The sequence below is a fragment of the Myotis daubentonii genome, chromosome 1 (assembly GCF_963259705.1).
Source record: "Myotis daubentonii chromosome 1, mMyoDau2.1, whole genome shotgun sequence".
In the NCBI taxonomy this organism is placed as follows: domain Eukaryota; kingdom Metazoa; phylum Chordata; class Mammalia; order Chiroptera; family Vespertilionidae; genus Myotis; species Myotis daubentonii.
In genome coordinates this window covers 179,066,928-179,186,854 of record NC_081840.1, presented here as the reverse complement: position 1 = coordinate 179,186,854, position 119,927 = coordinate 179,066,928, and the positions used below count along the sequence as shown (strand labels likewise).

Genomic DNA, 119,927 nt, shown 5'->3' with positions numbered 1-119,927 from the left:
GATTGGAAAAATTTCCCATTGAGATTTTATAGCAGTGGACGAGGAGTGACCGGTTCCTCTAAAATGAATGCTTCTTGAGCTTTGGGGGTTTTTGTTAAAACCCCAGCCTTATTGCTTAAGGCCCTTCCCACATTTCCTGACCGCTCTTAATATGAGTGCTGCACTTTGGCAGGACACTGGGCATGAGAGATGGACAGATTTTCAGGCCCTTATTTCCTAATTCATAGTTAAGAGAGTCTCCATAATGAAAAACCTCCTGAAGGACTGCTGCCAACCCAAACCTGTCTTTTCCATCAGTGATATGCTGCCCTTTGCAAGTGTCCAGGGTTATCTTCAGTTTGAAAATGCAGTATCTAGGTACTGTGCCTCCTCTAGAAGCCAAGCATGAGCTCCGCCATGCACAGGAGTATATGTGCTCATGCGACTCAAGGTCCAGTAGGGGAGGCAGATCAAAATCAAAGAATCACTCCAAGAAGAGTATGCCACAAATGCTAGCGAATGCTATGGAGGAATCACTAATCATGGGTTTAAGGCTCAGTCATGGCAAGTGAACATTTTTTAATACCTACACCTCATCCCCCTTTGACCAACATCTGTCTAGAACAGCCGTGGGCAAACTACGGCCCGCGGGCCGGATCCGGCCCGTTTGAAATGAATGAAACTAAAAAAAAAGAGACCGTACCCTTTTATGTAATGATGTTTACTTTGAATTTATATTAGTTCACACAGACACTCCATCTATGCTTTTGTTCCGGCCCTCCGGTCCAGTTTAAGAACCCATTGTGGCCCTCGAGTCAAAAAGTTTGCCCACCCCTGGTCTTGAACAAGGTCTACAAATCAAACTCCTCCCCACTCTCTCCCTACTCCCAATTCCCAGCTCTCTGAAATAAATGAACAATCCCTATTATTGTGACAGAAGAAAGGGAGTATTGACAAGGTTTTCACCCACAATTCTTCCAGCTCTCCAGTTCCCCTCCTCCCAGCAACACCCACCCATTTTCTTTTAAAGAGTTATTTTGGTTTCCAAGGGCAGATAAATGTAGAGAAGCTCCTATTTCTTTCTCAGCATTAGCGGCTGTTATTGTTTCTGTCTGGGTGACCTCTTTCTCTTCCTGCTGTGTCAATTACCACAGGCTGCTCTTAAAAGGCAACGGCCCCTGTTGCTCTCTAGCAGGGAGGGGGCATTTGTAAATAGAGTTCAGGAATGTCAAAAGGATGACCTAGATTTGCAGCCCCGGGGGAGAAACTAGTCCCTTTGAGTACCCTATATAATCACATATCGTCTGTGCTTGACGTGGGGAACAGGTGTATGGAAGGAAAGGTTAATTTCACAAAAATATGTATCATTACTGAGGGAACCACTACTTAAGAACCTCAAGGCCAAGCAAATACTAGTATATTGGTTCTAAGTCCTCAAATTACAGACTGTTTCTTTGATGCCTGCCTACTCATTTTTAATCAAAGAAAGTGCTGCATCGACTTTTCTCTAGATTAGTAATGAATTTAACTCTACAAAAGATACCCAAATATAAATAGGCCCAAATTTTTTCATCTTTCTTCAAGGGTTTGGTGCTTATCCAACTTTGTTTTCAATTCCTTCTGAAGACATGTAGGTAACATACAAAGATCTATGGGAAAGGTAGATGGGTCACAGGCTTCCAGAGCTGGAAATGAAATTAGAGTCCATCTAATCCTAACCTCTCATTGGTTTTATTGTTGTTTTTTTGACCTTCTCATTTTTCAGATGGGAAAATGGAGGCAGAAAGAGGTGACATGATTTCACTAACAGTGGCAGTGAAGACACTAAAACCCAGCTCCTTGACTGCCAGGTGCCCACATGATGACATAATTAACAGACATTGGGATAAAGTGGGCTTCCTATTAGCATTTTCCTCTTAACACCCAGGGCTTCTCTCCAGTCCCAAGCCCTGCCTGGTACTGTCAATTCCCTGCTGTGATCCACAGGAGAGACTGAGCTGTGTTGGCTCACTCTTCTCCCCTCTTCTCTAAACTGCACTTCCTTTGGGGGAACACTCCATGTGGTTCTGCTGAGGCTTAAAACCACTATGCTCTCCCCAGGTAGGGTGGGCACCCAGGCTGGGCAGCCAGTCCTGGTACCCTACGTCTCTGGGCACAGAACTCCATCAGGTAGTAGGCACAAGATCCAGAGATAGTTGGAGTTGTCTTTGTGAGCAGGATCTGGATATTGTGAGAGGTTTTTCTCTTCCCTTTGTATATCACAAGCCATGAAGATGGAGGCTTTGGGCTGCCAGAGGCTATCTTTCCTACTGTGTCAAAAGAACCTGCCTAAACAGAAACGAACAGGCAATGCTCAAAAAATATACCCATCTATCTATATATAAAAGGCCTGTGGTCGTGATGCCATAATGCCGTCACGACCAAACGAGCAGCGGCTCTTGCAGCGGGTAGGGTGCAAGCTACTATCGGCAGAGAGCTACAAGTGGCAGAGGGCGAGGCAGCCAGCTGAGACAAGCGGAAGCGAGCTACTCGCGCATGATTTCATGCGTGCTGGGCCTCTAGTCCTATCTAATAATAGACAAACATGGTAATTGACCATACTTTCGCTACGCCTCCCATGGGCTAATCAGCATGATATGCAAATTAACCGCCAACAAAGATGACGGCTAATTTGCATACTGCAGGCAGGGCAGGACAGCACCATCGCCACCATCTGGGCCTGCTATCTGCGACCCGGGGCGGCAGGCGTCTTTGTGCGACCGGACCCGGGGCGGCCGGGCGGTGCAGCAGCGATTGGCCAGTCCGCCTGGCCTCCATCCGGGCATCCCATGTACGACCTGACCCGGGGCGGCGTCCCAACCCCAGGATCAGCCCTGCCATGTGCACAACCCGGGGAGGCGGGGCAGGCACCGAGGAATCAGGCCTGCCATCTGCCACCCGGGGAGCAGGCCTAAGCCAGCAGGTGGTTATCTCCCGAGGGGTCCCAGACTGTGAGAGGGCACAAGTGGGGCTGAGGGACACCCCTCCCACACCCCCTCCCCCGCGAGTGCACAAATTTTTGTGCACCAGGCCTCTAGTCCTATCTAATAATAGACAAACATGGTAATTAACCATACCTCCACTACACTTGCCATTAGCTAATCAGGGTGATAGCAAATTAACTGCCAACCAAGATGGCAGCCAGCAGCCACGCAGCTGAAGTGAACATGAGGCTTGGTTGCCCCGGTGATGGAGGAAGCCAACGTTCTCCACCTGCCGCGGCCTGGCTCTGAGCCTGAAAGCAACAGCTCCAAAATGCAACTATGTTTCAATTATAGAAGCTAAACAAACCCCAGATACCTGCTTTCAGCCAACTGGCCTTGGAGCTGGAGCTGCAACAAAGTTTCAATTACAGAAGGTAAATAAATCCCAGAATAAAAATAAAAAATAAAAAAGGAGAGACTGGGAGCTTCAGTTGCAGGCTTGGCCTGCCTGAAAACAGCCCTCCGCCCCTAATCCAGGCTGGCCAGGCACCCCAGTGGGGACCCCCACCCTGATCCAGGACAGCCTTCAGGGCAAACCAGCCGGCCCCCACCTGTGCACCAGGCTTCTATCCTATATAGTAAAAGGGTAATATGCAAACTGACCCTAACAGCAGAAAGACTGGGAATGACTGGTCACTATGACACACACTGACCACCAGGGGGCAGACGCTCAATGCAGGAGCTGCCCTCTGGTGGTCAGTGAGCTCCCACATGGAGGAGCTCTGCTCAGCCACAAGCCAGGCTGATGGCTGCCAGTACAGCGGTGGTGGTGGGAGCCTCTCCTGCCTCCTCAGCAGCGCTAAAGATGTCCGACTGCAGCTTAGGTCTGCTCCCCACTGGCAAGTGGACGTCCCCCGAGGGCTGCCAAGCTGCCAGAGGAATGTCTGATTGCCAGCTTAGGCCCAATCCCCTGGGGAGCAGGCCTCAGCCAGCAGATGGTCATCCCCCGAGGGGTCCCAGACTGTGAGAGGGCACAGGCCGGGCTGGGGGACACACCCCCCCCCACCACCGAGTGCACAAATTTTTGTGCACCGGGCCTCTAGTATATATATAAAAGCCTAATATGCAAAGTGTACCCTTGGGAGTTCGATCGATCGCTGACATGCACTGACCACCAGAGGGGTGGCGCAAAACAAAGGTAGGCCCCGGCTGAAAGCCAGCAACCACTAGGAACCCTACCAGTGCATGAATTTCATGCACTGAGCCACTAGTTTATAATAAACACATTCCTCTTTTATGGGAAATGCCAGATCTTTGGAGTCTAATAGGAGGGGGGGGAAGAAAAGCAGTCAGAAAGCAAAACTCGGGTTTTTGCTGTAGTCACAGTTGTGTTGACTTTTGGAAAAATAAAAATTTGTGCAATAAACGATGTGCTCCGTAGGCAGAGACTGTGGGTTTGAATCCAGATTCTATTGCTCACCAGCTATGCCAGCAACTGGAATTAAGACCTTAGCTCCCTGGGCTGATGTGAGGACTGAATGAGCGAGCTAAGGACCTAGCTCAGTGCCCAGCTCCAGGAAACGTCAGATCCCTTTGGTGTGTCCAAGCAGTACTTTTTGTGGACTGGGCTTCAGCCTATTAAAACTGATTTGTTCTCTCCCCAAGACTCCTTAAGGCAAAAAAGAAGGCCAGAGAATGTCATCTGATATTTGGAGATATATTCAGAGGGAAAGGAAATTACTTTTAGTTCACTTTCAGGAGATGGTTGCTTTCCTTCTTTCTTACTGAAACGTTTTCATTATTCAATTCCACCACACATTCTGGTCTTCCTGGTGTGGAAAGTTGTTTTATGGGACAAAGTACAAGATGAAAAATCATTTTGTCATTAATCAAATCACAGTTACTGGTCATCTTTTTTTTTTTTAATGTGTGCTTTTTTTTTTTTTTAATTGATTTCAGAGAGGAAAGGAGTGGGATAGAGATAGAAACATCAATGATAGAGACAATCATGGATCCACTGCCTCCTCCTCCTACTGGGGATAAAGGCCACAACCTGAGCATGTGCCCTAACCAGGAATCAAACCATGACACTCAGCCACTGAGCCGCATCAGACAGGCAGGTGTTACTGGTCATTCTTAAAGGCTCTCTTAAATTATATATTACTAGGGGCCCGGTGCACGAAATTCGTGCACTGGGTGTGTGTGTGTGTGGGGGGGAGTGTCCCTCAGCCCAGCCTGCCCCCTCTCACGTCCTGGAAGCCCTCAGGCGTTGACCCCCATCACCCTCCAATCGCAGGATCGGCCCCTTGCCCAGGCCTGACGCCTATGACAGAGGCGTCAGGCCTGGGCAGGGGACCCTCATTTACCCCATCACTGGTTCTGCCCCCAGCCCAGGCTTGATGCCTCTGGCCCAGGCAACAGGCCTGGGCAGGGGACCCCCAGACCCCTCCAATTGCTGGCTCTGCCCCTTGCCCAGGCCTGATGCCTCGGCCAGAGGCGTAGACCCCCATAACCCTCCGATCGCCTGATCAGCCCCTTGCCCAGGCCTGATGCCTCTGCCAGAGGTGTCAGGCTTGGACAGGGAACCCCCATCTTCCCCCGATCACTGGTTCTGGCCCCCGCCCAGGCCTGAGGCCTCTGGCCCGGGAATCATGCCTGGGCAGGGGACCCCCATCTCCCTCTGATCGCTTGCTCCACCCCCGCCCAAGCCTGACGCCTCTGACCCAGGCTTCAGGCCTGGGCAAGGGGACCATCATATCCCCCCAATCCCCGGCTCCGCCCCCCGCCCAGGCCTGATGCCTTGGCCAGAGGAGTTGACCCTCATCACCCTCCGATCACCAATCACCGGATCAGCCCCTTGACCAGGCCTGAGGCCTCTGGCAGAGGTGTCAGGCCTGGGCAGGGGACCCCCAGCTCCCCGTGGCTGGAGGCTCCGCCCCTGCCCAGGCCTAACCCCTCTGGCCTAGGCGTCCGGCCCGGGCAGCAGGGACCCGCAGCTGCAGCGGCCCCGCGATCGTGGGCTTCGCTGTAGGCCTAGGCAAGGGACCCCTAGCTCCTGGGACTGCCAGCTTCGACCGTGCCCAGCTCCCATCACTGGCTCCACCCCTACTTCCTGCTATCACTGGCCAGGGCAGAAAAGGCACCTGATTCTCCGATCATGGCTGGGGGGCAGGGCAAAGGCCGCCCCAGGGCCGCCTTTGCCCTGCCCCCCAGTTCTTAGCTCCCCCCTGGTTTTCCGATCACTGTCAGTGGCAGGGGGCTTCTTCCTGCTTTCCCTTTCGCCTCCCTGCATTGTGCCTACATATGCAAATTAACCGCCATCTTGTTGGCAGTTAACTGCCAATCTTAGTTGGCAGTTAATTTGCATAGAGCCCTGATTAGCCAATGAAAGGGGTAGCTCGTACGCCAATTACCATTTTTCTCTTATATTAGTGTTGATACTCAGTGCCCTTCTAGTATTCAGAAAAAAGGTCTGAAACTTTCCTCTTCTATCCAAATTTGAATCCATTTTACATTGCCTACCTGGAAATACATCTGTTTAGACGTGAAGTCTCTACTGAACTGCGTAAAGCAATTTCTATTTACTGGGGTAAAGGAAGCAACTTAATAACAATTCTGGGATGCCACTCTATAGAGCTGGGAAATGATATAGCCTTTCAAGGTATAAAAGAGATCATGGTAGATAGGTTTGAGACACAGGTTTCCTTAGGTTTAACTTCATATGTAAGAACTAAAAAGCGAACAAGCTCATGCATCTTTTTTTGTTAATCCTCACTCGAGGATATTTTTTCCACTGATTTTTAGAGTGGAAGGGAAGGAAGAGGCAGTGGGGGGGGGGGGGGGTGGAGAGAGAGAGAGAGAGAGAGAGAGAGAGAGAGAGAGAGAGAGAAACGTTGATGTAGTTGACTCCCACACGTGCCCAACCAGGGTCAGGGATGGTACAAGCAATCCAAGTATGTGCCCTTGACCAGGAATCGAATCTGCAACCGTTCAGTGCAGACTGGTACTGTAACCACTTAATCACACTGGCCAGAGCAAGCTCATGTATCTTTTTGAAACAGGGAGGATTCCTCTATTTCACAACGTTTCTGATAACACCACCTTCTCCTATTTGCACAGTGTGAGCTTACTGATATACAAAAGGTTGTGGATTGGGAAATTGTAAGGTACCAGTAACAAAAGCAGAGACAGGCCTACCTGGTGAACATTAGACTTGTGGGCTTATAGAGTGTCAGCTGAAAATCAAATGCAACAGGGAGTGCAGCTCCATTAAAGTAAAGAATGCAGGCATTATTGAGTAATGATGTCTGTACAGTCATTCTAGGTTTTTCAGACATAACATTGTTTGCTAAGTAAATACATTAGCAGACCTCTGGAAACATAAATCCAGAGTGCAAAAACATACGCCAGTTAAACCAAAATATATTTCCTTTTGTTTGATTTTATTACTTTTTCAAGATCCACTCCAACCACTTAAAACCACACATCCCCCCCCCCCCAAAAAAAAACAAAACAAAAACCCCACACATCCCATACCTCCCAGAGGAAGGGAAAAAAAAAAGGCAAAAACCTGGAAATTAAATAATAATATGGTTCAACCTCAATCAGGCTTATATGCCCATTATGCAATCTGAGCCTGAGACTTGTATGGCTACCAAAGCCTTGAGCAGAATAGATACTACAGAAATGTAGGTAAGACAACAGTGTACCAGAAACAGAGAAAATACAAAGCTGATTAGATTGCTTTTTCTCTGGAATCTAGTTTGGTTGAAAGATTTGGCGCATTTATCCCTAAGATCAAATAGTTAAGTTCTGGCCCTAACTGGTTTGGCTCAGTGGATAGAGCGTCAGCCTGCGTCCCAGGTTTGATTCCGGTCAAGGGCATGCACCTTGGTTGCGGGCACATCCCCAGTAGGGAATGTGCAAGAGGCAGCTGATTGATGTTTCTAACTCTCTCTCTCCCTTCCTGTCTGTAAAAAATCAGTAAAATATATTTTAAAAATGTATTGAACTGAAAAAAAACAACAACAACAAAAAAAACCAGTTCAATTCTGTGCATAAAGTTTCGGAACACTGCTACCTGAGTGGAAGGATAGAATGAGGAAAAGGGGAGCATGTGTGCATATGGATCTGCGCATGGATGTGGACACACTATTTGCTGACATGACAATTCCAAATGAAGCCCCCACCGTGGCAGAGGAGTCAACAGGTGACCTTGCAGCCATTCTTAGGCAAATCCAAATCTGGTTCAGGAGACAAGTGGTTGTCAGAAAAGTGTTACCTGGTCATGTCCCTCCCTTTATCCTTCAGGCAGGTGTCAGGCAGGTGTCCTGGCCAATTCCCAGCCCACCTACTAGTTTCCCTCACACCCCCTTTCCTTGTTTTAAAATTAAGTAGGTTAAAAAAATTAAAAGCACAAAACATAAGCACAACTGAACAAACTTGGGATTCAGAAAGAACCACTACATGAACTAATGGCAAGAATAGAGCTATAACTTTCCCAAACTAAACAGCAATTGATTGTACCATCGCCAGATTTCTACGTAGGCTCAGCTTTAGACAGAGGGGTTGCGTTGTGCAGGCTACACTGTACTACCTTTGGAGTTGAAAACACTCATTTATAAAATCAAGCTGGAATTTTTTCTCTACTTAAAAAAAACAACAAAACTCTGACAGCTGTTATACTTCTCTTCAGGAAAACAAAATACGCTCCATAATCTCCTATTATCTTCATCTTTTAGAGACAAAACAATATTTGGACTTCAGCTCTTCTTACCTCCATCCATTTATATGAAACTTCTCCAAGGTTATAAGCCATGTGGAGAAATGTCTCCACAGTAGAAAAACAACATAGTGCTTTATTGAAAAAGGAGAGAACAGCGGCTCAGATGTCAGTAGCAAAGGTTTTCACTCATACTTGGAAACTCTTTGGGGTTAGCCAGGGCTCCACTGCCCCCTACTCTTTGGGGAATTTTTTTTTCTGAAAATGCTGCCAATTATACCACTGTCAGGTCATGCAGCCATACCATAAATCCTAGCTATAAGGAAGTAAATGAAAGAAATTACTAGAGGCCAGCCTGCTATTCAGGGGGTCTCAGGCTAACACCACACCTGAAGATCAGGTCCAGAAGGTCATGTTGCCACTTGAATGAGTCACAGGAGTAACTCAGACTACCAAACTCCCAGGAGACTGCAGGGCAGTCTGTTAGGAGGCTGACAGAAATTAAAGTTTTCTTTCTGGACTTAAATCTCAGAGCTATAGGTACTTTTAAAAAACTGGATGAACAAATTTTAAATATAAAATAGAGACACTTCAATCTTAAAATTCAAACAGAATATGGAAAACATCTACACTAATAAAAGACAAACATGCAAATTGACTTACCTTTGCTATGCCTTAAGCCACGCCCACCAGTCAATCAGAGCAACTATATGCAAATTATCCCAACCAAGATGGCAGCCGGCAGCTACAGAGCTGGAGCAAGCAGGAAGCTTGGTTGCCCCAATGATGGAGGAAGCCAAGCTTCCTGGCTCTGTACTCCACTCAAAGCAACAAAGCTTCAATTACAGAAGGTAAATAAACCCCAGATACCTGCTTTCAGCCTGCTGTGGCCACGGAGCTGGAGTGAGCAGGAGGCTTCCCTCCCGCATGCCGCGGGCGGTTCTGAGCTCCACTCAAAGCAACAAAGTTTCAATTATAGAAAGTAAATAAATCCCAGAATAAATTTAAAAAAAGAAAAAAGAAAAAAAGGAGAGGCTGGGAGCTTCTGTCGCCGGGGGACTTGGCCAGCCTGAAAACGGCGCTCAGCCCCTCACCCAGACTGGCCAGGCACACAAGTGGGAACCCCACACCCTAAAGGGAGTGTGGCCAGCCTGAAAACAGCCATCAGCCCCTCACCCCGGCTGGCCAGGCACCCCAGCGGAACCCCCACCCTGATCCAGGACACCCTTCAGAGCAAACCAGATGGCCCCCACCCATGCACCAGGCCTCTATCCTATATAATAAAAGGGTAATATGCAAACTGACCTTAACAGCAGAACGACTGGGAATGACTGGTCACTTTGACACACACTGACCACCAGGGGGCAGACGCTCAATGCAGGAACTGCCCCCTGGTGGTCAGTGCGCTCCCACAGGGGGAGCTCTGCTCAGCCAAAAGCCAGGTTGATGACTGCTAGCACAGTGGTGGTGGGAGCCTCTCCTGCCTCCTCAGCAGCGCTAAGGATGTCCGACTGCAGCTTAGGCCTGCTCCCTTCTGGTAAGTGGATATCCCCTGAGGGCTGCCGGACTGCCAGAGGGATGTCTGACTGCCCGCTTGGGCCCGATCCCCCAGGGAGCGGGCCTACGCCAGCAGGTGGACATCCTCCGAGGGGTCCCAGACTGCAAGAGGGCATAGGACGGGCTGAGGGACCCCCCCAAGTGCACAAATTTTTGTGCACTGGGCCTCTAGTCTATAATAATAAAAGCATAATATGCAAATCGACTGAACGGCCAAACAGGGGAATGACCATCTGGATGACCTTCCAGATGAAGCCAGGGCTGCGAAGGCCTACTCTTGCATGAATTTCATGCATTGGGCCTCTAGTCTATATAATAAAAGCCTAAGCCATTGTTACGGTGGAACAACCAGAACCGGTCACTATGATGCGCACTGACCACCAGGGGGCAGACGCTCAATGCAGGAGCCATCCCCTGGTGGTCAGTGTGCTCCCACAGGGACAGTGCCGCTCAGTCAGAAGCCGGGCTCACAGCTGGCGAGCGCAGTGGTGGTGGTGGGAGCCTCTCCCGCCTCTGTGGCAGCGCTAAGGAGCAGCGAGCCGAGGAGTAAGAAGCCTGCCACTAAGGAGCAGTGAGCCAAGCAGTAAGGAGCGAAGGATCCCAGATTGCAAGAGGGGTCCTGGACTGCAAGAGTGCTCAGGCCGGGCTGAGGGACCCGCCTCTCCCCTTGCCTCCGCCCGCCCCCGCCCCCGCCCCCCCCCCCCCCCCCCCCCCGCTCAGTGCATTCTACAGAGTGAAAACACTCAGTCTTTTCCTAATAGATACTAGCTAGTGTTCCCACTTTTCATTAATATTTGCTAAAATAAAATCTATGTAGCAGGCTCTAGAGTTTATTATTTGTTCAGGATCAGAATGAAACCAGAAACAAATAAAGGATTAAAGCAAACTGAGCAGCTGTTTAAAAAAAGACTACATACACTTAAAATAAGATTACACACTTTAATCTGATTGATACGGAGGAAGTAGGGAGGACATGAAAGAACTTTTAGCTCTGCTTTATGCATAACCAGATGCTCCTTTTCCAAAAATACACTAAGGTTTTAAAACCACATTTTATCAGAATACATCAGGAAAATACTATGTGTAATTCAAGAAATACACTATTTGCATAAGAAAATCATCATGGGCAATAAAAGACTAAACAAAACAAAGCACCGGGGTTTGGAGCAGTTCTAAGGTGAGTATCTCTACAGAAATAGTGTAAATGCTATGGAAACATGCTAATGAGGACTGGTCCATATTTTATCATTTTAAAACATGTTTCTTTGGAAAATGGCAATAGTGTCTGGGAGTGAAGCTGTACTTTTAGACACCCAGCTTATTGGCCTGGGTGAGGACAACTTTGAGAACTGGCATGAAAGCAGACGTCTCGCTGAAGTTGCTGGTGCTGACTATGTGGGTGTGGATGGTTAAGCCTTCAGAGTAGTTCCGTGTTTCAATGCTCCTTGCAATGTTGTGTAAACCATTGATGATTGTGGGTGAAAGCTGAAATAAAGATGGAACCAAGAGAAGTAATTAAATTAGGGGAGAATCCCCATGAGATCCTCTATCGACATTAAACCATGATATTTAAAAGGAGCTTAATATAAACATTATAAAAAATATATAAACCATTTAGCACTTCGAGAAATAGTTTTTTAGACCAAGCAACACTTAAGTTATAAAACAGAACCAGAGTTATTTTTTTTTCTGTCCTAGTGCTTTCATTTATAAAGCCAAGCTATTCTAAAAAGGAATGGAGAGGTGGGGACAAGAGACCAGACGACTCTTTTTCCTACTGTTGGCTATCTTCATAGTTACAACACATTAACCTGCTCCTCTGTGGCTACGTGTGACTTCGCCTTTATGTAATAGGTGTGCTAGAAGAAAAGGATCAGGAATCTCAGACTAAGAAAGACTACAAATTTGGTCTCTGGAAAACAAAGTATCTTCCTACTCTGATTTCTTTATTCAAGGGACATATAAAACAAACAGAAGCCCAATTACCTTAACAAGACAGTTTGTCCCCAAGCACACTACACGCAGTGCTGATCAGATGCTTATTTTAGCTACTGGGAATAAATGACTATCATAAATCCTTCTTTTCCCCCCACAAACTTACTGTCTGTTCCCTAAGTTTATCATACAGAAACTCCAAGCGTTTGTTGGCATCATCTAGCTTCCTTTTGGTTTGCTGCAGGAGAAGAAAAACAGATATGTTATATTTGAACATTAACTTTTATCCAAAAAAATTGTCCTATCTCATTTCACTAAACCACACTCATGATGTTCAATAGCTTCATTTTATAAAGAAAGGGAGGCAACTATGCTGAGAAACTTGATCATATTATTAGGGCAGAGGTCAGTAATCTCTTAATGGGAGGAAGGCGAGAGGATGAGCCTCTTCCTTCCATGGCACAGAGTACTGGCTGGATTTCATGTGGACTGCAAGCTCACTGGACAAGGTGTGTGCATGTACTGGTGCACTATTTACACAAGCAAGAGGCAGGGCCATCTGGAGGCAGCAATGGGTCAGTGTACTACAGAAAAGAATGTCTAAGTACAATTATTATAAATTATGGGTGCTAGAAAGCAAACATATAAGTGAACTAAGATCTTGTTTTAACTTTCCAAAAATATTAGTTATTTGGTATGTTTAATCCTGCCTCTTTCTGAGCCTTTAAAACACCAATAAAAAAAAATTAAAATTATCATCTGGTAACTTAAGACTACAAAGAGGGAAGTAGTAAAATTAGTTCTTAAGTTAAGGAGATTCCCCCACCCCACCCTAATATTACAGGTACAGTGAGAGAAAATTACTCTAAAACCAAAATGGCGCCGAAACTGGTTTGGCTCAGTGGATAGAGCGTCGGCTTGCGGACTGAAAGGTCCCAGGTTCTATTTCGGTCAAGGGCATGTACCTGGGTTGTGGGCACATCCCCAGTAGGAGATGTGCAGGAGGCAGCTGATCAACGTTTCTCTCTCATCGATGTTTCTAACTCTCTATCTCTCTCCCTTCCTCTCTGTAAAAAATCAATAAAATATATTAAAAAAAAATAAATAAAGAAAGGAAAAGTTGCCAATAGCATGGAAAGTAGAACGAAGCTCTTAAAAAATAAATAAATAAATAAAAATAAAACCAAAATGGCCATAGCCAGTTTGGCTCAGTGGATAGAGCGTCAGCCTGTGGACTGAAGGGTCCCCAGTTCCATTCTGGTCAAGAGGACATGCCTAGATTGTGGGTTTGATCCTCAGTAGTGTGCCTACAGGAGGCAGCCAATCAATGATTCTCTCTTATCATTGATGATTGGGGGTCAGGGCCTGCCGGCCAACCTCTTGGTCCCTCCCCCTACCAGCAGGCTCTGATCACCTGATGGCGAGAACGGGGAACTGGGGGTGGGTGGTGGCAGGGAGTGGGGCTGGATGCTGGTAGTCAGGGAATATGGCTCTGATTGAGGCCAGGCCTAGGGACCGTACCCATGCACGAATTTCGTGCTCCGGGCCTCTAGTATTTATATTAAAAAAACAACTAAAATGAAAGACTTAAAAACAACTTAATGATCTACATTATGCAACAGCTTTAGACCTGCCACGGTTCTTCAATATTTACTGAGTGCCTACTATGTGCCATGCTGGGGATACAGACTTATGTCTCATGGAGCTCATATTCTATTGGGTAGGAAAATATACTAAATAAATAATATGTTCCATGGCAGATGGTGATGAGTGCCATAAAGAAAAGTTAACAGGGTGAGGGGGCTGGAGGTGTTGGGAGTGGGGGTGGTAAAGAAAGGCTGATGGCTAATGGGACATTGGAGCAGAGCCTGGAACAAGTGAGGAGTGAGCCATGCAGTTATGTGGGGGAAGAGCTCCAGGCAGGAGCAACAAGCACAAGTCCCTAATGCTGAGATGCTCTGGTATATGTGAGGAAGGAATGTCAGCATGTCAGAAGAGGAGAGAGGAAGAGATGAAACCACTGAGAATAACATCACAAACTAAGTTGTGCTGCAAAATTCCTTTGTGTTGTCTGGACATAATTAAAGTGAAAATAGGAATAAAGTCATACTATAAAAATGGTTCCAACTGCCCTTGGCCAGTGTGGCTCAGTTGGTTGGAGCACTGTCCCATGCACCAGAAGGTCGCGGGTTCAATTCCTAGTCAGGGCAAATACCTTGGTTGCAAGATCGATCCCCGGTCCCGGCATGTTGGAGAGGTAACTGATCGATGTGTCTCACATCAATGTTTCCTTCTCTCTCTCTCTCTCTCTCTCTCTCTCTCTCTCTCTCTCTCTCTCTCTCTCTCTCTCTCTCCCCCCCCCCCCCCCCCGACCCTCTCTAAAATCAAATTTTAAAAAATGGTTCCAACTACTGATTGAAAAGGACTTGTGTGGAGGGGAACCTTTATAGTCCCTGTTCAAAGTTAATCTCACATAGCCCAAGGGGGCAGGGGCAGGGGTAGCTGGGCAAGAAAGGATATTAGAACTTCTCTCCAACTAATTACAGAAATTACTGGAACAGTTTGTCTTTTGTGGTTCTCTTCTGCCTAAGGCTCCTGTGGACCCAGAAGGAAGATGGCATGGTGACCTAGAAGTTACTGAGCTGGGCCATGAACTCTGTGTCTTCCCAACCTCTCTATACTGATTCATGCCTGAAGGAGGACTGGAGTTTTCCCACATATTTTATGGAGATGCTTCTGTTTTTGAATGACTGGGGCCTATTTAGAGGTGTGCATAGCGGATAGTGTTTACCTGGCTATCAGCTTCACCTCCCTCTCTGTACTAGCTTAGTCATTTGGTTAGAGGTCATCCAGTGCACCGAAGGGTCATGGGTTCATTTCGCAGTCAAGGCACAAAGCAGGTTGCAGGTTTGATCCCGTTAGGGCGAGAATGGGAGGCAACCCATCAATGTTTTTCTCTCTCTCCCTTTCCCCTCCTGTCTCTCTAGAATTATGAAAAGTATATCCTCGGGTAAGGACTTAAAAAAAAAGTCAGACACTAAGGTTTACATTAAACCTTCCCTGCCTCTGCTTTCCCAACACTTTGAGTTCAAGGAATTGCTTTCCAAAAGACCAGCAGAAGGCTGCACACATTAATACTCAATGTTGATGAAACAACAAATTCCAGAAGCTGTTTTTCAAGCAGACAAGTGGCCAGTGGCTAAATAAGTCTATTCAATGTTTTTTGGCAGAAATTGAAATTTCATCTAAAACAAAACTGGCTTTGTGGAGTTTTTGTTGTTGCCAATTCACAGGCATCCTTTAAGTAAACTAAATAAAATCAGTTGCTTTAACTATGAATATGACTCCAATATCTACAACATTTAACTATTTTTAAGATCTTTGCAAAGTTATGTATAAGATTATCTACTTTTAAAAGCTTCGATGTAAACTCAGAAAGAGATCCAAGCCTGAATTTCCTGCACACCACTATTCTGTTCTATTCATGTGCCAAGCGTGAGGTTTGCTTATTGATAAGAGGCAGTACACACAGTGGTTGAGAGCATAATTTCTGGAGCCAGCCTCGGTTTGAATGCTGGCCCTGACCTGGGTTGTTACTTACTGCTTTTTGCCTTAATCTCCTCATCTGTAGAATAAAGCCGACAACTCTACCCACCATGAGGTTGTTGTGAGGATTAAATAAATATATATAAAAAGTATTTAAATACATTTTTATATGTAAAGCGAACTATGGTAAGTGCTACTAGCTTTATTATTTTTGTAGAAACTTTAAGATATATCTTGTAAGATGTTAAGCAGTAATTATAGAAAAATTTAATAAAGGCTTATTTTAACTGGGCAAAATATGAGAAAAAATACATACAGGATCTGTGGCTGAAGAGAGGCAGCGCTGAATAAGATCCTCAAATGTGGTCTTTAGAATGAGGTGCTCATCTGGAATAGGTTTCTTGGTAATTTTTTCTGCAGGTAAAGCCTGCACATGCTGGAAGAAATATACCACAAAATGAGTAGAAATGACCAGAAATTACCTGTATACACAAAGCCCTGAAACCTTGCGATACAGAGAAACCAACTACCTTATAGACAGGCTATTCAAAACCAAATGAAATTTAATATACAAAATCACTGAGATGAGTAAAAATGAAAATCAGATATCCAGAAGATATAGCTACTCCTCCTACAGCTTTGATTCTTAAAAACAGGATTGGATATAAATTATTTACTTAATTATGGAACATATATTGATCATTATTGTATATTAACCAATGGGAAGTAGAGCTATGCCAGTAAGAAATAAAAAGAACAAGGCATTTAAAAAGTTGGCCAGTTAGAGCAGTTGTTTACTCTGCATGTTGGCTCATTTTTGTTTATCCTGGCATTCTTCTATTCTTTGGTTTACTTTTAGAGCAGTGGTTCTCAACCTTCTGGCCCTTTAAATACAGTTCCTCATGTTGTGACCCAACCATAAAATTATTTTCGTTGCTACTTCATAACTGTAATGTTGCTACTGTGATGAATCGTAATGTAAATATCTGATATGCAGGATGGCCTTAGGCGACCCCTGTGAAAGGGTCATTCGACCACCAAAGGGGTCGCGACCCACAGGTAGAGAACCGCTGTTTTAGAGTTGGTTGATTGGGCTATTAACCAACTGGAAGATTAAGCCAAAGGTTAGGATAGAAAAGACCATGATGTTACTGAGTATAAAAATGGAAAAATAAAGAAGGAATGTGTAAGTTTTTAAAGTTTTGATATATTAGTTCATTCATTCAAAAAATATTAGGCAATTATGGCCTAGGCACTAGTTATGTACTAATGAGCCAATACAGAAATGATCTCAGCCCTCAGGGAGTTTACAGGCTAATAAAAGAGAAAGTTTAAAGATGTAATAAATATATATAAAATAGCAACTGCGGTAAGCTAACAGACACTATAACTGAAATTTAGTTAAGGGAAGGCCCTCTTCAGGGATTAGAGGATAAGCAGGAGTAAAGCAGTTATATGGGTGAGGGGTGGGGAAGCGGGTGTTTCCAGACTGAGGAAGAACATGTACAAAGGCAGGATCGTGACACAAGGGGACTACAAAGAGACCAGTGTGGCTAGAGCGGAGGAGCAGGAGGAGTATGAACTGAATCCTTACAGACAAGTGAAATATTTTGGGTTTTATCCTGAGAACAATGGGAAGCTGTAATGTTTTAAGCAAACAGGAGACAAGACCAGATTAGAGTTGGGTGAAGTAAATGCCAGCAGACCAATTCGAGGCTCCTGCATTGCTGAAGACTGGAGGTGAAGGTAGCATGGATCAGACTGGAAATGTTGAGAAGAAGGTAGTTAAGAGAGATTTGGGGATAGATTTGAAAAAGAGGTTCGAAGAAAAAGAATATTAATAGCTTTCCTTTTCAATGGTAACTAAGGTTCTAGTCTAGAGTAGGGCATGAGCACCCATGTCTACACCAAAGTGAATGGCTGAGTAGTTTCCCAAACTAACAGACTTGTAATCAAAAAAAATTAACAACACATATTTATAACATGTTCTTGTGGAAAAAAGCAAGTCCTCTTACCTCTATCAAAACACTGGTTTTTATAATGCAACTTTTAATATGTAGAAGTTCCTTAGGCAGAACTCTCTTAATAAAAAAGCATATTTTTATGATAGAGATACAATTGTTACAAATTCGAGTTCAATGAGTCAAAGACAAAAACAGAACTAGTTTTATACTTGGACAGGAATTTGTTCATCTTATGTTAAACTTTGGCCCAGGCTCTTTACTTTTCACGAACAGATCAAAATGTTTATCTTTGCATGTCTAAATCAGTTATATGTAAATGTAATAGATTTTTCATCATGTAAAACCCTGTCATCCTAGCTGGTTTTGCTCAGTGGATAGAGTGTCCACCTGCGGGCTGAAGGGTCCCAGGTTCGATTTTTGTCAAGGGCACGTACCTTGGTTGCAGGTTCCTGGACCTGGTCGGGATGCATGTGGAAGGCAACCTATAGATCAGTCTCTCTCACATCATTATTTCTGTCTCTCCCTCTCTCTTCCACTCTCTCTAAAAATCAATGGAAAAATATCCTCAGGTGAGGACTAATAAAAATAAAAATAAATAAAATAAAATCCTGCCAACCAGCAATTTGTATGTGAAAAGCAAATGTAAATTTAATCTCCATCCGAAGATAAGGCTATATATAATTAGTTCTTACACATACATAAGAAAAAATGTAACTCATTACATTTTTATTTTATAATTTAAAGGGATACACCTTTGAAACCAGCTTATGCTTAACCACCTTGAAGGCAAATACGGATTCAACTGAAATTGTGCCTACTGATTAGGTATATTGCAATAAGCTACTGGAAACATACACTGGCAAATATACAAGCCTCTTCTAGAAAGTTTGTATATGGTCATGTAATTGAAAAATATATATACATAATTAATCTTTTAAAAAGCATTACTATTTTTTATTCAGTTTGTCTAAATTGAAACCAAATTTGCATGTTCATTGATAAAGGTGTAGCCATAAAAGTTAACACATTAAAAAAAGTTTACTGAAATAGAGTCCTCTCCTGTTCCACTTCTACAGATTTTTACAGTTACCTGGATGGTATTTCCAATAGGACCTCCTGGGGCGCCTTCGATATTGGGCTTTGAGAAAGATGGCGGCATGCCTGGTTGACCAAGGGGTTGCTGTAAGCCATGGAAGGAGGGCTGGCCACCTGAAAGATGTGGCTGGGGGAATGAAGCTTGGTTTGACAGTGGACCTGGAGCTGAAGGTTGTTGCAGCATCTGTGACTGGGGATCACCCATGGGGTTCATGATTGGTGATGTGATGGGAACAGGAGGCATAAAGTTTTCTGGCATCTTTTAAAAGATCGTAATAAAACACAACAAGAATAAGAAAACAAATGATAGCAACATTTCCTCATATTTAAATAAGGGAGTTAGACTATTCCATGATTTAAAAACATTTAAATAGAATATTTTCAAATGAAATTTTATGCAGAATTTGAGTAAAACAAAAGTAGAGCTAATCTGGCTAAGAGAGATGAAGGGCTCAAACCTAGACCTCTCAGTTTCCCCATTTGCTCCCATACTTACTCCCATCATGAGGAGCCAAAACCAAGGTGTTTTTTAAAGAGGATATCAAAGTCTGGAGAATTTTATCTAATAATACTAGATTCAAGATATGCCAAATATGTTTGTGTGTTTAATATGATTGCAATGTAGCCCTAACTAGTTTGGCTCAGTGAATAGAGCAACTACCCGAGGAATAAAGGGTCCCGGGTTTGACTCCAGTCAAGGGCACATACCTCGGTTGCAGGCTTGATTCCTGTCCCTGGTCAGGGTATGTGTGGGAGACAACCAATTGATGTGTCTCTCTCACATTGATGTTTCTCTCTCTCTCTCTGTCTCTTTCCCTCCCTTCTACTCTCTCCAAAAATAAATGGAAAATTATCCTTGGGTGAGGATAAATATAAATAAATAATATTGCAATGTAATACCCTTCTCCTACATCACTAAGTGGATATTGCCTGTCACAATCACACAAAAAGTAGCAGATTAAGTTTCTGATTATAACTAAATTTGGGGTTTTCTTTCTGATTTACTATCTCCCAATTTTATGTTATGGCCTCATGTTACTATATTTGGGGGAAAGAGATCATTAGGAGGAAAAAGTAGAAAATGGCTTGGGGAGAAAGAAGAAACGAAATATATTATCTTGGGCTCTAACAGCTCAATAGTTATTGACATCTAAACAATGCTCAGCTATAGGATATTTCTTCATTCACATTGCATGTGATAGACAAAATATATTTACTAAATTCATGATTACTGTTGAAACCCCAAAACCAAAGTCCTAAAAAAAAATTTTTGAGAAGCCTGAAATTTTGTTTCTTACTCTTTGAAAGAGATCTGTTGGGAATTTATATTTTGCCTACTCAAAGAGGTTTATTCATGGCACTATTCATGAATAGAGGTTTATTCATGTGCTCCAAGTGGCTATATGATTAACAGAACATCTGTAGGCAACTGGACAGATAACTTTTTCTAGTACCTTCTTCTTCTTGGGTACTCTGTTCAAAGCTGGAGGATCATTCCAACCGTTCTGAGGACCTACAACAGATAATAGAGGGCATTTTCCTTTAGAATCCTGAACAGGAGAAAACCAAATTGTATCCATTATAGAATACATTCAAATTCTGCCTTAACCCAGAGATAACTGTCACAAGTTTTATCAGCTGAGGATCACTATGTAACCCTGGATTCTCAAACTCATTACCTCTAAAAATCACAAGACATTGGCTTAGTAGACAAGATACCCTGCCATTAAAACGAAAGAGCTGTGCTAAACAGTGAAGTATTTATATCTATATGGTGTATAACCAAGATCTGTTAACAATTCTTTAATAAAGAAAAAATAAATCACTACAGTCTGCTTTAAAAATGTCTTCTGATATTCAACATACAAAAAGAATAAAAGTACTAATCTCCTATTTCCCCAAAGAGCAATTCAATATAAGCTAACTATCCACATGGTAGAAACACTTTTTTAAAAAAAGAGAGCTCAACTATACAACAGCAGTACTTTTTATCTTTGCCTTAGGATTACTTACAAAGTAGAAAAGGACATTCAAATATCTGCGATAATAATTCTTTTAATGCCACCACATAAATTCCAAGCTGGCAGCAAATATAAAATTAAACTACTGTCAACTTTAGTAAATTTCCTCTTTTAAAAAAAACACCTGTCACCTGGCTGATATGGCTCAGAGGTTGAGCATCGACCTATGAACCAGGAGGTCACAATTCAATTCCCGGTCAGGGCACATGCGTGGGCTGTGGGCTCAATTCCCAGTGGTGGCTGTGAAGAAGGCAGCCAATCAATGATACTCTCTCATCACTGATGTTTCTATCTCTCTCCCTCTCCCTTCCTCTCTGAAGTCAATAAAAATATATTTTTTTAAAAATACACCTGTCAAAAAAACTGGTGACAGAAAAAGTGAAGAAGAAAAAAACAAAAACCAACACACCTGTCATCTCAAAGTGAGAAATGGATATAAGTAGAACTCATTAACTACCCTAATGCTAATATCTTTAAAGAAAAGAGGAATAAAACATACCAGAAATAAAACAGGGTAACTTCCAAATCATAATATAATCATGTTACATTTCATCCAGTTTTGTATATGTGTATATGTAAAGACAAAAATTACTCTTTTAATAAATTTTCTTTCAGAATTTTATCTTTTATTGATATTCTTGAAATTAAATCACAAAATTGATTAGCAAACCCTAGAATCTGTGATTAATACACAATGCCACAGAAGTTTTTTTAAAAAGATCTTCTCCTACACAGCATGTATTCATCTGCCTTGATTTTAAAGACAGAATAAATTTTCTACAAGTTCACGAGAGACAGAATGCCAAATGAGCTTCAAAACTCTAGAACTAATCACAAACTATTAAACCACATGCTACTATCTGCTTAGCAAATTCTTAAAGTTTTGGTCATACATAGGTTAATCATTCAAATCTCTCCCATCACCTTCTAATCTCAATCATATCTAAGACAATATTGGTATTGTCATTGTCTTTATGTCTATATATGACTTTTATGATTTAAAGCTATTTGTGTCATCATGTTAATTCATTCAGTTCCAAGACCTAATTAATTAAGAAGCCAAATTTTAAAAATGATACTGATCAGATTTAGGATATCATCAGCTTTGAAGTTCACATGCATTATTGTGAATGTCTAATAATTCCATTCAATGATTCAGAGATTTCCAAAAGTATATTTTATAACCAATTCACCTTCCAACATATTTGCCTGGTCTTGCACAGACTGATTTTCTGCAGACAAAATGTAAAAGTCACTTAAACAGTATTATCAAAGACATTCTAAACCAGGGGTGGGCAAGCTTTTTGACTCGAGGGCCACAATGGGTTCTTAAACTGGACCGGAGGGCCGGAACAAAAGCATGGATGGAGTGTTTGTGTGAACTAATATAAATTCAAAGTAAACATCATTACATAAAAGGGTATGGTCTTTTTTTTTTTTTTTTTTTTTTAGTTTTATTCATTTCAAACGGGCTGGATCCGGCCCGCGGGCCGTAGTTTGCCCACGGCTGTTCTAAACTCTACTTTTCATTTTATAATTGTTTCTTCTCCCTCCATCAGCTCCCAGAAAGAACAAACTAACTTTATAAGGGAATAAAACTTACTTTTTAATTGAGTCATGTGAAATGTTAGTTTTTAGGTAAAACAAATTCATTTATGTCAGATTTAATCAACTCCTAAACAGCACATTTTTCTCTTACTATGCTAGCTGTCTCTTTAAAGAGAAAATTTTATTCCTTCTTATTTAAAATAAATTTCCCCCGTTTGCATCAATTATTTTTCTATGATTTGACCAATGAAGCTCAGAAATATTAATGGGGGGAGAGTTCTTCCTAACATATTATAATTAATGTCTATTAATTCCCCCCCAGATATATGCCTAACTGAATCCTCCTAACCTCAAATCATGAAATATATTAGGCATGTTTTATTCCAACCCAGATAATCCTTGTTCAAATTTCTTATCAATTTAACACAGTTTTGTCTCAGCTATAATTTTAACCTCTTTCAATCTTTTTGCTTTTATGTCTTCAAACTATTTAAATAAGACTTTTTAAAAACACAATTAAATTGACTTCTATGTTATAGAGACCTACTTTAATAGGTAAAGCAAGCTACATACAGAACATGACTAGCTATAGAAGACAGTATTATGGAGGTTCATTATGAATGTGCACAATGATACTTTTAGTCAATTTTTAAAAAATCAACACAGTATTGTCTAATCTGGAACACGATTCTTTTTTTTTAATTTTAACATTTGTTTTTCTTTTTTTTAAAATATATATTTTATTGATTTTTTTTACAGAGAGGAAGGGAGAGGGATAGAGAGTTAAAAACATTGATGAGAGAGAAATATCCCCTACTGGGGATGTGCCTGCAACCAAGGTACATGCCCTTGACCAGAATCGAATCCGGGACCCTTCAGTCCACAGGTTGACACTCTATCCACTGAGCCAAACCGGTTAGGGCTGGAACACGATTCTTTTATAAAACTGTAAAGAGGAGATAATTTTTATTCTTTCAAAAAACTACAGAATGAGGATAAATCTCTTTCATACTCTTTAAAACATGACTTTTCCCTGGACTGTTTTCTTTGCCTCTGATTCTGCCATGCTGCCCACATCTATTTTGTAGGACCACCTCCCTCAAGTACCAATTCGACCATGCCTATGAGCAGTTCAAACTCCTTCACTAGAACTTTTCTTCTTAATATATATATATATATATAATCTATATATGTAAAAGCCTAAGCAATCGTTCAACCAGTAGCTACGATGCGCACTGACCACCAGGGGACAGACGCTCAATGCACAGGCATGGAAACATGGAACAGACTGATGAATCTCAGAGGAGGGCAGGAAGAGATTAACCAAAGATCTTATATGCATACTAGAGGCCCAGTGCACGGATTTGTGCACCAGTGGGGTCCCTTGGCCTGGCCTGCAGGGATCAGGCCGAAAGCGGCAGTCCGACATCCCCCAAGGGGTCCCGGATTGCAAGAGGGTGCAGGCCAGGCCGAGAGACCCCACCAGTGCACCAATCCATGCACTGGGACTCTAGTATGAATATAAAAATTTTGCCTAGGCATTTAAGGCTTTCTAAAATTTGGCCCATGTACAAATTTTATGTCCCAACTTATAACAAAGCTATGTGCTGTACACTAGAAATGCACTGTCTTTTTCTGCTTCCTTACCTCCATCTGGAATAATTTTGATTACAGACTGAACAGACACTCCTTAAGAATTTACTGAATAAGCCCTGGCCAGTGTAGCTCAGTTGGTTGGGCATCATCCCATGCACCAAAGGTTGCTGGTTCATTTCCCAGTCAGGGCACGTGCCTGGGTTGCTGGCTCGATCCCCAGTAGGGGCCATGCAGAAGGCAACTCATGGATAAGGTTTCTCTCTCATCATCAATGTTTCTATCCCCCGCTCCTTTCTCTCTCTCTAAAAAAATCAATTAAAAAATATATTTTAAATAATTTATTGAATAAAAAATAATTTACTGAATGAATTTTGTGATGACTGAAACATTAGTTTCTGTGAGTGTGGGCACATTACTTTGTGGTTCACTAATAGTCAGAGGGTTTGAAAATCCTAGTTTCTGTCAAGAATCATCCAATGGACAAGCAGAATTCCTAAATCCTATAGGGAACCATGATATGATTTAAGACACATTAGAACAAAGATAAAATTTCCAGTCATAATCACTTATATAACCTAAGCAAAACTTGTAGGAAATCAAAAAATAAAATATGATAAAGCTGTAACTGTTAATTAAAATAGAGGGGACTATTAACATGCAAGAGGTAACAAAGCAGCTAGCTTGGTGCATGCTGAATACTGAAAAAGTTTGCTTGACTTCTTCTTCCTAAAAGTCACTCTGCTTCTCAGCCAGGTTAGAACATTCTGTTACTTTGTATATAAGCAAAGACTTTATCTCATAGCCAAATGCACGTCTGCTTAAGAAGAAAAAGATACCCATGCAAATATTTAACTTAGATAATGAAGTAATAAATGCTTGAAACATGTTACAACATGGTTTTTCTAATTCCAACCCTCATAGCTATTTCTATCACATCAGGACTAGACTATGTAGTAAAAAAGAATGAACGTGGCTTTGAAGACTGAGAGACCTAGGTTTGTATCTCAACTTGGAGACTATTACAGTGCAACCATGAGACCATAATACAACTCCCAAAAAACTCAGATTTCCTCATGTCAATTTAAATAAGAAAATACTTGTTGCCCAGCTGGTATTGCTCAGTGGTTGAGCAACGACCCATGCACCAAGAGGTCGACGGACCAATTCCCGGTCAGGACACATGCCCAGGGTTGCGGGCTTGATCCCTAGTAGAGGGTATACAGGAGGCAGCCAATCAATGTTTCTCTCATTGGTGTTTCTCTCGCCCCCCCCCCCCCCCCGCTTCTTCCACTCTCTAAAAATCAATAAAAACATATTTAAAAAAATACTTGTCAAGTGCTGGTATGTGTCCAATGTACATTTAATAAATGATAATTCACTTCCCTACTTCCCTGCACAACCATTTAAATGGGGATTTACTTGAACACATCTTTCACTCATGAACTCTACTTCACTGAAACAATGTTGATACTGTCTTCACTCACCCAGGTTTTAAAGGTAAGTTTTAAACTCTATAACTGAATTAGCACTCTTCACTAAAATATCAACCTATTGAAGTATCTGTATTGAAAAGTCTAGATATTTTATTTGTGCAATAAAAGGTGCTACATATCGTGTGTGAGTGTATGTGTGTGATTTTTGGTGCTTTGGACTTTAATATTACATATCAAAGAAGAGAGCAGGAGATGTATGTATAATTCTGAATCCGTAAGACTTTATTAGAAAAAAATATATCCTTGCCCTGGCCGGTGTGGCTCAGTTGACTGGACCATCATCCCATACACCAAAAGGTGGTGGGTCCGATTCCCAGTCAGGGCACATACCCAGGTTGTGGGTTTGATCCCTGGTTGAGGCACGTGCAGGAGGCAATCGATTGATGTTTTCTTTGTCACATATATGCTTCTCTCTCTGTTTATTTCTCTCTAAAAATCAACTTAAAAATTTTAAAAAAATTTTCTTAATAGATTCTATTTTTTTATAAATGCTTTCAGTAATTAAAGCTACTATTTAGCACATAAAAGGGAAAAAAACATATACTGGACCCCCCAAGAGCAACTTTAGTATTAGGAACAAAGCAAGACTCACTCAGCTTTTTGCCCCTCTAGTATAAAACCATCTGTTATAAGCTGAAAGAGAAACTATTTCCAAAACCAAAATGCACAGGTTTTTGTAGAGTCACAACAAATTTTGCTGTCCCTGTCTCTAAATGCTTTTAAGATATTAATGCATTCTATTTTCTTCATAAGCTGCTGACTAGGTACTATTGTTATTCTGAGGAAACTGAGGCTTAAAGAAGTTAAGTAACTTACTCAAGGTCACATAACTATAAAGTAGTGAAGCTGGAATACAAACCCAGGAAGTTTGATTTCAAAACCTGTATTCTTAACCACTATGTTAGCGTATCTTAATCTTGGGATTCATTGATACCTTTTTATAGCACATGCTTTTGGGGCCCCTTTTACTATCCAAAAATGAAAATCAGATAATATAACCTACCCATAAAAAAATGAACATAATGCTCTAATTGTAACATGAGAGAAAATTAATTACGTGTATTTCACTATAAAAATCATTTAAAATCATAATTTTAATAGAAATTTTCAGGTATAGCTATACTGAAAAAGTTTGCTTGACTTCTTCTTCCTAAAAGTCACTCTGCTTCTCAGCCAGGTTAGAACATTCTGCACCTAGATGAGTTCTAAGATGTTTAAGAGGGTGGTATTGTCCTAATGGAGAACCAGTGCACTGCTATGCAACGACTTCCTCTGAGTTAGCATTTCTCTGTCACTTGTGTACTCTTACTCTTTTCCTCCCCTTTACAAATAAACATAATTATAACATTTGTACAACCTCACTGACTCTGTACTGTTTAATCTCCATGAGTGAGTTTAAGGCACAAATAATTTTAAAAATTGAAAAATTCTCAATAAGAACATAAAGCATAGTTTTGCTCTAGTAAAAAAATTAGTATCCATTGAGTATGATTCCAACCACCACTTATCTTGACAAATAATTTCTTACACTGACTTTGAATTAAATGTAAATTATATACTCTTACCCTTTTGAAGCTCTAAAGCTTTCCTTATGCAGCAACTAAAGTTCATTATGGGAGAATATCACTTTTTGAAATAGTTTTAGAATTTGTTATAAAAGCTTAATTAACATCTCACATTGTCCAATATACAAACAGTTAGAAATAATTCCCCTCCATCCACCCCTGTGTTCATGAAAAAATAAAGGAGGGAGCCAAACCGAATCCCTTTCAAGCTCAGACCTGTTCTTTGGGACGCAGGCAGCTCACTGGCAGCAGGCAGTGTACCTGTTGTTCCAGGAGGTAGTGCATAAGCTGAAGATGGTGGAGCTCCTGGTCCGCCATGCTGGAAGGATGCTCCAGAGGAAGGGAGAGGGGGAAGAGAAGCAGTAGGACTGGAGGTAGGTGGAGAGACCTGGTGCTGTGCTGCATACAGCTGAGACTGCCCAGAATAGGAAGGAGCAGAAGGTATGTAAGGGGTGTTAGGGTAAGCGTTTGAAGCAGAAGGAGCAGCAGGCTGCTGAGGTCGATACGTTGCTGACCCCCCTGTTCCGAAGGAATACTGCTGGACTGGTTGATAAGCTACACCAAGGAGAAGAAACAGAAATTTTCATTAGTCACAAGTTCATTCAGACAGCAACAGAAAACCAAAGTAATCTCATTCTATGAAAACTGTTTTTATCATTCTTCTTTTAACAAGTTATAACCAAACATGAACATTTATAATATGTTAGGTTGTGATAACTTAGATGCCCTAAATGTACTAAAAGTCATTGGATCCCATATCTGAAACCTGCCATTTTCAGATTGCTGTGGACTATGAAAACCTTTGAAACATCAGACCCAAGAACTGCAAGACAGACCCTTTTCTATACTAGACTTTCTAGGGGGATCATTTCATAAGATATATAAATGTCTAATCACTATGCTGAAACTAATAAAAGGCTAATATGCAAATCGACCAAACAGCATGCACTGACCACCAGGGGGCAGATGCTCAATGCAGGAGCCGCTCCCTGGTGGTCAGTGAGCTCCCACAGGGGGAGCGCCACTCAGCCAGAAGCCGGGCTCACAGCTGGCGAGAGCATTGGCAGTGGTGGGAGCCTCTCCCACCTCCGCAACAGAGCTAAGGATGTCCAACTGACAGCTTAGGTCTACTCCTCATGGGGAGTGGGCCTAAGCCATCAGTCGGACATCCCCCGAGGACTCCTGGACTGCGAGAGTGCGCAGCCCGGGCTGAGGGACCCCAAACCTCTGAGTGCACAGATTTCGTGCACCGGGCCTCTAGTTAACTATATAATATTTCATATACTGTACACAGTTTGTTAGTAATCAGGCAGCCAACTGATATTTTAATGCAGTGACCTGAATTCAGATAAGAGATCTTAATTTCAATACATTCTGTGTGACCAGGGGTAGGTGTGAACCTCTATAGAGTGAATCCAGTAGAACCATACCTGGTTCTGAAGACAGCACTTTCACACTGAATGAAAAGTTATATCAAATTTGTATTCATGTTAAGAACATTCACTTTAGCACAGAATGTGCTCATTAAGAGTAGCTCTAGGTAATGAATGGCCTCTTGCTTTTGCCATAGTTATTTAATCACTAGAGGCCCAGTGCACAAATTCGTGCAAGGGTGGGGTCCGATGGGTCGACCCTGATCGGGCCAATCAGGCCAGCTGGGGAGGCCCCCCCAAGGGCAGTTGGTGGGTCAGCCCCTCCCCCAGTCAGGGTGGAGGGCCGATCAGGGGCAGGGCTGGCTGGAGGGGAGGGGCTGCAGGCGGTTGGCCGGCTGACCCTGCCCCCTGGTTGAACTTCCAGTCAAGGGGACAATTTGCGTATTAGCCTTTTATTATATGGGATAATTTTCCCCTTTCAGATTTTTATTTTCTGCTCATTTAAATTTTAAAATAGTTGTGATATATTACTTTCCAAGGGCAAATATTTCCTGGGGGGGAAAAGCCATGGTGGATATATGTCATTATTATATATTTGTCAAAATTCACAGAAGGGCCATGGCCAGGTGGCTTGGTTGGTTGAAGCGTCATCCCATATACCAAAAGGTCGAGGGTCTGATTTCCAGTCAGGATACATACCTAGGTTGTGGGTACAATCCCTAGTCGGGGCATATACAGGAGGCAACCAATCAATGTTTCTCTCTCACGCTGATGTTTTTCTTTCTCCTTTTCTCTCTCTAATAGTATCCTCAGATGAGGATCTGAAAAAAATGCACAGAAGGTACAACACCAAGAGTGAACCCTAAAATACAGACTTCGGATGATAAAGATGTGTCAGTGTAAGCTCAATGATTGTAACAGATGTACCACTGTGGTGCAGGATGTCAACAGTACGGGAGGTTTCAGTGGTAGTGGGCAGGTGGTATGTTGGAACGTTCTGTACTTTCCATTCAATTTTGCTGTAAACTTAAAATTGCTCTAAAAAAATAAAGCCTATTTCTTAAAAACATAAAGTAAGTGAAAAACTACAACAAATGTCTCTTGGAACCATTTTTCCAAAAATGGTTTGTGTCATCTTGCCTGAAGGAAAAGAATATGTACCAAATAATTTCTAACAGTCTATTTTTTTAATACCAGATCATGGGATAAAAACTCTCTTTGACAGGTGTTAGTAAAGGCTCAGGAACAGGAGCCAGGTGTTCTGAATGGACTGACACAGGAGCTATTTGCTAGCATGTTGATTTAGGATGCTTCCTAGGGAAAACCATGTTTCTCTATAGCAAGGACTTGAGCCCTACATACACTGGTTCTTTATTTGTTAAAATTGACTTGATCATGGCTTTGGAGCCTCAAAGTAAATAGTTACTATATTAGATAAGACATGCTACTGTAAAAGGACCCCAGGGTCACTACTTACGCTGTGGCTGTGGATAAGGTGGTACCTGGGTGTGCATATGACCCGGAGATGTGGAAAGCTGAGCTGCAGCAACATTTGGATTAACATTTCCATGCATTAAGAAACCTGGAGGTGGAGGATTTTCTCCCTAAAAAAATGAGAATATGGTAAAAGGAGGATTACATTTGGAACCAAGAATCTTACCCGATGGATTTATAATCTGAAATGGAATTCTATTAAAAAATACTTTATTGTCAAAGAAACACTGCATTTTGCACATTCTATCTTCTTCAGAGCACATTTTCTGAGCAACACATTCTGAGTAGTTTAGAGATCAGACAGGTTCAAAGTAATAATTGCAATGAATGATTACAGATGCTAAAAGCCTCATAAAATAGTGTCAGTGATATTTATGAGTCCCCAGGATTGTCCATTTCTACATATTCCATCCACTATTCCACACTTTGTAAATGTAAGTATAAATGCCACAAGGGAAGGTTGCTTCTCTTCAATTTCTGCAATGCTAAAAAAAAAAAAAAAAAAAGGTAGAAAGAAAGAGAAAAGAAAAATGAAAACCTTCAGTAAAATTAGATTTAAACCATTGTTAGAACATTGATTGATGTTTTTCTCACTCAAGGCAATTTAGGACTGCAAAGGAGGAAAGAGGGATAAGAAAATAAGCTAATTATGCTAAAACTGCTTCTTGCATCATAAAAGCATTCGAATGCAATAAGCAGGCGAAGAGATGGGAAAAGGGGAAATTGAGAAAGGGGGGTAGAGAATATTTAACTATATATATTTAGGTGAGCAGAATTCTGCTCTAAGAGGAATAATGAAGGATATACCTGTGTGTCAGAGAGAGAGGCAGCAGGTGGATGTCTGGGAAGGGCGGTAGGAGTTTTGTTACTCCAGGTAGTGACAGTAGGGGCAATTCTAACCTGAATTGAACAAAGAAACACCAATCACAGAAAATAAAAAAATGAAAATGTTAAAAGAAGAAAAAAAAAACCCCAACGGCATTAACAGCCATACGCAAAGCAAAACATAAAGAGCAGCAAGACAGCACATTAGTCAGGCAACTGCTTTCAAGCTGGGATTCCAAAAGAAAAACGCATTCACATTAAAACAAGCGGAGGGAGGCAGTGGAAAAATCAACATGGAAAACTAAATCAAAGCACAAAGAACAATGCCATTCAAGTGTCAAGAATAAGAGGGGGAAAGCTAGGTCCTGTAAGTAGGAAAGGAAAGAAGACATTCTGAGAAAAAAGATAACTGAATAAAAAAATTATTTTGAAGCATTAAGAGTATTCATGCTACTATTATTAGTTCAGCTGTAAATTCCCTTTTCTAGATTTCATTAGAGCCGAAAAACAAAATTAGTCCCATATGAGGCTTAGAATCATACAGAGAATATTAAAGAATATTTGGTTTAAGCCCCACCCTTTACCATCGAGAAAATCAAAGCCCAGAGAAATAAAGGGGTTTGCTGAGGTCCATACAACTCACTGGTGAAGGAGTTACAACTGATTCCACGTCTCCTGATTCCAGGCTAATGTCTGCTTCACTATCCCATGTTGCTTACCCCAGAGTCCAGAGGTTTTCAATATTTTTTTAAGCCATCAAAATCTTTTGTGTAAGTAAATCTTTAGAGAAACTCCAACACATAAACAACTAATAGCAGAGATTTGCTAGTGGAAGTGGGAGTACAACTCCTAAGAATCTGGTCTTCCTTTCAGCCCTTTACTGCTGCCAGTAAACATTCCTTAAAACCATAAGCCACTGTCCTCATTCAGCATAGCATAAACTTTAATCAAGAAAATTACTGCTTAATTTATGGTTGAGTTTGTCTTTCTTTTCTTAAAGTATGAGACTGCTAAGTCAAAGTAAAACAAAAGTCTTGATGTTTTTGTGTTTTTCTGGAAAGACAGATAAGCCCAGGAACATAAAGAGTAAATACTCTCTTCTCCCCATGTACAGAATGCCTTACTACTTCAGTATCTGAGAGACAGTGTGGTCCAACTCATGGTGCTTACAAGTTCTAGTCCCAAACTGCCAATTAATTAGCCACACAATAGTGAAAAATTCAAGCTCTATGTCTTAAAACTCTGGTTGGTTGCTTGACCCCTCCACCTCTCAGTTTTCCCAGCAATCACCTCATCTGCCCTACCTATGTCATAGACTTTCCAAGTCAGGCTTAATCTCCACAAAAGTGAAGAATTAAATCTATTTTGTTTACCAATATACCTCTAACAGGTAGAATAAGGATAGGCGCTCACAGTAGGCTCTCAATAAATATTTGTCAAATGAATAAAAGACAAAACTGCTAAAACAGAGAGTACTCTAGTTGTTACCAAATGTAATCTATCTTGATTGCCGAACCGGTTTGGCTCAGTGGATAGAGTGTCGGCCTGCGAACTCAAGGGTCCCAGGTTCGGTTCCGGTCAAGGGCATGTACCTTGGTTGCGGGCACATCCCCAGTGGGGGGCGTGCAGGGGGCAGCTGATCGATGTTTCTCTCTCATTTATGTTTCTAGCTCTCTATCCCTCTCCCTTCTTCTCTGTAAAAAATCAATAAAATATATTAAAAAAAAAATCTATCTTGATTTATGTACACACCAAAAAAGTACAATAGACCAAAAAGCATGATTTGATTTTTTTAAAATTTTTCATTTTATATTTACTTCGCTACAATGAAATGTAAGAAAGACCCAGCCGCTCAGCCAGTGTTGACCCATGAACCAGGAGATCACAGTTCGAAACCAGGTCAGGGCACATGCCTGGGTTTCGGACTTAATCCCCAGTGGGGGGCATGCAGGAGGCAGCAGATCAATGATTCTCCCTCATCGTTGATGTTTCTATCTCTCTCTCCCTCTCCCTTCCTCTCTGAAATCAATAAAATTATATTTTAAAAAAATAAAAAAAGAAAGACTCTGTCAATTCTATTAGCAAATTGTTCTATTTTAAAATGGGCATAGTAAAAAAATTTATAAAATAAAATAGGCCAACTACCTGTTAACTTTGTTCAATCAAGACCATATATTACTTATGAAAATATACTTTTCCTTTAAGAACACTAAGGTTATCTGATGGTCTAGAAATATAAGTTTCTACATGAAATAGTAAAAGACAATAAGGGACACATTTTATGCCACTGAACTTTAGGCAATTTTAATTAAATTAATTAATTAATACAAATATTTAATCATTTTCACACCCATTGTGAACTACAACTTCATAAACCCTTGGTCACTCACTTTTCTGTAATATCCAAGTTGTCCCCCAAAAAAGTGTGTATTCTCAATACTCCTTATCATGCTGATACAGAAGACACAGTAAACCTAAACTAATGATTCAGAAAAGAATACTCAAAAAAGACTATTTTCTAAAATTAACCACAAAATTGTTGCCACCACTTTACTTACAGTTTGGTAAATGAATCAAATTGTAGAAGTTTCAAGAACAAATGTACATGTGTAAGGAAAGTTTGAGTGATGAAAAAATCAGAAATCTCCCTAGAGAGCTTAAATGTATATCTAAAATATAATCTATTGGACTAGATTAAAGGGCTAATTAAAAAAAAATATTTTAAAATAAATAAAAGAACACCTTAAATATTTGAATAATATGTTGTCTATTTTTATCATAGCATACAAGGTCTCTTAACCCAACAAGCTAAAACCACCAATTTGAACAGAAATACATAAATGTTCCTACGTCATCTGGACCATTTCACTCACATGGGGATAATATTGTTGAGTTGGAACTCTTGGAATCTGTGTGTGGTCAGCAACTGGTCCAGGCCTGCCCTTGGGCAGCTGCTGCCTCTCATAAGGTACTTGAGGTGATTCCTGTCCTGGTACAGGCTCTCCTTGTGCTCTACGAAGTCTGTCACGAAGCTGCACAATATTTGGCTATAAGAAGCAATGGAAGAAAACAAGGCAAATTGTTAGAGTTCACCCCAATATATGACAATATGTTGATTTTCATAAAGTACAGTGGTCCTTGGTTCTCGACCTTGTTTGAGAAGTGATTTGTAGAAGTGAATTGTTCAAAAACTGAATCTTTTTTTCCCCATTAGAAGTAATGTAAATTGAATTCATCTGCTCCAGACCCCTACTTTGTTCTCACAATTTTTCTTTTCACTTTGTTGCTATCACTAACCTTCTTAGGACCCAGGGTGACTTATTATAGGTATTTAATGATATTAAGCAGCAACAGACCTCCTTGCAGGGCCATCTGATCCCCAATGCTAATCCCAAATACTGTCTGGCCTGTCCTTTTCAGCCTTTAACCTAGCCCCATGGCAGGAGGGGCGGAACAGGCCAGCAGGCCAGGGCAGGGTGAAGGAGGGAGAGGGTCAGGGCTGAGGGGAAGGGACAAGCACAGAGTGACACGAGTGGGATAAAATTAAAAAAGGGAAAAAAAAAATCAGCAGCAACAAAAGCAAAAAAAACCAAAAATATTCACAACGCAATTTCCTGAGATATTAACAATGCCAAGTTTAGCAGTAAACTGACTCATACTCGCACATTATCTCCTTTGTTTGTTCCTTGAGAAACTCGTGACTGATCACACAGGTATCAACATGAATGGGTTGTAGAGTGGAGATCCAGTTTTGTTCAACAACCAAGACATTTTTCCATGAATAACTTGGCTGAGAACCGAATTGCTATAGATGAGAGATGTTCAAGAACTGAGGTTTGACTATAAGCTTGATCATTCATGTATTTGCTCATACGCTGTGTATTTTACAACCAGAGACCCGGTGCACAAATTCGTGCATGGGTGGGGTCCCTCGACCTGGCTGGTGATGGAGGGGGGCTGGGGGGGAAGGGCCACGGGAAATTGGCTGGTGGCCCCCTGATCAGGGCCGATGGGGGGGCCAGCAGGGCCAGGCTGCAGGTGGTTAGCTGTGGGAGCTGCCCTGTGTTGAGCGTCTGCCCCCTGGTGGCCAGTGCATGTCATAGCAACTGGTCAACCGGTTGTTCCAGTTGTTCTGGTCGTTCGGTCAAAATGGTCACTTAGGCTGTTATATATATATAGATAGACCTTGGCACATTAGGTTTTGACATCATTCTAATACTCAAGACTTGACACCAAAGGTCCATTATACATAGAGTAACTTGTAATGTAACTGACGCAGTGATTTGAATTATGCTGACCACATGATGGCATACAAGATCAATGTCACTTCTCATCACTGCTCTTCTGTTGTTTTCTTATAGTTGAGTAATGCTCACAAATCACAAAAGTAGTTAAAAAATATAACTTTGTTTCTTTGTAGGGAAAAAAGGCCCCAAAAGAGAATCAACTGCTAAAGATGGTGATGAAAGAAAATGATGCTCTAAGAAAGAGATAAAAGCTACTTTAAAAAGATGTTTTAAATAAGATGTCAAACTCAAAGAAATTATACAGATCTACAACTATGCAGATCTACAGTATGAGCTGACTATATACATGTTCTATATTAACAACAAAAAGGCAACGTTAAACTGTTTCAGCAAGAATTCATTTCAATACCTTTAAAATTATACATTTCTATAAGTTCATGTCATTTAGACATTTTAGGTATTCTTTATTGTCTTTTATGGAGGATAATTGTATACTATAATGATATCAAAAAAATCTCAATACAACCCTGGCTGGTTTGGCTCAGTGGATAGAGCGTCGACCTGTGGACTGAAGAGTTCCGGGTTCAATTCTGGACAAAGGCACATGTCCGGGTTGTGGGCTCCAGCCCCAGTATGGGGCATCCAGGAGGCAGCTGATCAATGATTCTCTCTCATCATTGATGTTTCTGTCTCTCTCTCCCTCTCCCTTCCTCTCTGAAATCAATAAAGAAATATATTTTTTAAAAAATATCTTGGGACATATTCCCCAGAAAATACTAAGGGTCTACTAAGATACGTAGGAGAAAGAAACATCAAGATTACATTTATATAAAAAACATTCTTTAGAAGTCCAAAGAAAATCATAAAGAATAATGTATAGAAAATGTATGTGGTGCTCATTTCAGCAGCACATATATTAAAATTGGAACGATACAGACATTAGCATGACCCCCTGTGCAAGGATGACATGCAAATTTGTGAAATGTTCCATATTTAAAAAAAAAAAAAAAAGAAGAAAGAAAGAAAATGTATGTGGTTATAAATAGTACTGAAAATAAACCATTTAATTCTAAGGTAGAAGATCTAAAGATTTTAGATTAAGTTAGTCTGAAAAGCATCTTATAACTCAATAATATAAAAATGAGACCTGCCCCAGCTGGTGTGGCTCAGTTGGTTGGAGCATTGCCCGTACACTGAGGGGTTGCAGGTTTGATTCCTGGTCAGAGCACATAGCTAGGTTGTGTGTTCAATCCCTGGCCTAGTCAGGGCGCATGCAGGAGGCAACTAATCAATGTTTGTTTCTCTCTCTCTCTCTCTCCCCCCACCCACCATACCCATCTCCCCCTTCTCCTCTAAATAATTTTTAAAAAATGAGACTATATTAAGTAAAAAGTCATATAAAACTATTAAGTCAAAGTTATCAAAGCCCTAGCTGGTTTTTCTCAGTGGTTAGAGCATCAGCCAGCAGACTGAAGGGTCCCGGGTTCAATTCCGGTCAGGGGCAAATGCCCAGGTTGCGGGCTCAATCCCCAGTACAGGGTGTGCAGAGGCAGCCGATCAATGATTCTCTCTCATCACTGATGTTTCTCTCTCTCTCCCTCTCACTTCCTCTCTGAAATCCATTAAATATATATATAAAATAAATATATATTAAAATATATATATATTTTAAAAGTCATCATAAAGATTAAGTTTCTATTCTACCTAATATACTTAATAATTTAGAAAAGATAAATATCACATGATCTCACTCATTTGTGGAATATAATGAACAACATAAACTGATGAACAAAAATAGAGCCAGAGGGGAAAAATATTCTAGAAATATAATTAAAAACAATCCTGTTATTTGCAGATTTTTAATATTTCCTACCATTTTTGTGAGATCATATTATGTTAGTACAGTTTTGGTAATATTATTATACTTAAAATCCTTTTATTATTGAAATATTAATGTATATTGAATGTAACATTATCATATGTAAACTCTTTCTTGAATAATTGGTGTTTATTGCATGTAATGTAAAATCTTTATCTTTTTTTTAAAATATATTTTATTGATTTTTTTACAGAGAGGAAGGGAGAGGGATAGAGAGTTAGAAACATAGATGAGAGAGAAACATCGACCAGCTGCCTCCTGCACACCCCCTACTGGGGATGTGCCTGCAACCAAGGTACATGCCCTTGACTGGAATCGAACCTGGGACCCTTGAGTCCGCAGGCTGGCGCTCTATCCACTGAGCCAAACCGGTTAGGGCTAAAATCTTTATCTTGAGATATTAATGTTTATTGCATGTAACATTATTATATTTAAAATCATTTTTCTTGAAATAAAAAAACTAAAAAAAATAAAAAATAATAATTTAGAAAAATATGAGCTGTCTCCTACATGTAAGTGTATATAAAACCAACTGCAGAATCATACCACCACAGTCCTAGAACACAGATGTGTTTTTACTCAATGAAATTTATTGGTAATTCCCTAACACAGACAAAATACTAAAAACAATTTTAACTAAAAAAATCCATAAAAACAGAATAAAGTTTACAATAAAAAGGTGGGGGAGGTTGGGAAGAGATAAACCGAAGAACTTGTATGCATATATGCATAACCCATGGACACAGACATTAGGGTGGTGAAGGCCTGGGGTGGGCTAAAAGGGGTCAATCGGGCAGGGGAGAGGACATATGTTATACTTTAAACAATAAAGATTTAAAAAATTAAATTAAAAACCATAGACTCATTCATACACAGGAAAAAAAATACAGTATAGAGAAAAAATATCTGCAAAGCTCAAAAATAAGCTGCAGACACACAGTGTAGTTATAAAAACTTTCCTCAGCCCAGCTGGTGTAGCTCTATGGTTAAACATCAACCTATGAAACGAGGTCACGGTTCGATTCCTGGTCAGGGCACATGTCTGGGTTGCAGGTTTGATCCCCAGTAGGGGCCATGCAGGAGGCAGCCAATCAATGATTCTTTCTTATCATTGATGTTTCTATATCTCTCTTCCTCTCCCTTCTTCTCTGAAATAATAAAAATGTATTTTTCTAAATGTTTATAAAAAACAAAATACTTTCCTCAAATCCTACCCTTACTCCCACTCATGCCCCATTATGGGTTTTAGGTTTCCCTCTTCTGTGCTCCCACAGCACTACCTCTACCACAGCACTCTGCACTTTTGGAATTTCATGTTCATTTGTCCACAGTCATTTTGAGTTTGGAAACTCCCCCAGGAAAAGGATCTTGGCACTCTTGCTCTTCACTGTATACTCACTTACTTATTGAATTGAATTAAACCAATACAATGAAAAGCCTTAGTGTTATTGCACACAAAATAAGGAAATTAAATTAGGAATGTAATGTAGTTCTCCTGCCTTGAATACTTAAAAACATACTTGCTCACACATGGTAACAAACTGAAATGGCATATCGAATGAACTTCATCACTAATATCTGGGATGGACCTTGTGGGAATTTTTAAGTTACAGCCCACTAGTCTGATAAAGTATTAACATTTATAGCTTTTCAACATGGAAAATTCCTACAAAGAAACTTATGGACAGAATTAGCATTTGGCTTAAGAAACAAAAAGTTGGTCCTTTTCCCATTTATCTTCCTCAAATACTATGCCCCTTTGTATCATACTACAAGAGCATCCTATCTCTCTGACACAGCTTGGGTACACCTAAAGTGATCCTTGAAAAACTGACAGTCCTAGCTGGTTTGGCTCAGTGGATAGAGTGTTGACCTGTGGACTGAAGAGTCCCAGGTTCAATTCCAATCAAAATCACATGCCCGGGATGTGGGTTCAATCCCCAGTGTGGGGCGTGCAGGAGGCAGCTGATCAATGGTTCTCTCTCATCATTGATGTTTCTCTCTCTCTCTCTCTCCCTTCCTCTCTGAAATCAATAAAAATATATTTAAAAAGAAACAAAACTGTCAGACATAACATTCACCTACAGTCATGTGACAAAAATTCAACCCTTACAAACATTCCACCTACGAGTGTATTTATGTTTAATACTGAGTGTTATTCTATGGGACTCATCATACTCACACATTAGAAGGAGAAAAATGAATTACCTGGTTGGTGCTTTCAGGAAGAAATGCCAAAGCTGCGGCAATACTGCCCTGGGCTGCCAACAAATTGGCATATTGACTCATCTTCTCAGCCAAAAGAACTCCTACAGTATTAGTGTCCATGGCTTGTGTGAGTTGTACAGCTTTCCGTAGGATGACAACTTTCTCAATCAGATCCTAAATGAGAAAAAGAAAGGAGAGTAAAGGAGAAAGACAAAGATTCCAAGATGTGTATGAGAAGAAACAGGAAAAGAGTTACTAAGATTTCCAAAACCTACTAAAAGTACAGTACCTATCATCATCTTTCTTAAAAAGGTCTGGAATAGCTGACCACCATTTAGGTAACTGAAAAAGTAAGGAGGAAGGTCTCTTACTCATGAATAGGGCATAGGTTACCACCTTCTCCTAAACTTCCTTAAACTGCCAGATACTTATAAGCTAAAATAGGCAAATATCCAAAGCGAAACTGAGAGGCAGATGTCCAAAGGCAGAAACTTGGATTCCAGCAGGTATAAGAGAAACTATGAGTGAACACTTCACATTATCAGTATTATAAAAACAGTACTGCTATGAGGTGACCTTCAAATGCGCTTACTATTTTAACCCAAAATTTCTCATGTTGTTCTTCGATAACAATGTTTTAAAAAATGGGAGCCAGCCCTAATCGGTTTGGCTAAGTGGATAGAGCGTCGGCCTGCGGACTGAAGGGTCCCAGGTTCGATTCCGGTCAAGGGCATGTACCTTGGCAGCTGATCAATGGTTCTCTCTCATTGATGTTTCTAACTCTCTATCCCTCTCCCTTCCTCTCTGTAAAAAATCAATAAAATATATATATTAAAAAAAATGGGAGCCATACTTCAGGTATAAAGCACAAGAATATCCTACCTATCTGCCCTTCATAAATCCAGAAGTGTGTTCTCTCTCAGAAGCACATAGGAAACCTTGATTTCCTACCAGATTTTCAGTTTCAACAGAGTGATCTTTAAAGCAACAACCCTACTGAAAAAACATCTTTCCAAAAAAGAAAAAAAAAATTAGACTGAAATACCAAGAGACTCTGCTGATTAAATGCTTAGGGGAAAAAACTGAAATATATAATTAGTCAGTGCCTGAGAATAATTTTTTACTTTCTCGCTTGTCCATGTATTAATGCTACACAGGATTACACTGACCTCTTACTTTCATTTCCCATTAACCATGAAGATTCTCTATTGGTATTGGTGGTACCTCCCATTTGTTACCCCACATTGCTTCTTTCTTTGCCCAAAGCAGACAGTGTCATTAGAGGCAGAGAGAGGAGCATGAGGAAAAGAAGTAAAGCAAGGGCTGTTTTCATGCTTTAGCCACCTAGTTCCCCCAATAAGCCACATTTAACAACCTTGACCTCACAAACAGTTGCAACCCCATTTAACTTATCCCATCATCTCAAACTTTGCCCCACTAAATACAACAATAAATACACATAATTATCCAGAAAATGAACTAAAATGTAAATAAGTAAGGGTAAAAGCAATGAACTTCTGGAACAAATCAAATTCTAAACTATAAGTAGGGTGAAAGACAACTGAAAAGGAAGCATCCTTTATTTCAAAGATACTAACCTGAAGGGACAAAGGATTGTTTCCATCCTGAGCTTTAGTCCAACATGCAACTAATTTCTCTACATTCCCTGCACAAATATAGCAGAGACATGCCTGAGTCTGCAGGAGGCTATCACCTTCACTTTCAAGCCTGGTTCCCAAAAGATCTATAGATCAAGAGGAAAACAAAATAAGATTATACTCAAGGAAATCTGTATATGAGATCATGAGCAGCCCAGTATCATTTCCAGAACTAAGGATTAAACTTCACAGCCAGTAAGTAGTAGGTAGAAACAAAATCACTCTATTATATAAATGCTCAGTAAATATTTGTCAAAGGAATGAGAAAGTGTGACAAACTCTATATAATGAACAACTTCATAAGATTCTATGCCTACCTATTGAATGGATTTACATCAGAAAAAAATAAATGAAAACAATATTTGTACAGAAAAATTCCAATAAGCATTTAACTCCATTTTATCACATCAGGTGCTTTTTTAAGCAGTCAAAAATATGGCATATTTTAAATAATGACAACTAGGATTACTATAAATTATTTGTATTAATAAAATTAATCTCTTATAATTTTCACAGTCTTATAATACTTTCAAGGTAGCAAAGAGCTGTTCCTTCTTATACTAAGCAGCCTGAAATTTCTGTTCTTATAAATAATTAAAAACCTTTGGTATATTAATAAAAATTAGCTCTCACTCTCTCCCTTCCTCTTGGAAATCAATAATAATAATGACTAGCGCCCAACTGGTGTGGCTCAGTGGCTGAGCGTCAACCTATGAACCAGGAAGTCACAGTTTGATTTCTGGTCAGGGCACATGCCCAGGTTGGGAGCTCAATCCCCATAATTCCAAAAGAAACATTCAAATAAGAACTCCTTTTTCTTTTTTTAAATATATTTTTATTGATTTTAGAGAGAGGAAGGGAGAAGAAGAGATAGAAACATCAATGATGAGAGAGAATCATCGACCCACTGCCTCCTGCACACCCCCCACCGGAGATCAAGCCCACAAACCTGGCATTTGCCCCCGACTAGAATCGAACCCGGGACCCTTCAGTCCGCAGGCCTATGCTCTATCCCCTGAGCCAAACGGCTAGGGCAGAACTCCTTTTTCTTATTGTGATTGGTAGGTTTATGGAAATTTCTAATAACATTTGTCAATTTTATTTATACCATGCCATATACACAATAAAAAGCTCACTTTCTTACCACAAAGCGCTGAAAACTCATCAGGTTTAGCATAAGTCAATACTGCAGCTAAAGCCTCTCTCCAATTTTTAAGGTCACAAGACTCAACAATCTCTTTCCAGTTCTTCATCACCACTGCAGTAATTAGCTTGGGAAAGAAAAACAAGGGGAAAATTAAAAACCTTTGGCATATTAATAAAAATTAGCTCAGGCTAACCAACCATATCTTTCAAAAACTATTAGTATGCATAGTATTTCATGTTAAATAAAGCATCAGCAAAGGAAAATATATCCTTGAACTAACTGACATAGAATATAGTATTATTTTTCTTCAAAAAGAAAAAATCATACAAATATACTGGATTAAATTCTGAGAAAGAAAAGTATAGAGTGTTATCAAAACATTTAACAGGAAGTCATGACCTGGTCTGATAGATCAAGAAAAACTTTCTGAGCATATAGACATTTGAGATATGAAGTCAGAATTAACTTCATCAAGAAGGAAAACAACATTTCAGGCCAAGGGAACACTAGGTGCAAAGTCCTGAAAGAGAAAGGCACATGGAGTATGTGAGGAACTGAAAGGCAGCCAGTGTGGCTGAAAGATAAAAGGGGAGAAAGTGACATGAGACCAGGCTAAGGAGACTGACGGGAACCAATGCTAGAAGGACTAGCCCAAGGAAAACTTTTATTAAAAGAAATTTAGTAACATTAAGTGAGGCTTAAAAATGTTTAGACCCTCTGCACCAGAAATGCCTTTCCTAGGACTACATACAGCCTCATTAAATAATTAGAAATTCTTACAGATTTTAGGCATAACAAAGATGTTTATCACTAATTTATCTGTATTAGGAAAATGTTATAAACTACCTAAACACCCCAAAATAAGGGAAATCATATATCACTGCTATAGAATATTACAGAACAATTAAAAAAATTTTTTTTTTAAATATATTTTATTGATTTTTCACAGAGAGGAAGGGAGAGAGACAGAGAGAGTTAGAAACATTGATGAGAGAGAAACATCGATCAGCTGCCTCCTGCACATCCCCACCGGGGATGTGCCCGCAACCCAGGTACATGCCCTTGACCGGAATCGAACCCGGGACCTCTCAGTCCGCAGGCTGACGCTCTATCCACTGAGCCAAACCGGTTTCGGCCAATTAAAAATTTTTGTAAGAATCTTTAATGATATGAGAAAATGTTTGCAATGTAAGTGACAATATCTATAAGCAAAACCACACACATATATACATATATGATCCTGACTGTTTTTAAAAGTTCTAAAATACATAGGAAGATGTATGAAAAATTGCAATCAATTTGGGATTAAGAGGTACCAATTTGATGGGAGAATTAGAAGGTGCTAAATTTTTATATTTAAAATGTCCTATGTTCTTTCAAAAATATTATACAATAAAAAATATGAAAAGTATTACTCATTTTAAAAATTATAAATTCAAAAAACAAAAAAAATACATCAAACTATCAACAATACCTATTTCTGGATCCATAAGTTATGGGTGGGATTTGTGTTCTTCACTGTTTTTGGCATTTCAATTATCTACCATAATAGCAATTTTTAGCCAGTGTGCCATGGCAGGCATACGAGTATACCACAAGAATTTTTATTTTTATTTTTTTAATGTATTTTATTAATTTTCTACAGAGAGGAAGGGAGAGGGATAGAGAGAAACATCGATGAGAGAGAAACATCAATCAGCTGCCTCCTGCACACCACCCCCACTGGGGATGTGCCCACAACCAAGGTACATGCCCTTGACTGGAATCGAACCGGGACCCTTGAGTCTGCAGGCTGACGCTCTATCCACTGAGCCAAACTGGTTAGGGTGACCACAAGAATTTTTAAAACATGCAATACCTGACTATTGGAAATCATACTGACTTCTTTTCCCTTAGACTGTTAAATAAAAAGAGACAAGAAGCCAACATAACAATAGCCGTCCGGTGTGAGTGAATCAAAATTATACACTTTTTTTGGGTAAGATCAGCAAAAAATATATTTTTTGGTGTGCACAGAATTTTAGTAGTTTATGTGTGCCATCAGATGAAAAAGGTTGAAAATTGTTGGTCTATATAAGAGGGTATTGTTTTTATAATCAGATAAAAGTTATTGTGCATCTATTTTTAAAATAACATACCCTGGTAATTTTGCTTTGGGATTTTGCAAAGTATTTTTTCTGTGTTCGAGTCAAGAGTTCTTGTCCACCTGCTATCGCCAATATTATGGCATCAGCCATGCGGTTATCATGTAAACAAAGGTCAACAGCACTCTCAAAGTTACCCGTCAGCAAAGCCTGAGTAATTAAACCATCGATATCTGCAATAAGGAAATCAAACACCCAAGTTAAATAAATATCTTTGTTACAAGGAAAAATACTACACATATCAACTTCTACATGCACACAGAAAAGAGAAAAAAAATGCTAATTTCTGAATATTACTGGCGATTAATTTCTAACACAACTGGTTGTAATCTATGGAAATATACCAAGAGCATGTAAGTAAAATCTGTTAAGATAACACATTTTCCAGATTGCTTAACCTGGAGTAATAAATATCATTCTACAGTTTCTATCACATAGGTGTCAGAACATTCTACCATTTCTAAGGCATAATTTCACATACAAATGATAACTGGGTTCTTTTTTTTCAACCCTCCATCACCTGTGACAAAACATTTCTAACTTAAACTTAAGAACTATTCGCTTTCAAATGGTTAAAAAAAATCAGAAGTTAAAACCAACGGTACTTACCCCCACTGATGGAGATGTTAAATGGTCCTCCAGCTGAAGGTAGAAATTCAGATTCTTGTTTTTCCTCTTTAATATGCTAAAGAGATGAAAGGGCAACAATTTACGAGAATGAAATTGTGGAACAATTTTCTGGTAAAACAAAATTCATATATGATTATATGACCTACTGACTGAATGACATGCCAAGTTTTCCAGAAAAGTGCTCAGATCCAAGTTAACACTTAATATCTATCAATTCCCTATGGATTAATTCCTATTGTACGATCACAAATAAAAATCCAAGATCATCAGAAGTAATGTTAAATAAACTGAAGTATACATATCCATTGTTGGCTGAAGAATTTTTTTTTCCTAGGTACCTTGACAAAGAGTAGCTTGAAACATACAAAATAATGTTTTTAATCAGGCTAACTTAGATTTCAAAACAGCCCTGCTTCTACACATCTAAAATTTTCTGTCTACTAGTTTTAACTATAGGGTCTTTTTGTTTTTATTGAGTAAGTCATGAAAAAAAATCATCTGCTGTCCTCACATAAATGCAATATAAACAGATTACTTATGAATAGATTTTTGTGTTCTCTTCAATTAATCATTCCCAGAACATCAGATTTATCTGGTAAAAATATATACACTGCTATAAATTTCTGAGACTATGTGTAAGACTGAGAAATATAAATTCAATATATATATTTTTGAGGAGAAAAGTATATAATGGAGGCATATTGCTGACAAATAGTTTATTATTTTTTAAAATATATTTTTATTGATTTCAGAGAGGAAGAGAGAGGGGGAGAGAGAGAGAAACATCAATGATGAGAGAGAATCATTGATTAGCTGCCTCCTGCACACCCCACACTGGGGATCGAGCCTGCAACCCAGGCATGTGCCCTTGACTGGAAACAAACCTGGGACCCTTCAGTCCGCAGGCCAACACTCTATCCACTGAGCCAAACCAGCTAGGGCTTTTTGGTTTTTTTGTTTGTTTGTTTGTTTGTTTTTGCAGGGGGTGGGGGCAGGGAGCAAATACTTTAAATGCCTTCTATATATAAAAATTCAAAAGAAGACAAAAAATAAAATATATCAGAGATGACAGAAAATTTTAAAGAAAAGCACAGATGAGATAAAAGACATATTTTCTGTGCTTGTCAGACCTACACAACTGAATGTAAAAGCACCTAATATTCAAAGTCAGGGGCATTTTTGGACTGGGTAATTTTAGTGCAGAGCACAGCATATGTAAATAATGCTTACTTAGTTAATTTGGACTATTATAGGGGAATAACTATAACCTTAATTCTTTGCCCAACTAAAGAGAAACATTTTAACTCAAACAAAAGAATCAGAACTTAAGTTATTCACATTAAGGAATAAATCAGATACTGATATGATTATGTTTACTAACATGCACCAAAACAGCATTTTTTAATTTTAACTCACAATTCTTCAAATTTGCCTTCTAAAAAAAATTCATAAACCTTTATTTATGAACTTCTGAAATATATATAAGGCAAAAAATATACCATTTATTACATGTTGAATATCTTCAATGTGTAATCTACTATGTTTGATAAAAAGCATCATCAAAATAAACGGCAAGATTTTATCACCTTACGATTTTTTCAAATACTCTGAAAGTATATACTGATGACTACTGTTTTATTAAGTACATATTTTCTCACCTATTCATTCATGAGTATATCTCCAAATGATCTTCTATTTAATAATACATAGTTAATCTAGTTATACATAAATGGAAAAATATTTCTGTAATGTACCCTACAATTTTGTCTAGGTATTCCCAAAATTAGTTCAAAATTTTTATAAGATTTTAGCCATTATCCTTTATTCTCAAGTTAAATGCTATTACTTCTAAGAAAATGGTTTTTTATAATCATCTTATAGTAGTCTAAATTTATTGATGAATTATTATGTTTATAACTTAGTAAAAATTAGTGAGAAACATTCCATAGTCAGGATAGCCCCATAATACAAAGAACAATGAAAAAGTCAAAGATGAGAAAAAAGAACTTGTTAATTATCCAAGATGAAATATAATTTAAAAGAAAAGTAATTATAGCATTATTCATTAGTTTAAAAAAAACCCAGAAAATTAAAAGGGAAAAAAATTAATGGTACAACTCTTGTGTTCAAGGACTCTTTTAAACTATTGTAAAAATGGTCACCTATAACTCAGAATACATTTACAGTAAATCATGACAATCAGTTTATTTAATGAAATACCCTGTACTTGAACTCAAAGTTCAAAAGACTAATTCAGAAGTTTGTCACTGATAATGGGTCCTAAATATTAATATGCCAAGAAAAAACATCAACTTTACATACAATGCTCTGCAGATTTCTGAATAAAATCTCTTTTCAGGTTGACATCATATCCATATGACCAAATTAAGTCAATCTCACATCAACTGTTAATTTTAAGCCATATAATTCAGCAGACAGGTCAGAGAACTAAAGATTTCAGAGATGATACTTCCATCAAACTAGTAAACAGACTCCTACCTTAAACATCTCTAAGAAAACAATATACTCCATCTTTACTTTGGAACAAGTAGTTAAGAAAAATTTCCATATTTCAATGTGAGATAAACAAATAGCACATATTTTTCAATGTAACTAAAAATGAAAAAAATAATAAGTACCTCTCCCAAGAGCTGCTCTTCAGCAGCGGGGCTCTCCTCCCCATCACTCTGTGCTACTTGGTCAGAGTCTTTAAGAGCCTTTAGTACACAAAACAATTGCAGAGGAAGTTGAAGAATGTAGCATTAAAAGGTTATTAGTGAACAAGGAAGACAAACGACCCAATAAACAACATTCAGAGCTAGTTTAATCATAAGAAGCAATACTAAGTAAATTTTTTTGAGAAACACCATTAGAAGAAAAGCAAAAAGCCATCACAGCTGAGACCTTCCCTTTCTTTCCTACTAAATGTCCCCTCAGTATAAAAGAACTTAACCTTAAGTATGTGAGCAGTCGTTTTGTTTTTCCTCTTTTGCGAAATTTATATACTGTCAAGAGCAAGGAATGCTCTACCAGCTAAATAAGGAAAGCTCTACCAGCTAAATTTATATTATGTTAACATGAGAATTTATTCACTTATTAAAATATCTACAGTCAGCATTCATTTTTACAACATAAAGCAATAAAACAGACAAATTTCTTAAATTACATTTCCTTTTTTGTCATATCCTAAACCAACATTCTAGAAGGTAGCTATTTTTAAAGGCCTTCTTACCACATTGGGTCCATCCACTTTGTTCAAGGCCAAAGCAATCTGAAATAAAAACAACAACTCACCTACTAAATGGAATTCTATTTTAAGGTACATAGCAAATGTTCACCTCTTACTCCATTCTCATTGGCAAAAATTCAGATCAGGAACAGTATGTGTAAGAAAAGAATAAAATCTCTGCAGAACTGATTCTCAATGGTTCTAGTTTCAATCACAAGGAGTTCCACTGCTCACATATCACCTCACTCAACGACAAAACTAACTTCAAAATAAGCACATTTTCTTCTACTTTGTCTTAAATAAAATAACTATATTTTTAAAAAATATTTCTTCAGGTACTCACTCTGGAAAGAACTGCTATAAGTAGTATTTTGACAATCAAATTTTATTTTGTTAGTTTTTGCTATCTGGTATGCAGTAACGTTTTCATATCAATCTCTTAAAAACCTAACGAAGTTACAACATCAAGAAGAGTAGACTAATAATAAAGTTAATATAAAAGAAATCTAAAGGTGTGACCAAAGACACACAGCCAATGGGGCTGTGATGTGACCCCAAGACTGACAGCATGTGTTCAGCATGCCTAGTATGCAGTATTCAACCTGTACCATGTATGTGACAACCCTGCAATGCTATAGAAACTTTTAGTCATTTTCAAAGAATGACAAGGGTTAATATAAATCACACAAAGAATCTACAATATGTCCTTCAAGGTTTTCAAAGTCAGAGTGTTTCTACTGTCCTGCTGTTCATGGCAACATTGTGGAATAATAATTAAGCCCCTCTTAGAGAAGAAAACTGGAATACAACTTCCTTTTTAAAAGGGAATCTTTAAAAAAATTAAAGTATTAAGCAAATCTCTTGGACTTTTTGTTTATTCAGGTTGAATGTAATAAATCTCCCTTGTTCTAGAATATTTACTAGTTGCTTGTTAGCTGGAACAACTCAACACAGTTTGGGAATTGTGGGCTAAAGGCATGAATAGCTAGGGTGGAAAATTGTGATAGCTTGAAATAGTACCCTATTTTTCATCACTTAAGTTGTGGTGAATGTGGGGTGATCTCTAACAGTTTCCCTCCCCGCCCCCCCCAAAGCCACTGGTTACACACCCTCCTAAAAATCTGTTATTTCCAGTGCTTGAGGTTCACAGTCTCTTTTTTAAAAAAATATATTTTTATTGATTTCAGAGAAGAAAGGAGAGGGAGAGAGAGATGGAAACATCAATGATGAGAGAGAATCATTGATCGGCTGCCTCCTGCATGTCCCCCAGTGAGGATCGAGCCCGCAACCTGGGCATGTGCCCTTGACTGGAATCAAACCCAGTCCACAGGCTGATGCTCTATCCACTGAGCCAAACCAGCCAGGGCGGTTCACAGCCTCTTATCATTCAAAGCCCAATCCTTCCTGACACAGCTCTTTAAATTGAAGATGGTTCTGGTAGCTTCAACATTCAGGTATAAAGTGGAATTCCACAATTAACAATAGTACTCAAAACTTAGGCAACCAAAAACAAATTCTTATAAATATTTATTGAATGATTGAGATCATCTGTGTAGAATTTTATTTTTAATGTTTTTATTGATTTTTAGAAAGAGAGAAAGGGAGAGGGGTAGAGCAATAGAAACATCGATGAAAGAGCAACATCATCGATGGGCTGCCTCTTAGATGCACCCCCACTGGGCCACAGTGTCCAGGCTAGAACTTTATTTTTAAAAACCTATTCTACATAAACATTTTACTTGTATAAGAACAACCTTTTCACTTTTCCAAAAGTTTACCTTTTTTCCTAGGTCTTCTTTACTGTATCCTAGAAGTTGAAGGTATTTTCCACGAGAATCATCTTCAAAGTTTACCTTTAAAAAGACATATTCTTGAAACAAAGACCTGCATATAAAGGCCTAATTTTTAATTAATTGATCAAATTTCAAGTAGAATTATTAAAAATATCTAACATCTACTATATCAACTGGAAGGTTCACTTTAAGAAAGAATCCAAAGAATAGTTTTTCTTTAAATATATATTTTTTAAATAATAAGAATACTTCTAATTATCCTGGTTGAATAAAGCTTACTTTTAAAACTGTAATTTTTGTAAATACAAACTAACTCATGTCCAAAGGCTATATAAATGCAAAAGTCACACTATGAGGAACATTCAGCATCCTAAAACTCTTTCCCAAAATTAATATTTGATAAGAATATATATAAAAATAAACTATAATTTTAGAATTTTACCATATTGATTCAAGATCTCTTTTGTTTGGAAAATTCATTATCAAGAATAGTCATTCCAGTGGAGGTAAATGACCAACCAGAAAATTCTATTTGTTACTCTACTGTCATAAATGCAACTCAGTGAAAAGGATGAGAAATGCCTCCAACCTCTCTCCTCTATATCTCTTCTGTCTTTTCCCATTTTCCTTAACTGGATCTATCACAAAAAATAAATATTCTATTTTTTATTATAGAATAATAGACTTATGCTTTTATGTATACTAAGTGCTATGTTCTAATTTTCAATAGGTCTGGTGAATATTATATCCTTCTCACATAAGGTCATCCATTATATTGATTTTTACTTATTAAAAATGTACTTCATATTAGGCTTTTAAAAAAGAGAAGGGGAAAAAAAGAGAAGAACTCCTGACATAAAAAGTTAGGTCATGTGCTCTTCATAAGGATTCCTTAATTTCATCACATTATTCTAATTGTTTCTTTAATAGGAAGGCAGATTTAGAATATAATGGGAGTAGTTAAATTTGCAAGTAATGAAATAAAATTGTTTTAATTCCAACTTTACCTTCAAAAAGGACCACACATTTTTTTCAAAATCCGACTGAGAAGCATCAATTTTTTTCTGACAATAATTGACAAAGCCTTGTGACTGCACGACCTGCTGAAGTTGGTCTGATCGGCTGAGGAATTCCTTTTCGGTTACAACCTGACTAATGAACACGTGCTGCTGCAGCTCAGCTCCCTGCTGAGATTGCACTTTGACATTCTCAAAGGTAACCAGTTTGCCTCCAAACTATAAAAGAACAAACAAACAAAATCAATTTGAACCACAAGGATGTGGCCAGAAAACATGCTATTGTAAACATGCTAACAGAAAGAATTGTGACCTAAATAAATACATATCCCTTTGGATAAAGTTAGCTGACACATACTCCCATACCCCACAAGTTGACCCTGTCTTCAATTATTATTCCTTTTCACAAAACCCACCTTCTAGATAAAAATGTACTACTTACTGTGCCCCAATTTCTCACCTACTTCATTTTATTAACTTCCATATGCTCAATGCTACTTCCCTTCAAGGCCCAGGCAATGTCATCACTTCTTCCATCCCAGATGCCTTCAGCGTATTATATATCTTTTGATTCAACTATTCTCTTTTGATTCAACTGTTAGTAATATGTATTTGCCTCAGATGCTGTTCTAGAGTTTTAGAAGATGGCAGAACAGGCCACTCTTGCAAAATATACCATTTGACATAATGATAATTTTGAGCTAATGATTACTTGAAAACGAGCAGGAACAAGGCACTCTGACCTTTTCTTTTCTTCCTGAAAGTAGGAGATGAAACTCCCATATAAGAGCTGCTCTCCCTATACCAAGAGTAAAGAAACATTCTTATCACCAGAGATGAGAGTTAAGGCTGAGAGAAATCTATACCAACAGTTGTTAAATAACAATGATCTCCCTTTAGTCTCTTTCTATATTTTTACTTTTCTACAATTGCTATCTGTTCAACCTAGTATATAAGCACTTAGACTTTGCCACTTTTTTGAGTCTTTTCTTTTTTACTTATAAAATTTTTTACTTATTTTAGAGAGAAGACAGGGGAGAGAGAGAGAGAAATAAAGAGAACATCAATGTGAGAGAGAAACATTGACTGGCTGCCTCCTGCATGCAGCCCAACCAGGGACTGAACCAGAAATCTGGGTATGTACCCTGACCGGGAATGGAACCCGCCACTTTTTGGTGTACGGATGATGCAATAAACTGAGCCACACCAGCCAGGACGACACAATTTATCTTACTAAATATTTAATATATTAAAAGTGTTTGTTATGTCAGGCATAACAGGACATCCCCAGACATAAAACATAGCCACTATCCTTAAGAAACTAACATGAAAATAAAACTGGATACAAGCACAGATAAGACCATGATATGGAACTTCACAGAAGGGCAAAAAGCACTGGGTTTTCTCAAGTTTTAGGGAAGTTTGAGAAAACTGCACCCAAAAGCAAGACCTAAACTGAATTTAACAGGATGATTAGGTTTATTTAATTGGTTCTATGTATTATCATTATAATGTTACATTATAAGAATGTAAATGCTGTTTGCTAGCCATCAGTTTTTTAAATCATCCAAAACAAATACAGCAAACTTAAATATCGCTACTGAAGATAATAAAAATATTTTTAAAATCTTAGTAATTTAATTTATAAACATTGAAAGAAATAAAAAATTTGGAAAGGTTAAAAATAGAAAGTATAGCCCTGGCTGGATAGATCAGTTGTTTAGAGCATCATCTCAATATGCCTGGGGTTGATGCCTGGTCAGGGCACATACAAAAATCAACGAATGAATGAATCAATAAGTTCAACAACAAATGTGTGTGTCTCTCTCTCTCTCTCTCCTAAGCTCAAAGTGAAGAAGAGAAGAAAGGACACAACCTCCACCAAAAAATCTCCAAAAAAAAACCCCCATAAAAGGAATGAAAGAGGAGATGCAGAAGGAAGACAGGTTTAAAAAGGTAAAGGGAGAGATAGATTGTTGTTGTACAATGTGAATGTAGTTAATGTCACTGAACTGTTATGTTTTAAAATGGTCAAAATAGCCCTGAGCAGTTTGGCTCAGTAGTTGAGCATCAACCGTAGAACCAGGAGCTCATAGTTTGATTATCCATCAGGGCACATGGCCAGGTTGCTGGCTCAATCCCCAGCAGGGGGCCTGCAGGAGGCAGCCAATCAATGATTCTCTTTCATCAACGTTGTTTCTATCGCTCTCTCCCTCTCTCATCCCCTCTAAAATCCATAAAAATCTTAAAAAAAGAAAAAAAGGGAGTAGATCCCACTTTTCCTGAGAAGCCATTTTAAATGAAGAAAAAGTCACAGACACATTTCAAACTCAATCTTCTTCCATCAGAGTGATCCTACAATAACATTTTTCTATGATAAGTCCTTTGTGATTATGGACCATAAAAACAAATCCACCTACTGAAAAGGAAGCACCAATAGGCCTTCGGATCCATTTGGGTGGCTTCTTCAGAGGCAACACTATACTATGCTGAGCAGCCTGCTGAGGAATTTGTAATGGAGGAAGGGGCTGTCCTGTGCCAAAGGGATCAAGATTTCCAAAAGATGATGAAAGCTAAAAAAAAAAATAATAATAATGTGAGTATTTCTAACTTGTACAAGACATGTTTTCAAGTTATATTCAAGAATTACTTTATCACAGTTATCCAATTAATCAGTATTGCTGATCAGTAAAATCATTTTCAAACTAATTACATAATAAGATGATAAAAAAACCTCAACATTTCCTATTACCTTGTCAGCTTGTTTCTGCCTCAAGCCATCTGTACTCCCTCCCATGATAGAGTACACACTGATACGCCCATCAAAGGAAGCAGCTGACAAGACAGCAGGATTTCTGGGACACCACTGAATATCAAAGCACCACTGTGTGTTGGTGGGGAGTTCATATAAGACCTAGGCAAAAGTTAGAAGATACACCTGAATTAATATGATCAACAAGTACAGCTTAAACATTTTTTTTAGAAAGTGTCTTTAGCCAAGAAAAACAAGTATAAGAATTTCTTTAAAGTACAAGAAAGTCCATTATGATAGTCTGTTATGATAAAAAAGGAATGCTACTCAAAATGTCGGCCACATTTGGAATAAGTACATCTTAAAAACTGAAGTTTTTATTGATGTATCTGAAAGACCAGAACACTCTATTAGAGTTAGCTTATTAGACTCTAAAAGATCACTAGTGTGTTATCCAACCGGTTTTGTTCACCAAGATTTAAACAACCATATTTCGACTATTTGAAGACCAAAATGTAAAAATAATCTTGAGAAGGAAGAATTCACTGAGAAATTTGGCTTTTGGTCAAAGCGAGAAAACAAGTACACATCGTTCTTATTACGGTAAGATCAAAACAGAATTCAGCATAGACAGTGTTTTAGAAGGAAAAGAATATTGAATTATTATAAAAATGCCTGATATAAGACCTTTACAATGCAATAACTTTTGCTAACTCAAAATTAGTGTGATAGTAACTGATGCTCTTCAAAGAGCATAGGTTTTGTGGCATTAAGAAAGGGAATGAGGAGTTATTGTTTAATGGGTACAGAGTATCAATCCGAGAAGATGAAAAAGTTCTGGATATGGACAGTGGTGATGGTGGTTCAACAACGTATACTGAACTGTATACCTAAAAATGGCTAAAATGGTATGTGCTATGTGTATTTTACCACAATAAAAGAATACATATAATATGCATCTTGCAAAAGAAAAAGAAATAAAATTAGTTTAACTTTGGGCTTATGTAACATTTAAAATGTTTTATTTTATAAGAAAACAGAATTAAGTGTAAAGGTATTTTAGCCTGCATGTCTTTCATGCTTAAATTGATTGATAAGGCCCTAACTGGTTTGACTCAGAGGATAGAGCATCAGCCTGTGGACTGAAGGGTCCTAGGTTCGATTCTGGTCAAGGGCATGTACCTGGGTTGCGGGCACATCCCCAGTAGGAGGTGTGCAGGAGGCAGCTGATCGATGTTTCTCTCTCATCGATGTTTCTCTTTCATCGATGTTTCTAACTCTCTATCCCTCTCCCTTCCTCTCTGTAAAAAATCAATAAAATATATTAAAAAAAATAAACTGATTGATAAGATTCAAAGTTTCATAATATTTCAATCACCTGTGTATTTTTAATTTGCCTTTGAATAAAAAAATCTACATTGTTTTAGTTTCAGAATGCATGAAAGTTTATCACTTCAAAGTCTGATAAGCACACAAACTAATCAAATGCAAAAATTTCATTTTACCAATTTACATAACTGAGAAAATTAGAACAATAATTTCTATGAATTTTGAACTCACCTGGGAAGGCACAGTGTAAAATGCAAGATTTTTATTATTTGGTGTATAAATCATGTAATATAAGACAAAACTTATTTTAATTTTTTTCCCTTGTCTCTCCTAACTTTAATGTTTCTACATTCTTACAGACATCACTCCATCTGAAAACTTTAAATCACAAATCAAGTAACAGAAGTACTTGTTTTAACATTATAGATTAAAACCTATTGAAGATACTTTTTATTTTTTACTAGTATTCCATCAGGGTAACTAGCAAAGTACTTGCAATAATCTAACAATTTTTAAAAAGTAAAAGTTTATAAAAGTTATAATTAAAATCTGCAGCCTCTTGCCCAACACTGAAAGGAGAACCATTCAATTATTAAAAATAATAGTTAAAAGAAAATTTTAGTATATAAAGCAAAGCAAATAAAATTATATTTATACAGTATTTACATTTAATAAGGTAAAATGTCCTACATCTAAATTTCTATAGGTAAAACATATAAATTTATATTACAAAGTATTATATTCGTACTGTATAATTCACAAAAGAGGATCAAAACCCATCTCTACTGGTTTCCAGAAGTCAAAGAGGATCTTCAGGAATGGCAGAGCAGGAAAAAGAACCAACCCTTGAACACTCCTACTTTGAAGGCACTGATTTACAGAAACCACATGTTAAATACATCAGTCCAAGTATTTCTGAGTCTAGGTCAGTGGTTCTCAACTATGGCTGCACATTAGAATCACCTGGGAATCTTTTTAAAATCCTGATTTCTTTGTGATGGGGTGGGGCCACAACATTAGTAACAAATAAACAGAATTTCCGGAGGATGGGGCCCAGAAAAGATTCCCAGGTGATTCTAATGTGCAGCCAAGGTTGAGAACCATTGGTTTAGGTAAACACCTTTTATTGTAAATGGGGGTGGAGTATGATTACTAGTTTCAAATATACTATTTCAATGACTAATTTTCCCAGATGACACAACTGAGCTTAGATAATGTTCCTGATAAAAATCTCCAATAGATTAACATTTCACACATACCTCCACCTACTTTCACATGTCCTTAATTGTAATAATGCAATAAAGAATCCATGTGAAAAATTCCTTATTCAGGTAGAGATAAAATATTATGATAGCTATAAGTCTATGAAATGTTTCCTCTCCATACCTCTCCTGTGTTTGGGTTGGAGCAGAGAATCTTAGCATCTTTTCCACAGCTCAGTAACAATTCAGGATCTGCCATGCTCCAAGCAATTGCCAAAATTCCCCTTATAAAAAACACAAATAAATGAAGAAATTTTAAGCTTGAAAAAAACAAATCTCCAAATTATTTCTGTGTAAGCTTTAAAGACACACACTGCTAACAAAAATATAATTTCATATAATCTATCTGGAAAGCAATTTAGTAATGCATATGCTCTTTGATCATCACAAAGATATATACTAGTAATATAGTGTGCAGTGTATATTAGCAAAAAATAAAAACAAATGCCCAACATGAACTGTGTAATAATAAATTACAGATCATCTTTAGATGAGAAAATGTGTAGTTAAAAATTCTGTTGTAGCCCTGGCCAGTTTGGCTCAGTGAGTAGAGCATCGGTCTATGGACTGAAGGGTCCCAGGTTCGATTCTGGCTAAGGGCACATGCCTGGGTTGCAGGCTCGATCCCCAGTGTGGGGTGTGCAGGAGGCAGCCAATCAGTGATTCTTTCTCATCATTGATGTTTCTATCTCTCTCTCCCTCTCCCTTCCTCTCAGAAATCAATAAAAATATATATATATTAAAAAAAGTTCTGTTGGAGAAATCTATTTCTATTAAATGGTGTTCATAAGTAATGAAAAAATGTTATGCACATAAATTCATATAAAATATGTAATCACATTAAATATTTACACATATATGTATATGTAAATAAATACAGATATGCACAATAAAATGTTTTACTTACAAGTAGGTAGGAAATATAACTATTTCACATTTCTTCTTTTTGTCTACATTTTCTAGCTTTTGTTAGAGAAGTTCTAGCATAGGAAATATTTTTTATTGATTTAAAAATTTGGCTCATAAAGTATTACAGATCCAAATGCCAAAGAACTGATTCTATAGTTCTTTTTGTGTTTTAACTTTTTATTTTTATCCTAAGTATAACAAAAGTAGTATTTTTGGTAACTTTTCTGAAAATTCAGATTAGAATAGAGGGTATTATCCCACCATCACACACATACAAAAAATTATTAAAAGTGTGTCTTTTCTATACTCATGCCTTTGTTGGGAGGAAAGTAAACATTATCATACTATGAAGACAATACTAGAAACTAAAATTTAAATACCAGATACTAGAAAATATTAGATACTAGAAAAATACTAGAAACTAGATGTATATTTGCATATTTCTTAAAACAAAAACAAATTAATATCCCTCAATTCTCCTGAAAACATCATAGTAGCTAAGCCAATGAAGTGTTTTTCTTTCCCCCAAAAGTTGTTTTTAATTTTATATTTCTTACAATTTAAGTTATATCAGAATCAGAAAAGTATGGTACAGGATAAGGACCCAAATTGTTTATGACTTTTGTTTCCAACAGTTTATTTTTTTTAAGTTAAAATCTTTATAAAAATTATAAGGACAGTGTGATGTATACCCTAATACTTCTCACCTAGATTCACCAATGGGGCCACATTTACTTAATGTCTTTCTCTCTCTGATCATTTGAGGTTAATTGCCAATTTTATGACATCTCATCCTTACACTTATCTCCAGGGATAAGAACATTCTCCTATATGGCTACAATACAAATACATACTGAAAATACTTATTATTTATATGTAATACTTTAAAATAATATAGTTCATATTTAAATTTCCTCGATAATGTATTTTGTAACTACCTCCCCCCTTTATAATTCAATCATACATGTCAAGAATTTCAAGGCATGTCAAGAATGCCTTTTAAAAAAAATCCATATAATATTTAATATCACATTTTAAAGAACATTTAGGATTTAGATTTTTTTTTTTGGATTTAGATTTTTTTTTTTTAAATCACAGAATGGTAGATTGGAAATAACCCTAAAAATCATCTAACCGCCCTAGCTGGTTTGGCTCAGGGGACTGAGCGTCAGCCTGCGGATCCAAAGGTCCCAGGTTCGATTCTGGTCGAGGGCACATGCCTGGGTTGCGGGCTCGGTCCAACATGCAGGAGGCAGCCAATCAATGATTCCCTCTGATCATTGATGTTTCTATCTCTCTTCCTCTCCCTTCCTCTCTGAAATAAAAATATTAAAAAAAAAATCATCTAACCCAATTCTTACATTTATTAGAGGGAGAAAATTGAGAATTAGAGAGATTAATTTTCTCCTGGCACCCAGTATGGATTTACGCCTTGCTAAATTATGACCATTCCTAAAATCGTCAGTATAATGTAGCGTTAAGAGTATGAACTCTGGCCGAAACCGGTTTGGCTCAGTGGATAGAGCGTCGGCCTGCGGACTGAGGGGTCCCGGGTTCGATTCCGGTCAAGGGCATGTACCTGGGTTGTGGGCACTTCCCCAGTGGGGGATGTGCAGGAGGCAGCTGATCGATGTTTCTCTCTCATCGATGTTTCTGACTCTCTATCTCTCTCTCTTCCTCTCTGTAAAAAATAAATAAAATATATTTAAAAAAAAAAAAAAAAAAGAGTATGAACTCTGGCCGAAACCGGTTTGGCTCAGTGGATAGAGCGTCGGCCTGCGGACTGAAAGGTCCCAGGTTCGATTCCGGTCAAGGGCATGTACCTGGGTTGCAGGCATATCCCCAGTGGGAGATGTGCAGGAGGCAGCTGATCGATGTTTCTAACTCTCTATCTCTCTCCCTTCCTCTCTGTAAAAAAATCAATAAAATATATTTAAAAAAAAAAAAGAGTATGAACTCTGATGCCCTGGCTGGTGTGGCTCAGTTGGTTGGGCATCATCCCGTGCACCAAAAGGTCACCTGCTCAATTCCAGATCAGGGCACATAACTAGGTTGTAGGTTCGATTCCTGGTCAGGGTGCATATAGGAGGCAACCGTTTGATGTTTCTCATATCGATGTTTCTCTCTTTCCCTCTCCCTTCCTCTCTAAAATCAATAAAAACATATTTTTAAAAAAGAGCATGTTCTCTGAGATCAGAACGTTTGGATTGGAAGTCAGTATTTGAGTTATGTGATTCAGGTCAAATTTAAACTTGCTGAGCTTCATTATCTAATCTATAAAAGGGGCTAACAGTACTTTCACCATAGATTTGTTATGAGGATTAATCAAGCTAATATTTAAAGTACTTGCATACTTTACATGTTATATAAGTGTTAGTTGTCCTCCCACTACAATGTAAGCTCCCTGAGGGCATACATTTTTGTCTATTATATTACCAAATCCTAGCACAGTAGTTGGTATACAGTAAGTGTTCAATAAGTATGTGTTACATGAATTTTTTAAAAAAACCTTATCTACATGAGAAAAATATTAGAACTTCTCAAAACCATTCATCTATATATATAAAAGCCTAAGCGACTTAACGACTGGTCAAACGACCTGTCAACCAGTTGCTATGATGCGCACTGACCACTAGGAGGCAGATGCTCAATGCAGGAGCTGCCCCCTGGTGATAAGTGCACTCCTACAGCCAACCTTCCATGGCCAGCCAACCTCCTGTAGCCAGCCGGCCCCCTGATCTGCCCTGATGGGGGAGGAGCTGGCCATCCAACCTCCTGTGGTCCCTCCCCTGGCCGGCCGGCCCCCCAATTGGCCCCAATTGCTGGCCAGGCCAAGGGACCCCACCAGTGCATGAATTCGTGCACAGGGCTTCTAGTCCTATCTAATAATAGACAAACATGGTAATTGACTGTACCTTCGCTACACCTCCCATTGGCTAATCAGCATGATATGCAAATTAACCGCCAACAAAGATGGCAGCTAATTTGCATACTGCAGGCAGGGTGGGTCAGCGCCATCCCTCCTGCCCTGCTGCCATCCGGGCCTGCTATCTGTGACCCGGGGCGGCGGGCATCCTGTGTGTGACCCAACCCAGGGCAGCCGGGCGGGGCAGCAGCGATCCGCCGGCCTGCCCAGGCATCCCGTGAGCGACCCGACTCAGGGCAGCGGGGGAGGACAGCGTGGCTCCTCTGTCACCCCAGCTTCCTCATCACAGCTCCCTTGGGGGCCTAAAGCCTTTAGTCGGATATCCCCTGAGGGCTCCCTGGCTGCCAGAAGGATGTCTGACTGCAAGCTTAGGCCTGATCCCCTGGGGAGTGGGCCTAAGTCGACAGGTGGACATCCCCCAAGAGGTCCTGGACTACAAATGGGCACAGGCCGGGCTGAAGGACTTCCCCCCCCCCACCAGTGCACAAATTTTTGTGCACCGAGCCTCTAGCTCTTTAATAAAAAGCCAACTGAAGTGCAACATTTAAATAGGATTACGTTTTAATGGGATTCTTTTCTCCTTTAGAAGGAGCTCAAGGAGAAGTCAAAAACTTTAAGCCTTCTTAGTATGCAAATCCACTACACAGCGGGAAAAGGGATTTAAAGTTTTAGTTTATACATCCCTAAACAGGAAAGAAAAAAAAAACACCCAAAAGTACTTAGAAAATCCTGTGACATTAAAAGGGATTTGTTTCTGTTTGAAAACATTGAACAAATATACATAAGCTCCCTGGCTACCTAAATATCAATGATGGAAAATTTGCCAAATTACTAATTAAATTTAACGTGACTAAAACTAACATGAGAGCCCGGCTGGAGTGGCTCAGTGGTTGAGCGTTGACCTATGCACCAGAAGGTCACGGTTTGATTCCCAGTCAGGGCACATGCTGGGGTCTTGATCCCCAGTAGGGGGAGTGCAGGAGGCAGCCGATTGATATTTCTCTCTCATTGATGTTTCTATCTCTCTCTCCTCCCATTCTCTCTCTAAAATCAATAAAAATATACTTAAATAAATAAATAAGTTAACATGAGAAGATCCTCATATCTTTTTAGCACATCCACACATTTATTAAAACTGAAAGCAAGCCCTAGTTGATTTGGCTCAATTGATAGAGCATCAGCGTGTAGACCAAAGGGTCCCTGGTCGGGGCGCATACAGGAGGCAACCAATCAATGTGCTTCCCTCACTCTTCCACTCTCCCTAAAAATCAATGGAAAAATATCCTTGGGTGAGGATTAATAAAAAACAAAACAAAACAAAACCTAAAAGTAAAATGAACCACATACTTTCTCAAAAGTGTTTCCTTTTAAATTAAAATAAAAAGAAAACAAACTTTTCAATTTTGCTTGACATTGAATGTTATGCAAGACTCTTCATAATTATGATGACCCTAAGAAAGAGCAAACTGTATAAAGTCAAGAGTTGTCCCAAGGTGTTGTGATCTACTGGAATTTTGATCTATTAATTATTACCTGAAATAAGTAGTGGAAAATCCTCTACACATTTTTGTGTTCTTATGACATGATTTGGTAACCATTTTGGGGTACAGAAAATTAGATAACTACTGCTTAAAATAATAACAAACCATTTATTTACACTAACATTTACAAAAAATAGAAACAAAGTAGATTCTCTAGTTTAATAAAAATTATCTGATAAATCAAAATAGTAAGTAAATATGTTTTTAAAAATAAACAATTATGTTCGTTGAAAGAGCAGCATGATACCTGGCATGGTTTTCTAGGACACGGAGTGGAGTAGAGGCAAAGCGAAGATCCCACACCTGGACCACTGGTAACCTATCATCTTCAGATGCAAGGACCATCTGAGTAGCAACTTCAGGATGCCACGCCAACCCAGAGCAATGCATCTGCAGACAGTTAAGGCTAACATTTTTATCAGTCATATTATTTTATGAAAAGCCAAAATGAACTTAAGGAATATGCCTTTGTTGAAACAAACAGTAAAAAACATCAGCTCAGGCTTAGTCTATTTAAAAAAAACACACAAAGTATCTGGGTGGAGGGAGAAGAGGGCATAGGAGGGATAAATGGGAATAAAAAAAGACTTGCTTTGGGGTGGTGAACACACAATACAATATACAGATGATGTATTATACAACTTTACACTTGAAACCTATATAATTTTATTAACTAATGTCACCCTAATAAATTCAATAAAAAAGTAAACAAACCTCCCAAAATCTAAAAAGTATTAAATTTTATTAAACAATCTTGAACAGTAGTCTTAAAAGTAAAAAGTTTAAATGTGTTCAATTCATCCAGCTATTTGATACATAAAGCAATTCTAGGGCAGAACCTGTTTTGCTGCCAAAAATGTAACTAGGAGGAAGTTTGTTTTGTTTTGTTAGTTTTTTAAATATGTTTTTATTGATTTCAGAGAGGAAGAGACAGAGAGAGAGAGAAACATCAATGATGAGAGAAAATCATTAATTGGCTTCATCCTGCACCCCCCACACCGGGATCAAGCCCTGAAATCTAGGTATGTGTCCTGACCAGAAATCAGACCTCAACCTCCTGGTTCCTAGGTCGATGCTCAACCACTGAACCATACTGGCTGGGCCAGGAGGAAATTTTATACAGATTTAAAATTTAACACTTTCAGAAAAATAAAGAGGAAAAAAAAATCTATATATATATATAAAAGGCTAATATGCAAAATGACCCCTCAGGAGTTCAATCGGGAGACTGGGAGTTCGATCTGATTGCTCACTATGACATGCGCTGACCGCCAGGGGGCGGCATGGAACGAAGGAAGGCCCTGGTCAGCAGCCAGCAGCAGGGGAAGAAAGGCCCCAGCTGGCAGCTGGAAGGCCCTGATGGGCCCTGATTGCCAGCCAGGCCTAGGGACCCTACCTATGTGCAAATTTTGTACACTGAGCCTCTAGTACAGGAGTGGGCAAACTTTTTGACTCGAGGGCCACAATGGGTTCTTAAACTGGACCGGAGGGCCGGAACAAAAGCATGGATGGAGTGTTTGTGTGAACTAATACATGTTAACACTGCTGCTGGTGAAGGAGCGTAGGGGAGAGCAAGAGAACCCTCCGCTCTTTCGGTTCCACGGGCCGGATAGAACAGCCGAACAGGCCGGATCCGGCCCGCGGGCCGTAGTTTGCCCATGGCTGCTCTAGTATTTTAATAACAAAAATCCACACCTTTCTTCTATTTTATTAGAAAATTCAAGACAGAATGTCTAAGCAACAACTACCAAATTTTCACATGGGGATAAATTAACATTATTATTGAGAATTACTTGGAAGTTTGGGGATCCTATTAAGTATTTCAGAATATGACTGAAATGCTTACTGTATGCTTTATTTCACTGAAACTTGTTTTAAAACTCCTGATTCATTGGGAAAAACAAACCCTTGAAGAAATATTCTTCTAAATAGTTTTTGTTGTTGAAAAATTTTATACGTGTTCTCTGATTCAGGCAAACTTGTTTTAGAAAATGTCAAACCATATAATGTGATTAAAAATAAACTAACAAAACAAGGCCCTAATGGTATCTAAATTATCTTACAGCACATGATGACATCATATTAAGGAATTTGTAAGGTCAAAAATTTAATGTGTTATACAGCAGCATCTAATGGGCAAGTGGAAGAAGAATACAGTACCTAATAGAAGAGATGAAGCCAGGAGTTTGGAAACTGCAAGTTCAATTGTAAAATTAATTGTAGGAAATATCTTTACACTTTAGAGAAAGGTAAAAATGAATTAAAAAGTTGCTGTAATGCTTTGAAACAGCTAGCAACGAAAAACACAAAGAATATCATAGAACAAGCCCCCAATCTCTCTCTTTATCATTAATAATATCTAACCTGGTTTATTGAGAGCTTTATTTTCCCTAAGGAAAAATCCTCTCATTCCCACATGACTGGTCCATGAAAATACAGGATTTGACTGTACAGAAATTTGATTTGTTGCCAACTCTGACAAACGATATGAATACCTACAGAAGAAATACAACATATTCATTACAAATCAATCATATACTTACCCTGTTATTATGATCACTGACTTTGATGATAGGTTCATTTTTTCTAAGATCCCAAACAGTGGCCCGGCCACTGGGACTGGCTGATGCTAAAATATGCTGGACTTGTCTATTCCATGCAATGCAGCTGATATCTTCTAGGGGCTAAAAGGAATAAACTATTAAAAACCATTTCTCAATTATAATAAAATTTAACTACAAATTCTGATCCTTCTTTTTAAAAAACAGGTAACTTAAAAATCTGATCGATTCATTCCACAAATTTGCTTTACATTCCTAAGTTCTCAATATATACAATACTGTAATTATAATATTGTCTCATTCACCAGGCATTTATTAAGCTCCTGCTATAAATCAAGCACTGTTTTGTTATTTTTGCAAGTGCCATGAGGTAGACGACGGACCACAAAGCAGATGTAGGTCAATATAACTAGGCAGAGAAAAAGTTACAGCCAATGAGAAAAATATCTTTATAAGTGGTAGACCGTAGGCTATCCTTATGCTACCTCCTCTCAAGATTGCCAAAATATTATGTCCCATTATAAGGCTACTCAAATTGAGTAGTCTATATAATATAAAAAACTCAAAGAGGTGCCCTGGCCAGGTGGTTCACTTGGTTGGAGCATCATCCCGTGTGCCAAAAGGTGGAAGGTTCGATTTCGAATCAGGGCACAAACCGCAGTTGCAGGTTCGATTCCCGGTCAGGGTGAGTACAGGAGACAACCGATCGATGTTTCTCTCTAACCTTTCTTGTTCTCTGTGTGTCTCTCTCTCCTTCCTCTCTCAAATCAAGAAACTCAAAGAGGCAGTGAGAGGACTGTTTTCTCAACTTACTAGAAATACATAGTACAGAGAATAATGCCTTGGATTCATCACACCAAGGTAAAACAGATGACTGGCCTAGAATCTGAGGTTCTCCTCTCTAGAACTCAACACTTCTATGAGCCTTTATTAGACTTCAAGCTACTACTCAGCAGGAATACCAACAAGATAAGTAATACCTAATGTCTAGTTTCTTTTTTTTTTTTTTTTCAGAATACTTGAATCAATTAAACTTCAAATAATAGTTACCCAGGAATATGAATGGTTAGAACTACAGCAGGGAGACAATCATACTTATTTAAGATTAGCCAAGGAAGGGTTTCACTCCTCTAATGGGCCCCATTACAAAAGCCTCAAAGCAGTTACAGACAGTGGACCTCTGTCCCTCAGCATCTCTCAAGAATGAGTGAAAATAAGAAAGGGGGCTTTTGTTACCCCACAGTAGGCCTATGTGACCTGGTAAACACCTACCCGACATTGTTTATCTTTGAGAACAGGAGGGATGCAGTTCATAGTTCTTTCTCAAGAAAGTATCAGCTAAGACTAAGATGGCCTCCTAAGTGACCTCCAGGGGACCTCAACCCTCATTATAATCTAATCTCCATTCTAAATGACACACCCACCAAGGCCATGACAGTTGACAATCAACTTGGCAATGATCAGAAGGAACCATAAAAGAAGAAAAAGGTAGAACTCAGATTCCAAAAAAAATTGCCACCCCGCCCTAGCCGATTTGGCTCAGTGGACAGAGCATTGGACTGCAGACTTAAAGGTCCTGGCTTCAATTCTGGGCAAGAGCACATGCCGGGGTTGCAGCTCGATCCCCAGTAGGGGACGTGCAGGAGACAGCCGACCAATGATTCTCTCTCATTATTGATGGTTCTATCTCTCTCTCCCTCCCCCTTCCTCTATGAAATCAATTTAAAAATTAAAAATTGCCACCCCTTTCCCAGAAAACCATGACTATTCCACCCACCATTTGCATAAAGCACTCTCTTATCTGCCTAGATCATCCCTTCATTTCTACCCTCCTATGTCTATCTACAACTTCTCAACCCCAAGTGGACGAGAAGCTAATCTGTGAGCTATGCTCCCGCTTCTTCATTTTCTGGTCATTGAATCACTAACACTTGCACTGTTAAAAAAAAAAAAGAGAGAGAGAAAGAAAGGAAGAAAGGAAGAAAGGAAGAAAGGAAGAAAGGAAGAAAGGAAGAAAGGAAGAAAGAAAGAAAGAAAGAAAGAAAGAAAGAAAGAAAGAAAGAAAGAAAGAGAGAGACATAAGAAAGGGGTTAAGTGTTTCTTTTAAAAAATGTTTCCTTTCGAATCTATGATTTTTATTCTAAGGTTGGACAGTGTTAAAACACTATATGATATAAAATACTACACCCTATAAAATATGGTATCTAAAAAAATTATTACAGACTTGTCAATTTTATTTACTACTGTATGTCACAATTTTATTGACATACAGTAGTGAATAAAATCAAACAGTCACTGGCAAATGGCAGGCACTGAGTAAATATTTGCTGTTGAAAGACTCACTGATACTTTGAAAAAACATTCATTAATACTTTACTTCACTACACTGAAGAAAAATCAATGGCATCTAAACATTGATTTTTAAACAAATACATTTTCTGTGGAAAACACACAAATAAATTAAGTGTAGAAGAACTGATTTTGGTTCTTTGATTATATCAAAATCAATGTATTACCTGTGTTTTGGCTCCTGGTGTCATTGGAGTTGCAAAATTATTTAGATCCCAAATGTAAATTTCAGATTCATTAGCACCAGAAGCTACCAGGTTAGTCTGCAATAAGAAACAATTGATAACTAAATAGCACTTTACATAATTAAGAGAACTCAGATTAACTCAGTTCATAGCTAGAAAGATCTCTCAGTTTTAGGTTATACAATTTTTCTACTGAATTAAAGAAGCAAAACTTATGAATTCCTAAATACCATGCATAACAATCTAAAATTTAAAGTTTTTAGAGAAATATATAAAATTCTATTTAACTTAAAATGATATGTGTATTGATATTTTAAAACAAAACATTAAAAATAATTACATGGATTCCCTAGATGGTTTGGCTCAGTGGATAGAGCATCAGCCTGTGGACTGAAGGGTCCCTGGTTCGATTCTGGACAAGGGCATATGCCAAGGTTGTGGGCACGAACCCCAGTAGTGGGTGTGCAGGAGGCAGGTGATCAATGATTCTCTCTCATCGTTGATGTTTCTATCTTTCTCCCTCTCCCTTCCTCTCTGAAATCAATAAATGTATGTATAAAGAAATAATTACATGGGTAAATTCTTAAACAATCATGTAACCACCCTGGCCGGTTTGGTTCAGTGGCTGCTAGAGCGATGACCTGCGGACTGAAGGGTCCCGGGTTCGATTCCAGTCAAGGGCACATGCCTGGGTCATGGGCTCAATCCCCACTAGGGGGCATGCAGGAGGCAGTCGATCCATGATTCTCTCTCATCGATGTTTCTATCTCTCTCTCTTCCTCTCTGAAATCAATAAAAATATATATTTTTTAAAAATCATGTAACCATATGGGGATTATAATTTGTGGATTTACATCTCTGGAAGGGAATCCAACTGTGGGAAATAAAAACAAGTCACCAGTTATTGCTTTCAAGAAAATACTGAATTCTAAAATAATGGCATCTCAGGATACCTCAAAGCCAGCTCCTGGAGCCAAACCAAGATATGGCTAGTTAAATTCTTGTCTTAAATCCCTCACGTAATTCTACTTCATATACACTCAATCTTGTTCCAAGTAGCAATATTTCTAGATTAACTCTATTGCATACCTTTACGGTTAAAGCCCCTAAAACTGTGATATAAAGCACAGCAAGATAATGAGTTTGATGTATTAACCTTCATCCTTTATTATTCACTTGCATACATTCTTCTCTAATCAACAGAAATATAACTAAAAACAGAGGAACTTTATGCTAATAGCTACCTATAATACAAGGTAACCAAAAATCAGCAACTGTTTAATCCAATTAACAAAGGAACTAGCTTTCTAATCTAAAGAATAAACCCCATAAATGGTAGAAATTAAGAAGTTGGGGTTTATAGTTTTATACCTTAAATATCTATTTATAATAAAAGAAAAATAACTACTTTAAACTTTAAGATAACATCCATTTTTTGGTTGTTGTACTCTAGTATTCTATTAACTCAAGATCTTTATTAACTGCCCAGCTGGCATGACTCTGGTTGAGCATCGAACTATGAACCAGGAGGTCACGGTTTGATTCCCAGTCAGGGTATATGCCTGGGTTTTGGGCTCAATCCCCAGTGTGGGGTATGCAGGAGGCGGTCAATCAATGATTCTCTCTCATCACTGATGTTTCTATCTCTCTCTCCCTCTCCCTCTCTCTCTGAAATCAATAAAAAAATATATATTTTTAAAAAGATCTTTGGCCCTGGCCAGGTAGCTCAGTTGGTTAGAGCATAGTCCTAATACACCAAGGTTGCAGGTTTCATTCCCAGTCAGGGCACATACAAGAAGCAACCAATGAATGCATAAATAAGTGGAATGACAAATCTATATTTCTCTTCCTCTCCCTCTAAAATCAATAAATAACCTTAAAAAAAAGGTCTTTGTTTACCTACACATTTATATAATAATATTTAGTAAAGTTTAAAATGGCAACAGTAGACTCTTGTCTATTAATTAAATTTGTATATATTTCTAATTATCTGATAGAGTACTAATCTCTTTATCATAAATACAAAATTTCTCAATTAATAAAACTGTGGATTAACCCAGACACCACAGACCAACCCAATGTGGGAATAGCATAAACCTTTAAAAGGCAAGGTTTCCAACCTATGCCCAAGAGTTCCTAATGTCTAAAAAATGTCCAATCAGATGTTATGACATCTCCAGACTTCTCTGAATTAAACTCATCAGCCAGGTCCCCTCCATGCGGTTAGTATTACATATCCTGAACTCTCTATTCTTCAAACAAATATACTCACTCCTCAGGCACACATTTTTAGCTTTTTGAATCCATGCATAGTAGATTCATATACTTATTTCAAATAAGCAGCACATATCTCAAGAATCATGAGTAAATGTCAAAAGTCTAACCTGGAAAATGTTCACATCCAAGGCTCTCACTGGACCGGTATGTTTATCATTTTGGGCAATCACAACTTCCTTGTCTCCAGCTATAATTTTAGAAGGATCATAAAGAATAATATTTCCATTTTCACCACCTGCAATAAGAACTCCAGAGATATTTCCTTTGGAATCCATCTTATGAGGCCCCCAAATCAACTTGTGGTACCTTCAAGAGAAAATGCAAAAAAACAACTAAGATGATGTACTGTAGAATTGTATACCTGAAACCTGTATAATTTTATTAACCAACATCACCCCAATGAATTCAATTTAAAAAAGCAACAACTAATTTTTTAAGTCAAATAAATGTAGAAAATAATTTGAAAGTATACATTTAATTACTTATATCTTCATAAATACTCCAAAAATACTGTTTCTCCTCTATTCCTAGTAACTGTGAATGACTTGGTAAAATGGCATTTTAGTTATTTATACTCATGTGCATATTTGATTTTGTAATTTAAAAGAGTAAAAATATTCTTTTTTAGAGGTAATATTATAGTGTGTCAAAATACACTTGATTTGTGTGCTGAAGATATGGGCTTACGAATAGTTTTACCATTTAGAAACTGTGAGGCCTGGGTAAGTTACTTTACCATCCTAAACTGCTTTTGGTTCATCTGAAAAATAGAGCTACCACTCCCCTTCATTATTTTTGATTATATAAGTACTCACCAACAAATGGTCTGTTAAATAGTAAAGGTGTTAAGGGAGTCATCTAAAATTTTCTAAGAAAAATAATGTATTCTGACAGTAAAAAAAGTGACATTAAAATTATGTCTGTTATGAAAAGTACTCCTACTTGTGGCGAATAAAAGATTATGGTGTGGTGTGGAGATGAAATATAAAGGTGTCATGGAGATGACGATGAGACATGCTAAGATAGTGGTGAGTAGCCCTAGCTGGGTTGGCTCAGTGGATAGAATGTCGGCCTGTGAACTGAAGGGTTCCGGGTTTGATTCCAGTCAAGGGCACATGCCCAGGTTGTGGGCTCGATCCCAGTGTGGGGTGTGCAGGAGGCAGCCGATCAATGATTCTCTCTCAGCATTGATGTTTCTATCTCTTTCTCCCCCTCTCTTCCTTTCTAAAATCAATAAAAATATATTAAAAAAAAAAAAAAAAAAGATGGTGGTGAGTGGAAAAACAGCAAGACAAAAAGTATCTGGAGTTCCCATTACAGTGTGAGGGGACTCCATGAGACTCCATGATCTGTATTCTGTTAGCTAAGGTATAATCTCTTCATCAAAATCTGCCAAAAGAGGCAATAAAGCAATTTTACTACTTAAGTAAAAGTGTACTTTCAATAGGCCATAAATACTTGGAAAGGTGATCCAAATACCTGCTGTATCAGAAATCATGTTAATAAAATTCTCTGTGAAATATATTTTCAAATATAGATAAATACAAGAAAAAAATTAAAATAACCTATTATTCAGAGATAATTACTATTTACATCTTAATATTCATCCAGCTACTTCTTTTTCTAATCATACCTTCCTTTTTTGGTAAACAGGTAAGAAAAAGGAGATAAAAGAAAGTAACTCTACTATATTATGAGGGGGAAAAATTAGAAACTGTATCATTTCCTTCCTATCCTACAGTCAGCAATAAAAAGTCAACAGACATGTGGCTCAGTGGTTGAGCATCAACCCAGGAACCAAGAGGTCACTGGTTCAATTACCAGTCATGGCACATGCCCGGGTTTCAGGCTTGATCCCCAGTAGGGGGTGTGCAGGAGGCAGCCGATCAATGGTTCTCTCTCTCCCTCTCCCTTCCTTTCTGAAATCAATAAAAATACATTTTTTAAAAAAGTTAACAGACATTAACTCTACTTCCACAGAAATTCACTAATGTGTTTTTTCACAAAATATCTCATGTCATTATTGGCAGTATTCCTTGCAATTTCTAATAATAATACATTTATAGACAAACTAGGCATTACTCACAACATATAATTAAATATAATCATGAATTTAAGGTTGAATCTCATACCTGTGAGAAGAAGAGAAAGTGGCACAAGATTTCATATCCAAGGATGGATCAGAAAGATCTAATTCAAATATCTCAAGGGAAGCATTGGTACTAAATGTTGCATCCAATTGCTGAGCAGATGTTCCTATAGAAAATACATTTATGGTAACTATGCATGCAAAAATAAGAGTCTCAGCAAACCATACAAAGAAGAAATTAAAGGCATGTTTTTCAATTATCTGAGTCATGAGTGCTGTAATAGTGGCTGAAATCAGCTCATATGCCATTGAGCAGATGTTTAAATTACTACAGCAATGAGATCCTAACACAGGGCTCAGAGATGATGTTTTAAGAGTGAGTGGTGCAGATAATTTTAAAAGCTCTCTGTAAAAACACCACCGTGATTCACTATATCTGTTTATAGTCACAAATGATATAACTCCAACTCTTTTTATATAAAAAAGCATCAAAACTGTTCTTCATTCAAATTGATATTTAACAGGTTTTTTTAAAACATATCTACTGTGTTTAGTACTGGAGGAATAAAGATAAAACATAATTTTTATAAAATGTGGAAGACACTATAAATATATCATGATTAATGCTATGATGTATAGGTGTTATGAAAACACAGAGGAAGGTCATAGAACTCAGCTGACAGGAAGGAAGGAGGTACCTTGCCAGGGAAGAAGAGGCTTTCTAGAGATGAAGCTTGATCTGAATCTTAAAGAACAGATATGAATAAGTCAGATGTGGAAGAGAAGAAATTAGGTGACTTGTACTATCTTGTTTCTGTTGAACTCACCTGTAGCTAGGTAAATGGGATGATTCTGGGCAGGGCTCCATGCCTGCATGGCAGTACGATCGACTTCCTTTAACTTCATCCTGCTAAAGAGAATTTTTTTTAATACATTTTTATTGATTTCAGAGAGGAAGGGAGAGGGAGACATAGAAACATCAATGATGAGAGAGAATCATTGATTGGCTGCCTCCTGCACGCCCCCTATTGGGGATCGTGCCCACAACCCAGGCATATGCTCTTGACCGGACTAGAACCCGGGATCCTTCAGTCCCGTAGGCTGACGCTCTATCCACTGAGCCAAATCAGCTAGGGCAAGACAATATTTTACATCCTCCTATATAATAAAAGCCTAATATGCTAAGTGTTGGGTCATCCAGTCGGTCTCCAACCAATCAAAGTGTAATATGCTAATGATATGCTAAAGCCACTCAACCGCTCGCTATGATGTGCACTGACCACCAGGTGGCAGACAGTTGACCGGTTGACGTGCACTGACCACCAGGGGGCAGTCAACTGGTTAACCGTCGCTATGACATGCACTGACCACCAGTGGGCAGATGCTCCGACAGGTAGGTTAGGTTGCTGCTGGGTCCGGCTAATCGGGACTGGAGCCCTCCCACGGTCCCTCCCCCGGCTGGCCAACCTCCCACGTTCCTCCCCGGCCCCGATCGTGCACTGGTGGGGTCCCTCACCTGGCCTGCGCCCGCTCGCAATCCAGGACCCCTCGGGGGATGTCAGAGAGCCGGTTTCGGCCCGATCCTGCAGGCCAGGCTGAGGAACCCCACTGGTGCACGAATTTGTGCACTGGGCCTCTAGTAGATATACACTGAACATGTACCAAAGAACACAGAAATATACTGGACCAACCATTGCATCATTAGTAAAGCCCTAATGCCAAAAAATCAAATTAGGTATCATTTGCTGGGCATGTTCAATATTATAAAGAAGAAACACTTATTTTAAGACAGGCCCTGGCTGGTGTGACTCAGTGGTTAGAGCATCAGCCCAAGCACCAAAGGGTTTCGGGTTTGATTCGTGGGCGAGGGTATGTACCTGGGTTGCTCAGACAAGGATGGGTGGCAGTGTATCAGGGGTAAAAAAAAGCACATAAAAAATAAGGTGCATCTTCCTGGAATAGGATCATTCAGTAAGAGCAGTTTTTAAAATTAATTTTAAATTAAAACAGACTAACTACAAAAATTATAGTAAGCCCATAGATTTTAAAGATAAAGCAGCTTTGCCCTAACCAGTTTGGCTCAGTGGATAGAGCGTCGGTCTGCAGACTGAAGGGTCCCAGGTTTGATTCTGGTCAAGGGCTTGTACCTTGGTTGTGGGCACATCCCCAGTGGGGGGTGTGCAGGAGGCAGCTGACTGATGTTTTTCTCGCATCGATGTTTCTAACTCTCTATCCCTCTCCCTTCCTCTCTGTAAAAAATCAATAAAATATATTTAAAAAAAAAAAAGTAGCTTTTTCTAGTCGGCACCAAGCCATGGATTGCCATAATCTCACCAGGCATAAGCTCCTGTGGATATACTTTAAATACACCAAGAGCCCTGGCCAGTGTGGCTCAGATCATTGAGCATAGTCCCATGCATCATGAGGGTCACTGGTTTTGATTCCTGATCAGGGCACATGCCCAGGTTGCTTGCAGGCTCAATCCCTAGTAGGTGGTGTGCGGGAGGCACAGATTAATATTTCTCTCTTATCGATGTTTCTCTCTCTCTCTCCTTCTCCTCTCTCTCTCAAAATTAATAAAAACATATAAATAAATAAATAAACAAACAAATGCAGACAGGATCAAGGAGCTGAGCCCACGAAGTGGGCCCAGTGGGGAACAGTCAACTCAGATGGAAACAGAAGAGACAGAAGTCAGCTCTCAGGGGTCCCTGATTGCAGGCAATTTTTCTAAGGAAGAAGAGGAAATGTCTTCCAGATGTCCAGCTCTAATGACTCAGATCAAAGAGCTGAAGGAGAGGTCCATGGAATAGCTCAAAAAGATTATTCAGCCCCAGCTGGTTTAACTCTGTGGATAGAGCATCAGCATGCGGACTGAAGGGTCCCAGGTTCGTTTCCGGTCAAGGGCACATGCCTGGGTTGCAGGCTTGATCTCCAGTGGGGGTTGGGCAGAAACAGCCGATCAATGATTCTCTCATCATTGATGTTTCTGTCTGTCTCTCCCTCTCTCTTCCTCTCTAAAATCAATAAAAATATATTTTAAAAAAGAAGACTATTCAGCACAGGCCAGGCTGGCTTGAGCTCTCTGAAATGTCCAAGCAGCAAGACTACAACCTGGAGACCGTTGTGAACAAGGCAGAGTCTGCCCTGGCCTACCAAGCCAAGCACTTCTCAGCCCTGCAAGACGTCATCAAGGCCTTGCGCCTATCCATGCGGCTGGGAGAGCAGGCCAGCAAATAAGCAGCAAGAATCCGCCCCAGTGACAACTGCAAATAAAGGTGTTTGGTTTCAAAATAAGTAAGATAAAGCAGAAAAATTTTTAAAACTGGTCACTCCAAGCTTTAAAAAAATCTGTTATTCTACAAAAATGCATTCATATGGCACATTATTCTACTATAAAGATGTCCCATAATTTAATTACTGGGTCCACTACTGAGGAACACCTGAGTTGTTTCTAATATTTTGCGATTTTTATAAAAAAAATGCTGCAATAAATGCCCATTGTACATATTATTTCATTCATGGGCAAGGACAGCTACATTTTCCAGAAGTAAAACTGCTAGATTAAAGAACAAATGAAATTTAAATTATGAGGAATATTGCCATGTTGCCCTCCATGGCAACTATACCTTTTCACATTCCCAAGAGTGATATATGAGTAGCTGCTGCCCTACTGCCTTACTAGAGTTACACTTTTTTGGAGCTTAACACTTTAGATTTTTACCAATAGGATCGACCAGTGAAATATGTTAGCTGTGTATAGTTACAATTTGCATTTCTCATAATATAAGTAATGTTAAACATCTTTTTTTTCTGTGGTCATGGGTCATCCATATTTCCTTTTCCGTCTATTTGTATCATTTGTCTCTTTTTCTATTAGGTTGTCAGACTTTATCTTTTGACTTTGCTTGTATGTATATATTTTTACCTTTCACAAGATTTTAAAAATGGATTTCATTTATTAGAACAGTTTTAGGTTCACCGAAAATTTGTGTGGAAGTATATTAAGTTCCCACATACCTCTCCCCCACTCTCCCAACTACAGCCTCTCCCATTATCAAAATCCTGATCCATAGTGTTACATTTGTTTCAGGCAATGACTCAACATAGACACATATCCCAAAGTCCATAGTTACCATTAGAGTTCACTCTTTGTGTTATACATTCCACGGGTTTTGACAAATGTATAATGACACATACCTACTGTTGTAGTATCATTCAGAAGTTTCACTGTCCTAAAAATTCGCTATGCTCCATCTATTTATCCCTCTTTCTCCCTCCCTCCTAGAAAACACTGATCTATTTACTGTCTCCATAGTTTTGCCTTTTCTGAAATGTAGTTTTTCAGTCGATTCTGTTGGGTTTTCCACATATATACTCATATCATGCACCAATAGTGACAATCACCTCTCTGTTTCAAACTGTTATTCCTTGAATTTCTTTCTCTTGTCCAAGTTGGCTAGTATCTGTAGTACCATAGGAAACAGTAGTGGTAACAGTGAGGTTTCTTGTCTTTTTATTTTTTATTTTTTTTAAGTGGGAAAACCTCCTGTACACCTCTGAGCAAGATTTTGGAATTCCACATATACATACAAATATATATATATAAAGTGTATATAATGTAAGAAAATAGCCATTGATTACTGTTTTATTGAATTCTATTTATAAAGACTGGGTGTTGAATTTTGTTAGATGCTTTTCTTTCTTTTTTGTTTTTATTTACCTTTATTGTTGAGAGTATTACAGATGCCCCCCATTTTTCCTACATTGCCCCTCTCAAATAGACTGATGAGCTAGAAAGCCCAATTTCAGGTAAAACATTTAATTTTTAAATTCTTAGCTGTTTAAAAGATCTTGTATTTAAATATTTTTATTTAGCCGAAACCGGTTTGGCTCGGTGGATAGAGCGTCGGCCTGAGGACTGAGGGGTCCTGGGTTCGGTTCCGGTCAAGGGCATGTACCTGGGTTGCGGGCACATCCCCAGTAGGAGATGTGCAGGAGGCAGCTGATCGATGTTTCTCTCTCATCGATAGATGTTTCTGACTCTCTTTCTCTCTCCCTTCCTCTCTGTAAAAAATCAATTAAAATATTTTTAAAAAATATTTTTATTTAATATCATTGTCTACAAAGTAACTATGAGCACCTCAGAAATTAGCTTGTATAAAATTATTGCCCCTCTTGCACTACAGTTATAGTCAATAGTATTATCTTCCTCAATGTTTACCTTTGAACTGTTAAATATACTTATACTTCTGATTTGTCAGCTTTAATGATGTCCTTTGACTCCCAGCCATTACAGATGAGGCAATCCACTAACTTATTCTACTTCCAATTTTGTTTCTACTTCCCAGTTCTCTTAATTTTTTTTAAATTTTATAACCAATTCCTACATTGTCAGATATTTAACATGCACATTTTATTCTTTCTTCCGTATTTCCATTTTTTAGTCTCAGAACTATAGTTAAATATACTCAATGCCCTCCAACAGTACTTTAGCTAGTTTTCTTACTCATCTGTAAAGGATGAAGTTCATCCTCTACTAGTTTCCTTAAGAGGACCTTAGACTAACAATATGCCTTGTGTCTTACAGGTTCAAGTTGTTTATACTTGAAGAGCATTTCACAGATGATAAAATTAAGGCACAGAAAGGTTAAATAATTTGTACATGCTAGCAAGAAGCAGAGCCAAGATTTAAACTCAGAAGTTTAGTTCCAGAGTCCAAGCTCTTATTACTTCAACAAGATCAGATATTCAATTTTAATCATAGGAGAAATATTAACATTTAGAATAATAGCATAGCAACTATGATACATGATAAAATTAAGAGAAGAAATATAGTTTAGCAACTGTGCTAGGTTAGACAAAAGTGGATTAGGAGGTTGAATACTCATGTGGTTAAAAGAAAGGCCTATAAACTCAATCCTCGATTTGAATATTGGCTCTGCTACTTATACTTTAGACACATTATTTAACCTCTCTGAGCCCCAGTTTCTACATCTGTAAAATGGGGATGAAAGTGACTATCTCATGGGATGTTGTAAAGTTTAAACGAAATAATGTATTTTATAGAGGGCTAGTGCCTTGCACATAGGTTAGTAAGTGTTTTCATATGCTAACTAGTTTTTTTAAATTATTACTATCATAAACTTAATCAAGAAAACTATACTAGTTTCCTAAGATAATTGTGAAATAAAAACAATCCCAATTTTCTAAGAAGTAAAAAGGAAGCCTATTTTATTTATATGAAATGCCATCTTCTTCCTCTCAGCCAATTGTCAAACTCAAGTCCCAGCTCCTTCATGAAAACTGCCCTAATGGTCCAATCCACACTGATCTTAAATAATCTCTTAACTGTTTATATTTGTCTGTACCACACTTTAAGCATTTTATAATAAAGTTTCTTATTCCACCTTAACAAAACTTTATAACATTCTATTAGTAGATATTGTTCACATATTTCTCACTGCCATTTTACTAATAGTTGTATATGTCATCTTGTCTCACTAATTAGACAAATAATGTCATTTTTAAATCAAGTGTTACCATTTTTACCCTTTTTGGAGCAAAATTACTCAGCACAGGATAGGTATACAGAAATTTTGCTTGATTTCAAGTTTTAAATGTTCATATTTAGGAAAATTCAAGTAGACTGATGAGCTAAAAAGCTCAATTTCAGGTAAAACACTTAATTTTTAAATTCTTAACTATTTAAAAGACCTTTTCTTATGTAAAAAAATAGAGAAAAGTATAGTTAGGGGAAAAATTGTTTTATAAAATGCCTTTAAATAATTTCTAAAAATGAAAACACAATGGATATATATATATATATATATATATATATATATATATATATATATATAAAACCAACTGAATAGAAATACAGTTTCTCTAAGAGCAAAGGTAAAAACAAGGGCTACCTAATTCATGAACACTAGTTAATGTGTAACATTTACTGGAAGAGAAAGAGATAAATTCGAAAGAACATAAAATGGTTAAGTGGGAATTCAAAGGATTTATAAAAGTCTATTTTTTTGTCTTAGTACTCAATGTTCCACCAGAAGCAGTTCCACTTAATGTGTATTGAACACAAGGCTTCAATACTACCTGAGGAAAAAAAGCACTATACTAAAAAATGGCCTAGAACTACATTATATGGTTTGAATCTAACCAAACAACAGTACCATAACCTACCTATTGTAATCATTCTCAAAACTACTAAGTGGCTCAATTGGTTGGAGCATGGTCCCTACACCAAAAGGTGGCAGAAACCAGGTCAGGGCACATACCTAAGTAGCAGGTTCAATCCCTAGCCAGGACAAGTACAGGAGCTGGTGGATCAATGTTTCTCTCTCGCATTGATTTTTCTCTCTCTCTTCCTCTCTCTAAAATCAACTTTTAATAAAATTACTAAAATTGCTATTGAAATACAGTTTCAACTGAATGCATGTCTATTTCCTTCTCTTAGAAATGATCATTCATTAATTGTAACTAATACCCTTTTTTTTTGCTTTACTTTTATTGATTTCAGAGAGATGAAGGGGGAGAGAGATAGAAACATCAATGATAAGAATCACTGATTAGCTGCCTCCTGCATGCCTCCTACGGGGGATTGAGCCTACAACCAGGGCATGTGCCCTGACTGGGAATCAAACCCGTGACCTCCTGGTTCATGGGAACACACTTAACCACTGAGCCACACTGACCGGGCTGTAATTAATATTCTTGAAAATATAAAGAAGGCTCAGATTAAACCATGTGTACTTCCCAAGTGAGATTTGCTTTAAAAGCTTTGTGTAGTTCTTTTTCAATATTATATGTGACTGGAGACCTGGTGCACGAAATTCGTGCATGGTAGGGTCTCTAGGCCTGGCCAGCAATCAGGGCCGATCTGTGGGGCGACCAGGAGGCCCCCGCTGGCACCCGCCTTGGCTGGCCTGGGGCCTGCAGGCTGGGGGGAAGCTCCCGCGTTGAGTGTCTGCCCCCTGGTGGTCAGTGCATGTCATAGCGACCAGTTGTCCTGCCAGTCGTTCCACCATTCGGTTGATTTGCATATTAGGCTTTTATTATATAGGACTAGAGGCCCAGTGCACAAAATTCATGCAAGAGCAGGCCTTCCTTCTCCCGGCTTCCAGCACCGGCTTCCCTCTGGCACCCAGGACCCGGTCTTCCCTCCGGCCACCGGCAGGCACCCAGAACCCAGGATTCCCTTGCAGCCCCGGCTTTTGTACGGAAGGTCGTCTGGAAGGACGTCCAGTTGGACGTCCAGTCTAATTAGCATATTATGCTTTTATTTATAGATAGGATTAGAATTCACACCATGCAGAATTATTCATTCAAGACTATTTTACATGGAACAAAATCATTCTAAAAATATAAAAAGAAAGTTGTGAGGATAGTGGCTTGTTCATAGATGCCATCTATAAGATATCATATAGCACAGCAGTTCAAGAGTATGGAGCCTGGAGCCAATATCCTCAGTTTAAATCTCAGCTCCACCATGTCCTACCTCTGACTTGAGGCCTGTAACTTTACCTATGTGTGTCTTGGCTACCCACTTGGTAAAGTAAGTGTCATACACATATTGATACCATAAGGTTGTTGAGAGAATTAAATGAGGTATTACAGAGTGCTGAGACTAGTGTGTGAGCTATTATAAAAGTAAACAATTTAAAATATTTAACCCAGTGAATCTTCATTAATACATCTACTGAAGAAAATTTAATGTCCCACCCTAGCCGGTCTGGATCAGTAGACAGCTGGCTCTCAGACTAAAAGGTCCCAGATTCAATTCCAGTCAAGGGCACATGCCTCGGCTCGAGCCCCTGGTCAGGACACGTGCCGGAGGCAACCAATCAATGTGTCTCTCTCACATTGATGTTTCTCTCTCACTGTCTCTCCCCCTCTCTTTCACTCTCTCTAAAAAAATCAATGAAAAAAGAAAAAAAAAAGATTAAAAAAAAAAATCAATGGAAAAAATATCCTCGGGTGAGAATGAATAACAACAAAAAATGAAAATTTATGTTCCAGACTACAACTCTTACTTTTTCATTCAACTTTCCACAACAACCGCATGCCATTAAGTAGAAACTTTTCTCTTTCTGCTCATTTTCTAAATGATAATTTTGTGAAACAATACTAAAACCCAGCAGTATTATTCTCAAAAAAAAAAAAAAAAATACCAACCATACAATGCTACATAGAGAACTGACCCATACCTCAGAAAGTAAAAAAAGAAGGAGGGTAACAGAACTGGAAACTTTGACTCCCAAACCAGGAATACAATCCCTAGCCAGCACTACCTTTAGTAAAAATACCCATCTTCTGTAGGCAAAATATACCATTATGGATGGGCACCTTTGTTTAGTACAGGATTTATTTAGTATTATCAATGTTGTAGACTCATCTCACGCAACCAAAACCAAAGAAGCATCTGTGCACTGATTACTGAACTAAATAGTATCACATTTATCTGGAGTCTAACAAATAAAAACTCTTTGAGCTGAAATTAAGCTACCTAAAGAATGGCAACATTTCTAAAAACAATGGAAACTTAAATATCATCTAACAGGAGTTTATAAAGAAATTATACAGAAAATCCTATATATGTGTGCATTTTTCTAGAAAGATAATCCAGTGCTTTCATCAGATCCTCAAAAAGGAGTGGAATCCCAAAAGATTAAGAATCACTGCTCTTTACAGTTTACAGATTTCTTTTTAGTCTTAACGTTATTAGTTTCAGAAAAGACACTACTTATATGAAATTAAACAGTATAACTAAATCCATTACAAAGCTCACATAAATTCTTATAGTCTACAAACTTTTCCCAGAGCTGTAATTAAGGGACAATGAGATAAAGGAGCACAGAAGAATCACTAATAAAAGATGAGTAAACTTTTTTTAGCCAACTCCAGAACAATTGGTATGTACAGCAAACGCTGGGTAGTATAATACAGGGACGAAGCTCTAATCAGCAATGAAATACAGTTACAGTTGCCGACAATGACATTTCCGTTTTCTACACTTAGAAAAGGCCGTTTAGGAGAGAAAAAAACCCCAAAAAACTCAGAGAGACCTACATAAAATTAGTTCCTTGAGCAAACAGAAAAGTTTATAATGCCCACAAACCCAGGCAATATTCTGATTTCTTTTACACCTGCCCTGTAATTTAACGTCGTATACTTTATTGGCAAAAGCATCCAACACTTAATGAGACTTCCTTCGATGTACAGGCTACGCCTGGCGACCACTGCCCATAAAGGCATCCAATCCCGGTTAAATGACAGCAGTCCTCGGTGGAAACCTGCGACCCTTTCAATCTGGCAGCAGTTAAAATACAAAACATCTTGACCCGACTGAAGTCAGCCAAAGTAACGCTGAGGTTTGCTTCCTGCCCTCTCCCCTGCGGACCGCACCTCTTTGTGCACGAGGGTGTGAAGGGCTCCTACCCTCAGCCCCCAGTCACCCGCGGTGGCAGGACACCCGGTCGCCAGTCTCGGGGGAACTCCTGCTCAGCAGTGAAAACAACGGCGGGTGCGAACCGGCGCGATCCCCAAAGCAGCCGCGACGCCAGGCGTTGTCCCGCCGGGCCGGGCCGGGCCGAAACGAGACCAAGGGACGCGCCGCCACCGGAGACCGGGCCGCAGGCTGGCGGGGACCCGCGGAGCCCGAGGCCGGGTCACAGCTTTGGCCTGTGCTTTACCTCCGGGCCCGAGAGCCGGCGAGAAGGCCAGGAGGGAAAAGGAGACACACACCTGGCGGGGACCCTGGACGACCGGTTCCTGCGTGAGCGCGGCGCCCGTCAGACTCTCCCAGCATTCGCCGCCGCCCCTCCTCCCGGCCCAGGGACACCTCCACGTTCCGCTTCGACGTGGCAGCCGCAGCCCCGCCCAACAGGCCAGCGAGTTTCCGGGAGCGGCGCCTGGCCCCGCCCACCCCTGCGCGCCACCCGCAGCGGCACTTCCGGGAGCGGTGGCAGCCGGGGCGACGCTTCGGAGCGAGCGGGGTTCTCGCTGCGGCGTCTCGCGCGTGTCCGTGAGACTGGGGACCCCTTCTGAGGGCGCGCGCAGGACGTCGGCGCGGTGACTCCGACGAGAGGAGTCCTCGTGGGTGTAGCCGTCTCGTGGCAGAGCGGCTGGGCTGGCAGGAGTGCCACGTAGCGCTACTCCTGAGACGGCAGCAGCCCGGCGGCACGGCCAACACCAGACAAACCACATGAAAACGGGCTGCAGGGCCATACTGCAGCAACAGTCGTTTGTGACTGGGTTCTTAAAATTGCTTACTTGGTTCTACAGTGTTGCGTCTTGAGAACTTTAAAACCATACGATCTGGTCACATCCAAAGGCTGTTGAGGAGATACTTGATTCGTTTGTTGCTCCCAAGATCTATTGTGGGAAAGGTATTCCAGTTAGTATCCTATGGCACGGTTCCAAAAATATTAGCATTTGCGCCCAGTTACTGGAACGTTACGAGTTCCGTGAGAGCCTGGCATCTAAGTGTGTTCCCTGGCTGTCTCTAGCTTAGGGGGAAATTGTTTTCCAGTGGGAGAGGAAAGCCAGGGGAAAATCACTTGCTCAAGTACTGGAACCTAGATGCAACCAGGTCTCCCAACTTCTGTCTGTTGTCTCCTTATTACAGATCCGCCAACGTCTCTTCCCTGAAGCCCCGCTTAAGTGCCTTCATTGGAAATGTTTCTCTTTCTTGTACACAAAAAGTAAAATATAGCTCATGTCAGAAACGTCCAGACATGCAGAGACTTTTTATGAGCTTATTTGAGCCAAACTGAGGACATATGCCAGGGAGCAAGATCTCAAATGCTCCGGAGAATAAGTGTTACAGGTGGTGCTGGTTGTTGTTGTTGTTTTTTTTTTAATGCATTTGAAATTAAGGAGGGGATATGAAGATAAAAGGCAAGGTAGGGGGTAGATAACAGGAGAGTTAACAAGCTTATGTGCTTTCTTGGGGGGGGTGGTTAAGGCTTATTTTAAAGGTGTGTTAACTTGTGCTTGCTCCCGCAGCACATACCAATATACAAAAAAATTGGAACAATACAGAGATTAGCATGGCCCCTGCGCAAGAAGGACACGCAAATTTGTGAAGCATTCCATATTTAAAAAACAAAAATAAGTAAATAAATAAAGGTGTGCTAACGGGCCCCACGGGGGGGGGGCAATTTGATTTTTTTAAATTTTGTTTTATTGCTTAGAGTATTACATATGTCTCCTTCCCCCGCCCCCCCCCTTGACCTTCCCCCGGCCTCCCCTACCCCCCAGTGTCTTGTGTCTATTGGTTATGCTTATATACATACATACAAGTCCTTCAGTTGATCTCTTATCAACCCCCAACCCTCCCCAGACTTCCTGCTGTAGTTTGACAGTCTGTTCGATGCTGCTCTGCCTCTGTATTTTTGTTCATCAGTTTATAATGGTCTTTATTATCCATAAGTGAGATCATGTGGTATTTTTCTTTCACTGACTGGCTTATTTCACTTAGCATAACGCTCTCTAGTTCCATCCATGCTGTTGCAAATGGTAAGAATTCCTTCTTTTTTACAGCAGCATAGTATTCCGGGGCAATTTGATTTTTAAGGGGGGCAACTCAAGAATGTTATTAACAGTGAATTTTTTTGCATTTCTTATGCTTCTAGGGGCCTCATATATATAAATATATATGGTGACATATTTATGCATTTCAGTTCTCTATTATGTTTTGAAACTTTATTTGCTATTTTTTCATATCACTTCATATTATTTTTCCAACAATTTCTTAGTGATTTTTTCCCTCAATACTTTCAACTGTCCTTTCATTTTTTTTATTTTTCTCTTTCATAGATGCCATGTTCTTTGGAAGCTTGTTTGGACCAAGTTAATGGCCTTTTAGGCTTCCTCCACGTGAACAGGAGTTCAGTTTTTGAATAATAAGAATTATATGTCATGGGGGGGGGGGCGCATCAGGATTTTAGAGATGCTTAGGTGAGGCATGGCCAAAAAATGGTTGGGAACCACTGACTTAGATGCACACAAACATTATGTTAAGTGACAAACCTTTACTAAAGAAGGTAAATGCCTGGAGCATGACTACTGGCCAAGAACTGCCCAGTTAGGAATTTTTGATTAGATCACCCTGTGAAGTTACTTTCCATAGAACCCCCACCTTTTTTGTCCATATGGCAAACACTCCTATTTAAGTACTAGAGAATAAGCACATTTTTGTACTCTCGCTATACTGTAATACCCTTTCAGTGTCTTACAGTTGTGGTTCAACTTAAACAAGTTTATTTCCATGCGACTAAACTAGACCATCCCAAGTAGATTACTTGGGCTAAAGTACTCAGTGCTCTAAGAAGCCTTCCATTTTTATTTCTAGCTGCAAGGACTAGTTTACCTAAGAGGTGCCAATAATAATTCCTGACTTCAAAATGGGAGTATCATTCGAGTGAACAGAAAACACTGAACTCACTGTACTATCTGGAAGTGTGCACTGGTGTGATAAAAGGGTTCATTAGAATAACTTACTCAAAACTCAGTGATTCAAGCAGTGGTTACGTTCTTTAGTATCATCTAATAGAATCCTGGCAGGCGCACTTCCGGTGGCAGGGCCCTCAGCAGGCATGTGTAAACAGAAACAGACCCCGGCAGGCCAGGGTGGTGGATGTGCGTGGATGTCTGGGTCCAGGCCGCGAGCGGGTCACCTCCCTGGACCCAGTACTAGCGCTGCTGCACTTGGTGTAGTTTGGTCTTTCCATTGGTGAAGTGGCTTAACTGAAGTTCCTGTGCCACTGCCAGATGGGTAAGAGGAAGTTGGAGCCTATACTGAGCAGCCTCAACCTGTTTTCCCTGCTGCTCAAGCTGAAGGAGATAGATCCTGAGCACACTGACCTGCTGGCCTCCCTGCGAAGCCAAGATCTGTCTGTGATTCCTAGGTGATTTTGAAGCTGAAGCAGCCATCCAAGTCAGGGGTGAAGAGCTAAGACCTGAGGGCAGCATTTGACATGTGATCACCTGGGGAAGGACTGGAGAAGACTGACTCCTCAAAGTTTCTAGAAGCAAGATCGATGCCATGGAGGTGAAGTATCCCCGTAACTGGACAGAACAGCTAAGGTAGTTGCTGAGAGTCCGGGGAAGGATGCTCAGAACCTGTCAGCTGATCTCATCCAGGACCAGCAGGGCTGGGGCCTTCCAAGACAAAAATGAAGAGTGGTAGCTGCAGTGTGCCTAATGTCATGGGACTGGGAAGCATCCACCGTTGGGGCCTCCTGATGATCCAGATGCTCTTCTCCAGGGGACTGGGGATATCTGCACTTTAGTTATCACCACATAGGTTGACTAAATGCCTTCCATGTGCCAGCACTGCGAAGACCTAGCAATGAGCCAGGAAGAGGGATCCCAGACTGGCTTCTCAATTAAATTTATAGAGCTAAATGCTCAGAAGTGATTGGCACAGTCAGTGCTCTGGAAATGTTCTTAGAACTGTGCTCCCAGTTTACTCTTTTGTATTAAAATCAGTTTTTATGATAAAATTGGCAAGGAAGCTGGATCCTCTCATTTTAAAAAATAATCTGTTTCTAAGATAACCTATGGGGCGGGCTACAGTGTTTTGGACAGAGGAGAGGGCACAGTTCTCTCGTTGCCACGTGCAAGTCCCAGCTTGGATGGCAGAGCCCTCCCAGCACAATTAGCCAATAGCTACAGCTGTAAGCTTGAACCTATGGTCCGAACACGTGGCCCCGCGTGCCTGAATGATATAGTTCAAGTGCATGTAGTTGAGTAGGAGTGAAACTCACGAGAATGTTGTAAACATCTTGATCACGCCCCTACTTTGCCTTGTGGCATCTGCTATAAAATAAAGACATGGCTTGTGGGTGCTGGCGCTGTCTCCTCATCAGGGAAGCAGCGTCCCACCGAGACCCAGCTTTCGTTCTCATGTCTGTCTTTTCTAAGCCTTTCACCACCCCCATCCAGGGTCATTGAACCAGGCTGAGCTGGCATGACACATAAGGCGTCCTGGGCCCGAGTATGCCATGGCCATGCCGGCTCCCCACAGTAATCCTATTAAAGCAGATGTACAGCCGAAACCGGTTTGGCTCAGTGGATAGAGCATCGGCCTGCGGACTGAAGGGTCCCGGGTTCGATTCCGGTCAAGGGCATGTACCTGGGTTGCGGGCATATCCCCAGTGGGAGATGTGCAGGAGGCAGCTGATCGATGTTTCTCTCTCATCGATGTTTCTAACTCTCTATCTCTCTCCCTTCCTCTCTGTAAAAAATCAATAAAATATATTTTTAAAAAAAGCAGATGTACAACTACATGTTCCTCTCACATAAGTCAAATACAAAGCTCCACTCCCCACCCACTTTTGTAAGGCCCTGCGAGTTAAGAAAAATGTGGAAAAAACTTTTGTGAGCAAAAGAAAAATATTTTGCCCTGGTTGATGTTGCACAGTGGTTAGTCCTGGCCCACCCACCAAAGAGTTACATGTTCAATTCCTGGTCAAGGGTGTGTGTGGGAGGGAACCAAACGATGTTCAGACACACCCATGTTTTTCTCTTCCTCTCTCCACTCTCTCTAAAAATGTTAAAAATATCCTGATGAGGATTCACACAAAGGAATAGTTCATGGCATGAGAAAATTACATTAAGTTCAAATTTCAGTGCCCAGTTTTACTTAACCATGAAGATCAATAGAAACTTCATTTAAATTGGACTTGAGGGCTTGTAGAGGGAGCTCTAGATACCTACCACTCATCTCAATCACCCCAAACTGGAAGAGGTACTCTCCATCTCCAACAGGAAATGTTTTCTTACTCTATTCCAATAGGAAGCAGGATCTCCCCAGCAACCAGCCAATAAAAAGCCACTTCAGTGCAAACTCTTATTTTCTTCAATGGACTGTTTTATAACAGCCTTTTAGAATTGCCCCACCCCATGCTCCTCTTTGTTCTATGAACTTATGCATAGTTCACCATTAGATCAAATGTCCCAAACTGAAATTCTTTGTTTCTGAATAAACCCTTTCGCTGGACAAATATCTTATTCTTAAAAGGTCAACAAGCCCTGACCGGTTTGGCTGCGTGAATAGAGCATCGGCCTGTGGACTGAAGGGTCCCAGGTTCGATTCCAGTCAAAGGCATGTACCTTGGTTGCCTGCACATCCCCTATTGGGGATGTGCAGGAGGCAGCTGATTAATGTTTCTTTCTCATCGATGTTTCTAACTCTCTATCCCTCTTCTCCTTTCCTCTCTGTAAAAAAAATCAATAAAATATATATATTTTTGCCGAAACCAGTTTGGCTCAGTGGATAGAGCGTCGGCCTGCGGACTGAAAGGTCCCAGGTTCGATTCTGGTCAAGGGCATGTACCTGGGTTGCGGGCACATCCCCAGTGGGAGATGTGCAGGAGGCAGCTGATCGATGTTTCTCTCTCATCGATGTTTCTAACTCTCTCTCTCTCCCTTCTTCTCTGTAAAAAATCAGTAAAATATATTTAAAAAATATATATTTTTAAAAAGGTCAATAGGACACAACCATGCTTAATGGGTTTATGCATCATCTATGGCTGTGGTTCTCAACCTGTGGGTCGCGACCCCTTTGGCAGTTGAATGACCCTTTCACAGGGGTCGCCTAAGACCATCCTGCGTATCAGATATTTACATTATGATTCGTAACAGTAGCAACATTACAATTATGAAGTAGCAAGAAAATAATTTTATGGTTGGGTCACATTAGGAACTGTATTTAAAGGGCCAGAAGGTTGAGAACCATTGATCTATGGCCATTTCTGTACTACAAGGGCAAAGCTGAGCAGTTGCTAGAGACTATATGACCCCTTTCAGGAAGTTTGCCAAACTGTTCTGTTAGAACTTGGACTACAAATAGATTAATACCTGGTCAAAATGAAACATTTAGTATTATAAATTATTTCAAAGCCTTTTTATAGTAGCATGAAAAGGCAATATGAAAAATGCCAGCTATAACTGGTAAGGCTCAAATATAGTGGTTTCTAGACTTGATCTGGTGAAATATAGACTGTCTAGCTTACTTTATTACTTTTTTTTTTAATATATTTTTTATTGATTTTTTACAGAGAGGAAGGGAGAGGGATAGAGTTAGAAACATTGATGAGAGAGAAACATCGATCAGCTGCCTCCTGCACACCCCCCACTGGGGATGTGTCTGCAACCAAGGTACATGCCCTTGACTGGAATCGAACCTGGGACCTTTCAGTCTGCAGGCCGACGTCCTGTCCACTGAGCCAGACCAGTCAGGCTATTTTATTACTTTTTAATCCTCAACCCAGGGTATGTTACTATTGATTTTAGAGAGGGAGAGAAACATCAATCCGTTGCCTCCCATATACGCCCTGACCAGGAGTCAAATCCGCAACCTTTTTGGTGTATGGGATGACACTCCAACCCATCTCGCTAGCTAGAGACTCCCTCACTTATTTTATTTTACTCTTTTATTAGTTTATACACTTAAAAAAGAGATCTAGCCCTAACTGGTTTGGCTCAGTGGATAGAGCGTTGGCCTGCGGACTGAAAGGTCCCAGGTTCGATTCCAGTCAAGGGCATGTACCTTGGTTGCGGGCAAATCCCCAGGAGGTGTGCAGGAGGCAGCTGATTGATGTTTCTCTCTCATCGATATTTCTAACTCTCTATCTCTCTCCCTTCCTCTCTGTAAAAAATCAATAAAATATATATTTTTAAAAACAAAGAGCTCTATAGCATTAATGAAAATAAATGGCCTAAGTAACAAATACACATGACCATACCTAAATCTAGATTTTTAAAATTTTTTCTTGGTTGAGACAGGCAGCTTTTCAGAATAATGCAAACATAATCTTAAGTCTGACACAACTGCCATCCCAAATCCAAAGTCTCAACACCATGGTGGATTCTAAATTGTCCATCATCAATAATAATTTCACTTTCTAAAGGGGTTATTGATCATGGTTGCAGATGAGTCTCCCACTTGTGAACTATGACTTGACATGGACCACCAATAGCCTTTGGTTCTAAAAAACATCCTTTGAAGTAGTGATACTGAACTGATCCTCCTCTACTGAGTTCAATGGTTGCTTTCCCAAACATGCTTCCACCTGCCTTGTTCTCCGGAAGAGCCACAGCATTTTGAGGATTCCAGTTTCCCAAAGCATCACAGCTTCCACATATTGCAAAAACTTCTGGAAACAGAGTTCCTCTTATTTCAAAAGTAACCTGAAAAGGTGTGATTCTGATGAATTTATTATAGAATGTCGTGCCCCCTGGCCCAAGAGTGAGTGCAACAGGTCAAGATGCCGAACTCTGGCCTCCCTCACTTACTTTACATGCAGGTAGTTCTCACTTGCACTATGCAAGCTGCAACTGTATAAAGCAATCTTAATCTGTGATTATTCTGAGCTTAAAATTTGTCAAACCATAAAATTTTCTTGGTGTTGGTTATATATGTACAAAAAGGAAAATATTTAAAATAGACACATTGAAAATTATAGTGTTTTTTAAAAAAAAGTTTTTATTGATTTTAGAGAGGAAGGGAAATAGAAACATCAATGAGACAGAAACATCAACATCGATTGGCTACCTCCTGCATGCTCCCTACTGGGGATTGATGTGGGCATGTGCCCTCACAAGGCATCAAACAGGGCACCTCTTGGTGCCTGGGTCCAAACTGAGCCACACAAGTGGGGCAGTATTTTATTTCTTTATGAGCTTTTGTCTATAACTTGGCAAATTATCATACTCTTTTCTAAATTTGGATTAGCTTATGAAATTTTATCCTTTGTGCTTTCAATGGCAGAAAAATCTGAGAGTTCCTTTAATGGGAAGTTTTTCATCTGCATCAATTCCTTTGAGACACATTCATCCTTTATGACACAAACACTTTCCTCACAACCATGTTTGACTTCACTGAGTTCCTCTGACTACATATCCAGAACTACCACTTGAATGGAGGCAGTGCCAACTTCCCATGGTCATCTATATCTTCTATAATTCCATTTACATTCCATCCAAATCCTGCAGTTTTTTTGCACAGTAGTGTTGCACTACTGTGCAAAGCCAGGACTACCTGTAATTCTTAGAATTTGGGTGCAAATTTCACAGTAGCATCCTTCCCTGAGCTTGCAGTTTCACCAGATAATTTAAGGTTAATGAATTCATGCAGACTTCTGAAGCGATGAAACCAGTCTTTACTGGCAGTAAAATGTTCTTATAATTATCATTTCTTTCAATGTAGCACTTTGACATTTTGGCCTGAATGCTAGTGAAACTGAGTGGGATTTGTTAATTACAGTCCTCAATCTAAAGTAGAAGTAAATGCTCCATTTCAACCATAAGTGGCTTTCTGTTCCTAGCAAAACTTAAAGTTAAAAAATGTTGATGCAACTTTACTTTGTTTTTTATAATCATCAGCTTTTAAAATATGAACTGTAGCTTCATGTAGGCTTAGATCTCATCTTGTCTGCTATCACCATCTTCAAATCTAATCACATTCAATTTCACCTCCAGTGTTATCACTTTTTGTTTCTTTACTGCTGTCATCTTTGTTGACCAATTCCCTCTTTTGATTATCCATTTTTATAAAATGCCACATAGGTTTATCACTGGAAGACAATAAGGCAACACAATTATTCTTTACTGTCTGTATGTGAACTAATAGATGTTCAGTGACCAATCACCAAAAGACTTTGGAAGAAGTGATGCAACTGGTTACTGATCATGATGCACATCTTTTATTTGCAAAATTATTTGTGGAATAAGAGTTAGCAGCAAAGTTTATACAACAATTCACAGTTAATGTTGTGGTAACTGAAACTTCAACCATGTTGTTAGGGGACTGCTGTTATTTATTTAAACTATGAAAAATGCATTTTGGATCAGTGCAAAGTAAGGACTACCTGTATCTAAAAAGAAAAACTTGGATTAGTGCAGTCAATTTTTAATTCAATTTAGTTAACTACTAGCCAAGCCTAGTCTTAGATTAAATAAAAAGCTTTTCAAAGGAATTCTAGTTTTCAAAGAAATGCTAGTTCCAAGACTCTGAATTACTGACTAGAGCAGTGATGGCGAACCTATGACACGTGTGTCAGAGGTGACCCACGAACTCATTTTTTGGGTTGATTTTTCTTTGTTAAATGGCATTTAAATATATAAAATAAATATCAAAAATATAAATCTTTGTTTTACTATGGTTGCAAATATCAAAAAATTTCTATATGTGACACGGCACCAGAGTTAAGTTAGGGTTTTTCAAAATGCTGACAAGCCGCGCTCAAAAGGTTTGCCATCACTGGACTAGAGCTAGAAGAATGTTTGGAGATAATGTATTACAAAATTCTTCAAATTAGGATTTGCAGAGTCCAGAGATATTCTTTTGATAACTTAGGCCCCTCTCCTCATTTAAATAATCTTGAGATTTGCAAAAAATTACTGTTGTCAAGATTGTAAAATTTTACAATCATCACAAGGCACAAGGTCTTATGTGTTTACAACTTATTCTATAGCAATTAGTATCATATTTATTACTGTAACAGTATCATCATCCCATTAATATTGTTTTAGTTTTGTTTTTGAATGCATTTATTTTGTAAATCTTTTCATTAAGGGCCATAAACAAAGTTTGCATCCACTTTTAAGACAGAGAAAATTAACTTAAATCATTTAACATTGAAAACAAAAGTAAAAGAGGCACGCATGCTCTCCTTTCTGGGAGCATGCCCACACCTTTCTTCCATTTCAGGCGTTCATCTCCTAAACTCTAAAGACTTGCAACCAAGGGAGCAATGGGCAGTGGCAGCTCATCCCCAGCAAACACCCTAAATCTGCCTCCAAGGCCCCCTTTTCTTTGACTTCTCAGTGAGCCAAAATAGCTCTGCCTAGGTTCATTTTTCCCTATAACATTTCTAGAAAGTCAAAGCAGCCCTGCCTAGGCTCTCCCCTGTTGTTTCTTATATCCTAAGCCCTTCCTTGTTTCACTGTCCCTAGCTCTAATAAATGTACTATATACTCTCAAACTCACTTGGACTCGTGTTGTGAAATCTTTCCTGCACAAAGTCAAGAACCCTCATAATACTGACTTGCTTCAAGCAGGCCCACTCCAGGTCCAGTTACTGTCTGGTAACAATCACACTATTCAACCAAAAGGTTGATCAACAATGCATCTTTTCCTTTGATTTATGATCAAAAGGGAAAATGGGAACAGCAACAACGAAAGGATTCTATGGAAAAAGGAAAAAACAAAAACATTGAGTATCCACAATAATTTTTTCCCTTTGTATTTCTTAGACAACATGCCTAATTAATTACAGATTAACCTGGTATTAGATTTGAGATTCCCAGCTTCCAACTACCTGCCATCTACTATTATTGAACAAAGCTTAAGTTATACAATGATCACCCACTGGCACATCAAGAGTACTTATAAAATATCCAGTGGTTCAGCAAATTTAAACCCCAAAACATATGATCTCTAAGGATTTCAGGGGTTGGAAGGATTTGTCATTATCTTTAAGAAAAAATGACTATTAAGGTTAAAAATCTGCCCCCCCGCCCCCCCCCCCCCGCCAATGGCCTATTCTTAATCTAATTTATTGATTCAGAAAGTTATATTTTCTTTGAAATCATATTTATGTTATCTTTGAAAGCTGAAATAAGGAGAAAATTTTAATTGAGTACAATATCCAAATTATGCTTAAATGTCAATTTTTTGCTCAAACGTTTTTTGTTTTATCAAAACTAATTTATAAACCTCTTACCTTATTATATAAATCTTCAATGATCAGATAAATCAGACAAATGTTTTCTAAGAAAAACACCCTTCAATTTTATTCCTGAAAGAAAAAACATTATAGGTAAATCAATGTACAAAAACTATGTATCTATAAGCCTCACAATTTTCTTTTTCTATTATGTCCTCATCCACATACATTAATCACAATAAATCATGATGTGAACAGCAGTGAGAAAAGTTTAATCATTGGACATATATACTTTCTTATTTTCACCTTATGCTTTAGTCATAAGGTTTGCATTGCTTAACCCTTTAAAAAAAACCACGTAATGCATGCAAATTTCTATACATTTCAATTCTCTCAGAACTGATAAGACCTCCAATTTTACTATGATTGGAAAAAACCCATAACAAAGATAATGTCAATACATCATTTATCTACTTTGCACAGATTACCCTTATGGAAACTTAGTTATCTTCTTCTCACAATCAGATCTGATACAGAAAGGGTAATCATACCTTAATACATCTCAAAACTGTTTGTATGTAATGCTTTTGTTATTAGACAAGATTTCCAAAGACCAAAAAAACTTTAAAAGGGGAGGGTTGTCTTTCCTAACAAAGAACTTTTAAGCAGTGATAAAGGGAAAAGACTGAAAATATTACAAATCTCAGGCACTAAGAGAATTCTTCAGAACATTCTGATTGCTTAGCAAGGTCTGTATTTTACTCATTAAGAGAGGCAGAGCCCTGGCAGGTGCTGCTCAGTTGGTTGGGTGTAGTCCAGACCATCAAAAGATCACCAGTTTGATTCCTGGTCAGGGCACATACAGGAGGCAGCTGGTCTCTGCTTCCCTCTCTCTTTCTACAAAAAAAAAATCAAAAAAAAATCTATAAAAACATATTTTTTTAAAAAGAGGAATAGGATTCTCATAGCCACTTGGCCTGGAGGTCAAACCCTCCCTGGAATTAGCTACAACAATCAAGATTTATCTATAAGACTGCGAACAAAGACCACTAGGGGGTGCACCAAGGAAGCATAACAAAATGCGGAGACAAAGAAACAGGACAACATTGTCAATGGAAGAAATAGAGTTCAGAACCACACTTTTAAGGTCTCTCAAGAACTGTTTAGAAGCTGTCGATAAACTTAATGAGATCTACACGAAAACTAATAAGACCCTCGATCTTATATTGGGGAACCAACTAGAAATTAAGCACACACGGACTGAAATAACGAATATTATACAGACGCCCGACAGCAGACCAGAGGAGCGCAAGAATCAAGTCAATGATTTGAAATGCGAGGAAGCAAAAAACATCCAACCGGAAAAGCAAATTGAAAAAAGAATCCAAAAATGCGAGGATAGTGTAAGGAGCCTCTGGGACAGCTTCAAGCGTACCAACATCAGAATTATAGGGGTGCCAGAAGATGAGAGAGAGCAAGATATTGAAAACCTATTTGAAGAAATAATGACAGAAAACTTCCCCCACCTGGTGAAAGAAATGGACTTACAGGTCCAAGAAGCACGGAGAACCCCAAACAAAAGGAATCCAAAGAGGACCACACCAAGACACATCATAATTAAAATGCCAAGAGCAAAAGACAAAGAGAAAATCTTAAAAACAGCAAGAGAAAGAAACTCAGTTACCTACAAGGGAATACCCATACGACTGTCAGCTGATTTCTCAACAGAAACTTTGCAGGCCAGAAGGGAGTGGCAAGAAATATTCGAAGTGATGAATACCAAGAACCTACAACCAAGATTACTTTATCCAGCAAAGCTATCATTCAGAATTGAAGGTCAGATAAAGAGCTTCACAGATAAGGAAAAGCTAAAGGAGTTCATCACCACCAAACCAGGATTATATGAAATGCTGAAAGGTATCCTTTAAGAAGAGGAAGAGGAAGAAAAAGGTAAAGATACAAATTATGAACAACAAATATGCATCTATCAACAAGTGAATCTAAGAATCAAGTGAATAAATAATCTGATGAACAGAATGAACTGTTGATTATAATAGAATCAGGGACACAGAAAGGGAATGGACTGACTATTCTTGGGGGGGAAAGGGGTGTGGGAGATGTGGGAAGAGACTGGACAAAAATCGTGCACCTATGGATGAGGACAGTGGGTGGGGAGTGAGGGCGGAGGGTGGGGCGGGAACTGGGAGGAGGGGAGTTATGGGAGGGAAAAAAAGGAACAAATGTAATAATCTGAACAATAAAGACTTAATTAAAAAAAATAGGAAAAAAAAAAAAGAAAATGGCAAAAAAAGAATAAAAAGAGGGACAGAAGCACCTGGAAGGGAGTGGGGGACAGCAGTAGAAAGAAAAGGAAGTATATTAACCATACTGGATAAAAATCAAGCTTTGAGGGATAAAGGCAAACTGCTCTCATTCGGCTGTCTGTGGAGTAGGCCCATTCTGTCTGTTTTACTGATTAACTCACTTTCACTTTAAAAAACAAAAAAAAAAAAAAACAAAACCTGCTCTAATTCTGCCAATGCATAATTGTATCTTTACCCCATCCTATGTTAAATATTTGTGTAACTGCTTATAAGTAATTGGACTATATTCCTTGAAAAACTCTAAACAGAAATTTCAACCTTTCCAACACAGTCACTCTACACCCTAAGCAAAATATTAGGGGTAGGGATATTCAGCTTCTATCTACAGTTTAGTTTCAAACATTTCTCTAACTGCCTCCACCTGGGCGTAATTAGGAGAGGGGCAACGGGTTCAAAAAATATATACTAGATGTACCGGTTAATAATGTGGATTTTGTAATCAGAGAAAACACGGAAATTTCAAGAGAAACGACAAAAGTGCTTTATTCAAAGTAATGTCCATCACTAGCTACACATTTCCCCCATCTTTCAGGTAATTTATGGATACCGTCCCAATAGAACTTTTCTTGTTTTGAGGCAAACCATTCAGAGACCCAATTTTCCACTTCTTCATACATTTTGAAGTGCTGCTCAGAAAGTGCATGTGCCATCGATGGGAACAAGTGGTAATCTGAAGGAGCAAGGTCTGGTGAATGCGGCAGGTGGGTTAATACTTCCCAGGCAAGATCTTTTAACGTGTCTTTAACTGGTTTTGAAGTGTGTGATGGTGCGTTATCATGAAGCAAAATGACTTTGCCGTGTCTTTTGGCCCATTCTGGTCATTTTACGATAAAAGGGTGGTTCAAATTGACCTGGACATTCTTTGTCTTTCACATTGAAAGCATCACTTTTAAAGTGTTTAAACCAGCGTTCACAAATATCTTGAGATGGAGCATGTTCACTATAAACTTCCTTGAAGTATACGATAACTTTCAGCAGTACTTTTCTTCAAAATAAAGTAATGAATTAAAACTTTCCGCAAATGCCCTTTTTTTGGGCATGAAATTTGACATTTTTAAGTGTAAAAATATCTATGATGTTAACACCTTCAGAAAATTTGACCATATATGAAGTTTCGAAGCTTGTCAATACAACAAAATCGCATACATATCAAATCGCATATATATCAACATATGTGTAACTCCATCTACTGAAAAAAATCCGCATTAACTGGTACACCCAGTATACGATCAAGGTAGAGCTTTTTCCGACTATAAAATGAACTTTCTTATGAACTCCCTAGAAACTTTCAAAGAAGTGTAACATCACTTAAGTAGTTTATATACATAGGCATAAAGAAAATGTGCACCTCAAATAAGAGCACATGTCTAGCTGGTTTTTCTCAGTGGTCAGGCATCAACCTATACCTATATATTTCTTAAAAGCTTTTTTTTACTCTTAATTATTGAATTAAGAGATTCATATTTGACCCTCAAGTCAAATAATTAGACATATGAAAGTTTGTATCCAAACAAGTGTTCTCTCTTGAAAAAATATTTTTTAATCCTTACCCTAGGATATTTTTCCATTGATTTTCAGAGAGAGTGGGAGAGGGAAAGACAGAGAGGAATATCGATGTGAGAGAAACACATCAAGTGGTTACCTCCTCCATGAGCCCCAACCAAGGCCCAGGCCCAGGAGGAGCCTGCAACCGAGGAACGTGCCCTTGACTGGAATTGAACCCGGGACTCTTCTGTCCACAGGCGGATCTCTATCCACTGAGCTAAAACGGCCAGAGCAAAATATATATTTTTATTGATTTCAGAGAAGGGGAAGGAAGAGAGAGATAGAAACATCAATGCTGAAAGATAATCATTGACTGGCTGCCTCTTGCATGTCCCACACTGGGGATCAAGCCCAGAATTTGGGCATGTGCCCTAACCAGGAATTGAACTGTGATCTGGTTCATAGGTCGGTGCTCAACCACTGAGCCACTCCTTCCGGACTGACCAATAGAATAGGACAGAAGTGATGTTATGTCTGTTTCAAGATTAACTTTTGAAAGATAAGCTTCCATCCACCTTGGCCTCGCTCTCTTGTATCATTCCCTCTGCGGGAAGCCAGCTGTCATGTGTGAGGACAACGCAGGCAGCCTAAAGAGAGATTCATATAATGAAGAATAACTGAAATCTTCAGTCGACAGCCATTAAGAAACCGAGGCATGCCAAGTGAAAGAGTTTGTCCCCCCTCCCTCCATTTTAAGTGTTTGCTATTTTAAACTACTAAGTTTTGGGTAATTTGTTACAAAGCAATACATAAGTAATGCAGAGGATCACAATTCATATCCAAAAAAATCAAATGTACAACTTATGAGTTAGCTGGAAAAGTCTGACATTTTGGGGGAAGAATCAGATTCAGAACTGTCTTTATATTTGGTCAGCAATAATTTCAATACCCCAAGGCTTTCTGAAGCAAAAAAACCCCCAGAGAACTAAAAGGATGAAAAGACCAAGAAGAATATAAATCAGGTACTAGAAATATACTTTATTATGCCAACACAACAAAATAAAGGTTGTAGTAGAACTAATTAAAAATCTAATAAAAGGATAGGTGTTTAATGAGGAAGATACCAGTCCTAGAAAGCAAAAAGTCTATTTGCTCTCAAAGGGCTATTGTGAGAAATACTGCTCAAAAACAATCACTGTATGTCTGTGTGTATAAAACGCTTAGCACAACACCTGCTCAATCAGAATTAGCTGTTTTTTCCCAAGTGACCAATTAATGAGATTCTATATCATAAAACAGAAAACTAGATTTCACCAAAGTCTTTAAAAATCCATTTTTAACTTGGACAATCCTCCCTTTCTAACTCACAGGAATACTTACTATATTTAAGACACAAAGATATACTACTTCCCCTGCATATTTCAAGTCATCTTCCGAGACCCAGGAATCTTTCCAACATCTCCAAGAATGGACTTCCTGAAAAGAGATGTTTTCTTTTAAATTACTTTGTGTTAACAGTGAATGCCTTTTTCAAATAACATCTTTAATACAGCTTACATATCCTCATTAACATATTCAATAATCACAGCGGTTCATTATGTGAACAGCAGCGAAAAGTTTTAATCACTGGATATGAAGTTATTGAAGGAAGCAAAGATATAATCAAACGATCAAAATGAGAACCTCAATGTCACCAGTAAAACAGTAAAAAATAGCAACAAGCCTGGCCAGCATGGCTCAATGGTTGAGCATCAATCTATGAACCAGGAGGTCACAGTTCAATTTCCCCGATCAATGATTCTTTCTCATCATTGATGTTTCTAACTTTCTCTCCTCTCCCTTCCTCTGAAATCAAAAAATTGTATATATTTTTTTAAAAGTAAAAAAATAGCAACAAAAAGCATGTAAAAGTGATAAACAAATGTAGAGATAAATAAATGCAACTAAAAAAAAAAATCCATTTAGAAGAGTGTACACACTTCTCTATCCAGTACACTAATAATACCCCTGGCAGTGACCCCGTGTAGTTTCTATGGAGCTGGTTATTTTCATTTAAGCAGTCTACACCTAAGTAAATCTGTTTTGCAATATAGCAGTTTTCAGTAACTCATTTGTAAGAATGCATCAGGTTGTGAGAGCCACACTGTTTCATCTTTCCTAGGAGAACCTAATATCTGGAATCCAATTAAGCAGAAAAGAAAAAAGTCTCTTTTTTTCTCTGAACTCTGATGCTGAAATGGCAGCACCAATACTGTGTGAACAGTGACCTCTGATTCATGGGTTGACACTCAACCACGGAGCCAACCAGCTGGTGGCAGCATGGGTACTTTCAACTCTATCTTAAGAAAAAAGGAAAAAAGAAAAATGAGTACCTGTATCTAGGGGTCCCTCCCTCTAGGTTCTCAGCAGATTATACGACTTCTTACCCCATTTTAACAGCAGCCCATTCGCCTAGAGCTCCATTTCCATCTGTAAAATCTAGCACCCACCAGCCTTGTTCTTTTAATATACCCTATGACAATCTCCATTTAGTTACCTGTAACTGTGAATGGGGTGGAATAAGAGTATTTCACCCCAGCTAATCATTGCTTATTTTCAAGATTATCAAACTGCATAGGTTTTGAGTAATCAGCCCTATTTTTCCCACAAGCCCACCTCCTTTTAAATGCACTTTTCTGAACATAAGGGTTTTTCAGGAACATGTATGACATTAGAGCAGAACCACATATCTATCTATTTGTGTGCCAGGAACTGAAAAGACAAATTCACCTTGGAAATAGTATCTGTACTCAAGAAGCACCTTCTAGCAGATTCTTTACAAACTCTAAGTCCTTAAAAACAGGGCAACCACCACTATGAGATACCACTTCACTCCTATGAGAATGTGGACCAACTTGAACCCTCATCCATTGCTAATGCAAAATAGTGCAGCCCCTTTGGAAAAACAGTTTGGTATTTCCTCAAGAGGCTCAACCTAAGAGTCAGCGTATTTCGCCCTGGCTGGTGTGGCTCAGGTGGTTGAGTGTCACCCCGTGCACCAAAAGGTTGCAGGGTGCATGCCCAGTTTTGGGGCTCAATACCCCATAGGGGGCATGCAGGAGGCAACCAATGTTTCTCTTTCTCCCTCATTCTGAGAAAAACAGGTCTACACACAAACTTACTTGTTTGCTAATGTTCACAGCAACATTATTCATAATAGTCACCCTCCACCCTCCAATGGAAACAACCTAAATGTCCACCAACTGATGGATGGATAAATAAATGTGGCAAATACAACAGAAAATCTTTTGGCAATAAAAAAATAAATGAACTACCTATATATAATACAACATGGATGAACCTTAAAATTCTAAGTGAAAGGAGCCAGAAGTCAATTACAAGGACCATTTATTAGTTTGATTCCACTTATATGAAGTGCCTAGAATAGGCACATCTACACAGACAAAGAGAGTAATAGTTATCAGGGGCTGCAGGAGAGAAGATGTAAAGGCTGCCAAGGAGAATGAATTTGGGGAGGGAGTAGTGATGAAAATGTTCCCAAATGTGGTGATGGTTGCACAACTCACAAATATACTAACACCCACTGCAGTTGTACATTTTATGTGGGTTAATTGTATGGTACATGAATTACCTAACTCAATATAACTGTTACATAAAATAATAAGGCAACCAACTTTTTCTCTAAAAATAACTGAAGACTGTTATTTACTTCTGTTTAGCCTCATTCAGTTTTAACTGGTGAAAAGTTTCTAACACTCGAAACAACCGAATATGATTTAACCCCAGGTCCTACCCTTTGCACGTCTCATAGCCAAGCAAGCTCATTCCCCAAGGATCAATGTTCCCCAAATGTGACTTTTAAGAAAGCTATGTAAGCAACAGCTGTTAATTTCACTCAAATAGGATATAAACATAACTGGAAGTAGATGGGAATAAATAATACCTTGAGCTGAGTCTTTTTGTCGGGAATCTGGACAAAGTAAACGGAGGGGGTTGGGGGGGAAGCAATCATTCTTTCGAGCTAGAGAAGGAAATGAAAAAGTTACAAACATTTCTATTAAGCGGGAGAAAAAGAAACTACTTAATATGCTCAGGATCTCTTCAAAGACTCAAACCATACCCTAAATTAGTCCCATTCTGTTTCTTCTATGAAGATTGAAATCTCATACCGTAAACAGAGACGTCGTCCTAAGATCTTCTCACTCCTCAAAGCTCAGGGGTATGATGGTCCCACACCTTAAACAAAATCATTTCACTGCCCTTCCTCCTGCCCCTCCTAGTACTATTGGGAAAAACTTACCTAATTTCCTTAACTCCGCATTGTTTCAAAGGGTGTTGCAGGAAAGTGTTCGTTGAATTAAAAGTCGACGCATTCTCACAAATCATTCAAGATCCTCCGGGGTCACATACCTACGCCCAAACCTACCAACAGCTCCTACATTATCTCCGCCTTAGGGAAGTAACCAAATAGAACGCAAAAAAAAAATAAAAATAAAAAATGGCATGCCTCTCTAACTTATTTTGGGCCCAATTTGTCTTCAGTATTGCTAGGGCACACGCGTTTATTCCTCTCGCTCTTCCCATCATATCCTCCATTTCTTTTCAGCCGGAGACCCATCGCCCCTGGATTCTCCGTAACGTTGGCCTTGCCTCTCCGCTTCTCATCTCCAGGGTGAGCCTCACACTCAGCGCGATGGCCCTGGATTGAAGCACAGCGGGTGAAAACAACCGAAAAACAGGCCCATTACAGCAAAACGCCCAAGCACCCCGAACAGAGAGGGCGGGGCGATCAAGTGCTCGTCTTCGTGCCCTTGACCTTTCCGATTGGCTGCTGAGACATCACGTAGCCTGTGATTGGTCACGGCGTCTAGCGTAGCGCCCACAGGAAGGAAGGCTAAGAGTCCTGCGCCTTAAAGCCCGCCTTCCCGACAAATAAAGGTCGCAGGCGCCCAGCGGGCGGAGCTAAGTTCCTCGTGGTTCGTGCTGTTCGGGGGGCACCGGAAGTAGGACCCCACGTTGCAAGAAGATGACCCGAAGTTGCTCCGCTGTGGGTTGCAGCACCAAGGACACCCTGGAGAGCCGCAAGCAGGGCTACTCTTTCCATCAGTGCGTGAGCGCAGCCACGGAGCTGTCTTAACTCCTGGCCCCGCCAGGCGGGCAGGAGGCCAGCGTGGGAGGGGCTGAGTGTGGCGCCGTCCACGTGACGTGCTTGACCTGCGTGATGCGGGCTGGGGAAGGAAACCCGGGAACTGTGAGAGTTAATTAAAATCGTTCGTGTTTCCCCCGCTCAGTGATTACCTCCAAATTGCTGATGCGTTCTCAAGGCCTAGGGCCTGCCTCTGGCTTTTCGCGACGGTTCCTTGAGAGGAATTGTGTTTCCTTTCTGACTTACTTAACGTGAGGAGGCGGCAAGCGAGGGGATTTGGAAGAGCCGTTGAGGCGTGCGCTTCCACTCTGTATGGGCTGCTCGTGGGCGTGAGTGCAGGTCGGTTTTCCCCGGTCGCGCCCGTCAGTACAAGTTGCTCAGGAGCCGTCGCCGGGCGCGACCAGGCCGGACGTGTTCTGGCCGGATCTAGGGAGGGCAGATCTTCAGACCGGTCTAGATGGAGCCCACATCTATGGTCCAGGATTAAAATCAGTGGGAAGTAGAAACGTGGGCAAAACGTCCCCGGAGACAAGTGTACTTTAAAAGGAGGGAACCTAACCCTGGCGGGGCGGCTCCGTTCTTTGGAGCGTGGTCTGGAGCACCGGAAAGGTGGTGGGTTCCATCCGGTCAGAGCGCTTACCTGCGTTGCGACTGGATCCCCGATTGGGGCGCAAGGGGGAGGCAATCAACAGATAGATGGTTGGGTTGATGTTCCTCTCTCACATGGATGTTTCTGTTTCCTTCTCTGCCCCGTTCTACTGCCCTCCCTCCTCCTCTCTATTTAAAAATTAATAAACATATCCTCCAATGAGGATTTTAAAAAAAGAAGTAACCTATTAAGGTAATGTGAGATGTAGAGTTGAGCCATTGAGAAAGCACTTTTTTAAAAAAATACATATTTGTATTGATTTCAGAAAGGAAGGGAGAGGGAGAAATATCAAGGATGAGAGAGAGTCATTGATCAGCTTCTTTCTGCACGCACCCCCCCGGGGGATCTAGCCTGCAACCCGGGCATGGGTCCCTGACCAGGAATCCAATGGGAACCTCATATTTATGGGTCGCACAACCACTGAGCCACACCTGCCAGGCTAAGTGTAGCCTATTCTTTAAGATGAGGAAGAAGGGGGGAAAAAAGATAAAAAATGAACAATAAAATGGCAGTAAGTACATATCTATCAACAGTTGTATCTAAATGTAAATGAACAAGGAATCTAATGAACAAAATAAACTGATTAAGATAAAATTAGGGGCATGGAACAGACTGAGGAATCTCAGAGTGGGGCAGGAAGAGATTAAGCAAAAATCTTATATGCATTACCTGTGGACACTAGGTCAGTGATGGCGAACCTTTTGAGCGCGGCGTGTCAGCATTTTGAAAAACCCTAACTTAACTCTGGTGCCGTGTCACATATAGAAATTTTTTGAGCTTTGCAACCATAGTAAAACAAAGACATATTTTTGATATTTATTTTATATATTTAAATGCCATTTAACAAAGAAAAATCAACCAAAAAAGTGAGTTCGCGTGTCACCTCTGACACGCGTGTCATAGGTTCGCCATCACTGCACTAGGTGAATGCCTGGGGTGGGGCAGAAATGGGGTGGAGGAGGGCGTTGGGTTAAAAGAAAAGGGACGTCTGTAATACTCTCAACAGCAAAGATTTTTTAAAAATTCAGGAGTGGATTAGCTGGGTGTTACAAGGTGTCTCCTAAGATTGAAGGCTTGCGGGGCAGTGTGCCCAGGGGTTGAGTCATGGACACATGAACCCGGAAGTGGAGGTTCTATTTCTGGTCAGGGCACATGCAGGGGTTTCAGGCTAGAATTCATGAGGGGCGTGCAGGAGACAGCCGATTGTGATTCTCATCACTGATGTTTCTATCTTTCCCTCTCCCTTCCTCTCTGAAATCAATGAAAATACATCATAAAAAGGAAAGATTGGATAAGGCTTGACTGAGGCTGAAGGGGCTTTTTTTCAGCAAGGCTCGCTCACAGGTCCTTCGGCTGGAGGCCAGTTTCTTACCAAGTGGAGCTCATAAGGCTGTTTATCACATGGCAGATAACTTCCACTTGGAGAAAAACCAGTAGAGTGAGGAGGAAGCCTTGGTGCCCTTTATGATCCAGTTTCATTGCCCACCATCACGTCTGCTCTTTTTGTATTCCTTAGAAGCAAATCACTAACTCCAGCCCACACTCAAGGGGAGGGGAATTAGGCTTCACCTCTTGGAAGAGTACAGAGAATTTGTGGACCTGGATTAAAATCGCCATAAGGGGGAAAATTGCCAGAAAAGGAAAACACATTAAATTTGAGCTGATTCTGTTCAGTGTAGGCAGTAAAGACAAAATGTGGTAGGATATTTAATATAGGGATTGCCCCCATACAAATTGGAAGACAGGATCACTATTGTACTTCTGGATTCAGAAATACCAAATAATGGGGGTAGGGAAGGCCAAGGGATTTTCAAGGGTGGGGGGGGGGCAGGGGGGAGGGGGAAGGACACATATGTAATACCCTTTGTAATACTTTAAGCAATAAAAAAAAAAGAAAAAAGAAATACCAAATAATTTTGAAAAATGAAATCAGATTAAGTAAATTAACTTGAACTGGACTTAATGGTTATATAAAGCAGTTAAAATAGATGGGTTTATGTCTGCTGTATGTATCATTACTATAACATTTTCATGTTAATAGAACTTTAATATGATTGCTATAGATTTCCAACTGATACCATACTGCGCTCAAAATGGATCAGGGCTGTTAATCGTGTGGACCCCATAAGCAAAAAGATTTGGATCCCAGGACCAAGTGCTATGCTATGTTCCAAACATTTTCTGGAAAGTGACTTTGAGTCATATGGCTTAAGAAGAATGCTGAAAAAAGGAGCTGTGCCTTCTGTTTCTCTATACAAGGTACTTAAATCTATGCATAAACAAAACTAAATTTTACTGAGCCTTTAAAAATCAAGATAGCTTACATTATAGCTAAAATCTGCAAAGATTAAAAAAACACACAACACCCTACATCGTAAAATCCAATAATAAATTTTAAATGCTTAGAAAATTAGTGTTGTTTATATTTAAATCTAATATGCTAGTAATACTGCTTTTGGAGCTTTATAAAAAGTAAGGTATATAAATGCAGGTCGTGTGTGTAGATATACATAGAGGTTACTAAATTGATCACAAAAATCAACGCAGGCATAAACAAGCCTGGACATAGAATTCAGGCTTTTACGTATGTAACAGTTTTTAAAAAAATGTATTTTTTTATTTCAGAAAAGAAGGGAGAGGGAGAGAGAGTTAGAAACATGAATGATGAGAGAGAATCAGCCCCACACTGGGGATTGAGCCGGCAACCTAGGCATGTGCCCCAACTTGGAATTGAACTATGACCTCCTGGTTCATAGGTCGATGCTCAACCATTGAGCCATGCCAGCTGGACCCATATGTGGCAGTTTTCATAATACTTAGAAATTGCCCCCCTTTTTTGGCTCCTCCCAGGAATGTTACTGATTTTGACAAAAGATGTTCCTAATTATTAGTGTTGACATAGAGGGATATCCTATATAATAAAAGCCTAATGTGCTAAGTGTCTGGTTGTCCAGTTGTCTGTTCAACCAATCAAAGCATAATATGCTAATGATATGTTAAGGCCGCTCAACTGCTCGTTATGACGTGCACTGACCACCAGGGTCAGATGCTTCGACCAGTAGGTTAGCTTGCTCCTGGGGTCTGGCTGATTGGGACTGAGCGAAACAGGCGGAACACGCCCTGGAGCCCTCCCTCGGTCCCTCCCCAGCTGGCCAACCTCCCGCGTCCCTCCCCAGCCCCGATCATGCACCAGTGGGGTCCCTCAGCCTGGCCGGTGCCCTCTCGCAATCCGAGACCCCTTGGGGGATGTCGGAGAGCTGATTTTGGCCCCATCCCGCAGGCCAGGCCGAGGGACTCCATGGGTGCACGAATTCGTACACCGGGCTTCTAGTACAGAAATAGAAGACTTTCTATGACTCAGTCACCAGTATTGGTTCAAAAGTTGATGCTCAACCACTGAGCCACACTGGCCAGGCTGATTGTTTTTATTTTATCCTTGGACCCCTTAGCTCCACACTCTTGTACATGGCTCAGTCACTATACAGACTGCATAGTCATCTAACTGTTTTAGTCTGTTGCTACTACTGTTACCTTCCTCTTATTCAATGGAGTCTACTTCTTTTGGTGGTGTTTTTTCTTATTCCCCTATTATTCAAAAGAACAATAGATGCTGTTAAATCGAAACTCATAAGTTCCAAAGCTTCCTATTTAACCGATCTGTGTATTTCTAATTGCTTTGAACTATCATTTTGAACCACATATACTTAAACTTACCCACAGTAAATTGACTTGCTTTCATGCTTTTGTGCAAAATCAAAAATAGTTACTATTTATTAAGACCTACAATAGTTAGGCATTGTACTAGGAGATTTACATACATTCTTGTATCCTCAAAACAAATGAGGAGATGAGGGATTGTAGAGATTAGGTGACAGCTAACAAGTGAGGGAGCCGGAATTCAAACACTGGTTAGTCTTAATTCTAACGCTCAGGCTCTGTCCACTATGCCTTCCTTTTTGCACAAGTAACTTCCCTGTCCCCTCCATTAAGCCATGTTATTGCTCCTTCAGAGAACTACTCAAAACTCATATCTATGCACAAATTACCATCTTTCTCTAGTTACTTTAATCATTTCAGAAACTTTCAGCATCATATTACTATTTCTATATAGATGCAAAAAAAAAACAACCCTGTTTACATTGTCCTACAGACTGTACATTTTTAAAATGTCAGAGATTGTGACCTCTCTTTCATAACTGACTCCACAGCAACCAGGTGAGTGCTTTGTGTTCAGTGGTATTTTTATAATCTTCTGTGTGATAATTTCTAAAATAATCGTAATTTTCTATTTCTGTCATAGGTTCTTCAAGGTGTACATAATAACGGTAAAGCAAGACAGAAAATCCTAAAAGAGCCACTTCCTGATGATTCTGAAGAGGTTGCTACTGAGGACCATAATTACAGTTTGAAGAGACCTTTGACAGTAGCAGAGAAACTGGCTGAAGTGCAACAGATGCTACCATTGGCCAAAAAAAGACTTGTTCCTGTCAAAAACTACAGGATGACCAAGAAGAGAGAGGGTTTACGATTAATTGACACACTGGTAGAAGAGAGACTGCTTTCTGAAGAAACAGAATGTCTGCTACGAGCACAGTTTTCAGGTATGCTCCCCAATGACCTGTAATATTTGCAAAAGAGCTCTTAACTTTTCTGAAATATCTTAAGTACCTGTATTTACTTTGCTATTGCTTATGAAAACATGCTTTTTGGCTGAGAAGTGAAAAATCTCCATAGCATAAGCAAGAAGAATGAAAAGTAATCGCCAAAATCCTCTTATGGTTTTCCAATTTTAAAAGTTATATGTTTATTATAAGAAAAGCAAAGAAGTATATAAATGATAAAAATAACAGTTAATCCTGTTTCCCAGAGTTGAGATCAGATGGTTTATACCAGATAGTATACTTTTCACTTTTTATAATAATATTTACCCATGTTATCTCAAATTCTTTTTTAAAACTTGTTTTTGTTGTTGAGAGTATTACAGATGCCCTCCATTTCCCCCCTTTGTTCCCCTACCTCAAATTCTTCAATTTTTAAAAAGATACTCTTACTGATTTCCGAGAGGAAGGGAGAGGGAGAGAGAGATAAAAACATCAATGATGAGAGTGAATCCTCAATCAGCTGCTTCCTGCACCCCATCCCCTACCCCCCATCCCCACCCTGGGGAATGAGCCCAGAAACCTGGGCATGTGCTCTGACCAGGAATGTAACTGCGGCCTCCTGGTTCATAGGTTGATGGTCAACCACTTAGCCACACCAGCCAGGCTCAAATTCTTTACAGTTTTTTTATTTTTTAAAAAATATAGTTTATTGATTTTTTACAGAGAGGAAGGAGAGGGGTAGTGAGTTAGAAACATCGATAAGAGAGAAACATCAATCAGCTGCCTCTTGCACACCCCCGACTGGGGATGTTCCCGCAACCAAGGTACATGCCCTTGGCCGGAATCGAACCCGGGACCCTTGAGTCCGCAGGCCGACACTCTATCCACTGAGCCAAACCGGTCAGGGCTACAGTTTTAACTGCTACATAATTTATCACTAAAGTCCTTTTGCAGTGGAGTTGAACTAGATATAATTTGCAGAATCCCTTTGAGTTTAAAAATTGTATGAATCTCCAAATATTTTCTAAAATATTCCATAGAATAAATATGTGTCCATTTTAAAAACTACCGAGTCTTTGTGAACCAGGATGTTTAAAGAGGGGCAAAATAAGAATTGCCAACTTACTCTTTGATGAAAGAAGCAGATAATTTGAATTTACATTCTGGTGAATAAGAAATATGTCCTGCTTCTAGAAGAGTAGGTATCTCTAGAGGAGAATAGTTTGTGTTTTTCCAAGTGAGGAATAGAGGTAGTTAAGAGATGTCCCACCAGGAACAGGGGTGCTTGTTTTGTTTTTTCTCAGTGGTAGGAAAGATTGTCTGTTCAATCCAAATAGTACCCTATCCCCAGAAATGTTTCTCATGACTAATTTTTACCCTCATATAAATGTAACCAGGGAACAAAATAAAACAAAAAATCTCCTCATAATCAAGAGGCTTAATTTTATCCAGTTGTTTTATTTTCTTCCCTGTGTCTCTAAAAATCTCCACTTAGGCTGTCAGTGAAGTTAAGTATAGTGACTCAGGTGGAAACTTTTTTCTTCCCTCTTTCTAGTGAAATGATTCAAGATGAACAGGATAAGTTGGTCAACAGGCTCAAAGATAGGATATTAATCTCTGAACAAACTCAGTTAAAATGTGATTGTATTTGAATTTTGGTGCCCAGTGCATTTTAAATGAAAATTTTATGCTCTATACCTGAAAATGTTACTCTATACATTTTCATCAAAAAAGAATAAATAAACTTATTTTAACAGATTTTAAATGGGAATTGTACAACTGGAGTGAAACATCTGAGTACTCCACAGAAATGAAGCAATTTGCATGTACACTCTATTTGTGCAGTAGCAAAGTCTATGATTATGTAAAAAAGATTCTTAAACTGCCTCATTCTTCCATCCTGAGAACGTAAGTGAATTACTTTATTGCATTATAGAGATTAAGGCTATTAGTATTCACACTCTCTTTTATTAGTCCATTTTCTCTTTTTAAAAATTTCCTAGGTGGTGTTTGCATATTACCACAATCAATATTTTCACTAACAAAATGAAGACATAGTCTGCCATCTTTTGCATCTTCTAAATGAGATATTCTGAGTAATAGAATTTGAATCTTGAAATGTTGGAATTTCTATTACACTTCAGTAGTCATAATATGTGACTATGCTAAAAAATCTAGAGTGGTTCTAGAATTATATCATTGATTTGAAGCAAAGAACCAAAATCTGGATTTTGCCCTAGCCGGGTTGGCTTACTGGAGAAAGCATCAGCCTGCGGATTGGAGGGTCACAGGTTCAATTCCGGTCAAGGGCACATGCCCAGGTTGTGGGCTCGATCCCCAGTAAGGGGCGTGCAGGAGGCAGCCAATCCATGATTCTCTCTCATCATTGATGTTTCTATCTCTCTCTCCCTCTTCCTTCCTCTCTGAAATCAATAAAAAATATATTTTTAAAAAATCTGAATTTTTCTTAAGCACTGTAGTTGATGCCAATGAAGGTTGTCCAGAACCCAGATTATGATAAATAATTTTTTGGGATTTGTGATCGAAATACAAAGATATATTTATAATTTTCTTAGTGTAAAGCAAATAACACAGTGACTGTATTGTAATATCTTCTAAATTTAGTATTCAATTTTTACTGTTTTTGTCACCGGTTTTACTGATTCCTCTTTACTTGTTTATTTACTTGGCTTAAACAACAAATTTATTGTCTCAGGGTTTTGGAGGCTAGAAGTCCAAAATCAAGATGTCTGCAGGGTTAGTTCCTACTAAGGGTCTATTCCAGCCCTGGGCAAACTACGCCCGCGGGCCGGATCTGGCCGTTTGAAATAAATAAAACTAAAAAAAAAAAAAAGACCGTACCCTTTTATGTAATGATGTTTACTTTGAATTTATATTAGTTCACACAAACACTCCATCCATGCTTTTGTTCCGGCCCTCCGGTCCAGTTTAAGAACCCATTGTGGCCCTCGAGCCAAAAAGTTTGCCCACCCCTGGTCCATGCCTCTCTCCTTGACTTGTAGATGGTAGTCTTCTCCTGTGTTTCTTCACCTCATCTTCCATTATTTGTGTTTCTTTGTCTAAATTCCCTCTTTTTCTGAGGACACAGTCATGTTGGAGTGACCTCATTTTAGCTTGATTACTGCTATAAAGACCCTATCTCCAAATTAGTTCACATTCTGAGGTACAGGGGATTAGAATTACAATAGAACTTTTTTGAGGGGCACAATTCAACCCATACCAGTTACTTTGCTGCTGCATAAGCCTCCCATTTCCCATAGACTAAAGGCCACCTCCTTCCTGTGGCTTACTGAGCTTCCTGCGATGTGGCTCCTCCTGGCCCTGCAGCTTCTCACTTAACTTCCCTTCTGCCCTCTTTCATTCCATGCTCCAGTTGTAAGGCATTTCTTGCTTCTTGCTTCAGGGACTTACTCTTCTGTCTGCCTGAAATGCCCAGTCTTCCTATCTGTTAGTACTGATGATTGATCCTCACCTTTCAGACCCAGACTAGGTATTACATCCTTTCAGAAGCCTGGCCTGCCACTCTCCCAATTCTGGATTAGGCACCTCTCTTGCACACAGTATATGGAACTGAATCTTAAGTGCGATAACACTGTATTCCACACTATGCTATGAGTTGCCCAAGTAGGATGCCTACATCTGGTTCTTTGTTACACCCAAACACCCTAGCCCTGAGCGGTGCTTGGAACACAATGGTCCCTTGATGAATATTTGTGCAATTGAAAGAATGCCTAGATGGTAATTAGGATTTTGAATAGCTATAAGAAAGAAATACAGTGTATCTCAAGTTGCTGTCTAAAAAACAGCACTCCATTTAATTCACTGGAGTTGGGGCAAAGACCTGCCAGGAATGGCAGGAGCCATCTACCTCTTCTGGAAGGTGCCTCATGCTTTCTTTTTGCTTCAATTTGAAAACACAGTCACAGGGGCTCTGAGCTGAAGAAACTCTTAGATACCATGTAGTTCAACCCCCTCATTTTAAAGAAGGGAGAAATTGAGGCCTGGTGGGAAAAAGGCCCTCAATTATCATGACTTTTTTTTTTTCCATTTTGGGGAAAACATCTTTTTTTTTTTTTTTTTTAATTGAGATGTAATTGACATAAAATTATATTACTTTCAGGTGTACACTTATTCAATATTTGTATATACTGTAAAATGATCACCACAATAAGTCTAGTTAACATCCATCACACACATAACATATTTTTTTTTGTGGTGAGAACTTTTTCTTTTTTGGTTAATCCTCACCTGAGGATAGTTTCTCCATTGATTTTTAGAGAGAGTGGAGGGAGGGAGGGAAAGAGAAAGAGAGAGAGAAACATAGATGTGAGAGAGACACATTGATTGTTTACCTCCTGCATGTGCCCCAATCGGGGCTGGGGATGGAACCCATAACCCAGATACACACACTTGACCAGGAATGGGAACCTGTAACCCTCTGGTCCATGGGCCAATGCTCCAACCACGTAGCCAAACTGGCCAGGTAGTAATGAGAACTTTTAAAATGTACTCTCTTAGCAACTTTCAAATACATAACACAGTATTATTTATTATAATCCCCATATTGTGCATTATACCCCCTCTTTAAAAAATGAATGAGAACTTTTCTCCATATACACTATTAAAATACTACTACTAAAACATTTAGAAACTAGAGAAAGGAAGGAAAAGTCATTAATTGTTCCTCTACATTATGTATAAGCAATTATTGTTAACATTCAGGGAATTTTCTAATAGGCTTTTTTCTGGACTCAGATTACTGGTTTTTTACGTAGTTGTGATCTTTAATAGCTGCGTAGTATGAGGGAGTTGTATCCTAGTAATTCAGGCATTCTCCAACTATTGGACACTTACCTTGGAGACTCCTTAGTTGCCCCAAGGGTATACTTTTGAGGCTATAAGGAGCATTGAGAAAAACTCTGAACAAGGCATCAACAGAACTGGGTTTCACTTGTACATAACTAGCAGCACAATATAGGTCCAGAGGCTTAACCTTTCCCTCTGTCCCAGATTCCTAACTATAAAATGAGGTAGATGTACTAAACGTCCCCAATGTTTCCTTCCCCTTCAACAATTTTCTCATTTCATTGAATGTATAGGTCAGACTGGTTTATGATCTAAATTCTAAACACATCAATTAGAACAAACTGAGTAGTTGATTTCTATACTTTTAAAAGAAGTAAATGAGAAATTAAAAATTATTTTGTGGTATGTTTGCATCTTAAAATACTACTCTGTGTTTCTAAGTTTCTCTATTATCTTACTATTTTATGATAATTCTATTTACTTGAGAATTTGGCTACTTACACTTGGCTTTATTTCTTTAGAGCAGTGGTTCTCAACCTTCTGGCCCTTTAAATACAGTTCCTCACTTTGTGACCCAACCATAAAATTATTTTCGTTGCTACTTCATAACTGTAATGTTGCTACTGTTATGAATCGTAATGTAAATATCTGATATGCAGGATGGTCTTAGGTGACCCCTGTGAAAGGGTCATTCGACCTCCAAAGGGGTCGTGACCCACAGGTTGAGAACCACTGCTTTAGAGATTTTTTTTTTAAGGCTACTTCAGTACCATTTAAGGCATTTTCTCTCTCTTTAAAATGGTATGTTTTTATTTATTTATTTTAGAGAGCAAGGGAGAAGGGGAGAGATAGAGAAACATTGATGAGTATCCATCAGCTGTCTTCTGCACACCCCCAATGAGGATTGAGCACACAACCTGGGCATGTGCCCTGACCAGGAATCAAACCATCCTCTTGGTGCATGGGTCAACAATGCTTAACCACACCTGCCGGGCGGCATTTTCTCTCTTTTTAATTTTTTTTAAAATATATTTTTATTGATTTTAGAGAGGAAGGGAGAGGGATAGAGATAGAAATATCAATGCTGAGAGAGAATCACTGATCGGCTGCCTCCTGCACGCCCCCCACTGGGGACTGAGCCCACAACCCAGGCATGTGCCCCTGTCGGAATCGAACCCGGGACCCTTCAGTCTGCAGGCCGACACTCTATCCACTGAGCCAAACTGGCTAGGGCTTTTTAAAATTTTTTTAATTTCTTCATTTGTATCTTACATTTTTCAATTTTTATATTTTACAGATGGTTATCCAAACGCAAACCCAGTCCAGGTTTCAACAGCAACGTTTTTTCTTTTCTTCAACAAAGAGTAGAGAATGGAGACCAGCTATATCAGTATTGTTCATTGATAATAAAAGGTGTACCTCTCAAGCAACAGGTTCAGTGGGATCCCAGCAGTCAACATTTGCAAGGGTTTATGGACTTTGGTCTTGGAAAACTTGATGCTGATGAAATGCCACTTGCCTCAGAAACTATTTTGTTGATGGCAGTGGGTATTTGTGGTCATTGGAGAACACCTCTTGGTTATTTTTTTGTAAACAGAGCGTCTGGATATTTGCAAGCTCAGCTGCTTCGTCTTACTATTGGCAAACTGAGTGACATAGGGATCACAGTTGTGGCTGTTACGTCTGATGTTACAGCTCAGAGTGTTCAGATGGCAAAAGCGTTGGGGATACACATTGATGGAGACAACATGAAGTACACATTCCAGCATCCTTCATCTTCTAGTCAACAGATTGCATACTTCTTTGATTCTTGCCACTTGCTTAGATTAATAAGAAATTCACTTCAGAGTTTTCAGAGCATTCAGTTCAGTAATGGCACAGCACATTGGCAGCACCTTGTGGAGTTAGTAGCACTAGAGGAGCAGGAATTATCAAACATGGAAAGAATCCCAAGAAAACTTGGAAATTTGAAAAACCATGTACTAAAAGTGAATTCAGCTGCCCAACTCTTCACTGAGAGTGTGGCCAGTGCGTTAGAATGTTTGCTGTCATTAGGCCTGCCACCTTTTCAAAACTGTATTGGTACCATTCACTTTGTACGCTTAATTAATAATCTCTTTGACATTTTTAATAGTAGGAACTATTATGGAAAGGGATTTAAAGGACCTCTAATGCTTGCAACTTTTAATAAAATTAATCAGGTATTAACTGAAGCCAAGACGATTTTTGTTACATTATCCGATACTAGCAATAATCAAATAATTAAAGGTAAGCGAAAACTAGGATTCCTGGGATTTTTGCTTAATGCTGAGAGCTTAAAATGGCTCTATCAAAATTATGTTTTCCCAAAGGTAAGGCCTTTTCCATATCTTCTTACTTACAAATTCAGTCAAGACCATCTGGAATTATTTCTAAAGATGCTTAGAAAAATACTAGCAACCAGTTCTAACCCTACCTGCATGGCATTCGAGAAAGCTTACCATAATTGGGAGACCAGATACAGATTACAAGATGAAGTTTTTCTAAGTGACTTGAGCATCCTCGACATCTCAATTGCTCGAAGGACAGATTTAAACCTTTGGACAGTTCAACGTCAATATGGTGTCAACATTATAAAGACTCTTTTTCACAACAAGGATATTTGCCAAGACTGGTCTAATTGTTCAGTAAGTGAGGCATTACTAGATCTATCAGATTGTAGGCGAAATCTCACCTTTTGTGCTGGTTATATTGCAGATACATTATCAACTCTTTTAACTTGTGAGGACTGCATCAGTGCACTGTATGCATCGGATCTCAAAACCTCTAAAATTGGGTCACTGTTGTGTGTTAAAAAGAAGAATGGTTTGCATATCCCTTCAGAAAGTTTATGTCGAGTCATAAACATTTGTGAGCAGGTTGTAAGAACCCATTCAAGAATGTCAGTTTATGAACAACTTCCTAAACAGAGGGAATTATATCTTCAACAGGAAATATTATGTGAGCTTTCTGGACATAGTTATCTATTTGTAGATTTAGATGAGCATCTCTTTGATGGAGAAGTGTGTGCCACCAATCACTTTGTAAAGTTACTAAAGGATGTAATAATCTGCTTCTTAAAGTTGAGAGCTAAAGATACAGCTCATTTTAACACCAGTCAGAAAGACTTGAATTGAAAATGTCAAGGAAACACTGGTCATCTTTAGAGGATTGCAAATGTTTAAGTTTTACTAAATACCAATAAATTCAGGCATCTGCTAAGTAACCATGGATATCCAAAGGAGAGACCCAAAATATATTTAAATTTATATTAAGAATGGTTGGTCAACATTTATTTTCAAGTTCAACCTATCATATTTTCTAAATTGACCATTCTGCACAGTGGACAGGTTTGTATTAGAATTCACAATTTGCATATTTTATAAAATCTGCTTGAACTTTGGTATGGTTTGTGGCATTTCAAAGTTACCATCCTTACAAAGCAGTAAGAGCAGACTACACAAGAAGTACTGGCTTTGAATTTAGTACCGTAAGACTGAATAATGTGACTGGACATCATTTTAACTTATTCAATCTACTTTAAAAATGAGAAAATAACAACTAGGAGTCACCAACACATTGACTCCTTTTACAGATAGACTACATTCCGTAAAAGAGCTTTGGTTGACAGAATACCTTGAATATAATTTTATTTACATATGAAAATTAATGTATGGTTTTAGATTAGGCTAAATTAAAATATCAGATACAACAAAGTCCCTTTGCCAGGGTATCCTAAAATAAAAATACTTAAGCTTTATCAGGTGGACAGTAAGCACCTGAGCCATGAAATGGTTCCTGTGCTGCAGTGAAGCTGGGAATTAAAGTTTTAGGGACGTACACAGGTGATGTAATTTTCACAATTCATTGTCTCTTGACTTTGAAATAGTACTTTGAATAATAGAGCGGATAATTACTTGACTCCTATTGAAAGAGCCCAATGCTCCTCAGCAAATGAGAAGCCTTTATGAAACCTACTTGTATTTATGGGGAGGCTAAAATAATAAAACATTTCAGTGTTGAATGAATAATGGAATTTTATAGCATGTGAGTAATAATTTGGGAAAAAGATGGTCAATTGAGATAATAGGTATGAAAAAAATTGTCAAGTTTTACAGAAATTTAGGAGTGACTTAAATACTGTCAAAGATGGAAATATAATGCCAATTTTCTCACACCCAGAGTTGAAAAGATAACTAGAAAAACATGTAGGTATATGTACTTTCATAAATGGGAGTATTTTAATGGATAAAAGAAGAAGCAAGTACATATACCTGTGTATGTAAAAATAACCTGTTATTGAGCGAATGTTCAAAAAGTACAGTTAATAAGAAAACTAAAAAATTGCAAAAGATTGATTACTGGATAAAAGTTGAGTTTTATAATTGAGATGTACCCTAAGTAGTATATTTTGATATTTTCCTATATTCTACCTCAAACAAAGGTTTAAGTTTTGAAATGTAATCAGAGTTGCACTGCAATTTATTTAAAGAACTATTGCTGAGAAGTCTGAACATCGTGGTTTTTGTTTGCCATAGAATTAGTTTAGATTCACCAGGATAAATCTTATTTAAAGGAAACCTGTTTGTAAGTCACCAACTTTATAAATCTAAGCTTTCTATCTGATCTTTTATTAAAAACTAGTTCATATCTGTAGTGTCTTAGTTACTTTGATGAATGTACTAATATATTCTTATTTTAGAAATTAGTGGTTTGCATTATTTTAAGTGCTGGATAAATTGGACAAACATTGAAGATACTATTTCCATCACTGCCTTTAGCACAGTTAATTGCTTTTGCTATAGGGAAAGTGTGATATGGAATTTTTAAAATATTCATGTTTGATTAGAGTTAGTTTATAAATTCTACTCAGCACCTTTGTCCTTGTTTTCTTTGGAGAAAATTAACATTAACACTAAATAGGTCAAAAACCTAAATGTAAGAGGTAAAGCTATAAAACTCTTAGAAGAGAGTCGGGAACTTATATTGTGTTCGTTTCTTAAATATGACACCAAAAGCACCATCAACAAAAAATAAATTGGACTTCATCAAAATTAAAAACTTGTGCTTCAGAGGACAACAATAAAGTAAGACAACCCACAGAATGGGAGAAAATTTTTACAAATCATTTGGTAGATTTGTATCTAGAATATACAAAGAACTTTTATAACTTAATAATAAATTTTTAAAAATGGGTAAAGACTCTAAGTAGACATTTTTCAAAAGAGATATACAAAGGGCCGATAAACACCAGAATATATGTTGGACATTAGCCATCTGGGAAATGCAAATCAAAACCACAATGAGATATCACTTTATACCCACTAGGATGGCTGTAATAAGAAAAATGTGTTAGCAAGAATGTGGAGAAGTTGGAACCCTTATACATTGGTGATGAGAATGGAGATCCTGGAAACCAGCCTCGTAGTTTTTCAAGAGGTTAAAGAGAGTTACCAAATGACCCAGCAGTTCTAGTGACATTCATATACCCAAGAGAAATAAAAACACGTCCATGTAAAAACTTGTACACAAATTTCAGAGTAACATTATAATCACTAAAAAGTGAAAAAGACGAAGTCCCACTAATGAACGATAAATAAAAACATCCTCTATTCATACAGTAGGTCACATGGTAAATGTATATTTTACTTTATAACAAACTGCCAGAACTGTTTTTTTGCCAAGTGACTACCACTTTACATTTCAACCAGTCATGTATGAAATTTCCTGTTGCTCTGCTCTGCCCCAGTATTTGGTTTTGTTTTGAATTAGCCATTGAAATGGGCGTGCAGTGGTATTTCATTGGAGCTTTAAATTTCCTAATAGCTAATAATGATGAGCATCTTTTTGTAGGCTTATTTGCCATCCACATAATTTTATTTTTAAAATATATTTTTGATTGGAGAGGGAGAGAGAGAAACATCAATGATGAGGGAGAATCCATTGGCTGCCTCCTGCATGCCCCATACTGGGGATTGACCTTGCAACCCAGGCATGTGCCATGACGGAATCAAACCATGACCACCTGGTTCATAGGTTGATGCTCAACCACTGAGCCATGCCGATTGGGCCCATCCACATTTTAGGTGAAATGTTCAAATCTTTTGCCCACATTTGAGAAGGTTATTTTCTCTTTGGGCATTAATTACATATTCTGGACATAAGTGTACTATCAGATGTGTTTTGCAAATATTTTTCCTAGTCTATGGCTTTTCTTATTTCTTAGTGTGCTTTGAAGAGCAGACATTAATTTTGTTTAGTCCAATTTATTGATTTTTTTTCTACTTTCATATCTAAGAAATCTTTAACCCAAGGTCACATTTTTTTCTTCCTGTTTTCTAGATATTTTGTAGTTTTAGGGTTCACATTTAGATTATAATCCAATTTTGGTGTGCCGTATAAATTGTTTGGATGTTCACATATGGATATCCCAGTAACATTTGTTAAAAAGACTGTTCTTTCTCTAGTCAATTACTTTTGAACACTTGTCAAAATTTGACAATATATAGATGTCTATTTCAGACTCTATTCTGTTCTCTTTAACTTTTACCAATACCAGTCTTGATTAGCTTTAATGTGTTTAAGTCAGATTGAAGTCCTCCAATTTCATCCTTTTTTTTTTCAAAAATATTTGGCTATTGTAGTTGTACCTGTCCATGTAAATTTTATAGTCAGCTTGTTGAATTTTACAAAAATTCCTTCTAGGATTTTGACAAGTTATGTTGAATCCATAGATTAATTTAGGGAGAAATTTAATAATGAATGTTCCAATCCATAAACATGGTCTCTCTTTTTAAGGTATTTGATTATTAGAAATCAGTGTTTCCTACATTTCACATACAGACCTTGTACATTTCATGTTTTGTGGTGCTGCTATAAATGGTCATTTTAAAATCTGTTTCTAACTGTTGATTAATACTGTATACAAATACACTTTAGCATACTGACCTTGTTAGTCCTGGTGCTTTTTAAAAAAAGATTATTTGACTTTCCTATATAGTTATTCACATCATCCACAAATAGATCTATGGCCTTCCCCCTTATTGTATAGTGACCTCCAAGACAATGTTGAATAGGAGTGCCTTGTTCCCAATCTTAGAGGGAAAACATCGTTTTCACCATTTATATGATGTTACCTGTAGGCTTTTTTGTAAAAATTCTTTATCAGGTTTAGAATCCCTGATATTCTCCATTTGCTGAAAGTTGTTTTTATAACCATAAATGGATACTGAATTTTGACGTAATTTTTTTGAAAAAAAATATTGAGATGTAATTTACATACCATAATAGTCATCCTTTTAAAGCATACAATTCAGTAGTTTTTTAGTATACTCCAAAGGTTGTTTTCTGCAACTTTTGAGATAATCACATAGCTTTTCTTTTGCATGTTGATCTAGAACATTGGTATTTTTTTTAACACTACCTAACATTGATTTTTTTTTTTAATGATACATAACATTGATTTTTTGGGGGGGAGGGCATCCTTTTTATTCTTGGGATAAACCCAATCTGGTCATGATGTATTTTTATATATTTCCAAATTATATTTGCCAACATAATAAATTAGTTATTAAAGTCTTTGCCCTTATAATAAACATTACCCTGAATAGATGCATTTTTATTGTTTTTGATAAAAACTAAGATTCCTTAAATGCAATGCTTTCATAAAACTACTTAAAACAAGTTTTAAAGTTTTTTACACTTTATAATTGACAATAAATACTTGGTCTGGCCAGTGTTGCTCGCTAGTTGAGCATTGACCCATGAACCACGAGGTCAGGTTCATTCCCAGTCAGGGCATGTGCCTTGGTTGCAGGCTTGATGCCCAGTGAGGGCATGCTGTAGACAGCCAATCAGTGATTCTCATTATTGATATTTCTATCCCTCTCTCCCTCTGAAATCAATTTTAAAAAAATTAAAAGGAAAGGCACCCTAACAAGAAAAAAAATTTACATAAAGCTACATAATAATAGAAAATAACTATAATACTCAATGTTTTCTCGTGATTGGCTTCTCTCTGGGTTGGTGCAACAAAATTCCTACATGAAATGCTTAAGGGATGCAATCTGATCACAGGGCTGGAGGTCCTGGTTTAAACCTGTATTTCCGTAAGTACTCATTCTCAGCTATAAAACTGTAAAATAGAAGACCTCTAAAGGAATTTTTATTCACATTTTACATTAGAATTGAGCAAAAATCAGTTGTCCATATCAAAGGATGGGGAGGCTAAAGCAGTAGTCTTCCCATAAGTTGCTGCTCTGCTTGTTTTATTACCAGTAACATTAAGGTTCTGAGTTCTTACATAGTTCAAAGACCAGACCTGC

General features: G+C 39.0%; 2 protein-coding genes, 1 non-coding gene and 1 pseudogene across 50 annotated transcripts; 3 read left to right on the top strand and 1 right to left on the bottom strand.

Moving 5' to 3' along the window:
- Positions 1 to 11,146: 11,146 nt before the first annotated feature.
- Positions 11,147 to 101,154, bottom strand: SEC31A (SEC31 homolog A, COPII coat complex component). 48 transcript variants are annotated; one of them, XM_059666845.1, is made up of 32 exons: positions 100,663 to 101,154; positions 100,306 to 100,383; positions 97,743 to 97,838; positions 92,551 to 92,625; positions 71,635 to 71,717; positions 70,851 to 70,974; positions 68,826 to 69,024; positions 66,424 to 66,519; positions 63,890 to 64,030; positions 61,594 to 61,736; positions 56,095 to 56,194; positions 53,380 to 53,541; positions 53,048 to 53,200; positions 50,619 to 50,846; positions 49,597 to 49,671; positions 47,822 to 47,860; positions 47,229 to 47,306; positions 44,569 to 44,644; positions 43,954 to 44,132; positions 41,813 to 41,939; positions 40,609 to 40,754; positions 39,011 to 39,184; positions 33,550 to 33,723; positions 30,659 to 30,751; positions 29,835 to 29,961; positions 27,201 to 27,539; positions 21,976 to 22,014; positions 20,216 to 20,274; positions 18,757 to 19,020; positions 16,019 to 16,138; positions 12,323 to 12,394; positions 11,147 to 11,706 (listed from the first exon to the last, which is right to left on the bottom strand). In XM_059666845.1, exons 5-32 carry the CDS (start codon positions 71,711 to 71,713, stop codon positions 11,527 to 11,529), a joined length of 3,786 nt encoding a protein of 1,261 aa, XP_059522828.1. In that variant the 5' UTR covers positions 71,714 to 71,717; positions 92,551 to 92,625; positions 97,743 to 97,838; positions 100,306 to 100,383; positions 100,663 to 101,154; the 3' UTR covers positions 11,147 to 11,526. The 48 variants fall into 48 exon arrangements, 47 of the variants coding, with proteins under 47 accessions (XP_059522828.1, XP_059522838.1, XP_059522819.1 ...); XM_059666855.1 differs by lacking the exon at positions 100,306 to 100,383; XM_059666836.1 differs by lacking the exons at positions 92,551 to 92,625; positions 97,743 to 97,838; positions 100,306 to 100,383; positions 100,663 to 101,154 and adding an exon at positions 81,560 to 81,699.
- Positions 35,816 to 35,920, top strand: LOC132223982 (U6 spliceosomal RNA). The gene has a single exon (XR_009450571.1). It is a non-coding gene; the product is annotated as a U6 spliceosomal RNA (small nuclear RNA).
- LOC132224078 (U6 spliceosomal RNA) lies at positions 82,826 to 82,918 on the top strand (annotated as a pseudogene).
- Positions 101,155 to 101,264: 110 nt separating the features above from the next.
- THAP9 (THAP domain containing 9) lies at positions 101,265 to 116,259 on the top strand. The gene is given in 7 exon segments (XM_059667098.1): positions 101,265 to 101,468; positions 104,221 to 104,416; positions 106,458 to 106,758; positions 108,516 to 108,666; positions 112,883 to 114,711; positions 114,714 to 114,796; positions 114,798 to 116,259. Coding segments are annotated over 7 exon segments (2,721 nt in total). The 5' UTR covers positions 101,265 to 101,388; the 3' UTR covers positions 114,879 to 116,259.
- Positions 116,260 to 119,927: the final 3,668 nt, after the last annotated feature.

Bases quoted from the DNA above. Each gene is read 5' to 3' on its own strand.
- SEC31A (XM_059666768.1), bottom strand. From the start codon at position 81,623: ATGCTGGGAGAGTCTGACGGGCGCCGCGCTCACGCAGGAACCGGTCGT. The intron at 61,737-63,889 runs GTAAGTATATGA...AACTGTCTGCAG, and splicing joins TCAGTGATCATAATAACAGG to ATGCATTGCTCTGGGTTGGC. The intron at 44,645-47,228 runs GTACTTATTATT...TCATCTCTTTAG, and splicing joins AAGAGCAGCTCTTGGGAGAG to CATATTAAAGAGGAAAAACA.